We start from the raw sequence: 143,054 nt of genomic DNA on the forward strand, positions 1-143,054 counted from the left end.
AGGTTGAGTTGAAAAATTCTGCAGAAAAACAATCTGCACGAGCTTCGATTGATCAAGTCTAATTTTCGATCAATCAAGCCAGACAGATTTACACAATAAATCTTGCAGAACACTCGATTCCAACTTTAAAACTTAAACATACATTGAGCAAAACTAAAACAAGACTAAACGTTTTGATCATGGTTTGCTAATATTACAAACTGAAGTTCTAATACATTTAAACCTAAAGTCTTAGAATCCAACAATAAGCATTAACAGCTAACATTAATCAAGCTTGGAATCTAAACCTCTAATGCAAAAGTGGGATACCTTCTCATTTCGCAAGGTTGTTTATTTTGCCCTGCCAAAGGGTAAGGAGGCAAATTTTTCCAAGGCTTTAAGACTTGGAAAAATTTATGCTCAAGAACACATAAACCAATTAGTTTGAGTCATGACTAAAAATAGTTGATGGTGTCCAATACCCTACATCAGTGTCTATCATAGGTAAAATGTTTACTCTTGAATTTAAATATGAGAAATGTTAACGAATTTTCTAAAGACATTGATTTAAAATATATTTTTAGAAACTTTTTACTGGAAAAGAAAAAAAAAACAAATAATTTAGTTTTTTATATTTTCCATAAAAGTTATATCAAAATTTTCTCAAAATAATTTATTAACAATGGCCTTAAGAATACCAGTTAAGATGACCTTTTAAATATTTTCAATGGTGTCGTTTCCTTTTCTTTTGTTGAAGTATCATTGATTGTGTTAAACTTCCACAGTAAGGAGCTAATAAGTCTCTTCCTTTTTTAAAGAAACAAAAAAGTTTTTTTTTTTTTAAAGAGAAAATCAATAAAATATTTCCAAATTCCAAGGATATTACTCTTGACTTGACCCTTGGTTATTAAAAGCTCATTTGATAGAGGAATTTAAATAACGTTGTTTGTAGTTTTTTAAAATACGTGTAAATAAAAAAGTATGTGAAAATATGTATAAGATTGTTTAAAAACTGAAAATGTGTGTTAGACCCAATCTACCAAGCAGCCCCTAAATTACTAGATTTCAAGTTTTCCTGTTCTGGAATTCATTGGAATTTTTATTACAAAGCTGAACCAATGCCGTAGTCTGGAATTGTTTTTGGCTAATTGTCACTCTTAATAGTCTAAACCGTTCGTAGAGATGAAACTTGAAAGCTAGTCCTTGGATAGTATTAGTAAAAATTACAAGTTACAACTGAAGTGCAGTTTACTTTCATAAGGCTTTGTTCTGCACAGCAGCAACCTGAGCCAGGTTTATCAGAATATGGTGTTCTGGTAGAAGATATTAAATGGGCAGCTTCACATTCTAGGAATGTTATTTTCAATCTGATAATCGATGCTTGTAATCATGCTACTCTTGTGTTAGCTAAAGAAATTCTCAAGTGAGAGTCATCAGGGATTTGGGTTGAGGAATTATAATCAAGTAGGGTATCATGAATATACGAAAGTTGCACAATATACAAGTCCTCTTTTGGCCGAAGTATGGAAAACTTTGAGTTACGTTTGACATCAGTCAAAATGAGTCCAACAATGTCTGATTCACTCGAATTATGTTTCACTTGAAAGACCACACAATGAGCTTTGATCTGAGGGGGCATGATTATGAAAACTCTGAGACATGATTCCAAACCAAGAAAATGAGAAAATTTTGAAGTACATTTGCATTAAAATGTTCTTAAACCCGTGACTTGTCGGAATCCTAGAACACTGGGTGCCAAAAAAAAAAAAGCATAAACAAAAAATTGGTACCATAAATCTTCGAACAACATCTCATTTGCATAAATCTGAGACCGATGAGTCTAAAATTACAATGTTGTAGTCTTATTACCGAAAAAGAAATGTATTGTTTTTTGCTATATAAATCATAGCTTAGTAACTGAGAAGATTTAACATTTCTTCAAAATGGCCACATTGCCTCATGAGACCTACAAAATTATACGAATTGAGGAATTACGATAGAGATAACAGGATCCAATACAAAAAGATAATAAGCACCATGATATTTGGGCCATTGTTGGGGTTTGTACGGTTCCACAGTCCTTGAATTGCTTTGAGGATCTTGAAGGTTGTTTTGAACTTTTTAACTTGTCAATTAAGCTATAATACTCTTGCCTCTTGGTATATTTGTAACCACATCATTTTATAAATTTTTTGCAGTAAAATTAATAATAACTTTTTGGCATTTTCCACGATATTTTGGTGATATGAAAGTCTGGATTTAGCAATGATTGCTGCATCTGCAAATACTTTCCATGACAACATTCAGAGTTCGAATCCTTCCGTACTATTGTAATTATCAAATTATCAACAACATTCAAGAGGCCATATTTATATTGAAAAAGTTTAATAGAATTGCAAAGGTGCAATAATGTGCACTAAACATGCGTCACAGCGACCATAATCACAAGTCACATGGCATGAATTTTCAGATCGGATAGCTGCTAGTGACTGTTTTATCGAGAAGGTAGAGATGTTTTCTTTTATATTGGATAACTTGTAACATCAAAGGCTTGTAGCTTACTAAATCACCAAGTAATGGAGGCAGAGAATTCATTCACTCCTTTTATTTATGTGCTACATATCTCAAGTTCGACTACCCGGAGGCATTTTGGGTAGATGGACACTAGGATTTGGTTCTGCCAGAGGTACCGGGACTCTACTTTTGTTCCCCTCTGAAAATTTAAAACAATAATAACGCAAATATTAAGACTCCTTTAAAATTATGACATACTAGAAATCCTATCAATTTTGGATTCAGATCCTCTAGAGTTCCTAGGGTACTCTACCAAGTAGAGTTCATTAAATCCTAACCACTCTTTAATGATTTAATGGTCTAGATTTTGCCATGTCAGCATTTCATTAACAATCATCTTAATTGTTTTGTTTACAACATTATTTTATTATTTTAAGAATATTATTAATGAAATGCTGACATGGCAAAATCTAAACCATTAAATCATTAAAGAGTGGTTAGGATTTAATGAACTCTACTTGGTAGAGTACCTAAGAACTCTAGAGGATCTGAATCCATCAATTTTACCATACAAAGCTTACAAATTAAAATGTCAACAATTACAAAGAAAAAAAGTGCTCAAGTTCCGATACCTAGAGTTGATGACTTTTTGGTTTGCTTATTACCATAACCTACTCCAAAATTGATCCCTGGTGTTTGTGCTGTTGGAGGCGCCATGACACCTTTCGGCTCTAAAAGAACAAGACAATAATGTCGCAAAATTAAAACATTTTCAAATTACAACCTTTAAATGAAAAGGCTTACAGACTTTTTTTTTTTTTAAAGCAAATAAGCTTAACTTATTTCATTGTCTTTTTCACTCGATTCATCTTAATCAAATGAGAATAATACAAAGAGGCCATCGTTTTGGTACATGAACGCATCTCTAGGGCATGGAATTATATATAGGCTATATAAGTATATAGTCCAAAGATCACTTAGTAAAAAAAAAAAAAAAAAAAGGAATTTGCCTCCTACTTTCTTATCTCATCGAAAGTTACTTTTATTTTGTCCAGTCAATTTAAGACTTGTTTATAACATTTCTAAATTACATTTTTTTTACATTATAATATAAAAATATTGCAAAATTGATGTAGCTTTTTGATTTGTCTATAGCATTACTCAAAACTTTATGCTTATAAACACAAACTAATTAGCTTGAGTCATGATTAAAAATAGATATGGATGTCCAATCCTCTGCAAGTCTGCATCACAATCTATCACGGGTAAACTTTTTACTATTGAATCAAACCATTTTCAATGGCAACCTTTTCTTTTTCTGGAATGTCATTGATTGCACTGAACTTCTACCGAAATGTACAACCAAATCTTCTGCCATAAAGAAGCAAAAGATTTTTTTTTTTTTATAGGAATCCAACAAAGTATATCCAAATTCCAACAATATTGTTCTTGACCTAACTTGGTTATTTAATTACTAGACATCACGCTCTCCTTGTCCTGGAATTCCCTTGGAATTTGATTACTAAAGATCCGTTTGAGTACCGCTTATTTTATTAAAAACTGATAATACTAGTAAAATAATTTTTAAATGTGTGAATAATTCCGTAGACAACCCATTTTTAATGAAAGTTTTGGTGAAAAAAGAGGTTTGTAAGGTCCGTGAACAGTACACAAGGCCCACTGAAAGTGCTGAAACGTGTTTCTCAAAAAAAAAAAAAAACGCAGACATAGGATAGTGCTTTTCAGCACTATCCAAATGCATACGAAGCTTTTATGCCATAATCCAAAATTGCATCCAGCTAATTGTCACTCTCAAGTCTCAATAGGGCTACTAGGCTTTCATTTTTTGCTTATTTGATGTCTTTCTTGCTCAAACAATCTTTTTAAAAAATAAAATCTAATTAGCCAAAATCAAGGACTAAAACATAGCACTATTCTTTAGTGATGTATCTCAAAAGGATAACTTCAAAACCTAAAAGGATTTTAAAAAATTGCTTAAGAGGCTGTAGAGACTGCAGGTCTTAGAGAAAGGGGCACAACTTGATGTACATCCAACAAGAGGTTGGTCAACAATGGATTTAGGAAATATACAGTGTTGGGAATACAACAGCAAATATACAAACTATATATCAAGAGTTCCTTTTCGCAGTAACAAACTTCACCGGCCAGGATTAAAGAGGTAGTTGCAAAATGCATAGCTCTCATCAGCTTGAATGTCATATACCCATATGAACAACTATAAGAAAGATCGACAATTAGAATAGTATTTTAAAGAGTTAATATTAAACATCTAATATTAGTCAAGCTTAGAATCTAAACCTCTAATGCAAAAGTGGGATACCTTATCTTTTGACAAGGTTCTTTTAAGTGGGATACCTTTTCCTTTATAGTTTAAGGGGGTAGTCTTTATTTCCTTCTTACTTATTTTTTTATGGCAGTATAAAAACAGGTGAGACATCCACAAGGCAAGCATTATAAGCACTACCAGCAACATGATTGAATCTTTTTCTCATTCTTCTACTTTTTTTGAGATAAGTAAAAGTAAATATACTCCACTAACTTAAAAAACACAACATCTTTGAATTTTATATATTCAAATTATAATTTATAAATTATAAGAATATGAGGAATGGTTGGATCTTAAATATTATAATTACTTCAAAATCTCCAGAGAGTTCATGAATTGAATGGTTAGGAAGTGGGAACAATGTATAACTCTGCCACGGCTGATTTCTACAGTGTTATCAACTAACCTCATTGACATGGTGACTTGACTCACATGGTATATGAATACTTAATTTGAGAAAATATTTAACCAGAGACTTCAGGTTGAATTTTCATAAACTAAATACTTCTAGGAGATAGCTGCTAGAAAAATACTGGAGTAAACAAAAATAAACGCATGATAAGCCAATGACCTTTGGGTCTAAGGGCACTTCCAACCCATAAAAATAGGATGTTGAATTAGGCTATGGATTCAAATCCTATGGAATGCACGAGCTATCAGGGAATAAATAATAACAAGCAATAATAATATTTTTCTAAAAAAAAAAGGGAGAAAAAAAAAACTTACTAGAATTAAATGCTAAGACAACAGCAATCACTTTCTCTATTTAGCTGCAACTGTCCTTTGAACAGTAGAAACACCGTCCACAAATTTTGTTCGGAAAAGAACATTAGCATTATTGAATATGCCTTCTTTCAATGAGACCACAATAAACTGCAGAAGCAAAAAACAAAAGAGAAGAAGATTACTCAAACCAGGCTAAAGGTAACAGAAAGCTGATTTCACCTAACAAGTTCCATTATCAAATTTGATGCATTTGACACCTCATTCTTCAGCATATGTTTCCTCAAAGATATTTAAGCATTAATGCATTTCTATTTGGTGAAAAGAATGTTCTCATTTTTTCTGTAAGAGTAGGATGCAACACATGACATGACATGGCAGTTGCCATGTTAATGTCTGCATAGAACTTGTAAAGAAGACTTGTAAACTAGCATCCCCCACCCCCCTGCTAGGGATGCTTTACTATATTGTTTAGTACCATTGAATCAAGAATTCAATAGTTTTGTCAAGCAAAATTTTCGGAAATTATTGTTATTATAATTTGCATATGACATACAAATGGAATGCATTTTGCATATTCTAGCTCAATGTGCCTTGTATCATATGATGTAATTAAAATTTAAATCAAAGTTTCATAATACTACATTTATCCTTCATTAACATACAATTAAAATGTAATTCATACTACATTTATCCTTCACTTCACTTGTATCACATATATTATATCATGTTTTGCAGAAGCATACATAGCAAAAAGTCTTACTTTCAAGATCTTTTTTTTTTGTAAGTTACACATGAGAGGAAGGAGTAGTTGTTGAGCTATAGCTCATTGGTTTTTTAAAGATCTTAAAAGCATTGTGATTCCTTTTATCTGCTTTCTTAAGTCAAGCATTTATACTGTGAAAATTGAGTAAATATTGATCCAAGCAAGAATATTGACCATCTTTTAAGATAGAATTGGGAAGTGTCCAAGCAGTATACATGCATTTAAAAAAAGTATACACACTATATGAAGCTATGGTAACTCACCTCTAAATTACCAACAGCCAAGTAAAAAACATATATATGGGGCCAAAAAGTGTTGAACAACAGTGCTCAAGAGGGCCAAAAAGAATATATGTTTCACTGTGTTTCAAAACTTCTGCTTTAAACAGATTAAAAATAAAGCACTAAGCTTTACACATTTGATATGATTTATATTATATAACTTGTATGCTTTATATTTTACGAAGATGAAGTGGAAGAGAAGAAAACAAAACACAAAACATCACATACACCACAAACAAGTCATCAAACCTGAGAGTGTGGAAAGTGAGTTTTTGTCATTCTCCCTATGTTCTGCGTGTGGCTTAGATCAAGAGCTGCATCAACCTGCATAACACCTTAAGAATCAAATCGTTTGTAGATCTGAGAACTACTTTTTATACAAGAAAGCTCAGTATGGAAGGTCTCATGTGTATGTATGGGTACAAGATAATGAAAAGCCATAGCTATTAATTTGCAAATCACACAGATTTTTTTTTTCCGTAAGTTGGATTAAAGATTAGTTAAGTTGAAAGAATTATGATAGAGGTGTCCCAATTGACTAATCCAATAGTAGTAGGATTATTGAGGATATATCAAATGATTTGGAAGAATTAAGTACCTCATCCAATATGGAAAGCGGAGCTGGTTTAAAGAGTAGCAGTGCCTAGATTAGAGAAAGTGCAAGCGGAGATCGTTGGCCTCCACTGAGTTCTGACAGGGATTGTTTCCAAACAGATCCAAATGCAACACGAACCTCAAGACCATCAAGGAAGCTGCATCCTTCAGGAGGTTCTAGCTTTGCCATTTTTCCAGACAATAGGGTAGAAAAGATGGATCCAAAGTCACTGAAGAAAATGGACAAATTTCTGAGAGTAAGTCTGATCAAAGCTTTGAGAAATAACAACCAGATGAAACATCAAAATACATGGAGGAGATAGATTACTAGTTCCAATCTCCACTTCAACTTAGAAAGCAGATCTCAAATAAAACACAACTTACCTGTTAACTTTTACCCAAGTAACTTTTAGTGTTTCCTTCTTCTTCTCATCTAGCTCTTCAATGACCTTCTTGATTTTGGACTTGTCATTCTAGGAAAAACAAACCTATAGTAAGTGAAGAGAAATCAAAGTATAACTTCAGACAGATCAGGGGTACAAACCTCAATGATGTTTTTCTTGGACATCAAGTCATTGTACTCATCTTCTGCTTTCTCAAAAATTGCCATAACTTTCTTGTTCACCCTTTTCTCAAGGCTTCATAGATGAAACAAAAACAAATATTTGATCACCACTTTGTGTGATGAAAGTCAATAAATTATTGGGGAAAAACTACTAATAGAAGAACATAAAAATAACCAAAAAGATAATAATAATCAATTGAAAAACAATGAATTTTCTAAGTCACACACCCAGATTGTTCCACCTGCAGTCTCTCAAGTTCTTCCCTTGCCTTAAGAGGATCACGAGATGCGAAATCATAATCAGTCCCACTTCTTCCAAATAGCTGTTTCTCAGGTGCAATCCAAGCATGCTTCTCAATAAGCTTGTCTACCTTTGTAGAGCAATATTTCTGTTCCATCTCCATTCGTTTGACCTAAGTCAGAAAACCAAAAGCCAATTGATTCAGTATATCAAGTTATAGGTGAATTCTGCGCAGATATAAAAGCAAATTACCTCATTTTCCATCTTCTTCCTCTCAAGATTAGTCTCACTAAGTTTATGTTGAAGTTTCTGCTGGTCTTTAAGTATACAACTAATTTGGGAATCACATTCCTTCATCTTCTGTCGAATCAAATTGAGTTTGGCTTGAGCGTGATCATGATTATTCCTAGTGGCAGCAACCTGCAACAAAGAAGCATGGGATGGTAATTTCAACACCACATAATTTGTCAAAGTATTTGTGTTTACCTTGGCTTTATGTTCCTCTAATTCAGCAGTGAGACTGTCAATTTGTGTTCTCAAAGAAACTAGTTGAGCCTCCGAGGAGGCACGTTCCTGTACAACAGCTTCCATTTCCATAACAAGTCTCTCCTTTTCATTTTCATGCCCCTACTAGCCAACAAAAACATGTGACAAGAAGTTAAAGAGCAAGAACCAAGCACTTATTAGATACCTGAAGCAAAGGGCATTAACACTTAGTAAATGACAATATTATTTAGCTATCCAAAGATTTATGAAATAACTGTGAGGCCAAGACCTCTACATGTATGGCAGCATCACCAGATATTCTGTGTTTTGACTAACATCTGACTTCCCCATCCTTAATGACATTTCTTCTAATAATAACATAATGATTATTGACTAAATAACCTATAACAATTTTTATTTAATTAAGTAAATGGCAGAAACCTTAAGGAGTGTTATAGGTACCTCCTTGAGGTTTTTACATGCCCACTGGGTTCTTCTGTTTTTGGAGGGGGAAGAGTGGGACAAAAGAAAATTTCATTGCAATAGAACTTGAACTAGCCAATGCAAAACAATATTTGACCATCACAATCAGTAAGAGTAGATTGTGAAAAGTAATTATACTTCGACAGTAGCACATTGGAAAACAGTAGGATGATGAAGATAGAAGGCAGGCATACCTAAAGATCATACGCAACATTATAAGAAAATTCAGCAACGTACCTTGACAGCTTTTGAAGATGACTGCATTGGAGCTTTTACTGCCTTAATCTTTTTCTCCAAATCCTTGAGCCTGCCCTCCCGATTATCACCATGTTCTTTGATTGATTTCTCAAGTAATGAAACTGTATTTACACAGTTTTCATATACAAGTTGCTTTTCCTTACCCGCAGATTTTGCTTCTTCAAGCTCCAGCTCGATTTTCTTCACTAATTCACCAAGCTAGATTGCGCCCAAAAACAAATATCAAAACAAAATATTATTCATAGGTATATAGACCACATCTGAGAGACGGAAATAAGCAGAACCTTATGATGCTCATTTTGCTCAGCCCTGCCCTGAAATAATGGAAGGTCATATGATTTAAGCTCCAACTGTGTTTTAAGGTCAGTGAACTTTTTCTGAAGAGGCATGAGCAGTACAATCTGCAATGTGAGGACAAGAAGCCGGCAACAACAAAGAACTTCAAAATTTGCATACAGCTATAAGCCTTCAAAAGATAAACATGCACTTCAAGAGTCCATGTGTAAGAAATGAAAACAATGATAATAATAGCTACGCAACCACAACAGGTTCAATACACCAAAAAATAAAATGACTGATCAAAGATAATAGAGGACTAGAGGTAACAAGATACAAAAACATGAATATAGCTTATAAAGTATCAGTTCAACCTAATTATATAAAATCCTTGTACTCTTCAAAATAAAAATAACATAAAATAAGAATACATGTTGCAATGAAGAAACAAAATTTTGCACTGAGAAATAATATGGTTTGCTAAATCTATTAACTGCAACAGTATAACAAAATGATTTGAACCCGTCAAGGTGCAGCCTAGTGGTTGGAGGCTTGGGACAAGCTGGAGACCCAAACCTCCTGGATTCGATCCCCACTAGGAGTTTCCCCAAATTACCTGATCCACGGTACTAGTGAGTGGGGTCGTGTATCCATAGTTTACAGTTTACTCCCCAGGGGAAGTCCAAAGGGCCCTTCCTTGGTGAGGTTCCACACCATCCAAAACAAAAAAAACAAAAACAAATTTAACACACTAAAGGCATAAGGGGATGATCAAAAGGAAACGGTTGTAGGCAGCAGTGTTGTTAAAAGCGTGCTTAAGCGCAAAGCGCACACCCCTTGGGGCTTTTTTCCTCTAAAGCAAGGTGCCCACACTTTTTTGAGCTTTTTGTAAGTTTTAAAAATATATATATCCTTAATTGATTTTTAGCCATTACATCTAAATATGTTTGATATAAGCCATTGATTTAATATATAAATGAATTAGATGAATTTGCTGAAAATAGCAATGAATGGTTGACTGGAAGAAATATATAGATGAATTAGTGTGGTGTGCTATTATACACCTAATAGATGATAGCAATAAATGGTTGACTAGAAGAGTAGAAGAAGATGAACTAGATGAATTTGCTAAACATAATCTTGTGTTTGATGATGATATTTTCACATGGGGTAGTGTTACTAGAGCTTCTAGAGTTGAAGAAGAAAGATTGAACTTGAGATCAAGAATGGGGCCACTAGGGCAAGCAACAAGTTCAAGTTCTAGTTGACAACATGCTCATCATGATGGAGATGAAGATGATGAGGGCTACAAATCTTGTGATGACAATGATGATGGTCCCTTGCTTAATGAGGATGATGATTACGTAGATTAGGATTGCATTGCATATTTGCATTGATTTTGTTAGGCGAAGATAACATCACTTAACATTAATCTAGTACTTTTTAGCCTTTGCCTTTATGGTTCTAAACTTCTATTTTGATTCAACCATGTTTTGTAATCATGGCCATCAAATATCATGGTTATATATATTTTGTAAAGCACAAGAGAATTATATCAATATTATATAAATTATACAAAATGTTTTATTGTAATTTATATAATTAATTGGTTACTTGATTGTTGTATTGATCATTAATAATTTTTTTAGCTTTATTAAATTAAAATAAAATAAAAAAGTGCGCTTCACATCGATCAAGCGCGTGCTTGCGCTTTGCGCCTAGGCTCTAGGAGGCCTTTGCACATAAGTGTGCTCAGTGCTTTTAACAATACTGGTACGCAGTGAGATTACCATGCCTTTCACAAGATTTGGCTCCAAATGAGACTATGACAACTAAGAATTTATGTCTTCAACCCCAACAAATTGTTGGATTGACACAAGTGTTGCACTCCAACACTAAAAAGCGAACTGTGAAGATAGGCATATATTTTTCATTGTGCATTCCAATAAAAAATGCACAATGCCGGGCACACAATGCTATTGTTGGATTGACACAAGTGTTGCACTCCAACACTAAAAAGCGAACTGTGAAGATAGGCATATATTTTTCATTGTGCATTCCAATAAAAAAATGCACAATGCCGGGCACACAATGCTTCCAAATCCAGACACCAAGCACAAATAAAGTATGTGTTCATAGATGTATCACATTAAAAAACATTTCTACCATTATCTTTATTATTAGCCATTGTGTTTATCTTTACGAATGTAGTTGACAATACAGCAAAGAAACTAAAAACTTCAGAGCAGATTCAGCACCAAGGGCTTTTTTTTTTCTTTTTTTGTCTCGCTAAACTTCTTTGCATGCTAACAAGGATTATTTTGACAAGTGACTGGTAGAGAAATTTTCTAATGAAAATGTTTACTGCAAACTGTTTTCAACTCTACTTAGAACAAGCAAAATGCATTTGTCATGGATAAACATATCAAACATCAAGGATATGAATGCACTCATAGGGCCCACATAATTATAAGTCTTTAATCATGTCAAAAAGAACTTGGAGAACTCGGATTCCTCCAATTAACTATCAATGCAAAGACCGAAATGTAACATGCATCGTTAAAAGTGTATGTATAAAGAAATTTCCCTGATAATCACAAGAAACTTTAATTCTGGCAAAGACAATAGGCTGTTCAAGGTCTACCTTTGCTTCAATTTCAGACAACATTTTCTGATGTGTATGAAGTTTTGATTCAGCCTCTGCCAAATGATGAAGTTGCCTTAACAAATCACCACCACCCCTAAAGCAACAAATGGTTATTTTATAAGGTCATCTAGAACATCTATAAAGAAGAAGACACAAATACTTGAAAGCATATTCTAACAAGCATAAAATAACAATACCTTTGAGTTCGTAGGCAAAGCACACAAACCATGCAATAGAACAATATTGGTTCTATATAATTAGTCAGGAAACCTATGAATCTTATTAGAGAGAGAATGTTTGCAATAAATTTAAGAATGCCTGAGACAACTATCAACTAGAGCACAAGTAAAAATAGTGACTTACTTGCGGCTTCCACCGGTCAAAAGACCAGTTGGCTGAAATATATCCCCTTCAAGAGTGACACTTCGGGTGCAAATTTCCCTATTAAAGCAACCTATGAAACATTAGACAAAGTGCAAGTCAAATTGGGCAAAGCCATAAGAAAATGCAATGTGCAACTAATGATTGAGAAATCTCGATTTTAAAAATAAATAAATAAATGAAAAGGCATCATCGGAAAAGCATGTCCAACAGACCTGGATACAAAACCTATAAGTACCAAGAACAATAACATTAAAGTGACAATGATTAGAAGGGGAAACATCAGATAATTTGGCATTTCAGACACTTTAGGTCACGACACTTGTGTCCAACTGTGTTTAAGATTGATTTGGAAACAAAAAAAAAGAGTTTATTAAAATTGTATAACAATGTGAAAGTCAAGCCTTTTTGTCAAGACTACTAGAACACCAAATAAAAGATGTGAACATGCCATCACCAAAGCAAGGACAACCACCATGAGTTGAATCAAGCTCTTGAATTGATGCCCTAGATGAAAAAAGAGCCAAAAAGGGGCGTACTTTCTTTGCAGCATCAACGGTCTTGCAAACAAAGGTTGAACCAAATACATATTCCATAGCAGTCTGCAATTTACAGTACACAAACTTTTAGAATTTGATAAAATGTATATTCAACTCATCCATGAAAGGATAAAGAAAAGGTACAGAAGTTGATCACAAGTCTATGCATCTGCTGTTTGTAACTAGCAAACAACCAAAATGAAAAATACATGCAACAAACTTCAGCACCCAAATTTGTTTAGGTGCAGAAAAATGCATCACAAACCTTACCACTAATTACTTGAATGTTTAACAATAATTCCACAGAAAAATGCATCAACAATTCAAAATAAGCAGCTCGCAGTTTTGAGGCTTAAAACATCAAATCAAATGGGCCCATTGGAAACACACCTTCAACTCCTCCTCATAACCAACCAAGGAAAGAGCCAGTTCTGCATTATCATTGCCTACCTAAAATTGAAAGAATAGTATTATTCCCAGAACAATTTATCTGACAAAGATGTTAGACTGTGGGGAAAAATTAATGCAGTGACTAACCAATCTAACAGCAGAATGTTGAACCCTTGGGGGAACAAGGTGGGATTGTATTTTGTTCAAAGGTATAATTGTCACTCTTCTTCGAAGATCACCATTCTGAAGCAGTTGTTTCCCAGTATTTTCTGTGTCTACAACAACATTAAACAACTTTCCACCAGCAGTAACCTGAAAGTTCACTAAATTTGTAAGAGTCAACTTACCAGATTTCAGATATGAAACGAACAATGATGTATCATGCATTCTAACCTCTAAGGCAGTCATCTTGGAGCTATCCCTTACTTTGATAAGCTTTGCCACCACACCTTTTACCTTTGACCTATCAAAATTCCTCATAGGGTCACGGTATGTGAACTCAACATTTGCTAATTGTGCTGACAGATTACGTATTTCATCCTTCAACTTCTGCACCAGCTCCAACTCAAATGCACGATCCTGAAGAAATATTTTAATTTACAGAATTATTGACTAAACTGAGATTTATATACTATATAAGTGGTGGATATAACCATAGCAACCTTTTGTAATGCCTCCATCTGTCCCTCTTTATATGGAAGAGACCCTAATGCCTTCTTAACATTTTCAACATCACTTGTTCTAGCCTTAACTTCTTCACGTTTTGACATTAACTGACGTCTTTTCATAAGCCCCTCAATATACAATTACCATTTTAAACAAACAACTCCGCTTGCAAAACAGTTAGCAATTTAGCACTGAAACCCACAAACATTTACATCTTGCACTGTACTGTGTGTGTGTGTGTCAAAGGCGGGAAAATTTAACGTTGATTCATTTTTTGGGCCAAGACGGGGTGTACCCAACTGTGTTGGGTTGGGCTTTTTACTGACTAGTTTGGGCTGAATTCTAATTTCAAAGTAATGCTAATACAAAATTAAGTTTCGCACGTTTTTTTTTACTACAGTTTTTTTTTTTTTTTTTTTTTTTGAGAAACAAAGGTAGGGGTTGTGTGAGGAAATTTTTTACTACAATTAAGTTGATATGTTTTTATTGTTTCATCCACCGTTAAACACTTGTCACTTCAATCATTGTAAAATATTGTTTGAAAATTATTATGACTAAGAAGTTATATAATATATTGATTCTAATTCCTTGCCAACTTTGAATCCAAAAAATAAATAAAATAAAATTATATGTATGTATGATACAAATATCATGTTATTCTAGTTTTAGTTTTAATATTTTCAATCAATGGAAAAAAAAATGCTGATTCAATTTCAGAGTAAGTTTCAATTTTGGACTGGGTTGAGGCAAGTTTCTAGTAGGCTTGGGCTTTGTCCAATAGCAAATAGGCACTCTCTCACACTCTCTCTTCTAGATATAAATTCATGATTCATAAAAATTCTCAGATTTTTCTGCTAAATGATTCATAAAAATTTTCACATTTTTACTTAGCTAAAGAGTGATGTTTTTCTTTTATTCTCATTTTTTTTCTCAGAAGATAACCAACAATCTTTATAGCTAGCTTAGTGGTATTAATCAATTTCCCTCACTTCCCAAACCACCGATTATTCTAGTAAGTAAAATAATTCATGTTTTCATTTTAAAGTAAGCACTCAAATAGAGTCTAATTCAATTGCATGAATATGATGTGTTGGATGAACACTTTGTTGATTTAATGATATGGTTGAAGTTTAGTTGTACAAAGAGATGGAGAAATTTTAAGTCTGCTTTGACACTTACCAGAAAAAGTTTCTATACCTTTAGAAATTGCATTCCAGTCAAACTCTGCAAAACTCCAATTCACAATGAATTTATTTAAAAGCTCATCAACATGTGATGCATAGAAGGAAAATTAACAATTCATTCTCACATGATGCATTTTCTGCGTTCAATATATGTGTCACATATTTTTATTGGTTTTACATACATGCATTACAAAGAATAGATGCACACATAGGGCAATAGTCGAAGAGACACTAAGATGATTTTCAGTTACTAGCGGCCTGCATCTCCGGCTGCCTACACACACTACTCATGGTTGGGCAAGATTGAGGATTGGTACTTAAACATGAAAGTGATAAGTTCTGCATTAGAGCTAATTCATCAGCAATCTTTTGACTTGTGGGAGATGAGAGACGATCATCTAAAACATCTTTGAGGGGGATACTTGTACCAGTTGATGAATGTAGATTAGTAATGAGTTCACCTGGATGCTTTTCATAAGAACTTCCAAGCACCAAAACACCAAAGCTATAAACGTCACATTTTTCAGTCACTGCCATTGTGTAAGTAAACTTTGCAACAAAAATCAAACAAGGTGTACAACAAATGGGAGTTGAAGAAAAAAATAAATGAATGAATATATAGGTAAATGGTAGTTTTATATCTGATAAAAGTTTGATGCACCCCACATAAAATTAGCCAAAAAAAACACCAATAGATGTGACTTTAATCTCTTCATTAATATATAACAAGCAATAAAATGCACGTATATAGTAATCAGAATGGACATAATTTAAAGTTCAAAAATAAGCATGTTCAATTCAGCAAAAAAACCATTAGAGAGAAGCCGTAAAGCTTACCTAGAGCAAGATAGCCATAAGTGCCTGCAATTGTTGTCCAACTAGACGAATCAAGCTTCAAGATCTTTGCAATGCCAAAATCAGAGACATAGGCTTCAAGATCTGAGCTCAACTGAATATTCTTGCTTGAAATGTGTCAAGATGAATTATAGATGGAACACAATCACAATGCATATAAGATAAAGTATACGCCACACCTTTAACTACTCGTGCCCTAGTTGCCTAGTTTAGCTCCTTTGCTCCTTCTTCGCTGCACAGCATATCAGCTAAGCTTCGTCTTTCCATGAACTCATAGACCAAAAATCAGTGCACTTCTTGGAAACAAAACCCAAATAGCTTCACAATGTTCGGATGTCTTATTTTTGTTAAAGTTGCTGCCTCATTGGTATAACTTTTTATATTTTCAGTCTCTGTGCCTTCAGCCATGGACCTCAGCTTCTTCATTGCAAACACTTGAGCTCCTGGGATTTCCACTTTATATACTTTTGTAGTTCCCCCCACCCCAATACAGTTTTTGTCATCAAAGTTTTCTGAGGCTTCCACGATGTCTTCAAGAATGGATTTTCACTCTTTGTTGTGCTTTCATCTTTCGGCATATTTCTTGAGTGTTTTTCTAGAAATAGAAAAATCCCAATAGACATAATTGAAAGTGACAATGCACCAACAATAGAAACAACAACAATGATTACAAGTTTGCTTTTCATATATCCCCCACCCTTCTTTTTAACTGAGGCATTGCATGGTCAAAAACCTTGGATTTCGCCACATAGATCTTTGTTGTTACTAAAATTTCCCTCCGTAGCTGATTGAAAGATTTTGCCCTCAGGGAGAGGACCTTCCAAATTGTTGTTTGACAGGTCGATGCTTATCAAGCTCACCATGCTACCTAGTGAAGTGGGGACTGAATCATTGAGATTATTATTGGAGAGGTTCAAGTATTCCAAATCTGAAAGGCTGCCAAGCTGGGGCGGTATTCCTCCCATCAGTGAATTAAAACTCAAATCAAGATCCTGCAAGGCTCGAAGATTACCAATTTGGTAGGGAATCGTCCCATTCAAGTAATTCTTGCTTAAAGATAAACTTTGCAACTTCCAACAGTCCCCTATTGGATCAGGAATCGGCCCACCAAGCATGTTTATGGAAAGTTCAAGAGACTCCAAATTGGAAAGTCCTCCAATTCCTGCCGGTACCTCACCAGAAAGCTTGTTGTCTTTCAAGATTAGCTTTGTTAATTTGGATAACTTTCCAATTACTGCTGGTATTTCACCAAACAAATGATTCGAAGAAAGGTCAAGGTATCCCATTTTATAGTCTGTACAAAACAAAAACAAAAAAAAAAAATATATATATATATATATATACAAAACAAAAACAAAAAGAATATATAATATATACAAAACAAAAAAGTATATACAAAACAAAAAATTATATACAATACAAAAACAAAAATCATGAGAGATTGACAATAAACTAAAAGTACCCCAAATATATAATATATACAAAATAAAAACAAAAAAAAACAAAAAAATTTTAACTTTTGAACTTTTGATTTTGTATTTAACCAAAATAAATTCATTTTAACGTGAAACGAAATGTACTAATACTAGGTTGGCCACTTCATATAATAATAAATTATTATAATATAAATATATATATATATGGGTGCGGTGCGATGCGGTGCAATTTTCTTATCATAAAACCGCACTTCACACCAGTACCCACAATGTAGTGTGGTGTGATTACTTCATTTTACGGGCGATTTTAGTTAGTTTGGTTGTAAACGTGCCGTTTGAGTGGTTTGGTGAACACCCCTACATACAAATGAAGTGCACTTGGCTTTCATTTTATGTTTATTCAAAATTATTAGGTTCAATTATGTTAAGTGTTGGCAAATTCAAAATCCTTTTTCAATTTAATTGAATTGTATTATTTTAACTAGTGTCTAAATGGTGGTCAAAGTTCTATAGTGAAGACTTTAGATGGAATGGGTTCTGGAGGTTTGTGTGTTGGCCGTGCCTACTTAGCTTTGTGAGTTGTTCTATTTCACCATGTTTAGATTTGGAAGTGTCTGTTTGTGTCAATTTTGCGCTTTGACATTTACTAGAGAAAGTTTCCTTGCCTTTAAAAATTGCATTCCAGTAAAACTCACGGGACTCCAATTCACAATGAATTTATTAAAAAGGTCCTCAACATTTTATGCACTAAAGGAAAATTAACAAATAACAATACATTCTCGCATGACACATTGTGTCTGCATCACATATTTTTATTGGTTCTATGTACTATACATACATGTATATATACCAAAGAAGACATGCACAAACGCCATGCACAAATAAGGCAATGGTGGAGAGGACTAAGATGATTTTTAGCTAGTAGCAACCTGCAACCTGCATCTCCAGCTGCCTACACACGCTACGCATGGTTGGGCGAGATTGAGGATTAGCCTGTAAACATAAAAGTGCTAAATTTTGCATAAGAGCTAATTCATCGGCAATTTTTAGACTTCTAGGAGGTGAGAGACGATCATCTAACACATCTTTGAGGGGGGTGCTTGTACTGGTTGAGGAATTTAGATTAGTAATGAGTTCGCCTGGATGTTTTCCCATTAGAACTTCAAGTACCAAAACACCAAAACTATAAACATCACATTTTTCAGTCACTACCATTGTGTAAGCTAGCTCTGCAAAAAATCAAATGTGGTGTAAAAAAATGGAGATTGTAGTTCTCCGAAATTATAAATTTAGCTCTTGGTAAATAAATGAATCTATAGCTAAATGGTTGTTTAATACCTATTAAAAATATGAGGCATCCCTTGTTTATAATTTGCCCCAAAAAAGCGCCATAAATGAGGATGTAACTTTAATCACTCCACAAAGAGCAATGAAGGTCACATGCTCCTTATTACACAATCATAATATACACACTACCACATGACTGAAAATTGTGTTTTTAAAACATGATTTCATATCTTTAAAAGTTGTGTATTGATTTCAAATTTATAGGGAACTAGCCGTAGAGCCACACAATGCGTGGGAATATAAATACTATTTAATGAGGTGTAATATTTAAAAAGAAACCATTACTTCAAGTATTGTCTATTAAAAAATTAATAAAGATTTCTACAAGTATTTTTTTTTTATCTTTTTATCTCTACAAATATATCATTTTTTTTTTAATGTTTGATTAATATTTTAAGGTGAACCATATTCTTCTAACTTCTATTGTAGTGTTTCAGATTTGCTTAATATATAACTAAACTTTATAAGTTTTAAATTTATTATTCAAATTTCGCATCTCTTAAGGAATAAGGAAATTATCATGATAATTAAAACTCAATACAAAATTACAATGTTATCTTAACCAAAATTAAAATGAAACTAAAGGAATAAATAATAGGCTTTATAATAATTTATTACTCAAACAATTGGTATGCATATTCAAATTCATGTTTCCAAGAAAACTAAGTATTAACCCAAACTAAAATTCAACCAAAGCTATAAAAGAGAAAAAGAAGACTTTCTGATAGGATATTAAAAAAAAAAAAAATATATATATATATATATATATATATAAACACAATACCAAAACACATATTAAAAAAAACCATCAACCTTAATTAGAATTATAAGAAAGAATAAAAATTCACTGAGAGAGAGAGAGAGAGAGAGAGTACTCACAATTTTGTGTGGAAAAAATATGGATTAAATGGGAAAACGATATCAAATTTATACAAAATAAAATGGGTAGAAAAATAGTCAAAATATAAAAAAGAAGAAAAAAGAAAAGGGAAATATTGGAAGAAGTGTAACAGTAGCTGTGTGAACTAATAGGGAGAAAAAGAGTTTTTTTTTTTTTTTTGAAAATAGGGGGTAGAAAACTTTAAATAGAGAAAAGAAAATATAAAAAATAAATGAATGACGTATGTGGCTACTGATGTGGCTTAACAGGAGCGTAACAACAATAAATGCTAGTAATAATTAGTCGCGGATCATTTTTTAAAGTGGTACTATTTTTTAATTTGAACTAATTTAATGAAAAGTAATGCACTTCATAATCATATTTATCACAAGATAATTTTTTATTATTGTAAAATTGTTTTATTTAAAATTTGAAACCTTAATTCTACCATAGTCGATTGCCTAATTTTTACATCTCTAAGTCAATTAAACACGTTTTCCATGATACATGTAAACCTTCTTTTCCATAAGGGTTGAAATAATGTGGGTAATATTTTTTTCTATGGAAGTTAAAAAAAAAATTAAAATTCACCTTGTCTTGATGTTTTCTAAAAATTAAATTTGGAGATTCTCTGTCAATAATTGTGAAAATTCCAAGCAATAATTCAGAAGGTAATTCATGTTACATGTTCATGCTTTGATGGTGTAATTATATGATTGATTTGGGTTGTAATTTATAAGTTGAATATGATGCTGTATATTCAAAAAGGCCTAACTTTGTAGATTAGGATATTGAATATAGTGTTGTGTGTGATTTATAGAGTAGTGACAGTTATAGTAATTAAAAATTGATTTTTCATTGTTTTTTAAGTTAATAAAAACTTTACATATATTTTTTTTTCAAAAAAACCTTTATATATTTTTTTAACGTGAATCTTTATATATACCTTAATAAGTAAACTCTGTACATTTTATTTTCTTGAATGCATAAAAAAAGACATTTATTCCATAATAATAGTGGCTAATTAGTTTTTTCATGATCTCATTTATAATGCTTCTTACTATTATTATTATATTTTACTAGCTAGTGATTTTCATAATAGAGGCATTAAATGAGTAAAATTCTTAGAACCTTTCATTAGATTTTAAAAGTCGTGGTGTGTGAAGAATATAAGCATTTAAGGATTGTTTTATATTTTATTATTTATAAATAATGTTAAATGAAATGTCAAAAAAAAATGATTTTGAAAATATCTTTATTTCTTATATATTTCTATTATTACTGAAGAACGTCTTCCTTTTAGTTTTGATAATAAATATGATTTTCTAGATTAGATTTTGATTAGTTTCAAGTTTAAATTTTGTATGATTGTAATTAATTGTTGATTATATGATTTAATTACGTGAACTTAACGATTTATTTATTTGCATTGTAAAGTTTTTAATAACATTTGTAAGTTCATCTTTAAGTAACTTTTTACTCCTTTTGCCATCAGCCTCTTTGTTTTCTAATTAACGGTTACTAATGAATTTATTTAATTGATGTTTGATTTCTTTTGCTAATCTCTTTCTCTCACTCTTCCTTAACATCATATTGTTTTTCAAATTTGATGATAATTCTAAGGTACTAAATATACATATTGTAACATTTATTTTTATTTTTATTTTATTCATTTTGCTGCCATGAAGTTAGTATATCCATAACTATTAGTTTATTTTATGATATGTTTGGTTTGATGTTATTATTATTATTATTATTATTATTATTATAACTTTAGTGTTTTCTAAAATATCATGTGTTTTGTATTCTCTTTTTCTATTGATGCACTGTAACGTTTTATGGGAATACTTTATAAGAAAATTTTTTATTCTATTTTTTTTAATTGAGTGTTTCTAAATAAATATTTGTTTTTTATTTCATTTTTCCATTGATGCATTGTAACATTTCATGGGAAGACTTCATAAGAACAATTTTTATTTATTGAATTTTAAAAATATATTATATGTTTAATTTAACAAAAATGAGACAATATATAAATAATTATGATATGGAGGATGTTGCTAAATTTAAATGTTGAATAAAATAAGATGAGAAGAAAAATAGTAAAAATGAAATGTATAGCAATAAACACCATATTATTTTAGTTATGCTATGTAATAAAATAATATTATTATTTTATATACTATCTTTATAATGCAATAATATAACATTTAAAAACCAATAAGAATAAATAATAAATAAAAAAACACATAAAACACAAAACTAAATCGTATCAAGCTGGATTACCAGTCAATTCCAATTTTAGCAAACTGACTGACTTCTAGTAGTCTAAAACTGATTTATGCAATGCATTTGGTGGAGCTTTCAATATTGCATCAGTATGTTTTGATGGTCAACCTGTTACACTAAAATAAAAAATATATATACCAAAAAACTGAAGAAAATGTATGTATATATATATATATATATAGAGAGAGAGAGAGAGAGAGAGAGAGAGAGGCTTTTGTGTGTGGAAAAATACAAATTATGCATGGAATAAGAGAGGGAATGACAATTTCATAGTATGAGGATAAGAATAAGAAGAGTAAAAATTAAAGGAAGATAAAAAGATAGAATAATAGTAATATTAAGAGTAGTGGGGATATAAAAAGTTAAAATGGAATGAGAAATGTTGAAGAAAGTTAAGGTATAGAGTAGTGGGGATATGAAAAGTTAAAATGGAATGAGAAAGGTTGAAGAAAATTAAGGTAGATAGTAGTTAGGATATGAAAAGTTAAAATGAAATTGAAATTTTAATAATAAATAAGAATAGTTAATAATAAGATAAATTAAATATGATATTTTGATTGTAATATAATAGAGTTTTTAATTACTTTAAATGTTAAAAAATTGGAAAAAAAATTAATAATGATATGGCTGCTGACATGACTTAACGTGAGTGTAGCAACATTAAATGTTACACTCCAACTTTTAGTAATATACAGATATAGATATATAGATGTGCAATGAGATTTTTTGCTCCATAAATATATTACAAACAATAAGATGCACGTATATAAACCAGAATGGACATAAATTAAATTTCTAAAATAAGCATGTCCAGTTTAAGCAAAAGACCCATCAAGAATAAGCTTTGAAGCCTACCTGGGGCAAGATAACCGTAAGTGCCTGCAATTGTTGTCCAATTATATGAATCAGGCTTCAAGAACCTTGCAGTCCCAAAATCCGAGACATAGGCTTCAAGGTCTGAGCTCAACAAAATATTCTTGCTCGAGATGTCACGATGAATTATAGGTGGAACACAATCATGATGCATATAAGATAAAGCATAGGCTACACTTTTAACTACTCGTATCCTAGTTGGCCAGTCTAGCTCCATTGCTCCTTCGCTGCACAGCCTATCTGCTAAACTTCCTCCTTCCATGAACTCATAGACCAAAAATGAGTGCACTTCTTGGAAACAAAACCCCAAAAGCTTCACAATGTTCCGATGTCTTATTTGTATTAAAGCTGCCACCTCACTGGTAAAACTTTTTATAATTTCACTCTCTGTGCATTCGGCCATGGACCTCAGCTTCTTCACTGCAAACACTTGAGCGCCCGGGATCTCCACTTTATAAACTTTTGCAGTTCCCCCCACCCCAATACAGTACTTGTCATCAAAGCTTTCTGAAGCTTCTACAATGTCTTCATACATGATCTTCCCATCAAAGTACCATATCGAGAATGGATTTTTTCTGTTTGACGTGCTTTCATCTTTCACCATATTTCTGGAGTGCTTCTTTCCGAGAAATAAAAAAATCCCGACAGACGTAATTGAGAGTGACAATGCACCAACAAAAGAAGCAACAAAGATTATTACAAGTTTACTTTTTGTATTTCCGCCACCCTTCTTTATAACTAAGGCATAGCAAGGTCGCAAACCTTGAATTTCGCCACATAGATCTTTGTTGTTACTGAAAGCCTCTGGCTCAGCTGACCGAAATATTTTGCCATCAGGAAGAGGACCCTCCAAATTGTTGTTTGACAAGTTGATGCTTATCAAGCTCACCATGCTACCCAGTGAAGTGGGGACTGAACCATTGAGGTTATTGTTGGAGAGGTTCAAGTATTCCAAATCTGAAAGGCTGCCAAGCTGGGGTGGTATTCCTCCCATCAGTGAATTGAAACTCAAATCGAGATCTTGTAAGGCTTGAAGATTACCAATTTGGTAGGGAATTATCCCATTCAAGTAATTTTTGCTTAAAGATAAGCTTTGTAGCTTCCAACAGTCCCCTATTTGATTAGGAATTGGTCCACCAAGCATGTTTATGGAAAGGTCAAGAGAATCCAAATTGGACAATCCTCCAATTCCTACGGGTACCTCACCAGAAAGCTTGTTGTCTTTCAAGATTAGCTTTAATAATTTGGATAACTTTCCAATTTCTGCTGGTATTTCACCAGAAAATTGATTGGAAGAAAGGTCAAGGTATCCCATTTTTCTCAATTGAACAATCTCTTTGGGGATTTTACCACTTATCCTATTCCCAGCAAGTTTCAGCGCTGTCAAGTTTTGGCATTCTCCCCAATTTGGTGAGAGTTTACCTCGCAAACTGTTGTAACTCAAATCAATATAAGTGAGATTTGGGTACACTCCAAAATCCTGGTCTATATATCCTGTTAGTTGGTTATGTTCAAGCCGAACCCTATACAAGGTTCGGCAATTTTTAAGACTAACTAGGATAGGACCAGTGAAAAAGTTAAACGCTGCAGTAAAGTTGACAAGCTTTCCTCCTTGACACACTTGTTGGGGTAACTGGCCAGTGAAGTTGTTAAAGGCTAGTTGTAGAGTAACTAACGAAGATAGATTTCCTATTTCATCCGGTACAGAACCTGATAACCGGTTAAACAACAGGAACAAACGTGTTAGTTTTAATTTCCCTAAGCTAACAGGAATTTGTCCTGAAAGCTCATTTTGGCTGAGGCCAAGTGTGGTTAAGTGACTCAAATTACCTATGGATGGAGGGATTGGACCACAAAAGTAATTCCCACCAAGGGCCAGTAGAACCGGGTATTTCAAATTTCCTATTTCTTCAGGAATTCTGCCACCAAGCTTGTTAATGTGGAGGATAAAATATTTGAGACTAATGAGTCCGGTTTTAGACTTACCAGTTACATCAGGGAACAGACGGCTCTCTAGTTTTCCTGTTATATTGTTATGGGAAAAATCAAGCAGATAAACCTGAGTGAGATTAGCAAGAGAAAGAGGTAATGAGCCGTTGAGGGAATTTGTGGAAAGGTCAAGATATTGGAGTTTGGAAAGTGTGCCAATGTTTGTTGGTATGGTGCCTGTGAGTTTGTTCACACAGAGATCAAGGTGAAGAAGGTTTGGAAAGGAAGAAAAATCTAAGTTTGGGAGGTTACCTCTCAGTCCTGCGTATGCAAGGTTTATTTCAGTTATGCTTCCTTCATCGTTGCATACTATTCCACGCCATTTGCATGGACTTGAAGCAGAGGAATTGATGTGTACTACCCATGACTTCAAAATTTGTTGGTCTGGGAGGCTTTTTTTCCATTTGAGTAGAGCCTCAGCTTCTGTCTTTGATCTTGTATTGGCCTTGCAGGAGGATAGCAAGACAAAGAGTGCAAGTAAAACATGTAATGATAGCTTTCCTTGGCAAGCCATTTGCTCAGACCTGTTTTTCTGCTGTTTCGATTGCTAAGGATATAGGCTGGTTTCCTTCCTTCAAATCAACTTCAATTAAATAACGCTACTCACTGTCACATTCTCATGCACATGGATCACGTAAGTATTTCCTAGCTGACCCTTAACTTTCTTATGCAGTTCCAATACTAAGTGATTTCTTGACATTTGACTTAACAATAAGATTAGTGAATCAAAAGAATTTATAAGTTTTTCATTATCGTTGAAATGATATATTGTGATTGATATATAATAAAAGTATTGTTAGTGGTGGGAACAAGTAAAAGTGAAGTTGCACAAATCACAACTTACTACATTGTAAGAGTTAGAACCTTTTATAAATAAATGAATAAACAAATAAATAAATATATATATAGACACTATTATTAAGGTTTTGATAGATATAGTTCAAGTGATCTTTCCACATGGAAAAATGAGAAGACTAAGAATATGATATTTTCCCTAATAAAAGACCATATTTTTACTCAGAAACAGTTTGCCTTTCATACTAAAAATCCTATCAATTTTACCATTAAAAACTTACAAATTAATATGTCAACAATTACAAAGAAAAAAAAAGGTGCTCAAGTTCCAATAGCTAGAGTCGATGACTTTTTGGATTGCTTATTACCATAACCTACTCCAAAATGGGTCCAGGGATCTGGTGTTCTTGGAGGCACCATGACACCTTTTGGCTCAAAAAGAAAAAGACAATAATGTCACAAAATTAAAACATTTTCAAATTACCACCTTTAAATGAAAAGATAATAGACTTTTTTTTTTTAAGAATAAAAATGCTGACATATTAATATGTCATTTAACAATAATCTCTCTCTAAACGACTTCGACACACTTATGAGTGGGTTTGTTGGATGCAGGTTTTTATCGTGGGTTGGTGTTGATTAGGGTTTTTGGATAATTTTTTGGATTGCCAACCACTCATTCTAGCTCAACTGTAACGAAATTTATTATGAATGTTCTTGATTAACTTCAATGACCAATTTGTTCTTTGTTTGGACATGAACCACATGCAATGACTGTTTTTTTATTTTTGTTGTATATTTAAAAGTTAACATACTAGTTTATTAAAAAAATTTGTAGTATCTCTAACACCACTTCCTTAAAATGTAAAGAAGTATATGAAAGGATCTTTAAAAAAATTATATAAAAGATACATTAACTATTAAAATATATCGAGGAATAAAATATGGTAATCGCTTTTGATAAGAGTACGAAAATTCAAAGTTGTTTTATTTTTTTAACCCTGTGTTATGAGAGAGAGATTGTGTGTGTTTCCCTCTAACCCACCAAAAAGTAGCTTTAAAGCAAATAAGCTTAACTTATTTCATTTTCTTTTTCACTCGATTCACCTTAATTAATCAAATGAGAAAAATATAATGAAGCAAACTGAAAATAAAAACCATGAATAAAAGCAGAGTTACTTGAATTGCCAAGCTCGGAAGTCTCAAGTACTTTCCTGGATGCCCCGCTTCTGAGACCAACAGAAACATCAAAATGAAGAGAAATCCCCAAGTGATGAACTTCTTAGAGACCATCGTTTTGGTACATGGACGCATCTCTAGGGCATGGTATTATATACAGGCTATATAAGTATATAGTCCAAAGATCACTTGCCTTTCTACTAGTATTAAAAATAATAAAATAAAATAAAGGAATTTGCCTCCTACTTTCTTACTTATCTTATCCCAAAGTTACTTTTATTTTGTAAGACTTGGAAAAATAATGCTAAGTGCACAACAAAAAGTCACAACAATTTCATAACATTCCTAAATTAGTATGTCAATTCATACCAGGGTGGTCGATACCGTACCGGTACCGGCCGTACCGGCCGGTACGTACCGTACCGGTCAGTGCACCGGTACCGGTACACTTCTATTTTGTACCGGAAAAAATACCGGCCGTACCGGTCGCGTACCGGCCATACCGGCCAATTTCGGCCAATACCGGCCGATACCGGGCGTACCGGCCGGTATAGAAAAAAATCTTTTTTTTTTTTTTTTAGTTTTGTAATTTTTGAATTTTTTTAAGGACATAATAATAACTTATTTACACTAACTTATTAGTATTATTTGTTTTCTTAATATACAATGAACAACTAAGTTTTCTATTTTTTATATTGTGTTTTTTTTTCCTTTTAATTGATACTAAAGTTTAAAACTATGAATAATTTATTCTGAATTGAGGTAATATTTTATGATAAACTTTTATATTTACTATAATATAAGTGAAATATTATATGCTTATAACCATAGTTCTAGAGATTTTAGTTTGTGTATATAATATATACATATATATATATATATGTATATATAAAATAGCGGTAAACCCGAAACGGTACACCGGTATTGACCGGTATCCGAAATATATCGTACCGGTGGCCAAACCGGTACAGCCTCCGGTACGGTATTGACTTCCTTGATTCATACATGGACCCATCACAATCTCCAATTTACATTTTTTGACATGCTAATCTAAAAATATTATGAAATTGTCGTGGCTTTTTGACTTGTCTATAGCATTATTACTCAAAACTTTATGCTCAAAATCACAAACCAATTAGCTTGAGTCATCTTTCTCAACAACCAAAAAAAAATAAAAAATAAAAATAGCTTGAGTCATGATTAAAAATAGATATGGATGTCCAATCCTCTGCATCAGTATCTATCACGGGTAAACATTTTACTGCTGAATCAAACCATTTTCAATGGCATCATTTCCTTTTCTTTTTTTCTGGAATGTCGTTGATTGCACTGAACTTCCACCGAAATGTACTACCAAATCTTCTTCCATAAAGAAGCAAAAGATTTTTTTTGTTTTTTTTTAAAGGAATCCAACAAAGTATATCCAAATTCCAGCAATATTGTTCTTGACCTAACTTGGTTATTTAATTACTAGATATCATGTTTTCCTGTTCTGGACTCTTTGGAATTCGATTACTAAGCTCCAATGCTGTAGTCCGGAATTGCGTCAGGCTAATTGTCACTCTCAATCGGGCTACTAGGCTTTCATTTTCTGCGTATTCGATGTCATTCTTGCTCAACCAATCTTTTTAAAAACTAAAATCTAATTAGCCAAAGTCAAGGACTTATACAGCCAAAAAACAATATTCCCTGCTTTTTTTGGTAACAAGTACAACAACATAGCACTATTCTTTAGTGATGTTTCTCAAAATGACAACTTCAAAACCTAAAAGGATTTTTAAAAAATTGCTCAGAGGCTTTAGAGACTGCAGGTCTTTGAGAAAGAGGTACAACTTGATGTACATCCAACAAGAGGCTGGTCAACAATGGACTCAGGAAATATACAGTGTTGGGAATACTACAGCAAATATACAAACTATATATCAAGAGTTCCTTTTCGCAGTAACAAACTTCACCGGCCTGGATTAAAGAGGTAGCTGCGAAATGCAAAGCTCTCATCAGCTTGAATGTCATATAGCCATATAAAAAACTACAAGAAAGATTGAACATTAGAATAGTATCTTAAAGACTAAGCATTAACAGCTAATATTAGTCAAGCTTGGAATCTAAACCTCTAATGCAAAAGTGGGTTACCTTCTCGTTTCACAAGGTTGTTTATTTTGCCCCGCCAGAGGGGAAGGAGGCAATTTTTTCAAAGGCTTTAAGACTTGGAAAAATTTATGCTCAAGAACACATAAACCAATTAGTTTAAGTCATGACTAAAAATAGTTGATGGTGTCCAATCCCTTGCATCAGTGTCTGTCACAGGTAAAATGTTTACTCTTGAATTTAAATATGAGAAATGTTAACGAATTTCTTAAAAACATTGATTTAAAATATATTTTAGAAACTTTTTACTGAAAAAGAAAAAAACAAATAATTTAGTTTTTTATTTTTTCTATAAAAGTTGTATCAAAATTTTCTCAAAATAATTTATTAATGAAAGCTTGGATTTGTGTGAAAACACAAGAGCTTGTTTAAACCCCAATTTTAAAATTACAGCTAGATTTCATTTACTCTAACTTATCTAAGTGCGGAACAAGAGTAAATGTAGCGCAATAAACTGAAAACTACTCTAGTGCAAAAACATGAACAACAAACAATAAAAGTAAAGCATAAGAGTAAGAGAAAAGAGATTCAAACACAAGATAACACCAATACGTGTTATTAAAGAAGAAACTGAAGAATTCGGCAAAAAACCTCTCTGCGACCCTCTAAGTCAAAATCAATCCACTACAGAATAAAGCTGGAATACACGAATAACAAAAGACCCTCCAAGCCTAATCTACCCAATGTACTTGAGCCCTCCAAGCTCCTGCTACCAATGGACTTCTCGAAGTCACGTCTTCTCTAACTTTTCGGATCCCGCAATACGCCTGATTGCATCCGCCAAGCCTCACCGACTTCTTTTGACAAAACTCCAAAACTTCCCAAGCTCCAAAACACTCTCTACACTCTAAATAGGTATGGGTTGTATTTAGGTACAAATCTCCTCTCAATAGTATGATAATGGGAGAGGGAATGAGAAGAGACTAGAATGATTTCTCAATAAGGATAAGTAGCTCTCTCTCTAAAAGATGGGTGTGTTGTGTTGTAGAAAACCTATCTAGAGTTTTTCTCTCTTAATAGTCTCTCATACTTTTATAGGTAATAAGGGTATATATAGTATGGGTGAAGGGTAAGAAAGTCACTCTTAAAATCCTCCAAACAGAACGTTTTGTGAGTATTTCACGAGAAGGCCTTACTCGCAAGACACTCACAAAATCGACAGCTTGGTATGACTCTTCAGCTTCCAGCATGTGCTTCTCAAGTGGCTCTTTCACGGGTAGGCTTCCTACAAGACATTCACGAAATCCACTTGTTCATCCAATACATGCTCAATTCTTCACCAACTTAATACTAAACCCAACACAATAAAATCCCACAAAATACAAGAAACAAAATAATGCAAATATAACACTTTTTGTCATGAAATAAAGTCAACATAAAATATAATTGTAAATCACAACTTTATAATATGCTCATTTAGCTATTTCGTGACAAAACACCTTATAACAGACTCTAGACTTAAATGTGAGTTGGGAAATAATGGTAAAACTCATTCACACCTAAATCTAAAACTTGTGATGAACTTGGAACAAAATACTTGTAACCTGAAACACTTGCACAAAACACATTAGACCCTTAAGGTAAATCAAGTGATAAAATAACAAGTATAATGTAACAAGTAAAAAGCGATCAAGTAAACCTGTTGTGAAACATATGAGCAACTTGATCAAACACAAAACAATCATATAAAAATGACTACAATGATCATATAACAAAGTAAATAATCATCTGAACATGCAACCAATAAAACACAATAACATAAGGATGAATGCATGTCCAACACATAAACACGATGCAATGAAAGCAACAAAGTATAGATACTAAACATAACTCAAAGCACCATAAAACAACGAGAAAACAAGCATAAGGTAAAATAAGACAAAACAAGGTTTTCTCATAAAAGATGTCTTCTCCCCCTTAATATATGCATTTCCCCTATGGCTTTCTCCCCTTACAAATGTGCACGAGGTATAATTTCTCCCCCTAAGAATGTGCACATGAGTCGTATAGAAAAATGACAATACACTCTAGTATACTCTCTCCTTTTTTGTCACGAATGGACAAATTGATCAAGAGGAAAGAGGGAACGAAAAGAAGATAAGAACAACGGTAAAAGATAATGCATGAGGGGTGCAAGATAAATGAGAAAATAAAGCTCAAACAAAATGTTAGGACATATGCGAATCATGTTAGGAACATATGTCATTTAGAATTGACTAATCCTTTAACAAAACGCACTTTACTTGTAATTTGGTAGATCTAAGATGTGTTTAATACTTCAAGGAACAAGAGTTCAAGTTCAAGTGTTAAAGCCATGCAAATCTGTCCAGAAATCGAATGAAGAAGTGCTGGATTTTAAATCTCAACAGCTAGCTCAACAGATAGCATCTATCGAGATTTAAAAGGAATCTTCAGCCCGATGCTCAACAGCTGCTCAATAGATAACCTATCTATCGAGATTTATGAAAATCAATTTTTCAGATCTGATTTCACACATATCCGTGTATGCATGTTTAGGCTTTCTTAAACATATATAAGGATTATTTTAAAGGCAGTCATAGCATATACAAGTCAGTGCAACTTGATGCAAAGGTTTTTCACAAGTATATTGTGACCGAAGACAATTTATCCTAGTTCATTTTTCTCTTGAAGAAGCTGTTGCGTTTGTACGCCGTAGGGTTTTGTAACCCAAGAGCTTCGGGATCTTCATCATGTTGTTGAACTGAAGAACTTTGCAGCCAATATCCTTCTCAAGTTGGTGGTTAGTCACGTACTTGGATCTGTGCATCAATTGGTTAGTCACGTACTAGGAACCGTGCATTGAAAAAGAGAGATTGTCACTACAGAACAAGTACAATTGTATATTGGGGTAAGAGTTCAATTGTAGGTTGGTATATGGTACCGGGATTCTTTTACTTGTAATCGCTTGTTGTAATAATAGTGGAATCTCAAGAGTGGTGACTTTAAATTCACCCAGTGGAGTTTTTGCCTTGGAGGTTTTCCCCATTCATAAACAAATCAGTGTTAACTTTATTTTCCACTACATATTAACTTAGCTGGTGATTTGTTTATGCTACCATGCATATTGCATATTAATTGAATTAATTAATTAACTTGGCTAATTAATTAGTTAATTTATCACAAGGGGTCATTACATTCTTGGCCTATCACGAAAGACAAAAACATCTAAAAAATGCTACAAAAGATAAAGTAAACATGACATACTAAGGATGATGAAACAAAATATAGACCAAGGCATGACATAGACATAAGAACATGTTATATGTGCTAAAAGGTCTAAAAAGACTTAACTAACATGAGTGAATGCAAAACATGTCAAGTGTTAGAATGTATACATCAAATGTGCATCAAATGTGCATCTAGTATGCATGTGAGATGCATGACCAATGCATGAGCAAGCACTTACGGGGCAAAGTATGTAAAACATGCAATCAATGATCAATACATGATAAACATGCATAATCATGGTAATCCTCAAAAATTGGTACTCATTGGAATCCGAAACAAAGAGAAAATGTCATTTAGGTATTTTATCAAACACTTAGAATGCACACACTACACATGTGTTAAACAATGCATGAACATATGAAAATCTTGCCTAAATACATGTTATTTTTGCCACAAGGAGCTAACATCCAAAGCAAATCATTATTTAAAACAAAACCCAATCAAAAAGATTGACAAAAATTAAGTTTTTCAACCCCTATTTGAGAAATTTCCAACTATGAACATAAAACCCTCCAAAAACATAATCTAAGGATCAAAATCAATTAAAAGAGTTAAAGATTACCTTAGAGATGTTAATAGAATGAAAAACAGTTGAATTTAGTTGGGTTTTGATGTAGAAACATAAAAATAGGGGTTTGGGAGAAGATGGAAGGAGTTTAAAACAAATGTCCCACGAAATGCCCTCTAAAAAGCTGATCTAGAATTTTCGCGGGAAGCTGGAAATTTTCACAGGTAACTCTCCGGTAAGCCCTTCTGGCGAAACACTCGCAAACCTCTCTGTCCAAAGTTGAAAAACTTGAGAATTAGACCATTTAAACTTGCGATTGAGCTTACTCATGAAATAAGTCACGAAAACACCCAGAAAACATGTCTTTCATACAAAATCAACTTGAAAAACATTTTTTTTTTTAAATTAGTGATACAAATCACTTCCAAAAGCAAATAAAAATTACAAAAATCTTTTTGATTTGATCCACATATGGTTAAGCACATACACATCACATTTGAACATGTACAATCACACAAATAGAATAAGCATTTATTGAACATTAGACTAGTGTGTTGTGTGTGTGGATCAAATATAAACTAGTCTATAGTCTAGTATGAAACTTCAATGATCAATTCAATCAAGTCATACACGACTAGTACGAAATCAAGTGGCCTATCTCATTCATAGAAATGAACATATATGACCCCTCACTAATGTGATTATACTTGATTGAAAGTTTTTCATTTGGCTTCCATTTTTCATACTTTTTGATTAAAAACAACTCAAATTTTTGAGAAGTAATGCCATAAACATTTTGAAAGAACTTTGACAATTGAGCCTTTGGCTTTAGCACCATACATTTTAATACAAATCGTTTTCCCTTTTTTCTAGTCAAATACTAGTTTGTGCAATGGCTTTTTTAGCTCAATGTCTCTTTTCAAAATAGACATTTGCAAAGCTCTTGAAAAAGGAAAAAAATGTGTAAGGAGATATATAGGCAGAAGTCTACTCATGTATCAAGATCAAGCAAAACTATTGACCAATCATTCATAACAAACTTGAAAATCTATTTATAACAATCAAAACATAGATTTCTAGATTCGCTCACACTTAGAAAATGTGCATACATAACAAGCTAAGCTCATAAATGTACTACGCCATTAGTACGGAGGTACTAAGCCATTAGTACGGAGGAACTAAGCCAAACTCACATGTGATATACACAACACACGCGATCAAACTTTTTTGAATTTTTCACTTTTTATGTGTTTTTGGATTTTTACACACACAAAAACATAAGCATAAAAGTAAGGTCAAATGCAAAAAACTACAAAAATAATGCATATAAAGAGATGCATGATACACAAATGCATGACAATTAAGCATCTAATGCGCAAAGGGTCCTACAAAGATTGAAAGAATTAGATCAAGGACCAAAAGAGTATAAGCTCAACCATAAGAACTCTTCCTCATCCAAACAGAACGATTGTTTGGAATGAGTGTCCATGAGAAGTGAAACAAGGGTGGGAAGAATGAGAACCGGAGATGTACATAGACAAGAAGGTAAAAGCATTAACCACATATTTCAACAACTTACCAATTTCAATCAAATCCGGTCTAGCTTGCAAATCACAACTTCCAAGAAGCTCAAGTTTCTCTTTTCTTTTGATTCTTTGAAAAGCTTGAAACTTAGAGTAATAAGGTCTAAGATGACCAAAGACACCATAATGGTAACAAATAATAGGTTTAGATCCACTAGGCTTTTTAGGGAGGAATCTAGCTACATGGTTTTGTTCTCTCTTCAACATGGAACATTGAGGTCTTATGTGACCGATCACACCACAATGATGACAAGTGGGAACAAACTTAGATCCATTCAAATCCCTAGGATGAGACCTAAACGAAGATTTAGGCTTAAGAGCCTTTCTCTCCACTTTTTGGTTTCTTTTGTGTGGAAGAATGTACATCGATTTGTCTTTAGAAGTATAACTCACAATAGGCACAAAATCGGATAACAAAACATGATTACAACAACAATTTTCTTCCTTTTTAGCAATAGGTTTAGCAATCAAACACTTGGCATGCATCTTAAAAGATTTATTTTCACATTTAAGACCATCAACTAGTTTGTTAGACAAAACAAGTTTAGCATCCAAGTCCATATTCAAACATTCAAACTCCTTTAGTTTTTCAAGAGAATTTTCAGCAAATTTTTTATACTTTTCAACCAATTTATTGGATTCATTTAGCTTAGCAATCAAATTATCCTTTTCACAAATGAACTTGCTAAAATTCTCATGAAACTTCTTAACATTTTTCTTGAAGAGTTTGACATTTGGAATATTAACAACACCCATAGATTCATGTAACATGTCATCATATTTATAAGGATTAACACTCATAGAGGCATTTTCACAAACACATGACATGTTACACTCAACAACATCCAAATCATTCATAGAAGCATACAAACCACTATCCCTAGCAAAAGCACACAAGGGGTGAAGGATCACACTTAGGTAGTGAAACCAAAATAAGTGTACCCACTCTAATACCAATTGAAAGTTCGGATTTGTGTGAAAACACAAGAGCATTTTTAGACCTCAATTTTAAAATTATGACTAGTTACTCTAACTTATTTAAGTGTGGAACACGAGTAAATGTAGCGCAATAAACCGAAAACTACTCTAGTGCATAAACATGAACAACAAACAATGAAAGTAAAGCACAAGAGTAAGGGAAGAGAGATGCAAACATAAGATAATACCAAAACGTGTTATCGAAGAGGAAATCGAAGAATTCGGCAAAAAATCTCTCATCGACCCTCCAAGTCGAAATCAATCCACTAGAGAATAAAGTAGGAGTACATGAATAACAAAATACTTTCCAAGCCTAGTCTACCCAATGTACTTGAACTCTCCAAGTTCCTGCTACCAACAGACTTCTCGGAGTCATGTCTTCTCTAACTTTTTGGATCTCACAATACACCCGATGGCATCTGCCAAGCCTCATCGGCTTCTTTTGACAAATCCCCAAAACTTCCCAAGCTCCAAAATACTCTCTACACTCTGAATAGATGTGGGTTATGTTTGGATACAAATCTCCTCTCAACGGTATGATAATGGGAGAGGGAAGGAAAAAAGGCAAGAATGATTTTTCACTAAGGTTGAGTAGCTCTCTCTATAAAAGATGGGTGTATTGTGTTGTAGAAAACCTATCTAGGTTTTTCTTTCTGAATGGTCTCTCATACTTTTGTGGGTAATGAGGGTATATATAGTATGGGTGAAGGGTAAAAAAATCACTCTTAAAATCCTCCAGGTAGAACGTTTCGCGAGTATTTCAAGAGAAGGCCTTACCCACGAGACCCTCACGAAATCGATAGCTTGGCATAGCTCTTCAGCTTCCAACATATGCTTCTCACATAGTTCTCTCACGAAATCCACTTGTTCATCCAATACATACTCGATTCTTCACCAACTTAATACTAAACCCAACACAATAAAATCCTACAAAATACAAGGAACAATATAATACAAATACAACACTTTTTGTTATGGAATAAAGCCAACATAAAGCATGGTTATAAATCACAACTTTAAAATTAACAATGGCCCTAAGAATACCAATTAAGATGACCTTTTAAATATTTTCAATGGTGTCGTTTCCTTTTCTTTTGCTGGAGTATTATTCATTGTGTTAAACTTCCACCGTAAGGAACTAATAAGTCTCTTCCTCCACAAAGAACCGAAAAGGTTTTTTTTTTTTTCTTTAAAGAGAAAATCAATAAAATATTTCCAAATTTCAATGATATTTCTCTTGACTTGACCCTTGGTTATTAAATTACTAGATTTCAAGTTTTCTTGTTCTGGAATTCATTGGAATTTCGATTATAAAGCTGAAACATGCCGTAGTTTGGAATTGTATTTGGCTAATTGTCACTCTTAATGGTCTAAACCGTTCGTAGAGATGAAACTTGAAAGCTAGTCCTTGGATAGTATTAGTAAAAATTACAAGTTACAACTGAAGTGCAGTTAACTTTCATAAGGCTTTGTTCTGCACAGCAGCAACCTGAGCCAAGTTTATCAGAATATGGTGTTCTGGTAGAAGATATTAAATGGGCAGCTTCACATTCTAGGAATGTTATTTTCAATCTAATAATCTATGCTTGTAATTATGCTACTCTTGTGTTAGCTGAAGAAATTCTCAAGTGAGAGTCTTCAGGGATTTGGGTTGAGGAATTTGAATCAAGTAGGGTATCGTGAATATACGAAAGTTACACAATATACAAGTCCTCTTTTGGTCGAAGAATGGAAAACTTTGAGTCACGTTTGACATCAGTCAAAATGTGTCCAACAATGTCTGATTCACTCGAATTATGTTTCATTTGAAAGACCACACAATGAGCTTCGATCTGAGGGGGCATGATTATGAAAACTCTGAGACATGATCCCAACCCAAGAAAATGAGAAAATTTTGAAGCACATTTGCATTAAAATGTTCTTAAACCCGTGACTTGTCGGAATCCTAGAACACTGGGTGCCAAAAAAAAAAAGCATAAACAAAAAATTGGTACCATAAATCTTCGAACGACATCTCATTTGCATAAATCTGAGACCGATGAGTCTAAAATTACAATGTTGTAGTCTTATTACCAAAAAAGAAAAGTATTGTTTTTTGCTATATATCTTAACTAAGTAACTGAGAAGATTTAACTTAGTACTGTTTTTTGCTATATAAGTTTTTTGAAAGCTTTCCAACGACATCTAAAAAATGAGGATGCAACTAGAAAGAAAATTGGCCCCTCTCTAACTAAATAACTGAGAAGAGTTTGAAGAAGGGAACCAAACCAACCTGATATCTTGAACTCTGTAAAAATATAAGGCACACGTACATATCATATTAGAAGCACACTAATTTTATTGTGGAGCCTTTTAATTATTTGCTCTTAGTGAGAATGAGAATCACCGCAATAGATTGTACTAGTTAAAAAATGGCCAACTAGACCACAATCAAAGGCATAATTAAATCAAATTTCTTCAAAATGGCCACATTGCCTCATGAGACCTACAAAATTATACGAATTGAGGAATTACGGTAGAGATAACAGGATCCAATACAAAAAGATAATAAGCATCATGATACTTGGGCCATTGTTGGGGTTTGTACGGTTTCAGGGTTCTTGATTGCTTTGAGGATCTTGATCGTTTTTTTTTACTTTTTATTCGATTTTAGAAGTTTACACATGATTTCAAAAGTTTTTAATAAGGAGAAGTCAATTAAACTATAATACTCTTGGTATATTTGTAACCACATCATTTTATAAATTTTTTGCAGTAAAATTGATAATAACTTTTGGCATTTTCCACGATATTTTGGTGATATGGAAGTCCGGGTTTAGCGATGATAGCTGAATCTGCAAACATTTTCCATGATGACATTCAGAGTTCAAATCCTTCCGCACAATTGTAACTATCAAATTATCAACAACAAAATTCGAGAGGCCATATTTATATTGAAAAAGTTTAATAGAATTCCAAAGGTACAATAATGTGCACTAAACGTGCGTCACAGCGACCATAATCACAAGTCACATGGCATGAATTTTCAGATTGGATAGCTGCTAGTGACTGTTTTATCGAGAAGGTAGAGACGCTTTCTTTTATATTGGATAACTTGTAATATCAAAGATTTGTAGCTTATTAAATCACCAAGTAATGGAGGCAGAATTCATTCACTCCTTTTATTTATGTGCTACATATCTCAACTTAAGTTCGACTAACCGGAGGCTTTTTGGGTATATGGGCACCAGGATTTGGTCCTGCCGGAGGTACCGGGCCTCTACCTTTGTTCCCCTCTGAAAATTTAAAACAATAATACCGCAAAAATTAAGACTCTTTTAAAATTGTGACATATTAGAAATCCTATCAGTTTTACCATAAAAAGCTTACAAATTAATATGTCAATAATAAATAATAATTATAAAAAAAAAAAAAAAAAGTGCTTGTGTTCCAATACCTAGAGTTGATGACTCTCTGGGTTGCTTATTACCATAACCTACCCCATAAATGATCGCGGCTGTTGGTGCTGATGGATGCACCGGAAATTTCAGCCCTAAAAGAACAAGACAATAATATTGCAAAAATAAAAATTTCAAATTACAACCTTTAAATGAAAAGGCTTACAGACTTCTTCTTTTTTTTTTTTAAAGAATAAAAAAGCTTACATTCTGATATGTCAATTTAACAATAATCTCTCTCAAAACTACATCGACACACTTATTAGTGGGTTTGTTGGATGTAGGTATATTTTTGAAGTTTTTATCATGGTTGGTGTTGATTTGGGTTGTTGGATAATTTGTTGGATTGCTTACCACTCATTCTAGCTCACTGCAATGAAATCTGTTATGAATGTCCTTGATTAATTTCAAATTGTTCTTTGTTTAAACATGAACCACATGCAATGACTTTTTTTTTTTTTGTATATTTAAAAGTTAACATACTAGTTTATTAAGAAATTCGTAGTATCTCTAACGTCACTGTCTTTCAATGTAAAGAAGTATATGAAAGGTGCTTTAAAAAAATTATATAAAAGTTACATTCAATATTAAAAATATATCCAAGCAGAAAATATAGTAATCGCTTTTGATAAGAGTATGAAATATCATTGACTTGTGATCATATTTCTATTGAAATTTTCAAAGTCGTTTTATTTTTTTAACCCAGTGTTATGAGAGAGTGTGTGTTTCCACAATTCCACTCTTAACCCACCAAAAATAGCTTTAAAGCAAATATGCTAAAATTATTTCTTTTTCTTTTTCACTCGATTCATCTTAATCAAATGAGAATAATACAAAGAAGCAAACTGAAAATAAAAACCAAGAATAAGAACAGAGTTACTTGAATTGCCAAGCTCGGAAGTCACAAGTACTTTCCTGGATGCCGCTTCTGAGGCCAACAGAAACATCAAAACGAAGAGAAGCCCCCAAGTGATGAACTTCTTAGAGGCCATCGTTTTGGTATATGAACGCATCTCTATTCTCTAGGGCATGGTATTATATATAGGCTATATAAGTATATAGTCTAAAGATCACTTAGTAAAATAAATAAGTTTTTTTTAAAAAAAAAAGGAATTTGCCTCCTACTTTCTTATCTCATCGAAAGTTACTTTTATTTTCAATGGCATCATTTCCTTTTCTTTTTCTGGAATGTCATCGATTGCACTGACCTCCACCGAAATGTACAACCAAATCTTCTGCCATAAAGAAGCAAAAGATTTTTTTTTTTTTTTTTGTAAAGGAATCCAACGAAGTATATACAAATTTTAACAATATTGTTCTTGACCTAACTCGGTTATTTGATTACTAGACATCACGTTTTCCTGTTCTGGAATTCCTTTGGAATTCGATTACTAAGCTCCAATGCCGTAATCCAAAATTGCGTCTGGCTAATTGTCACTCAAGTCTCAATAGGGCTACTAGGCTTTCATTTTCTGCTTATTCGATGTCTTTCTTGCTCAACCAATCTTTTTAAAAAAAAAAATCTAATTAGCCAAAATCAAGGACTACAACATAGCACTATTCTTTAGTGATGTATCTCAAAAGGACAACTTCAAAACCTGAAAGGATTTTAAAAAATTGCTTAATAGGCTTTAGAGACTGCAGGTCTTAGAGAAAGAGGCACAACATGATGTACATCCAACAAGAGGTTGGTCAACATTGGATTCAGGAAATATACAGTGTTGGGAATACAACAGCAAATATACAAATTATATATCAAGAGTTCCATTTCGCAGTAACAAACTTTACCGGCCTGGATTAAAGAGGTAGCTGCAAAATGCATAGCTCTCATCAGCTTGAATGTCATATAGCCATACGAACAACTATAAGAAAGATTGACAATTAGAATAGTATTTTAAAGAGTTAATATTAAACATCTAATATTAGTCAAGATTGGAATCTAAACCTCTAATGCAAAAGTAAGATACCTTATCTTTTGACAAGGGTGTTTTAAGTGGGATACCTTATCTTTTGACAAGGCTGTTTTAAGTGGGATACCTTTTCCTTTATAGTTTAAGTGGGTAGTCTTTATTTATTTCTTTCTTTCTTTTTAAAAAAGTATAAAAACAGGTGAGACATCCACAAGGCAAGCATTATAAGCACTACCAGCAACATGATTGAATCTTTTTCTCATTCTTCTACTTTTTTTGAGATAAGTAAAAGTAATTTTACTCCACTGACTTAAAAAACACATCTTTGAATTTTACATATTCAAACTATAATTTATAAATTATAAGAATATGAGGTATGGCTGGATCTTAAATATTAGAATTACTTCAAAATCTCCAGAGAGATCATGAATTGAATGGTTAGGAAGTAGGAACAATGTATAACTCTGCCATCGGCTGATTTCTTCAGTGTTATTAACTAACCCCATTGACATGGTTACATGACTCACATGGTATATGAATACTTAATTTGGGAAAATATTTAACCAGAGACTTCAGGTCGAATTTTCATAAACTAAATACTTCTAGGAGATAGCTGCTAGAAAAATACTGAAGAGTAAACAAAAATAAAAGCATGATAAGCCAATGACCTTTGGGTCTAAGGACACTTCCAACCTATAAAAATAGGGTGTTGAATAAGGTTATGGATTCAAATCCTATGGAATGCATGAGCTATCAGGGAAAAAATAATAACCAATAATAATATTTTTCTCCAAAAAAAGGGAGAAAAAGAAAAAACTTACTAGAATTAAATGCTAAGACAACAGCAATCACTTTCTCTATTTAGCTGCAACTGTCCTTTGAACAGTAGAAACACCGTCCACAAATTTTGTTCGGAAAAGAACATTAGCATTATTGAACATGCCTTCTTTCAATGAGACCACAATAAACTGCAGAAGCAAAAAACAAAAGAGAAGAAGATTACTCAAACCAGGCTAAAGGTAACAGAAAGCTGATTTTATCTAACAAGTTTTATTATCAAATTTAATGTATTTGACACCTCATTCTTCAGCATATGTTTCCTCAAAGATATTTAAGCATTAATGCATTGCTATTTGATGAAAAGAATCTTCTCATTTTTTCAGTAAGAGTAGGATGCAACACATGACATGACATGGCAGTTGCCATGTTAATGTACGCATAGAACTTGTAAAGAAGACTTGTAAACTAGCATCCCCCACCCCCTGCTAGGGATGCTTTACTATATTGTTTAGTACCATTGAATCAAGAATTCAATAGTTTTTTCAAGCAAAATTTTCAGAAGAAAAATTTTCAGAAATTATTGTTATTAAAATTTGCATATGACTTACAAATGGAATGCATTTTGCATATTCTAGCCCAATGTGCCTTGTATCATATAATGTAATTAAAATTTAAATCAAAGTTTCATAATACTACATTTATCCTTCATTATAATACAATTAAAATGCAATTCATACTACATTTATCCTTCATTTCACTCGTATCACATATACCATATCATGTTTTGCAGAAGCATACATAGCAAAATGTTTTACTTTCAAGATCGTCTACTTCTTTTTTGTAAGTTACACATAAGAGGAAGGAGTGGTAGTTGAGCTATAGCTCATTGGTTTTTTTAAGATCTTAAAAACATTGTGATTCCTTTTTTCTGCTTTCTTGAGTCAAGCATTTATACTATGAAAATTGAGTAAATATTGATCCAAGCAAGAATATTGACCATCTTTTAAGATAGAATTGGCAAGTGTCCAAGCAGAATACATGCATTTAAAAAAAGTATACACACTATATGAAGTTATGGCAACTCACCTCTAAATTACCAACAGCCAAGTAAACAACATATATATGGGACCAAAAAGTGTTGAACAACAGTGTTCAAGAGGGCCAAAAAGAATATATGTTTCACTGTGTTTCAAAACTTCTGCTTTAAACAGATTAAAAATAAAACACTAAGCTTTATAAATTTGATATGCTTTATATTATATTACTTTTATGCTTTATATTTTACAAAGATGAAGTGGAAGAGAAGAAAAAAAAACATAAAACATCCCATGCACCACAAACAAGTCATCAAACCTGGGAGTGTGGAAAGTGAGTTTTTATCATTCTCCCTATGTTCTGCGTGTGGCTTAGATCAAGAGCTGCATCAACCTGTATAACAACTTAAGAATCAAATTGTTTGTAGATCCGAGAACTACTTTTTATACAAGAAAACTAAGTATGGAAGGTCTCATGTGTATGTATGGGTACAAGATAATGAAAAGCCATAGCTATTAATTTGCAAATCACACAGATTTTTTTTTTCTGTAAGTTGGATTAAAGATTAGTTAAGTTGAAAGAATTATGATAGAGGTGTCCCAATTGACTAATCCAATAGTAGTAGGATTATCAAGGGTATATCAAATCATTTGGAAGAATTAAGTACCTCATCCAATATGTAAAGCGGAGCTGGTTTAAAGAGTAGCAGTGCCAAGATTAGAGAAAGAGCAAGTAGAGATCGTTGGCCTCCACTGAGTTCTGACAGGGATTGTTTCCAAACAGATCCAAATGCAACACGAACCTCAAGACCATCAAGGAAGCTGCATCCTTCAGGAGGTTCTAGCTTTGCCATGGTTCCAGGCAATAGGGTAGAAAATATGGATCCAAAGTCACTGAAGAAAATGGACAAATTTCTGAAAGTAAGTCTGATCAAAGCTTTGAGAAATAACAACCAGATGAAACATCAAAATACATGGAGGAGATAGATTACTAGTTCCAATCTCCACTACAACTTAAAAAATAGATCTCAAATAAAACACAACTTACCTGTTAACTTTTACCCAAGTAACTTTTAGTGTTTCCTTCTTCTTCTCATCTAGCTCTTCAATGACCTTCTTGATTTTGGACTTGTCGTTCTAGGAATAACAAACCTATATTAAGTGAAGAGAAATCAAAGTATAACTTCAGACAGATCAGGGGTACAAACCTCAATGATGTTTTTCTTGGACATCAAGTCATTGTACTCATCTTCTGCTTTCTCAAACATTGCCATAACTTTCTTGTTCACCCTTTTCTCAAGGCTTCATAGATGAAACAAGAACAAATATATGATCGCCACTTTGTGTGATGAAAGTCAATAAATTATTGGGGAAAAACTACTAATAGAAGAACATAAAAATAACCAAGAAGATAATAATAATCAATTAAAAAAGCAATGAATTTTCTAAGTCACACACACCCAGATTGTTCCACCTGCAGTCTCTCAAGTTCTTCCCTTGCCTTAATAGGATCACGAGATGTGAAATCATAATCAGTCCCACTTCTTCCAAATAGCTGTTTCTCAGGTGCAATCCAAGCATGCTTCTCAATAAGTTTGTCTACCTTTGTAGAGCAATCTTTCTGTTCCATCTCCATTCGTTTGACCTAATTCAGAAAACCAAAAGCCGATTGATTCAGTATATCAAGTTATAGGGGCATACTGTGCAGATAAAAAAGCAAATTACCTCATTTTCCATCTTCTTCCTCTCAAGATTAGTCTCACTAAGTTTATGTTGAAGTTTCTGCTGGTCTTTAAGTATACAACTAATTTGGGAATCACATTCCTTCATTTTCTGTCGAATCAAATTGAGTTTGGATTGAGCTTGATCATGATTATTCCTAGTGGCAGCAACCTGCAACAAAGAAGCATGAGACGGTAATTTCAACACCACATAATTTGTCAAAGTATCTGTGTTTACCTTGGCTTTATGTTCCTCTAATTCAGCAGTGAGACTGTCAATTTGTGTTCTCAAAGAAACTAGTTGAGCCTCCAAGGAGGCACGTTCCTGTACAACAGCTTCCATTTCCATAACAAGTCTCTCCTTTTCATTTTCATGCCCCTACTAGCCAACAAAAACATGTGACAAGAAGTTAAAGAGCAAGAACCAAGCACTTATTAGACACCTGAAGCAAATGGCATTAACACTTAGTAAATGACAATACTATTTAGCTACCCAAAGATTTATGAAATAACCATGAGGCCAAGACGTCTACATGTATGTCAGCATCACCAAATATTCTATGTTTTGACTATCATCTGACTTCCCCATCCTTAATGACATTTCTTCTAATAATAACATAATGATTATTGACTAAATAACCTATAACAATTTTTAGTTAATGAAGTAAATGGAAGATAATTTATAAGTTCCATGACGATATGTGACTTGTGAAATTACTCTTATCGGTAGAAACCTCAAGGAGTGTTATAGGTACCTCCTTGAGGTTTTTACGGGTCCGTTTGGATAAAATTTATTGCTGAAAACTGAAAATACTGTAGCAAAATAATTTTTAAATGTGTGAATAGTACTACGGGACCCATTTTTAATAAAAAAAATTGCTGAAAAAGTGTGTGAACATTGCACGCACTGCACATTTTGTCACCGCAGGAAAAAAAAAAAAAAAAAAAGGGAGAAAACGCAAAAGCAAAACGCAGCAATTATAATTTGTATCCAAACGGATACTACGTGCCCACTGGGTTCTTTTGTTTCTGGAGGAGGAAGAGTGGGACAAAAGAAAATTTCATTGCAATAGAACTTGAACTAGCCAATGCAAAACAATATTTGACCATCACAATCAGTAAGAGTAGGTTGTGAAAAGTAATTATACTTCGACTGTCACACATTGGAAAATAGTAGGATGATGAAGATAGAAGGCAGGCATACCTAAAGATCATACGCAATATTATAAGAAAACTCAGCAACGTACCTTGACAGCTTTTGAAGATGACTGCATTTGAGCTTTTACTGCCTTAATCTTTTTCTCCAAATCCTTGAGCCTGCCCTCCCGATTATCACCATGTTCCTTGATAGATTTCTCAAGCAATGAAACTGTATTTACACAGTTTTCATATACAAGTTGCTTTTCCTTAGCCGCAGATTTTGCTTCTTCAAGCTCCAGCTCGATTTTCTTCACTAATTCACCAAGCTAGATTGCGCCCAAAAACAAATATCAAACCAAAATATTATTCATAAGTATATAGGCCACATATGAGAGACAGAAATAAGCAGAACCTTATGATGCTCATTTTGCTCAGCCCTGCCCTGAAATAATGAAAGGTCATATGATTTAAGCTCCAACTGTGTTTTAAGGTCGGTGAACTTTTTCTGAAGAGGCATGAGTTGTGCAATCTGCAATGTGAGGACAAGAAGCCGGAAACAAACAAAGAACTTCAAAATTTGCATACAGCTATAAGCCTTCAAAAGATAAACATGCACTTCAAGAGTCCATGTGTAGGAAATGAAAACAATAATAGTAATAGCTACGAAACCACAACAGGTTCAATACACCAAAAAATAAAATGACTGATCAAAGATAATAGAGGACTAGAGGTAACAAGATACAAAAACATGAATATAGCTTATAAAGTATCAATTCAACCTAATTATATAAAATCCATGTACTCTTCAAAATAAAAATAACACAAGTACATGTTGCAATGAAAAAAGTAAATTTTGCATTGAGAAATAATATGGTTCGCTAAATCTATTAACTGCAACAGTATAACAAAGTGATTTGAACCCATCAGGGTGCAGCCTAGTGGTTGGAGGCTTGGGACAAGCTGGAGACCCAAACCTCCTGGATTCAATCCCCACTAGGAGTTTCCCTAAATTACCTTATCCACGGTACTAGTGGGTGGGGTCATGTATCCATAGTTTACAGTTTACTCCCCAAGGGTGGGTCCAAAGGGCCCTTCCTTGGTGAGGTTCCACACCATCCAAAAAAAAAAAAAAAACAAATTGAACACACTAAAGGCATAAGGGGATGATCAAAAGGAAATGGTTGTAGGCAGTGAGATTGCCATGCCTTTCATGAGATGTGGCTCTACATGAGACTATGACAACTAAGAATTTACGTGTTCAACCCCAATGAATTGTTGGATTGACATAAGTGTTGCACTCCAACACTAAAAAGCGTACTGTGAAGATAGGCATATATTTTGCATTCTGCATCCCAATAAAAAATGCACAATGCTGGGCACACAATGCTTCCAAATCCAGACACCAAGCACAAATAAAGCATGGGTTCATAAATGTATCACATTAAAAAACATTTCTACCGTCATCTTTATTATTAGCCATTGTGTTTATCTTTATGAATGTAGGTGACAATACAGCAAAGACACTAATAACTTCAGAGCAGGTTCAGCACCAAGGGCTTTTTTTTTTTTTGTCTAGCTAAACTTCTTTTTTATGCTAACAAGGATTATTTTGACAAGTGACAGGTGGAGCAATTCTCTAATGAAAATGTTTACTGCAAACTGTTTGATTGCAAACTATTTCCAACTCTACTTAGAACAAGCAAAATGCATTTGTCATGGATAAACATATCAAACATCAAGGATATGAATGCACTCATATGGCCCACATAATTATAAGTCTTTAATCATGTTAAAAAGAACTTGGAGAACTTGGATTCCTCCAATTAACTATTAATGCAAAGACCGAAATGTAACACACATCGTTAAAAGTGTACGCATAAAGAAATTTCCCTGATAATCACAAGTAACTTTTATTCTGGCAAAGACGATAGGCTGTTACCTTTGCTTCAATTTCAGACAACATTTTCTGATGTGTATAAAGTTTTGATTCAGCCTCTGCCAAATGATGCAGTTGCCTTAACAAATCACCACCACCCCTAAAGCAACAAATGGTTATTTTAAAAGGTCATCTAGAACATCTATAAAGAAGAAGACACAAATACTTAAAAGCATATTCTAACAAGCATAAAATAACAATAGCTTTGAGTTCGTAGGCAAAGCAAACAAACCATGCAAAAGAACAATATTGGTTCTATATAATTAGTCAGGAAACCTATGAATCTTATTAGAGAGAAAATGTTTGCAATACATTTAAGCATGCCTGAGACAACTATCAACTAGAGCACAAGTAAAAATAGTGACTTACTTGCGGCTTCCACCAGTCAAAAGACCACTTGGCTGAAATATATCCCCTTCAAGAGTGACACTTCGGGTGCGAATTTCCCTATTAAAAGCAACCTATGAAACAATCAACAAAGTGCAAGTCAAATTTGGCAAAGCCATAAGAAAATGCAATGTGCAACTAATGATTGAGAAATCTCAATTTTAAAAATAAATAAATAAATGAAAAGGCATCATCGGAAAAGCATGTCCAACAGAGCTAGATACCAATGTTATAATGATTACCTCATTTACACTTCTCAAAAAGTACCAAGAACAATAACATAAAAAGTGACAAAAATTAGAAGGGGAAACATCAGATAATTTGGCATTTCAGACACTTTAGGTCACAACACTTGTGTCCAACCATGTTTAAGATTGATTTATAAACAAATAAAAGAATTTCTTAAAATTGTATAACAATGTGAAAGTCAAGCATTTTTGTCAAGACTACTAGAACACCAAATAAAAGATGTGAACATGCCATCACCAAAGCAAGGACAACCACCATGAGTTGAATCAAGCTCTTGAATTGATGCCCTAGATGAAAAAAGAGCCAAAAAGGAGCGTACCTCCTTTGCAGCATCAACGGTCTTGCAAACAAAGGTTGAACCAAATACATATTCCATAGCAGTCTGCAATTTACAGTACCCAAACTTTTAGAATTTGATGAAATGTATATTCAACTCATCCATGAAAGGATAAAGAAAAGGTACAGAAGTTGATCACAAGTCTATGCATCTGCTGTTTGTAACTAGCAAACAACCAAAATGAAAAATACATGCAACAAACTTCAGCACCCAAATTTGTTTAGGTGCAGAAAAATGCATCACAAACCTTACCACTAATTACTTGAATGTTTAACAATAATTCCACAGAAAAATGCATCAACAATTCAAAATAAGCAGCTCGCAGTTTTGAGGCTTAAAACATCAAATCAAATGGGCACATTGGAAACACACCTTCAACTCCTCCTCATAGCCAACCAAGGAAAGAGCCAGTTCTGCATTATCATTGCCTACCTAAAATTGAAAGAATAGTATTATTCCCACAACAATTTATCTGACAAAGATGTTAGACTGTGGAGAAAAATTAATGCAGTGACTAACCAATCTAACAGCAGTATGTTGAACCCTTGGGGGAACAAGGTGGGATTGTATTTTGTTCAAAGGTATAATTGTCACTCTTCTTCGAAGATCACCATTCTGAAGCAATTGTTTCCCAGTATTTTCTGTGTCTACAACAACATTAAACAACTTTCCACCAGCAGTAACCTGAAAGTTCACTAAATTTGTAAGAGTCGACTTACCAAATTCCAGATATGAAACGAACAATGATGTATCATGCATTCTAACCTCTAAGGCAGTCATCGTGGAGCTATCCCTTACTTTGATAAGCTTTGCCACCACACCTTTTACCTTTGACCTATCAAAATTCCTCATAGGGTCACGGTATGTGAACTCAACATTTGCTAATTGTGCTGATAGATTACGTATTTCATCCTTCAACTTCTGCACCAGCTCCAACTCAGATGCACGATCCTGAAGAAATATTTTAATTTACAGAATTATTGACTAAATTGAGGTTTATATACTATATAAGTGGTGGATATAACCATAGCAACCTTTTGTAATGCCTCCATCTGTCCCTCTTTATATGGAAGAGACTCTAATGCCTTCTTAACATTTTCAACATCACTTGTTCTAGCCTTAAGCTCTTTCTCCACAGAAACAGCTTCTTCACGTTTTGACATTAACTGACGTCTTTTCTCTTTCAGCTCCTTCTCACAGTGGCTTATTTTTGTTTTCAACTGTTTCAATTCTGTTTCAGCACTTCCAACAGCTACCTTGGCATCACCTAGTTGATCTTCAAGGCATTTCTCCTCATTTCCACTGCTCTTGCCAGCTAATACACCCTAACCATAGTTTTACATAATCAAATTCAAAAATGCAATCTGATTTCCAATCAACTGAAAGCAGTACCAATGTCAATGGAATAGCACACACAATGTAAGCATAAATACCTGGTAATCATTTTCATACTCCTCCAAACTCTTAGTAAGTTCCTCAAATCTCTTTTTCAGATCAGCTGCCCCTTCTTCAGCCTTTTTAACAGCAGAGGCCTTCTCTTCCACAGAATGCTTCAAATCTTCAATATTATTAACAATCTGGAGACATCAAAACATAAAATCTAATTACAATATTCACAAAATTGGCAAGGAATAAGGGAATGGGAGGAGATACGATGGAACAGAAAGAGCAGAGAATGTGAACCCTTTATTTTTTTACAAATACACAAAGCTTGAAAATACAAAAGAATAAAGTGAGTTTGAGAAGTGAAACTCAGTTACCTTTTCAGCATTTTCTTTTTCACTTTTGAGAGTGTCTTCTTTATTGTTCAGTGCAGACACTTCCCTCACAAGATCTTGAGAAATAGCATCTACTTTCTCCGACAAAGATTTAACCTCCCCACCCATACTTGCTTCCTTTTCAGCAGTCAATTTTGATACTTCAGTCTCCATCTCCTGTATTTCTGCCCTCATAATTCCCATATTGTCATCAGTCTCGGCAATCCTGGCCTTTACCTGTTCCACCCCACATACTGCATTATCTTTAATCCTCTCTGCTTGAACAAATTCGTAAGCAATGCAAAACCTTTTAAGTCTATCCAACTCAGCATTGCCATTCGCCCATTGCATATACTGCGTCCGTTCTTTCCTCAACTTCTCCAAAGCAGGCAGTATTTCCTGGTCAAGAAGCTTGTTGATCTCATCAACCTTACTCTGCTTCTTCTCGAGTGTTTTCAATGCAGACTCTTTCTTTGTCTCATACATTCTTGTCCCAGCAGCCTCTTCAAGCATGGACAGGATCTCGGGGGGTTTCATATTTAAAACCTTGGTAATACGCCCTTGCATTATAAGAAAATGTGGATTGTTAACATTAAGCTGCACCGAATGGAAAAGATTCTGAACCTGACTAGGCTGGGCAAGTTTTCCATTGATCAAATATTTGTTCCTTCCACCAACCACAATCTGCAGGATATAACAATATATGCTCAAAAAATATAATAAAATATATATCTTATTAAAAATATTAAAAAAAAGATTCACCATTAACTTATGATATACTCAGATGGTGTGTAAAGTAGGACATTAAACAAAAGAACTAATTTTTCATTGGTAACTTTGTAAGCACAGAATGATATACCATTCATTGACTTCATTTTAGAAAAAGTTACATTAATTACACACTAAAATCCAATAGCACATCACAATTGTACTTAGCTTATTAAAATGGATCCATCACCAAATTCGCCAAAACAGCACTATAAAAAGGCCATTTCCCAACATTGCCCTCACCTAAGCATGATCCTCAAAGGGGCAATTTGAATATGGCACCAACCTCAAGCAGTATTGCACAAACTGACAGCTGTTTCTTTTTCTGTTTTCCATGACCTTACCCTCCACCCATACTTGTGCAAGAAGGAAGTGCCATTAGAAGCAGAGCTCAAGTAACCACTCTTAAAGAACCAAACACGCTCACTAGCACTTGATGGCCCAAAGCTCATACATTTGCACTAGAAATCCTATTCATAAGCCCCACTAAATACAATTACCATTTTAAACAAATAACTCCACTTGCAAAACAGTTAGCAATTTAGCACTGAAACCCACGAACATTTACATCTTGCACTTTTGATCCTAATCCATATTATCCACAACTACACTTATGAAATGCTATTATCCAAACAAAAAAAAACCCACAAGCTTAAAATCCAAATTTACACCATCATTATTACACTACAATTAAGCTCTCGTGATAACTGACAAATTTTCAACTTTATTAATCCAAAATTTAATAAATCACCTAAAACATAATAATCCATATAATTACCCAAAATTTAACATAATTAGTCACAAACTAACTGCAAAATAGCCTATGATGCACGGAGACGGAGACGGACACGGATACGGTGATACGGCAATTTTTGAAAAACAAAGACACGACACGGCATGGACACGGCAATTAAATAATTAATTAAATTTTATATTTAGGCATATTTTTAAATATTTTTAAACATAAAATACGTTTATATCTAGAATTTAAATTATGTTCGAACTACAAATAAGTAAATTAACACCCAAAGTAGTACAATAATACACATAAAATGTTTAGAGTACAAACTAAAAGTTTAAATAAGCTACATTCAATATCAAACAAAAAACATAAAAGGAAATAAGCATGACACACAAAAACAAAATTCACAAAAACAAGCTTTAGTAAAATCACCTACAATATTTAACTTTAATAAATAAATAAAACTATAACAGGACACACAAAAACAAAAATCACTAAATTCATAATAAACATTATAATTTAGAAGGCAAGGTTGAGTAAAGAAAAAAAAAAATATATATATATATATATATACACACACACAGCAACGTATAACACAGTGAGTGGGATTTAAATAAAAAATAAAAAAAAGCTTTGGCTGTTATAAATATAACACGCCACAGTACACCAAACCAAAGGTCCTAAGCAGACAGCAGATAAAAGAAAGAAAAAAAAAATCGCGAAACAGAAAGAGAGAAGAGAAGAAGCTCGGACCTGTCCACGCCGAGACAGAGAGAGATCAGAAGGAACAGAGGGACAGAGGGAGCTCACCGACTTTCCTATTTTCACTTCTCACTTATGGGCTGTGTCGGTTTTTGTTTTGTTTTTGTTCCACTGCTGGCGTGTCCTCCGCGTTGGCGCCGCGTCGGTGCCGTGTCAAAAAAAAAAAAGACACCGCTTGGACACCGGTGTCCAGCGAGTCTTACCGGCACCGTGTCCGACACGTGTCAGACACCGGTACGTTGGCAAAAATGCCGTGTCAGTGCAACCTAGAAAATAGCAAACGAAACCTGTCGAGTTTTTTTATTATAATTCACTTAAAGTGGTTATTTGTACATTTTCTTTTACGAGACCCACTCAATTCTTCCTTAACGAGTACAATCAAACACGGGTTATAACATATTCCAAAGTTAAATAATTAAATTCATCATTTCTTAACAACTTAAGCTATCGCCAATAATTTATCAACCATATTAATCAAAAACATAATTTCCACACATTATTCTAAAAATAAATCACCTAAAACATAATAATTGAAAAATAATTACAAAGTAATTACGAAATAGGAAACCGAACCTGTCGAGTAACAGTGATTTCGCGGTGGTCCTCGTACCCGAGCGGGCTCCGAGTCCGGTCAGAGTTATTGAAGACGATGGACACAGTGGCCTTAGTAATTCCAGCTTGGCCTTGCTTGTACACGAGCTCCTGAAGATTCGAAGCCCTAACCTGCTGCAAATTCGTGATCCCGAGCACGAAGCAAATCGAGTCGAGGATGTTGGACTTGCCGGACCCGTTGAGACCCGTAATGGCGTTGAAGAACGGGTCGAACCCTGGGACCACGGTTCTCGTCGCGTAGGATTTGAACCCTTCCAAGCATATCTCCTTGATGTGCATTGTCTCACCAAAAAAACCCTAGAGAGTGAATGGGAAGGGAATTTTAGGGTTTTGGAGATCAAAATTCGAAACCCTAGAAGTGGATTTGGTTTTTTTTTTTTTTTTTTTGTGTTTGGGGGAAGTGAAGTGAGAGAGAGGGGTTTGAATTTTGAAAGTGAAAAATGTTTGGATCTATGAGCTGTGTACTGTGTGTGTGAAAGGCGGGAAAATGCTTTTCGTTTCGGTTCTCTGAAAAAATTTAACGTTGATTCATTTTTGGGCCAAGACAGGGGTGTACCCAACTGTGTTGGGTTGGGCTTTTTATGGACCATTTTGGGCTGAATTCTAATTTCAAAGTAATACTAATACATTAATTTTCACAACTTTTTTTTTACTACAATTTTTTTTTTTTTAAGAAACAAAAGTAATGCTTGTGTGAGGGTTTTTTTTTTTTTTTTTACTACAACTGAGTTGATATGTTTTTATTGGTTTATCCACCATTAAATACTTGTCACATCAATCATTGTAAAATATTGCGTGAAAATTATTATGACTAAGAAGTTATATAATATATTGATTCTAACTCTTTGTTTGTTTTGCTAGAAAACTTTCTGTAAAGATAGTTTTTCACATTTTTCAGTGTTTAGTAGCACAAAAAAAAACTGGTCAACAGAAAACTATCTTTAGTCAATGAAAAATCCTAATAAAAATAAAGCTTGTTTTTTATAGATTGTTTTTCAAAAAAAAAAATTGGAAAACAATCTCTCTCTCACAGTACACTCTCTCACCCTTTTTCTCTTCCATTTTCTTTTTCTTTCCTCATACCCTCACTGTCACTAACTCTGGTCTCTCCTCTTCCATAGATCTCTCTCCCTCACTCTCTCACCATATTTCTCTTCCCCTTTATAACGCAGTTCTCTGAGTAGATTTATTTCCCTCTTGCTCAATAATTATTCATTCATCTCTACCAACTTGCAAAAGATAACATATTTGCAGCAATAATTATTTCATTCCTCTCTACCAAAATCCCAATTCTTTACTTTGAATTTCAAACTTGATTTTTTTTTTCTCTAAGAAATTTTTGGTTTGATGAATTCCATGTAGAAGTTTTTTTTGCACATAAAAATGCTAAAAAAATAAAAATATAAAAAATAAAAAAGAAGAATGAATGAATGAATGAAGTGAAAGACAAAAATTTTAAACACAGTACCTATATGGCTCTAAATTGCTTTTACATAGGATAATCTTTTTCGTTGATAGATACATTATGCAGATACTATGTAGTAATGATATATTATGTAGATAAATTATATGAATACATAATTTTGAATAATATTAAAGACTTGTGGTTGATCATAGTAGACAATTAGTGTACTAGCAAAAAGAGTAGACAATTAAAAATTATTGTAATTTATACTTATTAAAAATGTATTCCCCTGTTAATTTTATGTATATAGACAAATAGTTTATATATATATATATATATATGTATGTATGTATGTATGTATGTATGTATGTATGTGTGTGTGTAGACGTTTCCGTCGATATATATGAGCAAAATGAGTGGTAAAGATCATGAAAATTTGACAACTAATTTTGATTGTATCTATTGTCAAAATTTTAGTATGAAAACCAAATTCATTATTGGTTTTTTATTATTATTTATACTAATTACATTAGTTGATTTACATAATACACATGTTTTAAATTACACAAGAAATGTAAAAAATAAAAATAAAGATTTGCATACCAAATACTAGAAAACATTCTCAAACTCATTTTCAAGGTCATTACCAAGTACTGGAAAATGATATAGTTTTCTAGAAAATGCTCTTTGAAAAATGAACCATTTTCCAAAAAACGTTGATACTGAAACAAACAGAGCATAATTCCTTGCCAACTCTAAACCAAAAAAATAAATAAAATAAAATTATATGTATGTATGGTGCAATATCATGTTATTCTAGTTTTAGTTTTGATATTTTCAATCAATGAAATCAATTCAAAAGAAATGTTGATTTAATTTCAGAGTTAGTTTCAATTTTGGGCTGGGTTGAGGCCAGTTTCTAGTAGGCTTGGGCTTTGTCCTATAGCAGATAGGCACTCTTTCACACTCTCTCTTCTAGATATAGATTTATGATTCATAAACATTCTCTGTTTTTTCTACTGAATGATTCACAAACATTCTCACATTTTTACTTAAGCTAAAGAGCAATGTTTTCTTTTGTTCTCATTTTTTTCTCAGAAGATAACCAACAATCTTTTTTTTTTTCTTTTGAAAAGGATAACCAACAGTCTTTATAGCTAGCTTAGTGGTATTGCTCAATTTCCCTCATTTCCCAAAACACCAATTATTTTGGTAAGTAAAATAATTTATGTTTTTCATTTTAAAGTAAGCACTCAAATAGAGTCTAATTCAGTTGCATGAATATGGTGTGTTGGATGAACACTTTGTTGATTTAAGGATATGGTTAAAGTTGGTTAAAGTTTAGCTGTACAGAGAGAGAGAAATTTTAAGTTTGCTTTGATACTTATCGGAGAAAGTTTTTGTACCTTTAGAAATTGCATTCCAGTCAAACTCTGCCAGACTCCAATTCACATTGAATTTATTCAAAAGATCCTCAACATGTGATGCATAGAAGGAAAATTAACAATTCATTCTCACATGATGCATTGTCTGCGTTCATTATATGCGTCACATATTTTTATTGGTTTTACACGCATAACAAATAATAAATGCCCACATAGGGCAATAGTCAAGAGAGACTAAGATGATTTTTAGTCATTAGCAGCCTGTATCTCCAGCTGCCTACACACATTACGCATGGTTGGGCGAGATTGAGGATTGGTACTTAAACATGAAAGTGATAAGTTCTGCATTAGAGCTAATTCATCAGCAATCTTTTGACTTGTGGGAGGTGAGAGACGATCATCTAACACATCTTTAAGGGAGATGCTTGTACCAGTTGAGGAATGTATATTGGTTATGAGTTCGCCTGGGTGTTTTCCCATAAGAACTTCAAGCACCAAAACACCAAAACTATAAACGTCGCATTTTTCAGTTACTGCCATTGTGTAAGTAAACTCTGCAAAAAATCAAACGCGGTGTACAACAAATGGAAGTTGTAGAAAAAAAATAGATGAATGAATATATATATATATATATATATATATATATATATATATATATATATATATATATATATATATATAAAGCTAAGTGGCTGTTTGATATCTGATAAAAGTTTGATGCACCCCCACTTAAAATTAGCCAAAAAAAAAGCCACCAATAAGATGTGAATTTAATCACTTCATTAATATATAACAAGAAAGAAAATGCACGTGTATAGCAATCAGAATGGACATAAATCAAAGTCTTAAAAAGAGCACGTTCGATTCAAGCAAAAAAACCATTAGAGAGAAGCTGTAAAGCTTACCTGGGGCGAGATAGCCGTAAGTGCCTGCAATTGTTGTCCAATTAGACGAATCAGGCTTCAAGAACTTTGCAATGCCAAAATCAGAGACATAGGCTTCAAGGTCTGAGCTCAATAAAATATTCTTGCTTGAGACGTCACGATGAATTATTGGTGGAACACAATCATGATGCATATAAAATAAAGCATAGGCAACACCTTTAACTACTCCTACCCTAGTTGCCCAGTCTAGCTCCTTTGCTCCTTCTTCGCTGCACAACATATCAACTAAGCTTCCTCTTTCCATGAACTCATAGACCAAAAATGAGTGCACTTCTTGGAAACAAAACCCCAAAAGCTTCACAATGTTTCGGTGTCTTATTTTTGTTAAAGCAGCTACCTCATTAGTAAAACTTTTTATATTTTCAGTCTCTGTGCCTTCGGCCATGGACCTCAGCTTCTTCACAGCAAACACTTGAGTGCCTGGGATTTCCACTTTATATACTTTTGCAGTTCTCCCCACCCCAATACAGTACTTGTCATCAAAGTTTTCTGAAGCTTCCACGATGTCTTCAAACATGGTCTTCCCATCAAAGTACCATGTCAAGAATGGATTTTCACTCTTCGATGTGCTTTCATCTTTCAGCATATTTCTTGAGAGCTTCTTTTCTAGAAATAAAAAAATCCCAATAGACATAATTGAAAGTGACAATGCACCAACAAAGGAAGCAACAATGATTATTGCAAGTTTGCTTTTCATATTTCCGCCACTCTTCTTTTTAACTGAGGCATTGCATGGTCGCAAACCTTGGATTTGGCCACATAAATCTTTGTTGTTACTGAAAGCCTCTAGCGTGGCAGACCAAAAGATTTTGCCCTCAGGAAGAGGACCCTCCAAATTGTTGTTTGACAGGTTGATGCTTATCAAGCTCACCATGCTGCCTAGTGAAGTGGGGACTGAATCATTGAGCTTATTGTTGGATAGGTTCAAGTATTCCACATCTGAAAGGCTGCCAAGCCAAGTTGGTATCCCTCCCATCAGTGAATTGAAACTCAAATCGAGATCCTGTAAGGCTCGAAGATTAGCAATTTGGTAGGGAATCGTCCCATTTAAGTAATTCTTGCTCAAAGATAAACTTTGCAGCTTCCAACAGTCCCCTATTTGATCCGGAATCGGACCACCAAGCATGTTTATGGAAAGGTCAAGAGACTCCAAATTGGACAGTCCTCCAATTCCTGCAGGGACCTCACCAGAAAGCTTGTTGTCTTTCAAGATTAGCTTTAATAATTTGGATAACTTTCCAATTTCTGCTGGTATGTCACCAGACAATTGATTGGAAGAAAGGTCAAGGTATCCCATTTTGCTCAATTGAACAATCTCTTTGGGGATTTTACCATTTATCATATTCCCAGCAAGTTTCAGTGCTGTCAAGTTTAGGCAATCTCCCCAGTTTAGTGAGAGTTTACCTCGCAACCTGTTGTAACTCAAATCAATGTAAGTGAGTTCTGGGTACACTCCAAAATCATGGTCTATATATCCTGTTAGTAGGTTATGTTCAAGCCGAACCCTATACAAGGTTCTGCAGTTTTTGAGACTAACTGGGATAGGACCAGTGAAATTGTTAAAGGCTGCACTAAAGTTGGCAAGCTTTCCACCTTGACACACTTGTGGGGGTAACTGGCCAGTGAAGTTGTTAAAAGCCAGTTGTAGATTAACTAACGAAGAAAGGTTTCCTATTTCTTCTGGTACAGAACCAGATAACTGGTTACTCGACAGGAACAACTCTGTTAGTTTTAAATTCCCAAAACTAACGGGGATTTGTCCTGAAAGTTCATTTAGGTTAAGGACAAGTGTGGTTAAGTGACTCAAATTACCTATGGATGGAGGGATTGGACCACAAAAGTAATTCCTATCAAGGGCAAGTTGAACCAGGTATTTCAAATTTCCTATTTCTTCAGGAATTCTACCACCAAGCTTAGTATCTTGTAGGACAAAAGTTTTGAGACTAAGGAGGCCTGTTTTGGACAGACTGGATCCATCAGGGAATAAACGCCGGTCTAGTTCTCCTGTTATATTGTTTCGGGAAACATAAAGCTCATAAACCTGAGTGAGATTAGCAAGAGAGAGAGGTAATGAGCCATTGAGGGAATTTTTGGAAAGATCAAGAAACTGGAGTTTGGAAAGTGTGCCAATGTTTGTTGGTATGGTGCCTGTGAGTTTGTTCACACTGAGATCAAGGTGAAGAAGGTTTGGAAAGGAAGAGAAATCTAAGTTTTGGAGGTTACCTCTCAGTCCTGCGTATGCAAGGTTTATTTCAGTTATGCTTCCTTCATTGTTGCATGTTATTCCACGCCATTTGCATGGACTTGAAGCAGAGGAATTGGTGTGCGCTACCCATGACTTCAGAATTGGTTGGTCCGGGAGGCTTTCTTTCCATTTGAGTAGAGCCTCAATTTCTGTCTTTGATATTGGATTAGCCTTGCAGGAGGAAAGCAAAACAAACCAGCATGCAACTAAGAGTACAAGTGAAACATGTTTTGACTGTTTTCCTTGGCAAGCCATCAGGAATCCTTCTTTCTATCGTTTTGGTAGGGAATGTGGTAAAAATACCATTTTTAGTGCGATTAATCTACAGTCTTATCATATCTACATACAAAAAAATCAGTTTTTTTTTTAATTAATAATTTTTGGCTCCGCTGGAGGGGTTAGGGTGAATATTTTCAAGTCTTCGGAAAGAAAATTTTGGTCCTTGCTCAAGAACACATGAAAATCAATGAGCTTTAAGTCATCATTAAAAAAAGTAAAGGTTGTCCAATCCTCTTCATTTCTATCTGTCACTGGTAATCATTTTACTGCTGAATTTAACTATTTTCAATGGTATCAATTCTTTTGCTGGAATTTCAAAATTGATTGCGTTGAACGTCCACAGGTAATAATAAGTCTTCCTCAACTAAGAGACAAAAGGGATTTTTCTATTGGATATCAACAAAAATTTCCAAATTCCAAAGATATTGTTCTTGACCTAACTTGGTTATTTAATTACTATATATAATCAGGTTTTCCTACTCTGAATACCTTTGGAATTTGGATTGCAATGCCAATGCAGAACTAATACTGCAGTCCAAAATTGTGTTTGGCCAATTATCACTCTCAATAGTCCTTGGATAGTATTAGTATACCGTATACGTTCAAATGAAGTGCACTTGGATGAATGAATTAATATATAGCCATATGATTGTTTAGTATAGAATAAAAAAATTATAGAGATAATTTTTTTATCTCTATGATTTAAATTTTAGCTAATTTTGCAATAAATTTTTTTTTCTTACAAAAATAATTACAATATGCAGCTAATTTTGCAACTCAAATCATTCTCCCCTAATGGATGTAAACTAATGTAAAAAGATATTTTCGCTAATAAAAGACTATTTTTTTAAAAAAACTCAGAAACAGTTTGCCTTTCATTTTCTTAAATTAATCAAAGTCTTCTCTTTGCGTGCGTGTGAAAGAAAGAGGGGGGGGGGGGGGGGGTAGGTTTTTAAGTCCTCGGTGAAGAACCAATTAGCTTAAGTCATAATTAAAAATAGTTAAAGAGGTCCAATCCTCTTCTGTAAACTGTTAGGTAAACTTTTTGCTTGACTATTTGCAATGGAGTCATTTCCTTCTTGAACTTTCGTCGCAAGGTAATTCTAAGTCTTCCTCCACAAAGAAACAAAAGGTTTTTTTTCTTTTCTTATAGTAAACCAATGTAGTATTTCCAAATTCCAACAATATTGCTCTTGAAGACTTGAACTATCTTGGTTAATTTATTACTGTTACCTTTTCTTCTTCTAGATTCCTTTATTTATTTATACTCACCCGAAATGGACCGAATTGAACATGGACTGAAATGGACCAAACTAGAGCTTTGTATCTTCAAGATCAAAATTTTTGAGACTAAGGAGACCTGTTTTGGACAGACTGGTTCCATAGGGGAATAATTTATAAACGCCAGTCTAGTTCTCCTATAATATTGTTTAGGGAAACATCAAGCTCATAAACCTGAGTGAGACTTGCAAGAGAAAGAGGTAATGAGCCACTGAGGGAATTTCTGGAAAGGTCAAGATTTTGGAGTTTGGATAGTGTACCAATGTTTGTTGGTATGGTACCTGTGAGGTTTTTCACTTGGAGATCAAGGCGAAGAAGGTTTGGAAAGGAAGAGAAATCCAGGTTTTGGAGGTTATCTCTCAGTCCTGCGTATGCAAAGGTTTATTTCAGTAATTCTTCCTTCACTGTTGCATGCTATTCCACGCCATTTGCATGGACTTGAAACAGAGGAATTGGTGTGTGCTACCAATGACTTCAGAATTGGTTGGTCTGGAAGGCTTTCTTTGCATTTGAGTGGAGCCTCAATTTCTGTCTTTGATATTGGATTAGCCGTGCAGGAGGAGAGCAAAACAAACCAGCATGCAACTAAGAGTGCAAGTGAAACATGGTGGTCAAAGTTCTACATCGAAGTGCACTTGGTTTGGGTGCTTGGTTGTTGTTTGGGAATTTGGGTTGGTGGATTTGGGTGACCTGAGTTTGCCCCTGGGGGTTTGGATGGAATGGGTTCTGGAGGTTTGTGTGTTGGCCGTGCCTGCTTAGCTTTGTGTGTTCTGTTCCACCATGTGTAGATTTGGAAAGTGTTATGGGTCAATTTTGCGCTTTGACATTTACTTAGAAAATTGCCGTGCCTTTAGAAATTGCAATCCACCACTGCCCACCGTTGATATAATGATCACTTCATAAGTACATAGTTCTTGTAGATAGGGGATAAAGACCGAGGTTCAAATCTCTAGAAATAAGTTTCATTCACATATGCACTTAAACTAAGTTAGAATAGAATTTCTATTTTATATAAAAAAAAAAAAATGCATTCTAGTCAAACTCCACGAAACTCCAATTCACAATGAATTTATTGAAAAGGTCCAGTCAACATTTTATGCACTAAAGGAAAATTAACAAGTAACAGTACATTCTCACATGACATATTATGTCTGCATCACATATTTTTATTTGTTCCATGTACATACATGCACAAAGGCCATGCACAAGTAAGGCAATGGTCGAGAGAGATTAAGATGATTTTTAGCTAGTAGCAGCCTACATCTCCAGCTGCCTACACACGCTATGCATGGTTGGGCGAGATTGAGGATTGGCACATAAACATAAAAGTGCTAAGTTTTGCATAAGAGTTAATTCATTGGCAATCTTTAGACTTCTAGGAGGTGAGAGACGATCATCTAACACATCTTTGAGGGGGGCACTTGTACTAGTTGAGTAATTTAGATTAGCAATGAGTTCGCCTGGATGATTTCCCATAAGAACTTCAAGTACCAAAACACCAAAGCTATAAACGTCACATTTTTCAGTCACTACCATTGTGTAGGCAAGTTCTGCAAAAAATCAAATGTGGTTTACAACAAACGGAAATTGTAGTTCCTAGTAATATTAAATTTAGTTAAGTAAAAAAAAAAAAAAAAGATGAATGAATTAGCCATATGATGGCTTAGTATAGAATTTAAAAAAAATTGGGACATTCCCCACTTAAAATTAGTCCCAAAAAAGTGGCTTTAATCATTTCATTCATATGTGTGTATGCGCGCGTGCGCGCGGGGGGGGGGGGGTGTGTGTGGAGCTATATGCTTGAGTGGGGACCATACCCCCTCCCCTCAAAAATTTTAAAAACATTTTTATACTATATATAAATATTTAACATTTTATAATTAGCCTATAAAAAAGAACTTGGCCCTCCTAAATATTTGAGTCCAATAATGCTCTATAAAAAATTGTTCATTTGGTCTAGTTGTTATAGAGAACTAGTAAGTTACCTGTACGATGTACGAATCATGTTGTAATATTTTATGTAAGATGATTTTAGAGAATGTTGTATATGTATTACAACATAATTGTTATAGAACTTTGTTAGTAATGAGTTCATCATAAAAAACAAGAATTATAAATTGCCCACATATATCCACTATAATTATTCAATTGAAGTAATAAGAAATATAAATAGAAAACAACAACTTTTGAGAAATATTATAGAATAAAAGCTGATATAGAATGAGTCTTTCTCTTTCTCCTTAATTCTAAAACAAATTCACATCCCAAACACACACAATCAATCACATCATTTGCAAAACCTACAAATCTACAACGATCAACCTTAACATCAAAGTCGTAATTGCCGTTGTCACTCAATATAATATGCAAACCGAAGGGCTATTTGTGTGTGTGTGTATATATATATATATGGGTAGAAGTGCAAGAGGTGAAAATGGTGAATTAAAATGCAAAGATTTTTGTGTGTATGTGTGAGGGATGAAAAGTCTTGAAACATTGAACCAAGGTACAAAGAATATTTATTTTTAATTAGAAAAATCTTGAAACATTGAATAAAATAAAACAAAAGGTCAATATTTAATTTATTCTTATCTCTGATGTGTCACTTAAGAATATTTTAATTCTCTTTGCAAAGACTGTGGCACCTGGCAGAATATAATTCTTGAGAACATATATATTGATGTTTTTTCTTCTCACATTCATTTTATTATAAATTGTGTTTTGTGTCTATTAAAATTTTGGATCATTCATTTTTTTGAATTTTTCATTAGTTCAATTGAATATTTTTTACTCACTTTGGTAGACAATTTGATAACTTACTATAGGGGGCTCGAGCCTAGGTAATCAGTACTAGCCCACTTAACTTAGGCCCAAGATCGGCCTGAGTAGCCAACGCTAGCTCAGAAGATTGAGTTGGGCCCAAAACCTATAGGAATAGGCCCAGTCCAACAATAAGTATGTTAGGACCTAGAGAGTATCGTTCAAGGAATACAACAGTGTTCGAGCTGAGGTAGGCCCACTATTGACTGATAAGACAGTGGGAGATCCACAAGGAAATGGTTAAATTTAGGTCGGTTCTCGAGTATTGTTAATGCCTTTGGGGAGTTCACTGCCGAACGCCATTTTACATTTGGAGCATGTTTCAAGAGAATCTTCAGAAGACGTGATTGTTTCTAGGGATTTTGAGTAAAAGTGGGATTGCATGGGAACTAGTGAAAAAGTAATGATTTAAACCCCACTAAGGAGAGACTTTATAAGGGGAGTGAGGGCAGACAGATAAGGGGTTGGAAAATCTTGGGAAAGAAGAGAGAGAAAACTAAGGGAGTGAAAGGGGGAAGGTTGAGAGACAGGAAGAAGAGAAATTAGAGGGACAGAGGGACAGAGGGAGCTCACCGACTTTCCTATTTTCACTTCTCACTTATGGGCTGTGTGGGTTTTTGTTTTGTTTTTTTTCCACTGCTGGCGTGTCCTCCGCGTTGGCGCCGCGTCGGTGCCGTGTCAAAAAAAAAAAAAGACACTGCTTGGACACCGGTGTCCAGCAAGTCTTACCGGCACCGTGTCCGACACGTGTTGGACACCGGTACGTTGGCAAAAATGCCGTGTCAGTGCAACCTAGAAAATAGCAAACGAAACCTGTCGAGTTTTTTTTATTATAATTCACTTAAAGTGGTTATTTGTACATTTTCTTTTACGAGACCCACTCAATTCTTCCTTAACAATTACAATCAAACACGGGTCATAACATATTCCAATATTAAATAATTAAATTCATCATTTCCTAACGACTTAAGTTATTACCGATAATTTATCAACTATATTAATCAAAAACATAATTTCCACACATTATTCTAAAAATAAATCACCTAAAACATAATAATTGAAATATAATTACAAAGTAATTACGAAATAGGAAACCGAACCTGTCGAGTAACAGTGATTTCGCGGTGGTCCTCGTACCCGAGCGGGCTCCGAGTCCGGTCAGAGTTATTGAAGACGATGGACACAGTGGCCTTAGTAATTCCAGCTTGGCCTTGCTTGTACACGAGCTCCTGAAGATTCGAAGCCCTAACCTGCTGCAAATTCGTGATCCCGAGCACGAAGCGAATCGAGTCGAGGATGTTGGACTTGCCGGACCCGTTGAGACCCGTAATCGCGTTGAAGAACGGGTCGAACCCTGGGACCACGGTTCTCGTCGCGTAGGATTTGAACCCTTCCAAGCATATCTCCTTGATGTGCATTGTCTCAACAAAAAAAACCCTAGAGAGTGAATGGGAAGGGAATTTTAGGGTTTTGGAGATCGAAGTTCGAAACCCTAGAAGTGGATTTGGTTTTTTTTTTGTGTTTTGGGGAAGTGAGGTGAGAAAGAGGGGTTTGAATTTTGAAAGCGAAAAATGTTTGGATCTATGAGCTTTGTGTACTGTGTGTGTGTGTCAAAGGCGGGAAAATGCTTTTCGCTTCGGCTCTCTGAAAAAATTTAACGTCGATTCATATTTGGGCCAAGACGGGGTACCAAACTGTGTTGGGTTGGGCTTTTTATGGACCATTTTGGGCTGAATTCTAATTTCAAAGTAATACTAATACATTAATTTTCACAACTTTTTTTTTACTACAATTTTTTTTTTTAGAAACAAAAGTAGTGCTTGTGTGAGGGATTTTTTTTTTATACTACAATTGAGTTGATATGTTTTTATTGGTTTATCCACCATTAAACACTTGTCGCTTCAATTATTGTAAAATATTTTGTGAAAATTATTATGACTTAGAAGTTATATAATATATTGATTCTAATTCCTTGCCAACTCTGAACTGAAAGAATACATAAAATTAAATTATATATATGTATGATGCAATATCATGTTATTCTAGTTTTAGTTTTAATATTTTCAATCAATGAAATCAATTAAAAAAATGTTGATTCAATTTCAGAGTTGGTTTCAAATTTGGGCTAGGTTGAGGCTAGTTTCTAGTAGGCTGGGCTTTTTGTCTAATAGCAGATAGACACTTTTTCACACTGTCTTCTAGATATAGATTCATGGTTCATAAACATTCTCTGTTTTTTCTGCTGAATGATTCATAAACATTCTCACATTTTTACTTAGCTAAAGAGCGATGTTTTCTTTTGTTCTCATTTTTTTCTCACAAGATAACCAACAATCTTTATAGCTATCTTAGTGGTATTGCTCAATTTCCCTCATTTGCCAAACCACTGATTATTTTGAAAAGTAAAATAATTTATGTTTTCATTTTAAAGTAAGCACTCAAATAGAGTCTAATTCAGTTGCCTGAATATGATGTGTTGGATGAACACTTTGTTGATTTAATGATATGGTTAAAGTTGGTTAAAGTTTATTTGTACAAAGAGAAAGAGAAATTCTAAGTTTGCTTTGACACTTATCGGAGAAAGTTTCTGTACCTTTAGAAATTGCATTACAGTCATACTCTAGAGGACTACAATTCACAATGAATTTATTCAAAAAATCCTCAACATGTGATGCATAGAAGGAAAATTAACAATTCATTCTCACATGATGCATTGTCTGTGTTCATTATATGCATCACATATATTTATTGGTTTTACATACGCGCATAACAAAGAATACATGCACACATAGGGCCATAATTGAGAGAGACCAAGATGATTTTTAGTTATTAGCAACCTGTATCTCCAGCTGCCTACACACATTACGCATAGTTGGGCGGGATTGAGGATTGGTACATAAACATGAAAGTGATAAGTTTTGCATTAGAGCTAATTCATCAGCAATCTTTCGATTTTTGGGAGGTGGGAGACGATCATCTAACACATCTTTGAGGGGGACACTTGTACCAGTTGAGGAATGTAGATTAGTTATGAGTTCGCCTGGATGCTTTCCCATAAGAACTTCAAGCACCAAAACACCAAAGCTATAAACGTCACATTTTTCAGTCACTGCCATTGTGTAAGTAAGCTCTGCAAAAAATCAAACATGGTGTACAACAAATGGAAGATGTAGAGAAAATAGATGAATGAATATATAGCTAAATGGTTTTTAATATCTAATTAAAGTTTGATGCAGCCCCACTTAAATTTAGCCAAAAAAAGCCACCAATAAGTTTTGACTTAATCATTTCATTGAAATATAACAAACAATAAAATGCTCATATAGCAATCAGAATGGGCATAAATTAAAGTTCCTAAAATAAGCATGTTCAATTCAAGCGAAAAAACCATTGGAAAGAAGCTGTAAAGCTTACCTGGGGCGAGATAGCCGTAAGTGCCTGCAATTGTTGTCCAATTAGACGAATCAGGCTTCAAGAACTTTGCAATGCCAAAATCCGAGATACATGCTTCAAGGTCTGAGCTCAACAAAATATTCTTGCTCGAGATGTCACGATGAATTATAGGAGGAACACAAGCATGATGCATATAAAATAAAGCGTAGGCCACACCTTTAACTACTTCTACCCTAGTTGCCCAGTCTAGCTCCTTTGCTCCTTCTTCGCTGCACAGCATATCAGCTAAGCTTCCTCTTTCCATAAACTCATAGACCAAAAATGAGTGCACTTCTTGGAAACAAAACCCCAAAAGCTTCACAATGTTTCGATGTCTTATTTTTGTTAAAGCAGCTACCTCATTGGTAAAACATTTTATATTTGCAGTCTCTGTGCCTTCAGCCATAGACCTCAGCTTCTTCACTGCAAACACTTGAGCGCCTGGGATTTCCACTTTAAATACTTTTGCAGTTCCCCCCACCCCAATACAATACTTATCATCAAAGTTTTCTGAAGCTTCCACGATGTCTTCAAACATGGTCTTCCCATCAAAGTACCATATCAAGAATGGATTTTCAGTCTTTGATGTGCCTTCATCTTTTAGCATATTTCTTGAGAGCTTCTTTTCTAGAAATAGAAAAATCCCAATAGACATAATTGAAAGTGACAATGCACCAACAAAAGAAGCAACAATGATTATTACAAGTTTGCCTTTCATATTTCCGCCACCCTTCCTTTTAACTGAGGCATTGCATGGTCGCAAACCTTGGATTTCGCCACATAGATCTTTGTTGTTACTGAAAGCCTCCAACGTAGCTGACCAAAAGATTTTGCCCTCAGGAAGAGGACCCTCCAAATTGTTGCTTGATAGGTTGATGCTTATCAAGCTCACCATGCTGCCTAGTGAACCGGGGATTGAATCATTGAGATTATTGTTGGAGAGGTTCAAGTATTCCAAATCTGAAAGGCTGCCAAGCCAGGGTGGTATCCCACCCATCAGTGAATTGAAACTCAAATCGAGATCCTGTAAGGCTCGAAGATTACCAATTTGGTAGGGAATCGTCCCATTCAAGTAATTCTTGCTCAAAGATAAACTTTGCAGCTTCCAACAGTCCCCTATTTGATCTGGAATCGGCCCACCAAGCATGTTTATGGAAAGGTCAAGAGACTCCAAATTGGATAGTCCTCCAATTCCTACGGGTACCTCGCCAGAAAACTTGTTGTCTTTCAAGATTAGCTTTGATAATTTGGATAACTTTCCAATTTCTGCCGGTATGTCACCGGACAATTGATTGGAAGAAAGGTCAAGGTATCCCATTTTGCTCAATTGAACAATCTCTTTGGGAATTTTACCGCTTATCACATTCCCAGCAAGTTTCAACGCTGTCAAGTTTTTGCATTCTCCCCAGTTTGGTGAGAGTTTACCTCGCAACCTGTTGTAACTCAAATCAATATAAGTGAGATTTGGGTACACTCCAAAATCCTGGTCTATATATCCTGTCAGTAGGTTATGTTCAAGCCGAACCCTGTACAAAGTTCGGCAGTTTTTAAGACTAACTGGGATAGGACCAGTGAAATTGTTAAAGGCTGCACTAAAGTTGACAAGCTTTCCACCTTGACACACTTGTTGGGGTAACTGGCCACTGAAGTTGTTAAAAGCCAGTTGTAGATTATCTAACGAAGAAAGGTTTCCTATTTCTTCTGGTACAGAACCAGATAACCGGTTAATCAACAGGGACAAACGTGTTAGTTTTAAAGTCCCAATACTAACGGGGATTTTTCCTGAAAGCTCATTTAGGCCAAGGGAAAGTGTGGTTAAGTCACTTAAATTACCTATAGATGGAGGGATTGGACCACAAAAGTAATTCCCATCAAGGAACAGTTTAACCAGGTATTTCAAATTTCCTATTTCTTCAGGAATTCTACCACCAAGCTTAGTAAATTGGAGGCCAAAAATTTTAAGACTAAGGAAGCCTGTTTTGGACGGACTGGTTCCATCAGGGAATAAACGCCGGTCTAGTTCTCCTGTTATATTGTTTTGGGAAACATCAAGGTGATAAACCTTAGTGAGATTAGCAAGAGAAAGAGGTAATGAGCCATTGAGGGAATTTGTGGAAAGGTCAAGATATTGGAGTTTGGAAAGTGTGCCAATGTTTGTTGGTATGGGGCCTTCCAGTTTGTTCACTGTGAGATCAAGGCGAAGAAGGTTTGGAAAGGAAGAAAAATCTAAGTTTTCGAGAGTACCTCTCAATCCCGTGTATGAAAGGTTTATTGCAGTTACGCTTCCTTCATTGTTGCATGCTATTCCGCGCCATTTGCATGGACTTGAAGCAGAGGAATTGGTGTGTGCTACCCATGACTTCAGAATTGGTTGGTCTGGGAGGCTTTCTTTCCATTTGAGTAGAGCCTTAATTTCTGTCTTTGAAATTGGATTAGCCTTGCAGGAGGAAAGCAAAACAAACCAGCATGCAACTAAGAGTGCAAGTGAAACATGTTTTGACTGTTTTCCTTGGCTAGCCATCAGGAATCCTTCTTTCTATCGTTTTGGTAGGGGAATGTGGTAAAAATACCACTTTTAGTGCCATTAATAATTTTCAGTCTTATTATATCTACATATTAAAAAGTCAGTTTTTTTTTTTAATTAATAATTTTTGGCTCCGCCGGAGGGGGTAGGGTGAATATTTTCCAAGTCTTAAGAAAGAAAATTTTGGTCCTTGCTCTAGAATGCGTGAAAACCAATGAGCTTTAAGTCATCATTAAAAATAGTAAAGGATGTCCAATCCTCTTCATTTCTATCTGTCACCGGTAATCATTTTACTGCTGAATTTAACTATTTGCAATGGTATCAATTCTTTTGCTGGAATTTCAAAATTGATTTCGTTGAACGTACACTGTAAGGTACTAATAAGTCTTCCTCAACTAAGAAACAAAAGGGATTTTTCTATTGGATATCAACAAAAATTTCCAAATTCCAACGATATTGTCCTTGACCTGACTTGGTTATATAATAAATCAGTTTTTCCTATTCTGAATACCTTTGGAATTTGGATTGCAATGCCAATGCAGACCTAATACTGCAATCCAAAATTGTGTTTGGCCAATTGTCACTCTCAATAGTCCTTGGATAGTATTAGTATACGTTCAAATGAAGTGCACTTGGCTTTCATTTTCTATTTATTCAAAATTATTAGTGTCAATTACTCAATTATGTTAAGTATTGGCAAATTCAAAATCCTTTATCTTTATCTTTTTTAATTAAAAAAAAGAAAAAAAAAAGGATTATTGAGAGTGACATAAATCAAGTAAGTATTTCCTAGCTGACCCAAACTGTCTTCTGCAGTTTCAATACTAGGCGTTTGGTTCACCGTGATGTTACGTTACATCATAATATTACATTATTGTAATCTTAATACAAGAATACAATATTACATTGTTTAAGAATGTGATGAGATCAAGGTGATGTAATATATTTTGTAATTTTAGATTATAGTAATGTTAGAAAAAATAAAATAAACCAAAAACCTTAATATTACATCATCGTAATGTGCATCACATTAATAACACATCACAGTGAACCAAACGCTCCTAAGTGATTTCTCATCATTTCACTTAACAACAAGACTAGTTAATAAAAAAAATTTATTAGTATTTCATAATTGTTGAAACGATATGTTGTGATTAATATATAATAAAAGTAGTTAGGACGTGGTATGAACATGTGAATGTGAAGTTGCACAAATCACAACTTCCTACACGGTAAGAGTTAGAATCTTTTATATATATATATATATAAAAAGACACTATACTATTATTAGGGTTTTGATAGGTCTAGTTCAAGTGATCTTCCCACATGGAAAAATGAGAAGACTAAGAATATGGAATGAATTTCGTTTAAGACCAATTTGGCAGTTGATCTATTGCTAAAAGGTGTTTACAACTTTTTGGATTAAAAGATACCACATGTGATTTGAGGATTTGTTTATTGTGTTAATTTGAGAGGAGTAATGGATGTACTGGGGTTTTGGACTAGTGAAAGTGTCAAGTTTGTGAGTTGAGGTTTAAAGTTTATTTTGGGGTGTAATAAATTTGTGTTAGGCTATTTTTGTAAGAAGTTACGAGTATATCTATTAGATCTGGTTGAACGTGTTTATAATCCATTTTTTTATAGTGAATTTCTGACGTGATGACAATGCATCAAGTGAATGAAAATGTAGGTATAGTAGTGTTAATCATTCTAAATAAATAAATGGAACTTTTTTTAGATAGTTATAATATGTTGCTAACCCCACTGCTCGAACCATTTCTCCCCTAAACCTCTAAGCGCTTTATGGATGAGAAGATAACAAATAAAGTACAAGGCTCTTGGTAATAAATGGAACTTAAATGAAGGTTTTTTCTTTTCTTTTCTTTTCCAGTGACATTCGAATTGATGTGGATATTCTTTTGTGCTATGGCTAAAATATGCATGGGTCATCAATCTTTATGCGTGTTTTCATTTATGGTCTTCACACAATTTTTTGTTTCATTAGTACTTAATTATTTTTTTTTAATTTATTTTAAATGGAGAGGGATATTTGAACAATAAATATCTAGTTTAAAACATCAAGAAATGCTAAATGACCTAAAAGTCATTCGCGTTTCATTGTAGTCATTACTATTTTGAAGCGTATTTCATTGTTATCCTTGCCATCACCCTAAATAACAAAAATTGATGATATGACTTTGTTTTTTGAGAAGGTTTCAATGTATGACATCCGCTCCTGATGATAGCTCTTATCATCAGACCAAGACACCAATCAGTTTTTTGTGTAGGTGAGAATTGAACTCCAAATCACTTATTCAACTACCAGAGACTTTACCAGTTGAGCAACTGGAACCCACAAATTGATGATATGACTAAAACGATATTTACATGTCATTTAATTACAATTAAAAAATGGCAATAATACTCTCACACAGTCACCCTCGTTTTTTTTACACCCACTTCCCATGTTTTAAATGTTGACATTTCTGCCGTGTATGTAATAGGATATTTTTCCTAATAAAAGACCATTTAATAATAAATAAATAAAACTCATAAAGAGTTTGCCTTTCATTTTCTTAACTTATTCAAAGTCTTCTCTCTGTGTGCGTGTGAGGGGGGTTTCCAAGTCTTGGTGAAGAACGCATAAAAACCAATTAGCTTGAGTCATAATTAAAAATAGTTAAAGATGTCCTATCCTCTTCTATCTGTTACGTAAACCTTTTGCTTGACTATTTTCAATGGTGACATTTCCTTCTTCTTTTTCTTTTTTCCTGGAAATAATGGCATTGATTGCGTTGAACTTCCCTCGCATGGTGATAGTAAAGCCTTCTCCACAAAGAAACAACAGGGTTTTTCTTTTCTTATAGTAAATCAGCGTATTATTTCCAAATTCCAACAATATTGCTCATGAACTAACTTGGTTAATTTATTACTATCATCTTTTCCTGTTCTAGATTCCTTTATTTATTTTTAATTTAAACTCACGAAATGGACCAAATTGACCGAATGGACTGAAATGGACCAAATTAGACCGAATTGGATTGAATAGACCAAAGATAACCTAATTGAACCGAAGTGGGTGTTTATTATCTCTATCCCTTGAAGTTAATAAAAATGACATATGGTTATCTAGGTAGGAGCGGAATTAGACCCTTCAACCTAGCTTTGAATACTACATTAGCATATGAATATAAATATAGTGGTAGAATATGACTTTTTTTTTTCCAGGTGAGTATAAACTAAAAATAAATAAATGGTGTCTCTACTCAAGTTGTTTGTATTACATGTATTTTCTATTATAAATTACATTTAGGTTCAAGAATGTGTAAAGTCATAGTAGTAAAAAGTGATGATTCTATCATGATTGGTGAGTTACAATTGGTTTTGAGAATGTGTAGAGACATAATGCATAATTGCATATATATATATATATATATATATATATATATATATATATATATATCAAAAAAGATGAAAAGAAAATGATAATATGGCTGCTGATGTGACTCCACAGGAGTTTAGCAATAATAAATATTAAGTTTCAACTTTTAGATATTATATAAATTTCCTTGACTCAATATATATTATTTTTTTTATCTTGTGCATTTCTTAACTTGTGCTTTTTTGGATGCTGACTTTTTGCTGAATATTTATTGTCTATTTGCTAAAAGTCAGTTAAATTATAGTTGTACCTAGAAAAAAGCTACAAAAAAAAAAAAAACACTAAAAGAAAAAACCCAATGGCAAACAGACCATATTCTCGAGCAGCACTGCCTTGGCCTTTTAATTGAAAATTAACTCTTCAAAAACAAAATGGGGAATGATCTTTAAGATGTATCATGTTTGGATCAAAGATACTGCACTGACCATATTGATTAGACTGCCCAAGATGACACCACTTTTCTGGATTGGGTTGGACTTTCTGCTTTTTGTATTCGTTAACTTGATGTAGAATCTGAACTACTGCTAATCTTTTACTTAAAATGCTTTTATTCAATCTCTATAGCCTTTTCAACTGCTGTATCAAAATCTTGAAAAGTGCAGCTGTTGGAACAACCTTTCAAACCCACATTATATATTGAGAAAAACACTACAACATCCTTTAACAGTATGCAAATTGATTACATACAAATGCCTCATTAAATCACAAGCATCAAAAGAACCACTTTGGTCTCACTTCTTCTTCCTTATCTGTCAACTCCCGGTATTGGTACCATTCTGCTCCCACCTTGCCTACAGGTAGTGGAGGCCTAACAAAAACCTCAACCGGCTTGGGAACATGGACAGTTAAATGCAGTTCTCCAGCTTTGTCCTTCAAATTTAAATCTGAATCTGAATCAGATTGTCTAATTGATCTGCTCACCGGTTCAATAGAAATCCATCCTAGACCGGATACAGCCACATCACATGCAGGCCTGTCCAAGCCAAAAAAATAATAAGTTTATGTTTATTGACTGAGGAATCAGAAGAAAATATCAGCATTTGTGGCTAGTGTGAAAACAAAAAAGCTCATCAGGGAATATATATATATACATGTAAAAGCTTTTTAAGATAACAACCAGAACTAAATATAAATGCAAAGAAATGGCTCTAGCAACAATAATGCACAATGAAAATTCAACTACACCTTTTTACATCTTCATATGGTATACGCAACTGACGCTCAGTTTCCAATCCTCTCCAGTCATCTGCTCTTTGTTTTCCAGTTGGAGGCGTTAACAGAACCCCAATTTCTTTCTACAAAAAAAGGTAAAGGCCATTCTATTCATACTGAACAGAGATACGAGAAAAAACACATCCCACAAAGCACAAATAAGAAGAAAACCAATGAACATATAGGAAGGCGAGAGAAACAAAGAAAGAAAAAGAGATTTCTTCTCAATTTTAGAATCATGCTAGAAATACAGATTCACGAACTCCACTTCAGACGAGATATAAATTTATTGCTGGTGTATAAATCATGCATGACTGTTTAGGCTTCGATATGAGATTTGCTAATGCAGCTTTATTTTTAATGACCAAAAATGCTAGTAGAATCCATGTAACAAAGCAGTCAGCTGATACACACATCTGTTGCTTTGCTATAAGAGCGAGTGTTCAAAATTATTATGCAGCTGTTTACTTTTACCAACAATCAGAATTAGGAAATATTGGAAAACGTGACATGAAATATGCTATACATTTGATAAACAAACTACAATTTTTTACTCTCTTCTCCCCCCTCCCCTTAGGGCTAAAACTAACTTAAAAAAAATAAAACATTTTTTAGTGAGTCATTTTGCAAGAAAAAGAAAAAATTCAAAAAAGAAAGCAGACAATTCACAACTACAACATTGAAACTGTAAGTCTCTAACTAATTCCAGTGATCTGGCCAAACACAAGCACCAGCAAGTATTTGGTACTTTTTGTTTTGTTAGTTATGTGAAAACAAACAATTGAATGGCTGCCTTGAGTAGCCATTCCTTTACCTGCTTGGAGGAATTTCTAGAATTATGTACTCTTCGCTAGCATTACAGATTTCCTGGTACACAGCCTGTGTACAGGAGATTCTGTTTTTGCTCTTTTGATTCAATACAATTTCTTATTTTTTCCGATCAAAAAACAAACAATAAAACAATTGACACCCAGATTATTGATTCTAAAAAAACTTGGACCAGATGCAAGCCCAATAAAAACTAGCTTCTTCATTACCTGGTAAAATTCATCTGCTTCATCTGTGGGTACCATATGAATCTGCAAAGCCTTTGGCCCATAGAATGTCAAGCATGTTTCTGGGAGAACCTGAAAAAAAATAAATAAATAATAATTGAACCAGGAAAATTGTAGAACATCAAGTTTGACAATTTAAAATACATGAAAGTGCAAGCCAAACCTTCAAAATATCAATTCTCACAAGGCCTCCCCAAAATATTGAAAACCCATTTAAGTCATTGGATTGAACTTCGCTTGCGGTCCCATTATCAGAGGCTACCTTAGAATTCTGTCATAGTAGAACAAAAAACTAAATTAATGGGGGATAAATAATTGTGCAGTATTCAAGGAAATACAGAGAAAACATACAGGAAAAGAGTGACCCCTGAGCCGGCTTTGGGGAGCAAGGACAGGTAGATCTTCTGAATGAACCACTGCAGCTTGCCTATGGTGGAGATGTACTCCAGGCGTGTCATATAATTTCTGCACAAGCCAAAAAAAGACCATTCATGAGATATGAAATTTTAAAAAAATTCAATATTTTCACAGACTAGATTCTCTGTTAATACCAAAGAAATCAAAACTGCTTAGATAAGTAAACACAACCACGTATTGAATCACAATACAAATGCTAACAGCAGACAGATAGATATTTAATATATATGGCTTACCCCTCCTCCTAGGAAAGCATTAATTTGAATTGGACCTAAGGTGGTTCCAGGAACAGCAGATTGTATGGGTTTGTACTTCTGCGCTGCTGCAGCAACTGGATCCTTTTGTCCTATCATTTCTGAATCCGAATATAAAAGAGTTCAACAAAGAGGAAGAACTATTGTATTTAGAGAGTAAAAGCTTATCCCATAACGTTAGCCAAGAGAAGAATGCAAAAAGAAATGGTATTCCAAAATGATTACTTGTCACTACCTAGCCCATAACAAAACACGGAAATCAGGTGTGCATATATACAGTCCATCAGTGGAGTAGCTACCCTTTTTGTTAATAGGTAGAAGTGTGAAAATAACATTTTTTTTCAAGGGGTTGGCCTTGGTGCAATGGCAAGTTCCTTCCACCAAAAGCAACAAGTTGTACTTTTGAGTCCAAGAATCGATCTCTCCAGAAAAATTGGGGGTAAGGCTACCTACCTAGTAATGATATCTTTACTTATTTCTACCTGTTTGTTCTAATTTATCAGCTTTGCAACCACAAAATTCACACTTTTGCATTTACAAACCAACTTTATATATTACAATTCTCACTAGTTTCAGTAGCATTCCTTGACAAATCAGAACTCGGAAGAGTGACATAATTGGGTAAGTGCTATTAGTTAATGCTTCCAATTAAGAAACTTGAGTTGATTTGAATTCTTTATAAACCCATGATATATGATGTACCTTCGCCATAATTAATGACAATAAATAGAAAATTTTAATTCACGTACTGAGTAAAGCACTGATGAATGCAGATTTCCCAACATTAGCTGAGCCCTGTAGGAATGGTAAATAAACAACCATAAGCGCAAAATCACTGATGTCAACCAGTAAAATGTTAAATTTGATGAAATTGCAGAACTACTGACGAGAGCTCTTAAAAGCCTAAAAACTAAGGACCAACAAATAAAAAGGAAAAAGAAGATGCCACTAATTTTTGGCCCCCCAGTTAAAAAGTAAAAACCGAAGGTTGGGCTGGAAAAGTGTTACCTTTAACAATGCCACGAGATGTACAAATAAATGTTAGTTTATTAAGAAAAGATCCATAATATTTTTTCTTTTTAAATGCTGTAAATCTACATATCATGCCTGCCACTATTTCCAGGTATCAAATATAATTTTTTTTTATAAGTAAATTATTATTAAATTCAAGTATGGATATTTTTTAATTAGTATGTTACACATAAATTCAACAGGTTATAAAACCAAATCTAAACCCTCCACCCCATACTTATTGGGGAGGAGGTCCAGATTGATCTATGGTAAATCAATAGAAGAATATATAAAATTCATTTTTGATTAGCTGACTTGCTACTAGTTACTAGCTTCTCAGCCTCTCATTTTGTCCTAAATTTATAAATAATTCATAGAAAAATTAACGAACCTAACTTACAACCGAATCAATGGTGAAACAATGCTGAGATGAGATAAAAATTAGAAAGGCAATTTTCCATTTTCAAAAATATTCAGCCTTATGAGCAAAATTCAAACAAAAGGACCAATGTCCTGATAGTTCAGTAAGAACAGTCCACTTTTTGATCCTACTCTGTGCATCAATGGGGAGCTTCAAATTCGGAAACTTACTAACCAGAATGTAAACATCCCGCCCCTGCAACAAAAAATAAACTCAAGAAATTAATTTGAGAAAAACAAAAGGAATAAATAGATATCTAAAAATTGCTTCATGCAGCTGTTGAGTATAAGCCAAATCCAGTGTTCACAACACCATATTCATACTGATGAAAATGACATATTATATCATGAGCAAGGAATTAACTTCATAAAGACAACAAATGAGATATCAAAGCATGAACAACAGTAGGATGAAAGCCGTTGCTTCCACTACTGGTATGGTAAAATTTTAAAAAGGGTTTCTACAATAGTACAATTTATTATATGTATACAACATTGACTTCTGTGAGTCCGGTTCACTAAACTATAAGCCATACCCATAAGCCAAAGACCCCATGTTAAACTGTAAGCCATAGGTTTGAGTATTTCCTTGTGCTATCACTTGCTTAAATATTCTCCCACATATGGGGAGTATAAAGGGTATTTCACTGTGAAATTTGCAGCAGTTTGAACCTAAATAATGGCATTGCATAGTGTAGGTGAGAGGAGATTCAGGAAAGTCCATCCCCTCCATGTCTTTTCACTTTGACAATATGTGTAGAAAATTGATTTTCACTCACAGGAGGGAATTTTTTCTACCTCATCTTTTGAGCATTTCCTCCATCTTGTTACATAAAGACACAGATTCAATAGTCTGCATCCTCTAATTAAGGCACTAGATAAACCATACATCTGCAGACACATCTAAGTCAGATGCTCATACCCAAGTCCCAAAAAAAAAGAGCTTCCACCCATAATGGAGATCAATGTTACTGATTTGGACTTGGGAGATATTTCCTGAAAATTAGTCACATCTTTCATATTCACTAAAAATCCATGAATGAAGATCAGTATAACATTAATTTCCAGCGACAACCACTTTCTTTCATTCAGTTATATCGGTAGCTTTAGGAAGGGAGTTGATCGAGTGAAAAACCTTTTTTTCCTTTTGAATTTCTGATGCGACTCCCACTATTCCAACCAAAGACTTTGAACTTGTCAGATGAACACTTAGAACGCTGCAAAAATAAGCCAACTTATAAGTATGCAACTCCAAGCATGCTGCATATATTTTTGTGGTCATAAAAATAAATAAATAACTGTGCAAGAACCTTGAACTTTATTCAACCAGTCCTAATCCTAGCAGTGAGACTGGGCTACATGAATCTTTATAAGGACTTCCTGTGAACTTAACTACTGAAGTAACAATTTAGCATAAAGATGTAAAAATAAAAAGGGTTTCCAGAGAGAATCAATGTTGTTTGGGGGGTGGGGGGAAAAGAAAAGAAAATATAAGAGTCTAGACTTACTTAAGCTTCTTCTTTGTAGTGGCCTCTACTACCCAATCACCAACACAATTAAAATCAGTCCCTTTTGGTAGGAGATCAACCTATAAGTGAATATGATGATTGTTGTCTAAATCAGTATATAGTAAAAACCAGGCATCAATATGACAATATTCAATACCAATGTGCAGATTATTTACCTTTGTCACAACTAATATTATTGGATTCGCACCAGCCAGATCACGCACACGAGCCAAAAAGCTGCCATTGAAGTCAACAATATCAACCTAAAAGTGATTAACAAAAAGAATTAGAGAAATCTTTCTATTATATGCTTAACGAATTTATGTCATATGAGATCACCAAAACAAACTGTATATATAATCATTGCAGAAAATTGTGATCTATTGTTATTTGATGGTAGACAGTATTCACATCTTTGAGTCCTTTGTATTGTACAAGACAATCTTTCTGATAAATTTTCCTTTTTATGCATCAGCAAAATATGAAACTATGACCCCTTCCTACCCTGGCCCAACCACTTCATCACCTGAGCCAATGTCTCTAGACTATCTTTTTGTCAGAGGGTTACTCCCTATGACCAATTTATGATTTACTAGGATGTAAGATCTACTTATTATCTGAACTTAAAAATTTTACACTGCAAGTGAGACATGAAAGGTTTCTTTGTCATTCTCAGGTATTCATTGAACCACGTACAGTTTGGGAAACAGAAAATATTAGAAATATATTCACTTTTAGGAACAATATATCAGAAAGGCAAAAGAAAGAATAATTCTCATGGGCCACATACATGCTGTGATTCCTCAATTGCTAAAGGAGTGCCTAGGTAGTATTAAGCTTGACATTCACTAGCAAGTTAGCATTCTGTGTGCGCACCAAAGTTCATCTCAAAGTGATTGATTGAAGTTCTCAGGTGATGAGAACAATAGCTATTAACAAATATGGGAATGGAGCCTTCCAGTTACATGTGCCATCAACACATAGAACCCTCCCCACCCTAGCAGTTTGCAGTTTAATTGCAAAAATTCAAATTCTTCCACAGCTAAAGCAATACCAAAACAAGAGCACCGCTACATATATTAATCATATTCTAGGGGTTTCAAGATAATGCATTAACTTCATATAAAAAAGAAAGTCAGATAGCCTGCACTAACCAGTTTAACAATCAAGGCCTTCTCATAGCGTAAGTGAGACAGCTTCTCCCTAAGCTGCTCAGCTGTCACAAACTGCTTCCCACCAGAATAACCTCCATTTCCACCAACTGCAGTTATCATATGCCCATGAGACAATAACCGGCACCGCCCACATAGAATAGTTCTAAGCTGGTGGTGCTTCTTCTTCTGCACAATCATATACATTCTGTAAGAAATCTCTTATAACTCTCAACTCAAAATATTCAAATACCAATTAATGCAATTTGATAAAACTCAATTTACCAAAAATGAGGGGTGCAGAAATGCCCAGTAAACAAATCATTCTTTGAGACAGCAATTCATAATCAATCATCAAAGTTAATTTCTAGTCTTTCTTAAGCAAAAAGGAGCAAAATTTGAGCTTAACAATAACATCAACAAAAGGAAATTTTGCTTGAAAAATCAATGAAGGTGCTTATAATATTGCTTCAAGGTTCAAATTTGATATACCCCACCAAAGCAAAAGGCATTTAAAATTCAATTTGCAATTTTTTTTAATTTTTAAATTCGATAGTTACAATGGGGAGGGAGATTTGAACCTTTGATGTCTTGAAACACCAAGAGGTGCCAACAAGTTGAGCTCTTTGGCTAAATTAAATTTGCAAATTGCCCATTACCATATTATCCCAAAATCACTTACTTTTCATTCTCATTCAAGCTATTATATAAATATCCCCTCTTAAAAAGCAACACTTTCAAATAGCTAAATCAAAAGTACAATGCAAAAACAAATTCAGAAAAAACAATTCGGACCACATAACCCACTTACCGGGCAATTCATAAACTTTTGTTTGAAATCAATAAAAGGACTTATTACAATTCAACATTGTTTCAAACTTTGACATACCCACCACAGAAAAAGCTTTCAAATTCAATTTTTTTCAACTACCCATTACAGTATAATTACAAAAACACTTACTCAAGCTCTTAAAAAGCACTGACAAAAACAATTCATACCAATTCATAGGTCTCGATGTCCACGTAACCCGGAGCATCCGAATCCGAAGTATGCAACGGAGCCCCACACCCGTAACAAGTAGCCACCGCCATTGAAACCTTCAAGACCTTCTCTTTCTTCATCATCTTCTTCTTCTTCTTGGTCTCAGCTTTCTTTTCGGTCATGGCCTCAAGGGACAACTGGTGTTCAAGGAATTTCTGGCCTCGGGTCGGGGCGGCAGCCCCGGTTCCGTCGGGTCCGGATACGGACTCCGAGGAATGTGTCTCTGAGACTGAGGCTTTGCAGAGTACGAGAGTGGCTTTTGTGTAAATTTTGGGAAATTTGGGGGCAGAGATTTTGAGATGGTGAGGAAGAGAGAGTGGTGAGAGGGATGCCATGGATGATGACCGTTAATGGGGAGAGGTTTAACGGTTGGAAGGGTTTAAGGCTTTATAAGGCTTGTGGTGTTCGTTGTGCAAGATGATAGACACTTCAGTTCAAAGCGAGCCAGATAAAGTCATGAGTTTAGTGTGTACTAGATAAAATGAATGGTCTAATTATTGTTTTACATAAAGTTTTACAATATTGTACATACTTAAGCTAAAACATAATTTCAGATTTTTACTTTTTTTTTTTTTTTTTTTTGACTCAGTGGATTGGTTGAGTTGTCAAGCACTCGGTCTCAAAATGACTATCTTAGGTTTAACTGGCAAATAAATTTGCCAGTTCAAATCCAATATATCAAATCTAACCTAATAATTTTACCCATGAATACCCAATTCTCTTACCGATTAGTTTAAATGCTAATTTTAATGAGTATAAATTGCTGCTGCATATGAGTATATGACATTATCTCAAAAATGATTCAAAAAGTAGACTTTTTTTTTTTTTGCCAGTCTCCTTTCAACCAGAGACTAATCACTGTTCGAGACGAAGGGAAAGGGAAAGTAGACTTAACCTATATACATAGGTGATGAAAAATCACCAGCAAAAAGTAAAGTGTACCAAATCCAAGACAAAAAGGAGTGGGCCAATCAGAATTAAATACGATTTCATAAGATAAAAGCTAAAACTAAGCCACAAACTGACAAAAGTAATAAGTAGATACAATTTGATAAGATAAAAGCAATAGTTTAAACAAGAATGAGAGAAAGAGCTGTTATGGAAGAGGATCATTGAGACCACGTATGAGAGCAATTGGGGGGAGCGGGGGACTGGTGTTCAAAATTTGTCTCCTACCCTCATGGTCTTTGCCTTTGGAAATCTATTAGACAGGAGTGGGAGACTTTTTTCGATTCACCATTTTGAAGTGGGTTACAGCTCTAAAGTAAAATTTTGGTATGACTTGTGGTGTGGGGATTCCCTTCTAAAGGAGGAGTTCCTAGATATATTTTTTATCAGTCATGATCAAGATTCTTCCATAGCAGGCTTATTGCAATTCAACAATGGGATGAAACATTGGGATCTTCATTTTTCCAGGTCGGTACAAGCCTGGGAGCTGGATTCCTTGGATAGGTTTATGGAATTAATTTACTCATCTTCTATGTCTGGAAAGGGGGATGACAAGATGGGTTGAAAGCTTGATAAGAGTAGGGGTTTTGAGGAAGGAGGATATTACTGGCTTTTATGTCCCTCTAATTTAGTTCTTTTCCCATGGAAAAATATTTGGAGAACTAAGATCCCTCCTAGGGGTGCCTTCTTCTCTTGGAGTGCAGCGTTGGGAAGGATATTGATGATATATATTTTACAGTGCTGGTTTTGTTAATTACTTTCCTCAAAAATTATAGTTTGTAAGTTTAGAAGTAATATTCCTTTCAAAATAATGAAGAGCAATTCCAAAAATTCCTATATTTTGTGTACCTTAATCTATTACAAAATCTTTATCTTTTATGGGCATCAATACGAGTTCAAAACTTGGTTTGTGAGATCGGTTGGTTGATCATGTTCTTTCTTTCTTTCTTTCCTTTTTTTCTTTCTTTTTTAATGGATCGGGTTTGGGTAATACCCATACCTAGCCCAAAATATTCAAGTATTTATCCAAACCCGACCAATTGTCTTTACCCATGAGATATGAATAAATATCCAAATGTTTCAGGTCGAGTCAAGTATTCACTACCTATTGGATTTAACTATCCCCATATATTACTAATTAAGAACAAAATCAAATATCAAAGGTCAAAATGAGGTTTTTGAAATATAATAGATTAATTTTATATTTTAAGGACCAAAAGTATATTTTAATTTCATCTAAAGTTACAAAAATTAGAAAACCAATTGAAGGCAACAAAAGTCATAAAACCAAGAATTTAAAAAAAAAAAAATGAAGGATTAGTTGTAGTTCAAAGAGTCAAATTGATTATTTCCATCAGTCATGAATGAATATGAATATGAAGTAACAAAATTGATCACCAATGCTATCGATAACTTGCTAATATCATATTCCTATAAGAATGAACATACTTTCTTTTTGGGACTATCTTATCCTTTTGGTATTCAATAGTTTCTGGTAGCTTATTTATTAAATGTGAGACAAAATGATAAAAGTTTGTCATAATTGATGGGACGTACACGAAGATACATGTTATAAAGCACACCAAAAAAAAAAAAAAGCAATATGAAAGATAGAGAGAATCTAGCTACGCAATATTCTTGACTTATTTGTGTTGCTCAAATTTATTCATAGAAGCATAAGATAAATAAGAAACACACACACACACACACACATATATATATATATATATATATATATATAACAATGCAACTATTGATAAGAAAAAGAATCATTTTCATTTTCATTTGAAAATGACAAATGATAAATTCTATGGTTCAAATTAAATATAATAAATATAGAGGTGTATCTCATGCCACATTATATAAACGAGGAAATTGAGAGAAATTTGTTACTCAAAAGGATTGGTGGCACATGGAACCGTTAAAATGTTGAATTCACGTGATTTGTGAAAGTATCAATACATATTGGTATATAATATCCATATAGCTTCTCAACACTATAGAACAAAAAAGAAAATGTAGAGGCTAATACAATTTTTTTTTTGAGAAACTAGAGGCTAATGCAATTAATTAAAGTCATTCAGCAATTCAGTTAATAAACATCTTAATCAAGTACAAATTAGCAGATAAAACAAACGAAAAGAAGCAAATGTATGAAGCATATAATTACACCCCAGTTCCCTCAGTGACGCCCCTAATAGAATCTGGAGCTTGAGCAGGGAACACCACATTGTCATAGAGAAGGCCTGCAACTGCTGCACCAATCAAGGGTCCAACCCAATAAACTGCTTGATTCTTGAAACTGCCACCAGTGACAGCAGAACCAAAGGCACAAGCTGGGTTCATTGATCCACCAGAGAAGGGTCCTGATGCTAACACATTAGCTCCTGCTATGAACCCAATTGCTATAGGTCCAATCACTCCCATTGTACCACGCCTGGTATCCCCAGCGGCATAAACAGTGTACACTAGACCAAATGTCATGATACCTTCCATGATAGATGCTCCAAACCCAGTCATTTCTTCTGCAATGATGTAGGGTTGAACATGCTGCAAAACTCAAATGATTAACAACATCGTTTCAAGTTTCAATCAGATCAACCCACTAAAAGAAAAACATTCGGACAAATTACACCAGTCTCCTTAAGGTTTCACGGAATGACACTCCTTTTGAGGCTTGTATAAATTACTAGGATATTTTTTTTCAATATAATATTTCTTTAGTAAAAGTCATACAATTAGAGGATATGAACTTATGGAAATGTCATTCTTGAAATATTTGGGGATGTCATATCATGAACTAAAGAAGTTTTGTTTGTTAAAATACCCAAATCATTTCAAGTCTCAAAAAACTGTACATGCATGTTTTGTTACTAAAAACACTCTTGTTGGAAGATTAGAATTCACAATGATTCCTACAATTAGAGGTAGAAAAATAGTCTAAAAGTGAAGTTATAGTGTTAAATAAAGAGAATGAAAACGTGAAAACATCCTTAAAAAACCAAACATGCACAAACCAGGTTAAGACACTTATATTAAATCACAAATAACACTAACAAAAGATATCACTAGCATGAATGTTTCTATTACCTGTCCAACAACAGCTCCCTTCAAGACAAGGCTAGCAAAAACAGCAGCCAGCAACTGAGAAACCCAGTAAAACAGAGCGGTTGGGACACTAATGTGGCCTCCAACAGCCATTCCAAACGTGACGGCCGGATTCACATGTCCACCTGAGATGTTCCAAGCAGAATAGACAGTAGCTGACAATGCAAGGGCATTGGCGATAGCGACCACCACCAGACTCGATGGGTCTGAGGCAACATTAGGATTCAATTTCCCTGCCACATTACAAAAATCAAACAAGGGGCACATGAATTTAAAAAGCAAATTCAGTCAAACAGCCATGTAAACATGTAATCCTTCATAGAAAAAAGCCTAATATTTCAAATTCCTCCTTTCAATTTCTGTAATTGTTGTCAACATTATATAGAATGAAAAATGGCCACTCATTCAAAATCATATGCACTCTTTTAGTAATGCAGGCACATTTATTTATTCTATAGTACACACTTCTAATAAGTATCATATCTACTTGACCTAAACCGTCATTATAAAATATATATATATATATATATGAAAAAGCCATATCTTCATATCTTCAAGAATTCTCCATATCTCCATATCTTCAAGAATTCTTCATATCTTCATATGAAAAATTGTAACATAGAATTCTCCATATCTTCAAGAATCAACATAACTTAAGTATGATGGCTTACACACTTACTACTCCATAAAGTCATTGACCAAAGTTCTAAGTAAATGACTCATATAACACAAAAGAAAGTGATTAATCACATGTGTTATTCAAGTACAAGAAAAGAGTAAGAATGAACTTTGAAACCCCATTTACGTAACACTAAATCTATACCATAAACACTATCAAAAAGTGTCAAGTTTTAAAGTACTCACTCGCTGACATGGAAGATCCCACAACTGCAAACACATAGAAGAATGTGGAGAGGAACTCAGCAAGATAAGACCGAAACGAATTGGCAGTGACAGATTGCTGAAAACGCTCTCTTAGCATAGTTGGGGCCATATTGTTAAGACGCATTGAACAAGAATGGGAAATTGATTTCAAGGGTGTGAGAGATTCTATGCGTAAATCAAAGAAAGTTTGTGACTTTTGTCACTGTGAGAGAGACTCGTTTTGATATCAAATGTTTCAGAGAGAATGGAACTTGTTGATATATATTGCACAGTTTTGAGACAGTTTTCAAATCACTCTCAAACATGCAACGTTTCAGGGAAAGTGAATTTTCAAGAATTAACCGCTAAGCCACGTGGCGGTGACTGGTTGGACCTTTTGAGTACGTGTGGTTTTTACAGTTGTTATCGTATGCTTTCGAATTGCAGAAATACCCCATTTCTAGTGTGGGCCTGAGCTTAACCTGACCCACAAACTTACACTAGTTATTGGGCTAGATTCAAAGTGGCCTAATAGATTGGGTTTGGTTCCAGTAAAATTGAAAGCCAAAGCCCATTACATTCCTAACTTCTATCTTCTACTAATGTCTAATAACCTTCTCATATTCGTTCTCTCCACTGGCCCATAGATTTGAGGCCTTGAAATCCTAGATGAATTTGGGTCAAATCCAAAGGTATCCAAACAGAGTATTTGAATTTTAACTCCCAAATCCAAAATCATATAACCCAAATTATGAAAATCTCAATTATAACTTTTTTTTAATGAAAAAAAAAATTCCAATTATAAGTTTATAACATGTAACGCATGCTTCTTGTGTTATATTGTAGAATTATGGACAATTCGTGAAGGGCATAATAACTTTTTAAATTTTTTTTAAGCGGGAGACGTAAGGTGAAATTCATAATCAGAAGGTCCAACCAGTAGCCACATGGTTCCTTGGTGGATAGCCCCCAAAATTTTTCATTTTTCCTCTAGAGTAGCTAAAAAAATGACATGGGCCCCTCCTAAAATAAATATCCAACCCCCCAAAATTATTCCCAAACTTCTTTAATTTCTTTTAGTCCAATCGACATCTTTCCAGCAAAAAAAATTCCAATAGACATCAATTATTGTACTCAATTAAAGCAAAAATTGGCCCAAAACTAAACTTCATACTACATTCCCAATATCAAGAAACCTAGGTTATTAATTTTTGTTTCTCCTCTAAAGCACTGCCAGCCCAACCAGCCCCAAATCCCAGATGAAACAAAACAAAACCTTCATCAGTCTCATCTCTCATGCCTCCTCTGCTCCTCACTGTCCGAAAAAAAAAAAAAAAAGATTGACCTTTTTTTCTTTTTTCTTTTTTTTTTTCCTTCTCACGTTGTGACGCTGCAGCCACCACTGGCCCATTGCCCAGCCTTCATTGCCTCTATCTTAAGCCCTCACCTCAAGGTATCTCATTCTCGTCTAAGTTCTCTTTCTCTTTTTCTCTAGAACTAAACTTAATACTGAATAGCTAAATAGGAATATGTGTAGGTGATATCCCTTTGCCAGCAATGTATGCGTATTTGACTTTGTCTTTTTGCGTTTATTGTTATTGTATTTCTTTATACTTAACCCACTGATTCTTGACTCTTTTTTGTGCTTTTTGTTTCTTTAAAAAGTGAAAAAATGTTGAGAAAATGAGATTTTAAAAAGATATACATAAAAATTAAAAGTTAAAAGCTAAAAGTTATATCTGAGCCTAAACAAACTCTTAATTAGTATATCGCTATTACAAATGAGCCCCTCCAAGAAATAATTCATGACTACACCCCTGTCCATAATAAGGGAGAAATGAGAGAAAATAAGGTGCATAACTTGGTTAGCAGATTTATCCTATAATATTACCAATTGAATCTATCCTAAGTTTTGAGTTTCTTAATTCTCAAATCTTCTTTTGTCCCTTTTTAGAAATAGAATAGTGTTCTGGTTCAGTGGTTTGAGTTGTAAAAGTCATATTTGGATCATCCTTACATGTTTGGAACTGAATTTTTTACATTTTTGGTTTGGGAAAAATAGAAACCAAAAAGAATCCTGTTTTGATTAATTTTGAACTGTTTGTCATTCACGCAAAACTAAAGGGTGGAATATTGCTTAGACAAATCAAAGTGAGCGGCATTTAAATATTTTATAACAAAAATACAAATGTCTAGAGTTTAGTTGAATTACAAAAGGCTAATATTAAAAAAAAAAAATTAACACAAGAAAAGTATAGTATGGGTAGTTGCTATTGACAACTCGAAGTATACAACAGTTGAAACTCAAGTGGTCATATGCTATATCCTCAAATTAAATAACTCGGAGTTGCTATGTCTATTTTCTTTTCATTTTTTAATTTAGTAAAAGATAGAAAGTTGCTATGTCTATATGAACAATTGACGCGTTGGTGTGTAAGCATGCAAAAACCGCAATTTCTTGCAGCCTATGTAAAATGTAAAATTCACGTTCTAAGTTTTTTCAGAATTCATTTCAGTTTTCTAACTTTGTTTTTGTTCATTTCAGTCCTCTAAGTTTCAAATTTTTTCAATTAAGAACTTTCCATAAATTTTTGTTAAAAATTTTTGAAAAAAGAATCTGGAAAACTTCTTCAATCATTAATTAATTTTTTTAATTTAAAAAACTTGAAGAAAAAATTAAAAGATTGGAAAATTAACTATAGCATATAACAAAATTTAATGAAAAAATCTTAATTGAATAAATTTGAAAGTTAAAATATTGAAATGAACAAAGGGAAAGTTAAAAAGACTGAATTAAATTTTGATAAAACATAAAAAGTGAGTTTTGCATTTTAGCATAAATATTTTATAACAAAAATACAAATGTTTAGAATTTAGTTGAATTACAAAAGGCTAACAATAATTTTTCTAACACGAGAAAAGTATATTTATGAAGTTGCTATTGGCAACTTGGAGTACATATACAACAATAGAAAACTCGAGTGGTCATATACTATATCCTCAAATTAAATAATTCGTAGTTGTGATTTATTTGGATACCGCTTATATTGTTAAAAACTAAAAACTTATTGGTAAAAAAATTATAGCAAAATATTATTCACACTATGCCGTGAGTTTGCATTTTTTTTAATTTGTTTACAACAATTCCATGGTTCTCACGCTTAAAACGCGTAAACAGTGCCTAACACTGCAAAATGCGTTACCCAAACGCATGCTTGCTATGTCTTTTTTTTTTTCTTAATTAGTAAAAGATAGAAATTTGCTATGTCTATATAACCGATTGACACGTTGGTGTAAGCATGCAAAAACCCCAATTTCTTGCAGCCTACGTAAAAATTAATCTCTCTCCTAATTCCTATACCGACTCAAAGTCGAAGTCCTAAACTCAGTAGGATTACAAACCGACTCTATTTTTTCTTCTAATATATAAACCCCAGTTCAGTCTAGTACACACCCATCACTAGCATTATTCAATTTAATTACTCTATTCCAAGATCCTATCTCTCTCGGTGTGTTTTGCATTCAACAATGGCGTTCTCTAGGGGTGACAAAGTGGAAGTTTGTAGCAAGCAAGAAGGCTTTGTGGGTTCCTACTATGCAGCAACAGTAATCAAGAATTATGGGAACAAATACGCAGTGCAGTACAAGAACTTGGTGGCTGAAGATGATCAATCTCGCCCACTCATTGAAACAGTCGGTGCAAACGAACTGAGGCCAAGGCCACCTAAAGTTTTGGCAACTGGGTTTCATGCACTTGATGTGGTGGATGCGTTTGATAACGATGGTTGGTGGGTGGGCAAGATTTCTGGGAGGAAAGGGTCCGATAGTTACTATGTTTTCTTTGATGCTTACGGGGTTGAGATTTCTTATCCAACCTCTTGTTTGAGGCCTCATCTTGAATGGGTCAATAGCAAGTGGGTTTCTTCAAAGTAAAGGGTGTAATGAAAAACATTGTTTTGGATCTCTGTAATTTGTTTTTCATTAGTAGTAGATTTTTTTTAATTTTCTGTGGAGTTTCTTTAGGTGAATGAAAGTATGTAACTGCTTGAGATAATCTTCCTATGTTTAAGTCTGGTCTCTTTTCAATCTTTCTTGATAAGTTGTAATTCTCTTGCTTTAATATCTATGGTTCTCTCTTTTTTTATTCGAGTTTTGCTTAATTCTTGTGCTCTTGAATAGTCTTTTATTTTATAAAATTTATGATATACTCTTGAATCGTCTTGATACACCGATAATCTGTAGAGTGACTTGCCAAAGATGAAATTAAAAGAATCAAGAAAAACTAAAGAGTGACTTGCCAAAGATGAAATTAAAAGAATCAAGAAAAACTAAAGAAATTTAGGAAACTTAGAATAGGCTTTGATCACAGATTCAGGAAACTTTTTTTAAATAATAATAATAATAATACTTTCTAGGAGAAGACCAAATAACTCAAAAATAATGAGATATCTTTGAGTTGGGTTAATAGGCTTATTAATAAGAAATTTGAATGTCATTATCGTTACACTTGTAATGTCCCCTAAACTCATGACTCTTTAAGGTCTTGAAGGATTATGCTTTTATTTTGTAATTATGGTCTAATGAAGCTTTGCCTTCGTTGGGATCATTTTCGTGCCTTGTCATGTGTAGTGTCTATACAAGCTTAACTCTTAAACTTGGGTTCAGGATGGAGAGCCAAGAATGTAATTAATATTAGGGTAAATTATAAAGTTAGTACCTACCTTTTATACCAAATGTTAATTTGGTCAGTAACTTTTCAATTGTGTTAATTTGATCTCTAACATTTTTAGTGTTGTGTTAATTTAATTTCTGCTGTTATCCTTTGAATGAAAAAAGCTAACGTGTCAAATGGAATTAAAAAACGAGAAATGATATGTCCACAACATTTTTACAACATTTTTACAACAAATCTTAAGTGGCAGGTTGTTACTGGTTGTTATTGTTGGGGCAAAAAAGTAATCTTAATGTTAAGTTTAAATTTGAACCAATAATAACTAACCACCTATGATTTGTTGTGAAAATGTTGTAAAAATGTTGTGGACGTAGTACATCTTTTAAAAAAAATCATTTTTAATGCCACGTCAACTACCAACCAGACAAATCAGATTTTTTTTTTTTAAAAAAAAACCAAAATTAAAAATCTGCACATAGATCTAATCTCTCTCTCTCTCTCTCTCTCTCTCTCTCAAAAGAAACAATCCCGTTTAAGAAAGCTGGTCTAGAAACCAGCTCAAAAAATTTGAGTTAGTCCAATAGGATCAAACCTACACTACCTAGTGCCACAAATCCTTTTGCAAACGAGTGATTTGCTACTACTCTTTTTTACCTTCCAGAATTTATAGAATCATCATGCAGAGTTGCCAACAAATTACCATCATTTCAAATTCAAACCAAACCTGAAAACCCGTAGAGTTTTACAGAATGGTGGACAACCTTTCTCAAATAAAAAGAAAAAGGAATCCATTTTCTATGAGCTGCCAACAGTGGTTTCACAAGATGCTTTGCATTTGTTTATAGCCCAAGCTTCTGAAGCAAGCCCAGGAGAAAATTAAACAAAGTGCTAACCAACACTTAACTTTTGAGAAATTTTTATAACAACAGATATGGAGATGATATTGATGAGAGAGAGAAACTTTTAGGGATTTTAGTTTTAGAACCATTCAGTGAGATGAATCCAATCTCACATGAGCATAGTTTAATTTGGTTTCTTTTTTTGTAAATTTGACATGAATGTATAGTTGGCAGCTAATGTGGCATGAAAAATAATTTTTTACAATTCCATTTGACACAGCAGCATTTTCCATCCAATGATAACTACATGGACTAATGCTATGTTTGGATGTTGGGAGAAGAAGGGGGGAGTAGAGTAGAGGAAGTGAGAATAATTAAATTACCTTGTTTGAATGTTTTTTAAGGAAGGGGAGGGATTTAGAGGGGTTTAAACTACTTATAACCCTTCATTTTTAATTCCCCAAATTAGAGAGATTTGGAGGGAGAGTGGAGCATAAAAATGCTTAACCAAATGAATTACCAAATCTGTCCTTACTATACTAACAAAATTACATATGAAAAAACTAATTATTCACTTCCCCTTACTTAATTTTAAAAATATCCAAACAAGGTGAAAAATAACCATTCCCTTCTACTCTCCTCTCTCTCAAAACTTCCAAACATAGAATAAATTGACACGACATTGAAAAAGTTAGGGACCAAATTGACACAATTAAAATGTTAGACACTAAATTGACAATTGATGTAAAGGGTAGGAACTAACTTTGTAATTTACCCATAATATTATAATGTAGTGATGAAAGTTAGTGACATGTCTTAAAAGTTGTACAAATAAAATGAACTCACTAACAAAGGGATAAAAAGGTTGATTATTAACTATGATTCACTTTAATAGGTCATAAATAGGGGGCATGTTTGGGGCAATGAGATGAGGGGGAGAAAAAAATCTTTGTACTTATAAAGTAATCATCTTATCAAGAGTGTACAGTGATATGAGGTCTTGTTTTGTTTTTCTAAAAAGATTAACACTTTTTTTTTATATAAGATGAAATTTCTACTCGAACCTAATTCTAAGTGTATATGTGTGTGAAACTTCCTCCTAGAGACTTGAACCCTGACCCTTACCCCTCACACCCCATAGTAGGAACAAACCCAAGTGAGGGCCTAAAGGGGCTCGGGCCCCCCATGGACCAAAAAAAAAAAAAATTAGCAGCTTAAATTTTTCCCAAAAAAAAAAAAAAGACTTGGGCCCCCTTAGTTTTTTACTCATGCCCCCTCCCAAAATTCATAAGTTCCAACTTCCAAGCCCAGCTAGCCTTAGCCCATGACCCATGTAAATCCACAAAATAAAAACAAAAAACAAAAAACAAAACTTAGCAGTAAACTCAGCTGAAGGAAAAAGAAAAAAAGAAAGGAAACAAAACAAAGAGATAGTGAGGTTGAGGTGAGACAGAGAGATAGAGAGGCCTAGACACCGACGCGATGGCGCAACACCATCATCAGCCATCACACCGGCACGACGCGACACGACGCAACGCGACGCTACGCGACTCGCGAGACTCTCGCCCAGTATCGCAGTACCCACCCACGCCAATGCCAGCGCGCCATCATCACGCCAGCCCTCAGCTGTCGTCGCCGCCAGTTACTTGAGGTTTGAGCCTTCACAAGTACTTAATCTATGATCCTTTCCTTCAAAAATCAAAACCTTATAAAATGTTTGTGAATCAACTGTTTTAACAATTTGTACTTGTGGAGTGTTTGTGTTTGTACTAATGATGAGTGAGAGTGATGAACTGATTACTGATGTTAGTGATTATGAATTGAATCTGTGCTGCGGCCTGTGGTTTTTTTTTTTTTTTTTGGCTTTGTGACTCTCTGTGACTCTGTGTTTGTAACTCTCTCTCTTGTATTATATAGATAAGAGAGATAGAGAGAGAGAGAATAGAGTTTGTAGAGAAGAGATTACTCGGATAAGGATTAGAGAATATTTGTTTGACTGTTTGCTTATGGCACAATTACCAGTCAACAAAGCACAAACTTTGTGCTTTGTTGACTGGTAGTTGGGCATAATAGGGACAAGTGACAGAAAAAAAGAAGAAAAAAAGAAGAAGAAGAAGTTAATCGTAGATGAGCATAATAGGACAAATGATTTTTCGATGGACTCTTTGATGTTAATATAGCTTTGACGTTTAGTTTGGATTCAATCGTAGATGATTTTGAAGATTTGAAAGAGTGTCGAGTTCCCTTTTCATAGGTGATTGTATTAAGAAACAATAGTGTTTTGTATCTTTTGTTTTTGTTGGTAGATAATTGTATTTTAATATATTAAGAAACATTAATTTTTGGGTATTTGTCTTGGTTGATAGTTTATTAATACTATATAGATGCATATTTGAAGAAAAAAAATTCGCTTATTTTCGGCCCTCCCTAGCTTGAAATCCTGAATCCGTTCCTGCCCTATATACACTTATATTTGTAAAGTGACTATCGTACCAAAAATATAAAAATATAAGTAGTAAAATATTAACCCCTCAAAATTTTTTTGTAGTAAAACTACTAAATTTGAGGTATTATGTCAATTGTCATCAATGACGTGATGGGCAAGCATTTATACTGGGTTGTTATTTTTTGCCAAAATTCATGGCCGTTTCAGCAGCTTTTGCTCGTTCTCAACGTGTGCTTGGTTTGCACGTTACCTGCGGGCTCAAGTGTCTTGGAAGCACTCCAAACCCATTTACAATTTTTTTTTTTTTTTATTCTAAGCCCAGAGACGTATGGAGGATATCTCTAGCTCTTTCACCCTTCAAACGGCTTGCGATGGCTTGCGATAGCAGCTTCAAGCACATGGACATAGAAAAAAATTAAGGATAATAGTCTTGGGTTCAGCTGTGCCAGTTGTTTGTAGTATTAGGCCACTTATTTTTGCTTGGGCCATTTGCATTACTATTAGGCTTATATTGACTTATTTGTTTATTTATTGAAATATAATTTTTGTTTTTTATGATTTTTTAATATATTAAATAAATTTTTTTAGTAAACAGTAATACTTATTAGAACATAAAAAAGTAATACTAGTATTTTAAATCAAATTTATAATATATTATTTAACTAGAGTACCACTACTAATATATTAAATAACTTAATATCATATGTTAACAATTACGATTAAAAATATATAATATATTAAAAATATTTCATTTTAAACACCTATACCTATAATTTAGGAATGTAATGAATCAAAACACGTGGTTTCAAAAGTAACAAATTAAACTTTAAATTTTAAAAAATAATAAATTAAATCAAGAAATTTCAAAAAATAGCAAATTTAAATATCGGTCCATTGTATAAACATTATATTTAAAATGAAACTTCCCCTTGAACCTGTTACTCTTGAAATATGTGATTTAATTTTTACACTCCTAAACTAATGGATTGATCACTAAAAAAGGTGTAGAGTCAAAACGGGATCCACTCTTAAGAAGTTCCTATATTTTTTTTGGTGAAATTTGAAAGCATTAATCATAAGATACAAAGTTACCTTATAATTTTTTTTTTATAATTATTTTAGAATTCTTTAACCTTTATCTTTTAGCTTGGAAACCTCTTTTAAGTTTTAAGTCTTTATATATATATAAAAGATAGAAATTTTACTTTAATCTAATCTAAGTGTATAGATATGTGAAGCTCTCTCCTAGAAACTTGAATCCCGACTCTTGCCCCCCACACCCCACAATCACTTATATTCGTGGAGTGACCATCACGTCAAGAGTACATGGTGGTTAAATTGTGAGTCTTAACCCAATTACATTAATAACAAAAAGATTATAGTTAAAATGGGAATCCACCCAAAACTATGAGAATTTTTTTTGCACTTTACACCAGCTCTAAGAGCAAACACATCAGTCTATGTAAAAATTTCCTCTATTTTACACAAAAAACTCCTTTTAAAATTTTACACATTCACTTTTACAAATTACCCACATCAGTTCATCTATTCTACACCCTCTATTAATTAAATAATAATTTTTTCACTTTTTTTATTAATTTCCTCAACTACCCTACCCGCGTCTTTATTTCATTTCTCCTTTTCTTCCGTTCTGATTAATTTCTCTCTCTCTCTCTCTCTCTCCTTCTCTTCATTTCTTCTCTTCATTTCTCACTCTCTCTACCCAGATCATCTCTCTCACTCTCTCTCTACCCAGATCAAAGCTCGATCGGAGCTCCGATCCAGCGGTCCGAGCGCGATCGGAGCTCCGATCCAGCGCTCGGAGCGCGATCGCGAGCTCCGATCCAGCGGTCCGAGCGCGATCGGAGCTCCGATCCAGCGGTCCGAGCGCGATCGCGAGCTCCGATCCAGCGGTCCGAGCGCGATCGCGAGCTCCGATCCAGCGCTCCGAGCGCGATCGCGAGCTCCGATCCAGCGCTCCGAGCGCGATCGCGAGCTCCGCTCCAGCGCTCCGAGCGCGATCCGTGCTCCGATCCAGCGCTCCGAGCGCGATCGCGAGCTCCGTCCGGCGCTCCGATCGCCGATCCGAGCTCCGATCCGGCGTCCGCGGCCTCCGATCCACGGCAAGACCCACGAGCTCCGAGGCCGGTGAAGCACCGATCTACAAGTCAAGCACCGATCTGTGGTTGTTTGTGTATGTCTGTGTTTTTTTTTTTTTTGAGCAAAGTATATCTCTGTATTCTGTGTTGAGAAAGTGATGGAGTCTGTTGAGAACGGATCAGAGAGAGAAAAAAAAGGAGCGAAGGGAAAATAATAAAATATTGTTTAGCCGAGCTACAGTAACCATGTATATTTACACGGTACTGTAGCTCGTGGATGAGTTTCCACATTTTTACCCAGTTTTAGATACACTGATGTAGCTCAAAATGTGTAAAATTGAAAAAATTTTGTATTATACATGATTTTAGATACACTGATGTGGATGCTCTAAGGTGTAGACTACTTAGAATCAAGCCACTGAAAATCTGTGTGATAGACCGTTCAGATCTCCCACAAAAAAAAGAAAAGAAAAGGTAATCTCTCTCTCTCTCTCTCTCTCTCTCTCTCTCTCTCTCTCTCTCTCTCTCTCTCTCTCTCTCTCTAAGTTTTCATTGTCGACCTTCATAATAACATAGGTTAACAATAAATAAATAAATAATCGAATTATACATTTAAAAAAGACCTATATATAGATCAATATTAACTTTTTTAAAATATTCCACCGAGTGGATGAATTCTTTTTAGAGAACAAAACTCATTCAGAGATCAAGAAGCATCAACAGAAAGAATTCTAATACTAAATCCTCAATGCTCATAGGTGATATAAAATAATTTTACTTGCTATAATTCATTCATAATTCAACTGTTCAACATATATATAATTAACTTCTATCATCTAAAAGAATTTCAATGCTTACATATAGTTACATTCACATCGATTCTTTTTTTTTTTTTTCCTGAATTTCACAGTTACTATTTTGCCCTATGACGCACTTAAAAAGTAAATAAATAAAGATAAAAAAAAATAAAACAATTTACACAGCTTTCTTGCTTTATCGTGAAGAAGAATACAACCACAACTTGAAAAGCTTCAAAAACTCGAAGCACTCTGTGAACGTGAACAAGCTCTTGCGTCTTTCACTAGGTTTCTTTTCCCTTCTCATGCCTTCTAAGTCTTCTCTGTACATATAATCTACATCATCCCCGGTGTCAATCATGTCATCTGACCCAAAAAGGCTATCCCCCATGATTTGATAATTCTTCTTAGAAGATATACATGGCTTTGTACTCGTACTATCAGCCTCACAAGCACTTTCTCCATATGAAACACCCGAATCCATGAATGAAACAAAACTCTCAGCTTTTGGTTTCCTTGCAAACTATGAAAGAGTTTTTTTTATTTTTTGGGTAGGGTTTTATACGAGCACGCATGTGCATGCCAAGGAAAACGGATAGAGGCTAATACTTATACTACTCGGATTTGAGTTATTGATTTTTAAGTTTAATTATATTTCAAGATAAAGCAAAAGGAAATAATACAGTTTTGGTTTGTAGACCAAGTAATTGGAATGAAAGATCGAGTCCTAACTTGTGCTAATACGCCATGTGTTGGGAGTGGTTCCTCTATTAGAGATCCTAGAGAAGTGATTGGAGTTGCTCTTCGATTATTTTTACAAATTACTATTGTGGTGAGTATATGGCTATTGATCAATAAAAAAGTGATATTAATTAATGGTGCATTCATATGAAAATCAGTAAGAATTTGTCACATGATAAAAATGTTATAAAATAATTTGTGTTTATTTGTAGAACATAAGAACCGGCTGAAACTGTGCAAGGCCCAATCCAAATAATCAACTGCTTATCTACAAAGATCGAGCTTTTGAGCCCAATATCATTTTCACTACATGGATTGAACCTTGTGCTCACAATTATTTTGGGCCTTATGAGTTATGACCCATGCTCTCCTCTGACAAAATTATCCGAGCTTTACAAAAAGACCCTTTACTCACACAAAAACAAAATAGATTACCGGAACCAAAAGCCCACAATGCCGGCTGATACCTTCTGTTTAGTAAACATTTGGATCAAGCATGGAGAGCACATATCTACCCATTCAAACCTAGCTAATTTCTCAAAGAACTCAACAACCATGCAAATCCAACTCTGGTAATAAGTCTTCAACTTCAATGCATGGATCAAATACATGTCTTTTATAGGGTAAAGTGGCATTTTTATTTTTAAGATAATTTTAATTTATGATATCTACTCCTAATAATAATTTTTTATTATTAGATCAAAAAATTTATTTGACGATATAAGATTCATAATAATAATTTTTTATTATCAGATCAAAAACTTTATTTGATAATATAAAAGTTTACCGGTTGAACTAATTGAAAGTCGTTACAGTAGCGTTTGTAGTTGGGAATGTGTCAATGTGTACAGTTGACTAATAAATTTAGTGATGGGCTTATTAAGGTGCCACATATGTGAACTTGGGAGAACAAAAAGAACCACGTGAACTCATGGCAGAGGCATATATATAAAGCAGTATTTTGATTAGATTAATTCCCCATCATCAGCCTTGCGATCAAAAAAAGAAAAACACTTTCCCATTATATATTCATTTAATGCCTTGAGCTTTGGGTTATCAATAACCTTACATCGTTTCCTTCTTTCGGCAATTTCCGAGGGGACACAAGTAAACTACCCCTAAAATATAGAAACTGCTACACATCATCATGCTTCCTAAGGTGTTACGTGCCTAATTTTTATTTAATTTTATTATTTAAGATTTTATTAAGAGTTGAGTTATTAGATAATGATAGGATAAATTGTTAGCTAAGTATTTAGATATCTTATCCACTTGTAGTATATAAAGATTAAGTTTCTTTTGAATTTAAATATTAACTTTATCTTTTAAAGCCATCTATTTATATGACTTGATATTGATTAATAAAAGGAAGGGAAAAATATTAGTATTAAGTGAATATTCAATTTGGAGGTATAGACTCTGTCAAAGTAGTCTATTTATCAATTAGGAGGTCTTGGTTCCCTCGAAGCAACTAACAAACTCAATTGGGTCAATTGAGTTTGTAACATAAGGCTTAAGTATCCTTCTTCTTTTCTTTTCTTTTTTGAAGGGCTAATTAAAAAAGGGGAGGTCCCTTTGTTTGAGCAACCAAGACAACAATTAGAACATACTAAAATTTAGTCAATTTTCATAAAAGATACACTATGCATCTATGCCATTACAAATACCAAAGATGACTTGAATTCCAAATTCTACTCTAACTCTCTAAAGGGACTTTAATGGGTTATTCTAAAGAACGAAAACAGACATTGTATCCAATTGTGCATGTAATAATTGTAATATGTCCATGCAAAGATTCAAGTATAGGCTAAATTAGCCACTTCAACAATGCATTATATTACTATTTATTAAGTTTCAGTAGCAAAGGAGGAGACTTGACTGGTCGGACCACAGTCTTGAAGAGAAGAAAGGAAAACTTGTCAATGGAGAAATATACAAATCCACCAGTAGAGTGAGTCACAAAAGATCCAAAACTCTTCCCAACAATGCAGTGCCATGCTGGACCATATATTGCATCAAATTCCTACAACAATATAAACAAATAAATAAAGTGAGACAATTAGGAGGCAACTCCGAGGAATTGTTAACTTTATGACCTGTATATATATTTTTTAAATGTGCTTTCCCTATAATTAGCGTTGAGTTTTGAACTTTTGGCTTTTCATATAACAGTTCAATTGGAAATTAATGAGGCCAGCTATTTATGTATCCATTTGTTTGTAATCCATATAGTCCATAGAGATGGTTAAATTTCTTGCCTTGTACTTAAAGTTAAATTTGTCCCTCCTCCTCAAACAAAAACATTAAAAAAAAAATCCCTACTTTCTTTTTGCAAGTTGAATACAAGGGGAGGGACCATTAATTGAACACCAGATCTCAAGAGTTAAAGACTTAAGATCACTACAAATTTGTCTCATTTTGATAATGCTCAATTTCAACCAGACCCAAATCAAATTGAGATTAACTAGGGTCATGAAAGTTGGGGTTTTGAGTGTGATAGAAATGGGATACAAATCCATATAAATTCAAAAAAAAATAACTAAATAATAAATTAATTTTTAAATTATACTCTTTAATTTTGACATGTTTCAATTTATTTAGTACTTTAAAGTTTTATATTGGTTTCTAACACACTTCTTTTGTTCAATCCATACCATTAAACCCACTAATACATTTGCTCAACAAAAAAAAATCCACTAATACAATGTCATTTTAGAAAATGAAAAACACTAGACTAAGAGATTAATTAAAGTTAAAGTCTTGAAACAAAAAAATAAAAATAAATGACCCGATTAAAACCCTACTATAATTAAATGTCCTTTAACTTTTGATCTGGGCTAATTAAACAAAACATCCCATAAAAAAATATATAAATTTTTTTTACCAAAACAGCTGCATACAAATTCAACAACTCAAAAAGAACCAAAAAGAAAAATTGAAAGCTAAAAACAAATATTACCATGTTTATTTAAGAACTTGATTCATAAAACCATGATTCAATATGATACTTTTGATTATTGAGTTCGGAAAATACCTTCTTGAGGCACATGGCTAGGTGAGTAGGACTGGGTTTCTTTGTGTTGGGACTTGAGTCAAGCAGTGATCTGGTGTGTCTGAAAGCAAGCTCTTGCATAGTAGGAGGCATGTCAGCCAATCTCAGCCTTACATTCAAATCGACGGCTACAGCTGCTAGAGCCAGCTTCACCTCACTAGGCCTAGATGGAGCTGATGATCTTGTTGGCTTTGGGTGCTGCAATGGTGGCAAAGCTAATGACTTGTGCCCAGTTGGTGGATGTGGGTATAGGCATAGCACTCCTTCTCTTTTGTTCTTTGCTGCCAGTGCCACTCTTCTTGTTGTTCTTGCTTTCTCTGCCTCTGAAGGCCTCTCCATGAGAGAGAGAGAGAGAGAGAGAGAGAGAGTATGAGAGTGGGTGGCAGAAATGTTTGAAAAGTTTGAACTTGAACTTTGACTGGATACCCCTGTCTATGTTTGTCTATACTTTGTTTTGAAACGTTGAAAGAGACATTAAATAAGAAAAATTATACAACCACAATGACACAATTAAACTTTCAACTATTCTTACAACTATTTATTAAATAATATGGTTGAGTGTGAGTAATGAAAAAAAAAATGTAATTAATGAGTTATTGTGAAAGTGAAAAACACTCAAAAATGATTTACTACATAATATAATTACGAAAATAGATATGAAATTTATTGTGTCCTAGAATAACTCTTATAATAATGTAGAAATTTCTTATTTATATATTTTTTTTTAAAAAATTTAGTTGATTTGGCAAGAGTAAAATGTTACCTAATAATTTTTCCATTTTTCTTTCTATTCTTCAAAATTATTAATATTTGATTCAGGGGCTAAGGGAGACTTGGACTAGGGGGGCTAACCCTCCTTATTTATTTATTTATTTATTTTAAACTTAATATATACATAGGCACTAATTTTAGCAATTTTGCTCTATAAAATCACACTTTGCCCCCCTTAACATTATCATTGATTCTTTTAAGAGTATTACTCTAGCCATAAACTTTTCTATAACATTTTTACAAATGGTTAAGATAGTAAAATTTTATTAGTTTGCATATGGACTCATTACTTACATCACATTTTTACTTACTAATAACTACTCACCACATTAATAATTTGTAAAAAAGTTTATAATTATAGCATTTTCCTCCTTTTAAATGTTAGATCTAAAATCTAAAGCAAAATAAACAAGGCCAAAAAAATTATTCAACAACAAAATTTACAAATAGTAAAGCTAAAAACAATTAAACTTAATCAACCAATTTTACTCAAAACAAACAACCTGACCCTTTAAAAAATTTTAAGCAAAATAATTTTGTCCATACTTGAATGCACACATAAAAAACACACACACAAAAAAAAAAGTTGTTAAGCAGCCAAGCCAGAAGCTAGAGCTGCCGCACGCAACCAACAGTAAAGCTATCTCCTAACTTCAAGTCCTAGCTTCGTCCCTGATTTGATTCACCCTTAATTCCTTTTTCTATACCAATAATAAATATTAATTATTATGAAAAATCTTGTATTTTTATTATACTTACTGTTTTGCAAAATAAGATAAAAGATGCGTGATTTAATTATTTATTCGATAATTTGTATTGGTAAATTATTACTTTAAAATATATTTTTCTTTCACTAATCATAAATATCAAAATTGTGATAAAAGTTATAACACAACCAATGTCCATAACTTTCTCAATGTCTTGCTGTGTCTTTTAACTCTTTTCCTGGCATTGCTCTTTTTTTCTTTTTTCTTTTTTTAACTTCTTATTATTACAGAATAGGGAGCAGTAATATAGCCGTATGGGTACTATAGACTGATTGATCTATCATTCGTAGGCCCCATTAGAAAGTAGCGTCAGCCGGCCCATTTCGATTTGGACATATATCTATAGTAAAAACAAACCTCACAGATTTTCTGCAAAAGGTGACTTTGAATAGGAAAAAGGACAAACACAAGGGAGGAAAGAATCTGCAAACTGATAGACCCAATACTCACATGGAAAATACCAAAGACTATAATGCAAAGGCAATACGGAATGCTTGGGAAAGCATCTAGTCTTCCACGAGTTCCCAAATTCTTGCAGTTAACTAAAAACAACATTGTTTAGAGACTTTAACAAGTAAATTACATAATCTATTTTATATTTATTGACATGACTAATGTGGTTAGAATAATATCATTTTTACTTTATCCACCACTAACATAACTTTCACTTTTATTAATGGTAATCTAATTTGTGTCCTAAACCTATTGAAATTGAAAATGGGATATAGGAGACAGATGTACCAACCTGATGTTTGGTAATTTTTTTTGTTTTAATAAAAACATAAAAAGAGGGGATCATTGGGTGTGATCAAACCAACTTCCTAGCTGATGAGGATTTGACATCCTTTAACTTCCTTAACTGCTGATTATCTGAGTTTAACATCTTTTAAGCTTCTGAAAATCATGACAAGGTTGTTTAAAGTAAGACTACAGGCCGGGGGGTTTACATCAATGAAGCAACTAAGAACAAGAACATGGTATATATTTCATCAAACCAAATGGTTCAAAAATCCTTTAATATCTGCATATGTGATCCACTCTTCCAAAAAAAATTAGAACCTTGCAAACAAAATGCCTGTTAAGATAGTACATATTTATTTACTCTGTATCAACACATGCATTTACTCGGTATAAACACACGTGGATCTATAAAGCCTGCATTTCCAAAGTGGTGTGCTCATTGTTTGCAGAGGACTGCGCAGAGTCATGATTATCATCATTAGGGTTCATCTCTTGAACAGGGGGAGGGTTGACAATGGTCATTGGCATGACAACATTATCTGAGAGGCGCCCCTTCATCTCCCTGTGCTCCTGACACAAGGCACACCAGTGCATGCAACAATGCACCAAGCATGGGTCACATGGCGAGTTCTGCATTCAGCAAGAGCATGAGTTAGCAAAATATAAGCCCCAAAATCATCTGCCACTCCTTCCTTTTCAAGATCAACAAATTCTAAGCCTCGAGACAACATGGCTATCAACAAAGCATGTTTAAAAGGTGCGGAGGCTCAAACTCAGCACCCAGATAAAAGGAGTGTTTACATGACTTGTTTTCCCTAATAATGCTTCATGCAGTAGGGGCAAGAAGCATTTCTTCTCTGGCGCTTTAAGTGCGCCTATTAAAAACACCAAGAAAAAGTTTAAGAAAATAAATGGATAGAAATGAAAAGTCACTAAAGCAGAATTTCTCACAGATGTCTCAAATATGGCACCTTTTTGTATCATCTAGTTATTAATAATAATAATAATAATAATAACAATAAAGTAAAAAACCACTCCCTTTTCAAATCCTTTATGCCCAGTCAAAATCTCTTGATGGTACTCAGTTGGCATTCTGTGCAACAATGATCCAAAAGTTCAGTTGATAGAACTTTTGAAGCCACGAACACCAGGACATAAAAGAAAAAAGTAATGAAAGAAAGGCTTTCATCTGACTTGACAGAGAAGAAAAGGTATCAGGCAGAGGAAAAGGATAATGTTGATGATGATGATAACAACGTGACAATATTTATCTCTCTCTCTCTCTTTTAGGGCAGAAACAATATAAGCCTTTAGAAGATTTTAGTATTACAATAATTTCCAGGAGATTGGCGTGTTGTCGCTATTGCTTCATGTCTAACACCTAAAGAAACCAACTCGGACAGAGATTTTTCAGGTTCATGCTAGATGAACAAAACTTTCATTGGAATTTCAAACAGAATGCATCACTATCTAAAAGGCACCATCTTCACTGCAATCCGAGTATCAATGCTGGCCTAGAACAACAGGATTCTCACCTTAAATTTCTTAGTCAAAAGATTATGCCTGGTTGAGAAATCAGATTTATAATTGTTATGCAAAGGTGCACGTCTGAGCCACAAGAGAACAGTCGTTTACTACAAAATTCTTTATGTCAGTGGGCAATGAGGTAGCCACAACTACACTAGCAATATTCATTCATGACAGCATCCTCCTTGAAAGATGGAAGCCAGCTAATAGCATGTATCAAAAGGGAAACTGATGCATGGGGGCATGATGTTTGAGCCTTTTAGGCAAGACATGCAATCTGCATTGTCTGACATAATAAATACAGGTTACCTAGTTGTGTACATAGAAACCTTAAAATTACCTTCAAATGATATTTCTTCTGTAAGGATTGCCGAGCAAGACCAGTGTATATACCACACATCCACCACGCAAATAATAGACCCTCACAAATGAGAAATGCAGTCCTTGGGTCAGTACCATGGAAGATTGCAGTTGCTGCTGCCAGAGCCATACCACCTTCAACACATACAGCATGACACATGCATGGCGTGGTCCAAGGGGTATCTTCTCTCAAGCTTTCCACATTTCGCCCAAACAAAACACATGGACAAAACAGACCTGTCCAGCCTGTAAAAGGTAGGAGACAAGGAATTCTTACAAAACTGAAACATGTATTAGTAAAAGATACTGCAGTAGAATGAAGTATTGGTACCAGACAAGCCCATTTCAAGGATATGATAAAAAAAAAATTAATAGAAGCTATTGGCAAAAATCTTTTTTCTTCAAGAAAAGCCAAAAATCAAGAAGATTACTGGAGCACAGAAACACTGCCTCAAGCAAACTAACTGACATCATAAGTCAAATGGTACTTTATTCACTATTGGAAAAACTAATGGTAAGGCCAGATGATATTAATAGAACTGGTCTGATAAGAAACTAAATAATTGCAAGAAATTGGCATTCACAAATGTTTTCATTTGTATCACATAAATTTAATAAAATCATGAAAAGGAGAACCTTTTTGAAAATAGGAAAATTTATCCATCAGAACTAGTCCAGACTCAAGAGTGACAAGCAAGAAACATTAAGGAACAAAACTGAGAATGGGTTATATATAAACTTACAACTATCCCTGTCTTCTGCACAGCCAAAAATCCCTGTTGTCCAAGGTTCATCTCCAGGTGGCTGAAAGCTTTCAGGTAGTGGCTGCCCACATTCATAGCACTTGCGAACAGCCAACTGCCCAATAATCAGAGGATTAGTAAATAGACAATACATATGTGTGTGTATCCATCCTCATGAAACATAAATGATGGAGGGCACAGAGAGTAAAAGTTTAATTCTCCTTAAGGAGTAATAACAAATGCTCATCTGACCTCACCAAGCAGGAAGATGGAACCAGTATAACATAGAGCACAGTCAAAGCTCAAGGATGTATGGTAAAAACCAATTTAGATTTGTCAGATCACATGGACCAACAACCAATCAAAGTTCAGGCCCAATTCAGCCCCTGGTCTTGCTAAAATTTACTTGTTTCAAACTGTTTGAACTGCCACTCAACTGGAAAACTTTTGTACTGTAGTGGTTAAGCATGAACTAGATAATTTCTTTGGTCAAGTAAAGTTGGAGAGAAAGTTTGGACCCTTTCCTTTGAATTCCCTTTTTTTTTTTCCTTTTTTTATAAGAACATCTGAAGTCAATAATTCATATGCAGACTATTAATCCATGCACTAGCTGGCATTAACAGTCTGTAGTTATCCAAGCCATATCACTGAATACTCAGCAAATTAACAATACATTCATGTACAACAGATTGTGTTCGAGTACATGTCCATAATCATATATTGATTTCCCCCTTCAAATTAGATATCTTCTTATTGGGATTGGGTTAGGAAAGAATAGGAAAGCGTTAGAAGGATGAAGTCTGTCATGAAGTGACATGTGAGCAGCATAGGTGCCAGGACTGACTCCAAAACTAAATGGAGTGTGAGCTGTGTACTTGTGTAAGGGGAAAGAAAAGGGAGTGTGAAAACAATACTTTATCATTTCCTCTTGAGCCCACCTACGAGTTTAGTCTCTTGTTCCCCTCACTTTATTTTCCGTTGTAAAAACAGAACTAAACACAGTGTTTAACAGGATTCCTCACGTTATACAATATCACAAGTCCAGGCTACACTTATTCATTTTAAAGGTAATTGTTAGATTACTAAGAATGCACAAAGGTTCTAGTATGATTTATGAAATCTATGTTGGATTACACCTTTACCAATTGGAGTTACTTCTTCTCTCGTAGTCGAAGTTAATACTCACTTTACAAATCCAACAGGACTGGAAAAGCATATAAAACCCTACAAGGATGAAGTCCAGTATGGAGTAGTGTGGGGGCTTTGGTGCCTCCTTAAAGGAGCCTCTACTGGATATAGGAATATCAACCAATCAACTACTCCTCCACAAATTTTTACCCCATCAACGAAAATTATCCCAATCTAAATCATAAAGCACCACCTGAAATGCTATAATTTAACCCAACTACTACCAAATACTCCAACCAAAAGGCAAATGCTATCAAGCAAAGTTCAAATCTTTCTCAAATCCTGGACACTAAAACAGTCAACACACATTAACAACAAATAGGTCCAATTCCAATTCCATAAATAACAAAAGGGTTTTACAGAATTCCCATAAAAACCACTAATTTCACAGAGAGAGAGTAGAGAACAAATACCTGAGGAACCTCTATAGGCTGATTAAGCTCTCCAGGCTTAATATCCTCCAAAGGCCCCTGATCCTTAGTCAGCTTCACATACCTTGACTGTGCTGTTCCTTCCGCCATCTGATAACCCCTATAGTTGTGCTTGTTTCCTGAGACTCTGCACCCAAAAATAAACAAAACCCAGAATTTTAAACCCTTTTAATTTGTCATTACTCAGAACCAAAATCCAAAGAGAAACACCCCCCACCTCCCCCAAAAAAAAAAAAAGATGATAACTTTAAAGTTTAAGGTATTTTCTTATCCTCATCTCTCACAAACACTAATGACTAACCTCAAGAGATCTGAATTCTTGTACCAACTTCGGGGATTTCAAGAAAGGTAAAAAGGAAGAAACAGATCTAAATTTGTGCGAGAGAGTTTCATACAGAGTCACAGTCAACTCGTGTATTGTGTTTGTGTTTTCTTAAACTTGGGATTGACTCTTTTAAGGTAAAATATTGAAATCCGTTAGCAATAAGCTACGAGTACTATGTATGTGGTTAAGGATTCGCTGTAAACAATGCCATTTGTGTTTGTTCCTCCCCGGTTACTTAGCTAATAAATGAGTTCCATGTCAACAATTTTGCCATCAGAGGTCCAATGAATCAGTTACATGTAGGACTGTATAATGTATGTAGCTGAATGTAATCTTGTTTTATCTGATGTATATTCATGTGAATCCTTTTTTTTTTTTTGGATTTTGTTTTCGGATATTTAGGGTGAAATATTTTTTTAATTATAAAAATGGAAAAAAAAAGACCATATAATTTTTTATATTTCTCAAGTTGTATCAATTTTTTTTTAATTATTATTTAACTAATGTCATAAAGGCACCCATTAACTAGATGTACATATATTTTTTATAAATTTATTTCGATGATTCTTAGTTAATAGGCGTGATTAGTAACGGAGAAAATTTTTTATAACTTATAATTGAATTCAACCATCAATGCATGATACCCAACCTCCATGTTACCCAAGCAAACCATCAATGCATGATTAAATTCAACCATAGGCATGGCTAAATTTAATTGAAGAATCTAAAGTGGAATATCTAGGCAAATATCAAAATTCAAAAGGCTTATAACTTAATTGACATCTTTTCATGCACAAAGTGCTCAAGAGTTTAAAGGGAAAATGATTCCAATTGGGAGATTAAAAAAAATTATAAAATTTAACTACAGAATTTTAAAACTACAACCTTACTAAATATTTTTTTATTGAAGGTGAATTTTGACAAATCCACCATTAGATTACATATTCTTCTGATATTCTTCATGCTTGCAAAATTTCTAAAAAATTAAAAATCAATAGTTATGTCATTAATAAATTGTTTAAATTACAAGTTTTTGTAATTTGAAGATATGCATAAAATATAAGCTAATAGATCATATAGTAAATAATATCCGATTAACACAGAATTTGACATGTGTATTAAGAGTATAAAAAACATGTAATTCAACAATTAGATTTTCAAAATATGTAGTAATATATATTTTATTGAGTAAGGTTGTAATTTAAGGCTATAGCCAATTTTGTGGCTAAACTTTATAATAATAAAAAAGTCTTAAAAAAGAAAAAGTAGATATACCTAAATTTTACTTATTTGGTAACATTATTTTATGTTCAATCTTGGGAGATTTTGTTGCTAGGTAAGCTTTCTATATTTGCCTATGAAAAAAAGGGTCATGTACTTACGAGTGCCAAGCAAGTGGTAGTGGTTCTTTTCTTTTCACCAAAGCCTTTAATGTTTTTTTTTTTTAAATTGAAAAGCCCTTAATGTTTTGAGGTATGCAAACCTTACTGTTAAATCTCCTACATTACTAATTGGGCTTGTGATTGTAACATGCCGAATGCCCCGATGTCCTTTTATCACTCCTCTTATTTGGGGAGTTTAGCTCTCTCACAAAATATGGACCCTATACTTGGTGGATTTACATGCTGTGAAAAACTCACAACATACAATGAAAAATTAAAGATACCTTTTTCCTTTTATGGAATAATATTTCTTACTTACTAAAAAATGTGATCTAAATATTAGGTTGAAATAAAAAACAATACGATTTGAATTGCCATTTCATATTACTATTACACACACACATATATTTTTAACCATTAGATCTTTTTGAAATCAATGATTTAAAAAAATGTGTAACTATTATGAAGTTACACTAGATGTAACTTGAACCTATCTCATATATATATTATTAAGTCCCTTACACAACCAAAAAAAAAAACCTTCGATAATTGAAATCCAATAATAATAATTTTCTAGTTTCCTCCTATGAAATCTCAAAAATATCATGGAATTCTTTTTTTTTTTTTTAAACTCACATCCTTACCATTAAAAAAGACACATGATTGACATTTTTTACTCAAAGAACTATATGCGGATTTTACCAAACCTTTAGGGAAAAAACTTTTTTTTTTTTTAATTTCCTATGGGGGCAAAGGGGTCAGGATATGTTCTAGGCCCGATTCGAGGGTGTTAACTTGTCCGAGGAAGGTTTAAGATTAGTAAAAACATTGTATTTAAAGGCCCATGAGCAATGATGGTTATAAGGAACTTCTAGGAGATTTGGTAGGATAAAGGAGGTGATCCACAAAGGATACAGAGAGGAGGAGTGAATGAGAAATTTCTTAGAAAAAGCTGCTACCACTACATTAAAGACTCTGCACCTACCTCTCTGGCCGCATTAATGGAAAAAAGAACTCTGAACAATGGTAATCAGTTTTACAGCTATCATTTGAAGACTTCAAGAGGGCGATAAATGAGACAAGTATCTGGGTTGGTGACTTGGTCAATACGTGGAAGATGGTGAAAAGAAGAAAGATGGTAAAAAAGGAAAAGAAAATCATTCAAGGGGGGGATGGAAGAAGGAAGAGAAAAACACTGTACACACTACCCTAAATTGTAATGAACACTGAAAAGTAATACAAATTGTTCTCGGCTCATATTCGAGGATACTTTTTGCTATGTAAACGTCTTGTTGCACATGAGCTGCAAACCTAGCCTATCATTCATGTTATCCAATATCCATAAAACTTAGGTTTCAAGCCCACTCTCTATAAATTTCATTGTTTTGGGCTTTTTGGGCCGGTTCCCTTCACACTGTTAGATCCAAGTGCAAATTGTGTCCTTACATTTCCTATATGCCTAAGACCATACATGCATACATATATGTTTATATATATATATATGTGTGTGTATTAACAATATTAAAAGATCATAGAAAATCACTGACCCTTAAAAGAAGCCTTAAATAAAACTCTATAAGATTTTAATTTTTTTTTTATTTTTTATAATTCAATAGTTGGATAAAGGGAAATCTGAACCTTGAACGTCTCTGTTAAAAAGTTCTTGATGTGTCAGTTAAGTTAGAAGACTTTTAACAAAACTTTATGAAATTACTTAAGAAACAAGTTAAATTTTAAAATTATTCTCAATGGTCCAACTAAAAGAAGTTGAAACTTTTTTTATAGAAGTATAATTATAACTAAAAAAAAAAAGGAGGATAGGGACCACAGTAACAGTTAAATCTAGAGAAGAAATTTTAATCTGCCAAACTAACTTATAAGTTAGTTGGGCCTAATATTATGTAATTGCAAACTCTAGATATACACATCTAATAAAACCAAAAATAAAAAATAAAAAATGAAGAAGATATAAATAAACTTATTAGTTGAGAATCGTTATCATATCAATAAAAATTAGCATTTACAATGAACCATAATTGAAAAGCTAGGCTTCATGTGTGATTGAGAAGCACCAATTTGTATTCCTAATTGAAAAGAACTGGGAGAAAATGAATATTTTATTTTTGGGTTGTTGTGGGGAAGGGGGGACAGAATTAATATTCTTTACTTCCAAACAAGTAACAACAAACCATTCTTAGTTTCCTACACAGAATATTTGAAAGATGGAATAGTTAGACTATGTCATATACACTGGTGCAACTTTTTTTTTTTCCACTTACAATAAGTAAAAAGAGGGGATTTCAGCCCGGTTCTCCTTCATAGGAAAACTGGCTATAATGCATTGAACTACAAGACTCTGTTGGTGCAATTGTTGTAGGCACTGATTTTGCCACATATATGTGCATGCACAATTATGCCTTAATCAGAAACAAATTAAAGGTACATATATAGCCCTCTTCAATATACAATTTTCTTCGAGTTATGAGGGCCAATTTCTGTACCATCCAGCCCATGCAGAGACCAATCCACTAATCCCAAGGCTAACAGCATGGTTGCAAAAAGGGTTGGGTTCAATATCTGCCACTCCTATAACCAAGTCAGCAACATTAGCTGCCACTGCCATCAGCCTCATCACCCTGTCAGCTTTAATCTTTCTTATATTCTCTTTAGCATCCTTTGATTCTTCTTTTGAAGTGACAAGCTTTTTCTCTGCCTCTAGTCCCTCTCTAATAATAATGAAATCAGATATAATAAAGAAAATATAGCCAAAAGACTCACCAAATGCTGATATGAAGCTCATCTTTCTTGCTAGCTTGGGGTCCAAAGTACCAATTCTTGATAACCATAGAAAGTGGTCAAAAAAGAAATAGATCATTTCACCTGCATTAGCAAGAACTGCTAGGAATTTGAAAGTAGGAGTTGAGCCAGGACTTCTTCTTAGAGCATTGAAGCCAGTAAGAAACCGGCCAGTCCTGAAGGCTTTTCGGCTAAGCCCTGAGGCAACCTCCCATTGCTTGATTCTATTAGCGATTTCCGGGTGTGTGGCTTCAGTTTGCCAATGAACAAGTTTGGAGACATATTGGAAGGTCTTGACAAGCTTGTCAATGCCATCTCTCTTTGCTAGGAAGATGACTAACTTGTCTACTGTGTCATTCTTCATGGTTGAAGTGAGTTAAGGATTAGGTTGTGTTTGATGAATGAGCCATTCTGTTTGCTCAAGAGGTTGGGTAGAAATTATTAACAAAATCAAAGGAGAGCCACAGAATTTGGTTTTTGGATAATACTTGTATGTTATGTTTGTGGTTGGTTGGACCTTGTTTTGCTCCTTATACAAGTTGTTTTTTTGTGCCACTAATTTTAATTTATATTTTAGGCTTTCTTTGTCTCTTGCTACAAGAAATCTTCACGGCCACCAGCTAATATGGCCTCTTTCATTTTGGGCATTTATCAAGAAGTGATTTTAGTCAAATTCATTTTTAAAATTCTAATTTTGAATATTTTATTAGGCTAAAATGCAAAACCGACCCGTTAGCTTTCTTCAGATTTCATTTCAGTTATCTAACTTTGTTTTCGTTCATTTCAGTCCTCTAAGTTTTAGATTTATTCAATTAAGACATTTCTGTTAATTTTTTGAAAAAAAAATCTTAAAAATATTTTTCAATCATTAATTGAATTTTTTTAATTTAGAAAATTTGAAGAAAAATTTATAAAATTGAAAAATTAACCACAACATATAACAAAAGTAGATGAAAAAGTCTTAATTGAATAAATTTAAAAGTTAGAGGACTGAAATGAACAAAAACAAAGTTAAAGGATTAAAATGAAATCTGAAGAAACTTAGAGGGTCAGCTTTGCATTTTACTCATTTTACCTATTTTATTAAAACACACACTTTTTAACTCACATTTGTTTTCCATAACGTTAGGCAATTTTAGCTTTTCAAACTTTTCTTTGATTAAATTTTTTCAAGGAAATTTTGTAGTTATCTTTGGACTAAGCCTTTAAATGAAACCCCACTCATTAAAATAGTAGTGTAAAACGAAAAGTAATTTATAATGTTACAATATACAATTTTGAAACACACATTTTTGCTCACTTGATCATTTTAATATATATTTTTAATTTAGTTTTAAGAATTTTGAATAACACTAAACTATATTAGTTTAAAAACTAATTACAACTTAAAATATTTTTGGATAAAGTAGGGTAATACCAAAAAAAAAAATCTAATTGAATTAAATATGTTATTTTCTACAAATTCTATAGTCGACTCTTTATTTGTTAATATTTCTGAAATAAACATGTGTAATATAAATACTTTTTTCAAAACATTTTCATGCATTACACGGATTATAAATGAAGGCATACATGTTTCTAATAATGACAAGTTTATCAAAGTGCAAATAAATATATGTTGATAAAAATAAAGGGTCATGCTAATGAATGCTCTTAGGGCATTGGTTAACAATCTATTTTAGGAAAGTTTTGACATCACTTTTATAGGAAATAAAAAAAGCTATCAAAACATTAATTGCTTTTCTTTCTTTCCCCATAAAAATTTTCTTTAAATAGATTATTAAACAATGCCCTAAGGGCATTCGTTAGTACTTCCCAAAAAATAAATTACTTTTTTCCCTCGGAAACATAATTGGTTTATTATTGTTAAGAGTATTAGGGGTCGTTTGGTAAAGTTGTTTTAATAATGTTGTTTGTATTTTTTAGAAATACGTGTGAGTGAAAAAGTGTGTGAAAATACGTGTAATGTTGTTTAAAAACTAACAAGTGTTGTTTAAACTACCCTACCAAACAGCCCCTTAACATCTGGTTATGCAAACTTTAACTAAAGTAATTGAGTTTTTTATTTTTTTCCTACTTGTACAAACTTTAACCAAAATTGAAAGTTGATAGCAATTATTTCCCCTATTTAAACTACCCAATTTTCAAATAAACCATATATCCTTTTTTTTAATTCTTTATACAGCTAATTAAAATATTCATAATAAATTTTTTTTAGAGAGAGAGAAAGAAATTTGAATTAAGAAAATAGAATAAAACTTTTATAAAATGCTACAATGCTCTTTGAACTAATTAAAACAGTTTTTGTTTCCCATTTCAAACTCAAACATAGATTTTTTTTTTTGGGATAGAGATTTTTACAGGAGAAGTACTACGTTCACAATATTTTTACAACAAATTATAGGTAGTTAGTTATTATTGCTTCAAATTTGAATTTAGCACTAAAATTACTTTTTTAACCTAATAATAACAACGTAACAATCTACCACTTAAGATTTGTTGTAAAAATATTATGTACATATTATTTCTTTTTTTTACAGCAGCTCTTAAAAACTTTACCAAACTACCCTATGCTTTTAGACTTTTAGTTGTTACTTGTTAGTTGTTACAACGAAAAAAGGGTTTGCCTTCTAATAACAATAATAATAAATCTCAAAGTAGGGGGACATGCTCTATAATGGGATTTGAAGCTGGCTCCAAGGACCAAGGTATCACTCAAACTTGGAGACACTGTGGCAGATAACAGGGTGAATTATATTTTTCATCCAAGATTTTTTTTTTAAATTCCCTCCATCTTTTTTTTTTGGGAGGGGGGGGGGGCACTAATGGATGTTGAGGCAATCCTATTTTTTAAGAATCAATTTTATGGGAATAAAAACTTAAAAGAACCAAAATCAAACCAACCCAACATTCATGGGACCAAAATCTAACAAACCCATAGTTAAGGGACCAAAATCTAATTGACCTCAATTTTGAGAGACCAAATATGAATTTCTAAAATTAGACGATCAAAATTGAATTTAACCCCAAATTTTAAGATCTAAGGCAAATATAATTTGCCTTGAATAAACGATCTCATAGGAAGTGTTCCACTAACAAGCCAAGAACTTTGTAAATCAACTGTCATAGTGTTTCCAATCTAAACGTCCAAGTAGGGTTATAAACAAGCCGAATTTTTTCAAGTGTTAAATGTTTAAGCTTTCGACAATAAAAGTAAATTGTTCAAACTTGGCTTGAACTCAAACCAAAACTACAAAAAAAGTTCAAGCTCAAGTTTGTCAAAAAGCTTAAGCTTGGTTTGATTCATTAGTTAAGCAGAGCTCGTGCTAAATATCAAACTCTAAAGCTAGCGATTCAACATAAGTACATTATCTAGCACGTATTAAGCATTTTATCATATTCATTTGATTTTGAAGAATGTTCTTAATTTCCAATTAATTAAAAGTTCAGTAAGATATATGAGTTTATTTTTCAAGCCTATATCAAGCTTATTAGCGAGCCTATATATGAATCTATGCTTAGCTTGTTCTTTATAAAACTCTATTGTTCACTAGCCCATTCATGAACAATTGTTGTTCTTAGACTCTTTATTAAAGAAGCTAAAATAAATGCTCAATTTTTAGCTTGTGTATAACTAGACATGAATAGGCTTTTATTGAGCTTGTCAAAAAGTTTGCCTTCTAAGGGTGTGGTGCATTGATAGGACTCCTAGACTAGGTCATACTTGCAGGTCCAGGAGTTGCTTGGTTTGAGTTATGCACTTTGCAAAAATGCTGTGCTACGACGTGGATATCCCCAACGCACCTAGAGGTGCCCCACGCCATGCGTTTGTGGTGGGCCTTTTTGAAATGTTGGGCTGGGCTGCCTCTTGTTGCACTAAGGCCCAAGTATTCTGGGTAGGAGAGTCAGGTCCGGTCCGGTCCAATCATAACTCACCTTGGTCCAGTTTGTGCACAAACTATGCCCCTTTCTATTTGGCAAAAACTTCGATCACATGTCCATGGCAGGCGTTGCCACTACAACAACGCTATGACAGGCATAATGTAATGATAAATAGTACAAGACATGCGTTTGCTGTTAGACAAGGCAAATAAAGAATCTCTAATTGAAATGGGGAATACAACAACAGGAAACTTGTCGCAAGAGGAATGGCAGAAATAAAGAGGGGAATAATAATGGTGATTAAATCAAAGGAAAAAAAAGATTAGTCTGCCATATTAAATCATGTTACGGGATTGAGACCAAGGAGGGAACCATCTCCTCAATGTGAACAACTTCTCAGGAAGATCTTGCTGTAGAAATTATTCACTTTGAGGGAACGGGCCTAAATAGTTTATGCCCAAGCAAATATTTTATCTTCAGCAGAGGGTAGGCTTTTTTCAGCTTTTAAAGGGAGAGAAGGCTAAAAGTTTATTGATGCATGACTGCCATTCTACAATCTCTCTTTCTCTTCCTAATCTTCTACTTCTTTCTCTCTGCTTTTTGCTACTTTTAATTCCTCCCCTTTCTTTTCTTTCTTTCTTAATGTTCACATGTGTAGTATGATGGTGGTTACTGTTGTCATTCTGATTACCCCTTCTGTACATGGCAAGAGCTCTATATATACTGCCTGCCGTGACTGGTTTTTTTACCATTTTAGCCTTTAACTACTTTTGTCTGGATTTAGGTGTCCTTCCCGACCATCCACTAGTCTATTAGCTATCTAGCCACCACCACTTACTTGTGCTGGTCGTGCCATTCCCCATTACCAGACAAAGAAGACTATCTTGTTTGCTTACTCATCGTGCATTCTAACTCTCCACGGTGTGGGTATTCTTTCTTGCTATCCTTCATGGCATGCACCTAGTGGTCCTAGCTCATTTTCCCTCTTTTGGGTGATATATCATCTCAGTAGGACATTTCTCCCAAAAGAGTTTGAGCAAGAACCCCATAATAGGTTTTCCCTTCTTCCCATCGCCAGACCATATCCTCTTTTACCTTTGACCCATGACCTACCACCCCTGTATTGGCTGGATACAGGTTGATAGTGCCTGGACCTTGCACGTGCTCCACTTCCGTGTGTGTCAAAAGCTTGTCTGTTGCCTATGTGTTTGCCGCGGTTTGGAGGTTTATCTGTGCATTCTGCTGCTCATCTTTGACCTTTTATGGCGTAAAATGTCTTCTAATTTTCCACTATTTATTAGTTTATTCCTTTCAAGGGCTGGGCCTTGCTCGATCATGGGTTTTCCTTTCTTGAGCCCATTCTTTATGCCTTCCGTAATCTCGTTGCCATTCTTGCCATGCCACTCTGGCCGTGGTGTTACTTGACCCATGCTCGCTGGGCCTCTGAGCCTTTTGCATGTTCTTCTCCCAATTAGTTTCAATGATCCCGTATGATTATTAGATTCATACTTATGCTACTTTGAGCTTCCTGTGCCCATTACATTACTTATGGGTTCCTTTGGCCCATTTCTTCCTTATTGGGCATCCTCGGCCCATTTTCCCTTTTTAGGCGTCCTTAGCCCATTTCCAATTCTAAATTCTCATGGGCTTTTACTCCTTTTGGGCTCCCTTAGCCCAATTACTATATTCTCAATCTTTGGAGTTTATGGGCTTTCCACAAACCCCTTACTTTCTTGTTTCATTACATTGGGCCTGCTGTGGCCCATTCTTATTTTTCTACATCACATAATTTTCATAGGTTTACTACTTCTTCCTTTGGGATCCCGTTGGCCCCTTTGCTTTTTCAAGGCCCATTCGTTTACTTTATGGGCCTAAAACCCATCATTCCTGCCATTCGGGCTTAATGAGTTTCTTTTCTCTCAATCCATTAACTTTCTTCTTGCCTATGAAATTGGGCTTCTTCCTGTTGCTGGGCTTTCCCAAAATGAGCATCAACAGCGTTCTATGGGTTCAAGCGGGCGGGGTCAATGTTCACATTCGTGAGACCCTTTTTTGTTCATAAAAAAGGTCAAAAAGCTTTAGCTCGGTTTGATTCATTAGTAAAGCCGAGCTCGTGCTCAATATCAAACTCTTGAGTTAGAGATTCAACACAAGTACACTATTCAACCTGTATCAAAACATATTATCAAGTTCATTTGATTTGGACAAATGGTCTTAGCTCTTAATTAATTAAAGACTTATAAATATATGAGTTTATTTTTCAAACCCATATCAAGTTTATTAACAAGCACATAAAAGAACTTAGGCTCAACTTGTTCTTTATAAAAATCTATTTTTCACAAGCCCATTCATCAACAATTGAGTTTCTTAGGCTCTTTATAAAAGAAGCTAAAATAAACGCACAATTTTCGGCTTGTTTACAACCAAACATTGATAAACTTTTTATTAAGTCCTCTATGAACAATTTAATTCATTTACAATCCAAATTCACCCCCCAACTATTAAAAAAAAAAAAAAAAGGTTCAAACCATCAAAAGTTATGAAAGAATAAAACATAAAAACAGCCTTGCTCCCACAAATAAAAAAAAAAAAAAATATAAACAACCTTGCCTAGTTGGATTGGAACTTTCTTGCAAAAGTGTGTGAAAATTGAAAATTCTTAACCTTCTCTTAAAGCCAAAAACCACAAATCATTCACACTTCACCGTTCACACACAGCTCACTTTTCTTTTGTCCCTCAAATACTACTACTCTCCCTCTCTCTCTCTCACACACAAACACCAAACCTAACAAACCAACCCCCAAAACCTAAACATCACAAAATCCCCAATATCTCAAGAAAACCCTAAATTGCAATTCACATCAAAATCTCTCACTTTAGATATCTCTCTTAGCCATGGACGCTCAACGAGCTCTGCTAGACGAGCTTATGGGCGCAGGTACTCTTCCCATTAAACCCTAATTTCCACTTCCATCCCCCCAAAATTTTCAAGTAATTATTCCAATTTAGGGTTTCTAATGCTTAGTCTAATCGATTCTGATTCAAATTTGGTGAAATTTTTTATTTTGTTTTTAGCTCGGAATTTGACGGAGGAAGAGAGAAAAGGGTACAAGGAAATTACTTGGGACGATAAGGAGGTTTGTGCTTTCTATATGGTTCGGTTTTGTCCGCATGATCTCTTCGTCAATACGAGGAGCGATCTGGGTGAGCTGAAATTTATCATTTTTATTAGTTTTGAGGTTCTGTTTGGTTGCTGAGAAAACATAGGAAAAGAAAAGAAGAGAAAAAAAAGATTAAATTTATAGTCTATCAGACATATTAAGGTAGTTAAGTTAAATCAGTTTTGATTGCTTTTATTGCTAATTAGTTAAAACTTAAAATTAACATGAAGTGTAACTAGAATCTTTTGGGGAAAAATATATATCAATATAATTTCATAAGTTACAAATTGAACATTGAAGTTTAAGACTGTTACAAATTAAACTTGATGGTTTCGCTTGTTCCAAAATCGAACAATGAACTTTAAAAATCATGTTATTTTAAAGCAAACCCTGTGCTTTTCAAGTTCGACTAGTGGTTTAAATTGATACAATCTTAAAAGTCTATGTTTTGATTTGAAAAAGAGATATAGAATTTATTTTGTAGGACCTTTAAACCTCAGGGTCTAATTTGAAACTTTTGAAAGTGTATGGTATTAGTGTCTATGCTGTTTTGGTCAATGTGTTTTGATTGGCTGAGTTGTATAAAGGTTTTCGATTACTTAGCTACCAGATCTAGGTAAAAAATTTTAGACAAAATTTTGATTATTTTCTTTTACTTAAAGTTATCAGCAACCAAATGGAGCATTTGTTTTGATGTTTGGTGAGTGTGAGGTTTGACTAATCATTGTTTTTTGTTCTCTTGGATCAGGACCATGCCCTAGAATACATGATCAGAAGTTGAAAGAAAGGTGATTGATTTGGATGAATAGTTGTGCAATTGTTTTATGAATATATTTTTTTTTATGTGTTGTATTTCTCTAGGATTCTTACTGGGTTTATGTTGTATGGGTTTGCAACTCATGCAATAGGAAAGCACTATGCTTGTATGATTGTCAGTTGTATTCTCTTTAATTTGTGAAACATTTGGTTATATATTGTAACAATGAGCTTCCTAAGCTCTTAAAGTTATAATCTTGGTCAGAATGATCGGTTTCTGTGAAAAGAATGTTCTTGATATTGTATTTATATGATTAAGTTTGCTGCTTCTTATGTGTACTGTAGGATGGAACATAGATATGCCTAACTTGGTATCCTAAGCTGTTGCTGGTTTTTCCTTTTTGAGGTAACCGATCTTAGCATTATGATCAGATCAGTGCACAAAGAGGAGAATAACTTATTCTTCTAAATCAATGAGTTAATTTAATGGGTTTTTTACTTGGATTATGTTGTAAATCTTTTTGTTGGGAGTTTCCGTGATGCATGAGGCATCTTGGAAGTTGAGTGCAGAGCCTTTTGTCTAAGTGTGGACTTATACACTAAACACAAATATTTGACTGCTTTTCATTCATAAGGTTTGTGAATAGCAGATGCCAATGTCCTCTAGCTTAATTGGTACCTCTTCCCCTTGCAAGTGCTAGGTGGATGGTGAAGTCGTAGGTTCAAGACTCATTGGGTGCATGTATAACTTACCAATTAAAAAAAATGGTTTGTGAGTGGCATATATATTGTGATTTTAATTTGGCTTGTGAATAGCAAATGTGTTTTTTTATAATAAAAAAGATGGCTTGGAGAGATAATATTGTTATATCTAAATGGTGACAATTTAGCTTAAATTAGTTGGTGGCATGTTATGTCCTAGTGCCAAGTTCCTCTTGTGTGAGTGCTCCTCCTCCTCCTCCTCCTATACTTCAGCACTTTATAAACTTATCTTCTCAACCTTGTCCTAACTGTGTATAATGTATATGTGTATGACAATAGTTGATGCATTGATGTCCTTAGACTTTTTATATAAATTGGGATAGAAAGGGTGATTCTGCCATTATTATTACTTTTGCATAACATATTGATATTGCCTTGTTGTTAAATATAATTTCCTTTTTTGTGTGAAATTTGGACTTGATAATTGGTATATAAAATTTCATAATCATTGCTTTTTCTTATTGGTTTTGCCAAAGTAACATAATTGTTCTATATACTCATGAATACAAATGTATGCCAAGGCGTGTTCATTTTAGAATAAAATATTCTCCAGGGAAAATGTTATCTGCATTTTCTGGTGATTGGTGTGATTGAAAATTTTAGTCAATGGAAAATTACACCAGATTGGCAGAAAATGTTTGATGCTTTAATATTAGCAAAATGGATATTTTGCATTGTCATAGTGATGCTACTTATCTTTATAGCATGAACTGATAGTGTATCCTAATGTTTGCTGTAAATTACCATAAAAGCACTGAAAGTTGCAGTTCTGGGAACTGATAGTGTTACTACTCTCCAACTTATCAAAAAAAAAAAAAAAAAAAACTACTACCCTAGTTATTTAGCCAAAATTTGTTTTGTAAGAAAGCCCCTTGTTAGTAATACATGACAATTTGTACTTTCATTCGTGTTTAGTTTCTTTTCTTTGTTGCCTTTTAGCACACTGCCTGTGTGCCCCTGTTTTATTTGATTTTTCGTTAATATTGAATGAAGCGTACTACTTATCAAAATACATGACCAGCTTCTATAAAGAAACGTGTTAAGGTGTTTTTACATATTAACTCCTCAAGATCCACCTAAATTTCTCGTTCATGAAGAAAATTTATCTTTTATTTTTATTTTTTAATGTATACTATCAAAATTAAGGTTTATAGAATTGATTCTGATTAGCATTGTGAGATGAGGTTTGTTTTAATATCTCATGTCATATTACAGCCTTGTACTTACAGTTCTGAGTGACAATATGTAGTAGAATGGAGGTTGGGGTGAAAATATCCAGGAGTTGCATATGCATATTTCTTATGGGTTTTAGGGGTTATGCAAGGGGTTTTATTAAATATGCAATTAGCTTGGTGTCTCAATTCCTTGGTCTATGTGCTGTTCTTCATCCATCAATTTGGTGTCTTGCATGTCTGTTAGCATTTAGAAAACTCAAGACTTTTCGGTGCAGCAGGTGTTGGTAGTCTTTACCATATACATTTGTGTAAATTTCACAGTGATGTTTAATGTCTGGTTAATGCCCACCTTACATATTATAATTGTTTTTATAGGAGAATTTGATGGGTATTTGGGCATTGTTTCTAGCTCACAACTTGCATCAGATTTTTTCCTCCCCTTGTGCTAATATGATAGTTCGTTATATTATTTTTTTCTTGGATTTTAATGGTTGAATTCTATTTTGTTGGCTTTAGTTTTGAGCAGTCTCCAAGACATGACAAGTACGTGCCAAGATTTGAAGCTGAGCTTTCTCAGTTTTGTGAAAAATTGGTGGGTTACAAATTTACTTCACCACCCCCCCAATCCTCCAATATTTCCAGTTGTCTATGTATTTCTTAATCATGTTGCGTGTTCTGTAGCAGGTGACGGACTTGGATAGAAGAGTTAGGCGTGGGCGAGAGCGCCTTGCTCAGGAGGTGGAACCCACTCCACCACCTCCACTATCAGCCGAAAAATCTGAACAGTTATCTGTAGTGGAAGAAAAAATAAAGAATCTGCTGGAACAAGTGGAGACCCTTGGTGAAGCTGGGAAGGTGGATGAAGCTGAAGCACTCATGAGAAAGGTTCTGTTAGTAATGCCCTAAGTGTTTTTGTTGTGCGTTGAAGCCACAACTAATAATCTCTTGATTGAATTACGAGTATTGACCAAACAAATAAAGGGGGAGAGAGGGGGGAGGGGGAGTGAACTTCCCATGCGAATTTCAAGCTGTATCACATTGAGGTTTCTAGTTATTAATGTCAAACGTTTTGGTTATCTTTCTTTTAGGTGGAGTTGCTTAATGTTGAGAAGACAGCCTTGACTCAACAACCCCAGACTGATAAAGTGTTAATGCTAGCACAGGAGAAAAAGATGGCTCTGTGTGAGATATGCGGTTCTTTTCTTGTAGCAAATGATGCTGCTGAGAGGACCCAGTCTCATGTCACAGGGAAGCAGCACATTGGTTATGGCATGGTCCGGGATTTCATAGCACAGTACAAGGTGAGTCTCCCTTCAGAAACAAGTTTAAGGATGAAATATATTTATTCTTTTTTTGGTCAATAAAGAACGTGGATTATCATGATGCAGGAAGCTAGAGAGAAGGCTAGGGAAGAGGAAAGATTAGCCAAGGAGAAAGAAGCAGAAGAACGGAAGAAGCAAAGAGAGAAGGAATCTGAAAGGAGGAGGAGAAGTGATTCTGGTGACAGGGACAGGGACAGGGACAGGTATCATGATCGTGATAGAGACAGAGAGAGGGATAGACACCGAGAACGTGATAGGTCTAGAGACTGGAATGCTCGAGGTAGTCGGGATGGAGGGAGAGGAGTGGATTGGAGGTTGAGGAACGGAAGAGAAGGTGGCAGGGATAGGTACCGTGATCGAAGCAGGTCACGCTCCCCTATTAGACATGGTCACTGAAGGGCACCTAGAAGTCCAGTTCGCCCATATTAGTGGATTGTTTCGATAGATGTCTGAACATGTGTTTGAGGTAGATTTTTATCCTGGAAACTTTTATGAACATGTGTTTGGAGTCCTGAGTTATTTTTTCATCATGGGTGAAACTTTTTTTTCCTATCTCACAGCTTTGTTGAGACTATACCATCTCCCTTTCATCAATATTATTAATGGAGAAAAGGGTTGAGGTAGGTACAACTTCATTGTTGTAACTCTTTTAAATCTAATTTAGGCTTTGGTGGAATTCTTTTTTATGCATCGTCTCTGAAACATTGTTTTCAGAGCCTCTTATCTTTTGGGAGTCATATCGGGCTATTTAATTTGTTCAGAGTATTTTTAATGGTCAGACACAAAGTTATATGCATGATTGACATTGCTGCTCAGAGAGATGATGCGGTTTTTTCTCATTTTTGAGGTAACAATTAGACCTTATTTCTATCAACACAACCTCATGGATTGATATTTCCTTCTCAGATTCTCTTCCCCCTTATTTTATGGTTCTTAGGTTGAGTTAAACCGGTTTGTTTGCAAATTCTGCTTATATTACCATATGTTTGACCTCAAAGTACTCTATCAGTTTGGAAAATATTGGATGACTTAATCATGCCTTTAAGGCAACACTTATGGGCCATCCAGATATGGCTTCATACAATCCTATGCAGCGTTTCATCCTTTCTACAATGATCTTTAAGGTAGGAAGACTCAGTCTATTCTCCCATCCGTCCCCTGCCCTCGCTATAGTTTTTGATTCAAATGATAACAAGGTGCATCCAGTATGCCGTGAATGGGCAATTATTAAGGTGCTATAGAAATAAGAGGGACAGCAATCACTGTATTTTATTCTTATGTGAAATTTGTTACTTGTTTTACAGAGTTGAGGTTAGTTTTGGAGTTATCAGGATCAGACAGGTATAGGTAATTTACTTTGTGTTTGCAGAGTGATTCTTTATCCGAAATGTTGTTGCCACATTCATGAAAATCTACTTCAGTGGGCTGGGATGCGAGACCTTTTTGCAAACATTAAACTTGCCTGTTTGTAGGTGCCTGGAGGTAACCAAAAATTATAATGTGCAGAATAGTTTGTTTCCATTTAGTTTGCAGGAAAAAGGAGGTAATCTGGTGATCCTTGATGGTCAGATTGCTGCTAGTAAGTAAATATCTTGTGCTAAGGAATGATTTGCACAGGGAAAACTCCAAAATGTCTCAAGCAACTTTATAAGTAAATATCTTAAGCAACTTTAGAAGTAGTTGCTGCTTGTGATTATATTCTAAGATATGGGAAATGAGAAACCAAATGTAATTACATTTATTCAACAAAAAAAAGAAAAGGAAAGGAGTAATTACATTTGGATTGGAAGGTCACATGAGTATTCTTGTCTGCATGAAATATTATTTCGTTGGCTATGAACAATGTAAATCGTTAGATTAACATATGTAGAATTGAAGTAGTTTAGGATCAAAGGATATTTCATACTACAACATTGCCATACCTGAGGATAGCCCGGCATATTATTATGTCTACTTTTTTAGTTAAAATATAATTTTAAAATTTTTTTTTTTGGTATTAGAATAAAACGAGATTCCATAGTCTCAAATCTCAATTGTTAAATTTCAATCCTTCTGTGCCCCATTTCAATAATGATGTGTGTTAAAAAGAGCTCTTTTTGGGATGATATATGAATAGTTTTCATTTTTGGGCGTGTGGTTTAAAAGAATCTGAACCTTCATGGCTCCTTACTCGACCAAAACACAACATATTCATATCCTCTTTCAGTTAAAATATCCCTTAAAGCAGCTAAGATCCAAACTTTAGAAGCTTTCCGTGAGAACTTTTTCCATTTGTGGTCACCAGTTTCATGATGAGATGTATGGCTCGGGTAAAAAATGAGGTTGTCCCATTAATAACGTACCAAGTCCATCAACTGTAATTGAAGGCGAGAAAATACATCGATTATATTGAGCTGTGAAGGCTTATATTGATAATGTCAAGATTAAGTAGTGTCCAGTCCAATCTCTCGGATAATGAGATTGAGTTCCGGTGATGGTTAACTTGTGAGTTGTGAGGGAATGCTTGAGTTGGAGCTTGCTGAAACTTCCAACGACTTGCATAATTTTTCAACTAAACGAATTCCAACAAAAACCTATTTTATTTGTTGACATGTAGTTCGATTAATAAACTACTCGCATTTGATGTATTTATTCTGAAATAACCTTGTAGCTCAATTAATGCTTTTCTTAGTTTTAATGGAGATGTCCAGGCTCTAGGATTACTATTATTATTTTTTTATAATTCTTTTTTTTAGAGAGATTATTTTTATAATTCAATGGTTACAAAAATAGGGTTTTGGAGATCACCATCTTTTTACTATAAACAAATTAGGATCCGGATTCTCTCCATTTTATTGAGATTCATGGAGAAGGATCCTTCTTCGATTACGTAGAAAACCATTTTGAGTGGCACAAGTGTTGTGTCCTCACAAAAACCAATTGGACTGAAGAAAATAGGTCGGTAGCCCAATCCAGTCATCCACCCTTGGAAACCATTATAATTAAACACCAAGGTAGTTGAGTAGTTGCCTCACCCTTAAAGCTTCTTACTGAAGAGGAAAAGGAAGTAAGAAAAGTCATAGAACAAAACAACTACACCAACCAACGTTTAGAGGTTATAGGACTAGTCACATTGGTATTAGAACATTATTCACTATCGCCACAAGAAGACAAAACCAGTAAACAGTATCTCTGCTGACACAAGAAGACAAAACTAATAAACAGTATCCTAATAAAGCAGATTTGTTTTATGCTCCAACAATAAAAGCAGATTTACTTTCGATGCATTTCACTCTAGTAAAAACAATTTACTCCTGAAATTTGCAGGATCTTCAAAGGATTCAATACTTCCCTAGTTTCTATAAATTAGAAGCCCAATCCCATTCTGAAGGCATTTGGTTTTTCTTTTACAGTTTTATCATTAATCTTCCAGAGTTCTAAACAAGAGAATCTTCTAGGTTTTAGAAACTCTACAGAGTCTTTTTTGTAAATAGTTTAAATATGTGTTCAAGCTTCCATTGATTTGTATTCATGGTTTTAGTCAGCCAATAGTAAACTAGTTGTAAGTATTATGCTCAATATTATAAAGCTTTTCATTTAGTATATTACTCCCCTTTTTAGTATATTATTTTTATTATAAAGCTTTTCATTTAGTATATTATTCCCCCTTTCTAGCATATTATTTTAGCTTTACATTCAGTATACTCCCCCTTGTTTTCATTACCACTTTTATCATTTTGTTCTAGAGTTCTAAACAGGAGAACCTTCTACGTTTTAGAAACTCTACCAGTCTTATTGTAAACAGTTTAGTGAAAAGTTTGGTGCTTCTTATAACCACACAACAGAGTTATCAACTTAAAGAGCTTGCTTCATGCATTATTGTTTTATCATATTTTGAGTGCTTGTATGAAAATATATATGATCATTCTTATTAGAGAATGAAGAGGACAATAAATTTATTTATAAAGGAATTTCTGCCATGGTATGTTGAATAATTTATACATTTCAATGAGCTTCACATGTCAATAGAAAAAAAGTTTTCATGTGCTCAGGTGAATCATTAAAAGTTTAAAAGAACCATAGTTATAGTAATTTCTATCTAACTTAGGAATTAGTCTCCAATTCAAATTATATCATATCAAAACACTAAAATTATGTAATTTACTCAAAAAATAAAATACTAATATCAACTAATGGAAAAAAAAAAGGATATAAAGAAAGATAATACCACAAATCATTAAATTAAAAAAAATTAAAAATAATAATATTATGTTTTTCCATCTATGTTTTTGATAAATAAGTACTCTCAGACCAGACTTGTATTTAATCCAATCTTAAGTAAGTGCACCGAAATGGAACAAATGAGTTGAATTGGACCGAAATGACTGAAATGGATCAAAGAGGACTGGACGGACTGAATTGAACTAAAATGGACAAAATCTACCAAATTGGACCAAAACGGACCGAAGGGTACCTAAATGAACCAAATTGGACCGAAGTGTACTGAATTGGACCGAAACTAACCAAATCAATATATATATAAAAGTAGAGACCTCATGCGGGAGTGCATGAGGTTCTGCCAAGTGGCGCTCTACTTTTACATTTAGCATTTTCATTACCTCTTTCATTAATTTTTTTTACTGTCATCTAAAAGTTCACATTAACTTATTTTACTATTATCTCATTAATATCTTATTAATTGCCTAAGCTTACACCACACACTATTTTAGCATACCCACTATTTTAGTATTTAAAAAAGAAAAAAAGAAAAAGTAAGGACTAATAGTAATAAGGTTCTACCAAGTGGCGCATTCTATGCAAAGAAAATTAAAATATTCTCGAGATAAAAATAAATTAATTATTGACTTTTTGGTTCAATGTTTTAAGACTTTTCTAATTAAAAAATAAATATTATTTGTATCATTTGGTTCAATGTTTCAAGACTTTTTATCCCTCACACATACACACAAACTTCTTTGCATTTTAATTCACAATTTTCACCTCTTGCACTTCTACCCCTTTATATATACCTAGCCATAACCCTTTAAGCCATCTCATGTCGAATATACACAGACAAAAAACGATGCCATTTACCTTTAATCTTTCGATGGCACCTACCTAGCTCTAACATTGTTGTTTCATTTATTCATAATCCGTATGAGTTGCCTACAACCAAGGAAAGGGGGGCTTTCATTTTATATTGGGTGACAACATACGGCAATTACTATTTTGATGTTAAGGTTGGACGTTGTGAATTTGTGGTTTTTGTAAATGATGTAATTGACCGTGAGTGTTTAGTATGTGTATTTGTTTTTAGATTTAAGAAAAAGAGAAAGACACATTCTATATCAACTTTTATTCTATAATATTCCTCCAAAATTTTATTTATTTCTCATCATTGCAATTGACTATTTATAATGGATATGTGTAAAATTTACAACGGTTATTTTATTTTATTTTTAATAATAAACTCATTACAAATAAAGTTCTATAATAATTATGTTATAGTATTTATACAACATTCTCCAAAACCATTTTATATAAAATATTACAACATTATCCGTGCATCGCACGGGTAACTTACTAGTTGATCTAATTGCAAATCATTGGCCACATCACCATTTTTTATTGATTTATTCTTCTAATTTTTTTGATATATTAAATATATTAACTGATTGATGTTACACATTCATTTTGGACACTTTATTTTCCCTACTAATAGTTTGGACAGTTAAAATATTTATTATTATCAAAAAATTAGAAGAACAAATAAAAAAGAAAAGAAAAAGTGATGTAACCAATGATGTGGCTCTATTGGAGTGTGGCAACATTAAATATATCAACTGATTGACTATACAAATTCATCTTGAACAATTTTGTTCCCTAATAATATCTTGGACGGTTTAATATATTTAATATTATAAAAAATTTAGAGGAACAAATCAATATAAAAAAATGGCAATATTGCCGATAATGTGGCTTAACAAGAGCATGGTAATATTAAATGCTATGCTTTGATTTTTAGATATTATTCAGATGAAGAGTGTCTAGCTGATAGCTTCGATTGGTTTAATGTGAATCCTGCCAACAAGTTAAAGGTAATTCTTTTCACTTGGGAAACCTAACCAAAGTCTCCATCTTGATTTTCAAATCACATTTACTATTTCTCCCCACTTTCGAATTTAAAATTTAAATAAGAGCTATCCTCAAGTTTGAAAGAAATTTTGTAACTCAACAATATTTAGTTTTTCATTTCTTTTATACCAAGAAGATTGTCAATCACAAATCACAAGTACTCCAATAAAAGTATATGATTATGATGCAACGTGAAAATCACTTAATATATATATTTTTATAGGTAACGAAAAAATATTAAGAAAAAAAGCCAACCCGAGTACATTGGGGATGTACTATGGGGGCAAAAATTAAGAACCAAAATTACAATGATCAGGTAAAACAAGACGGGAAAAACAAGAAAAAAAGCAACAGAACCAGACTCCACACTCCACACTCCAAATTTACTGTACAACATAGCTCAAAATTTTCAAAACTTTTTGACTAGGCAATATACATGTGCTTGCTGAGGGCGAAAAAATCTGTATACATCAAAATATCATGTAATACCTTTTGTCTATGGCTTTACTTTCAAATGCAATAAACAACAAAGGCCAAAATAACAGCAGTCCAACCTGAATATATGATAAAAGGGGTGTGTACTCTATTTCAACATTAAAAATTTTTCCCAATGGGTAAACTTCACTAATCTAAATTTACACGCCGCATCTTACATACAAGGTTTGCTGTTGGAAGATCAAGCTGGTTTCCTGAATCTGATGTCAGAAGATCTTTCAGCTGATCTCTTGGGGTAGAAAGGCAAGTGTGGAATGTGGAAAGAACTGGAGGGATTGGCATTGATAGAGCGGAAAGCACATTACTAAGATATTCAATGTCAACTGATAGCTGTTGTGCTCCACGATCTGATATGTGCTGAATCCCACGCAACTGTTCCATGTAAAGTGCAGTTGCGCCCTCTGCAACCTATGATAGAGAATAATCAACATCCATCGGAAATTTGGTCACTCTAGTTCATTTACAAACATAATATGAAGGATTTTTATACTGAGAATAGCATAATTATCAGAATAAAAATTGAAGAAAGTTAATTGTATTTAAGCTTCAACAAAACCAGTTGGTTTTCAAATACCATATCCAGGCATCATATTTATAGCAGCACAAACCACCTTGGCCAAAATTATCTTATCTTACAAGAAAAAATTCAAAGAATTAAGGGGCCAGTTAGGAAGTTCCTGAAGAGGACAAGGCCGGGTCCCAAGCCTATCCAAGTGAAAACAAGCAACTGATTTTCCGGGAGAATCTAACTATACCGTGCTATTTTTGTTTAGTATATACATACATACATATATATATATATATAGAGGGAATTCTAAGCCAATAAGACTATCTTCAGTGCCAAGGCTTCACAAATGGCACCTATACTCTATATAAACGTATATAGGTTGGGACCAATTTGATACAGCATCATCCTCATTATTAACAAGCTAGAAATAAAAAATAATACTAAATGAGAAAAACACACATGGTCAACTGGTCAAAAACTTTTGGCACCTCGACTAAAAATTTTCCCCTTACCTTGAACATCCATTCAGTAGCAAAGAACTGTGCCTCGTCATTATTGGCATCGTTGTTGGAGATGCCTTCAGCAAGAGGCTCCAACTGCTGCGGTAAGGTTAGTAGATATTCACCAACATTGGTCACATAGGACTGGGGGTATGCACTGAAGGTTGGAAGATGGAAAGCAGTTTGTTCCTCAACTGATGACCAGACTGGCAAACGAGAAACATCACTGAGGCGTTGCCGTACTTTAGATATGAGGACATCATATACAAGTTCATTCACTGTGTCAGCAAATGCTGTGACTCTCTGAGATGCAACTGGAAGTGCATGGAATCGGGGATCTTTAGACTGTATCATAACATAAGATTGTTAATTTGTTATAACTATAAGAAGAAAAATGCGAAAATCCCCCCCCCCCCCCCCTCACCCCCCCAAAAAAAGAGAGCAAGATGAGACTGCTCATACCTGATTTAAGAGATTAAAGAGTTTCCTAGCCTTCTCGGGAACATCAACAAGCCGCACAGCTGCCACATCCAAGGCAGCCCTTCCACCCAAATGTTGTTCCCCAGTTCCATCATCACTTACATGTGACTGGTTTTGGTCCAGACTCGAACCAAATACTGAAAGAGACAAACTTGTGCTCAACCTAGCAAGGGTAGCTCTCAAGGAAGCTTCAAAGACAGAAGATCTGCTTGTTAAACAATCTGAAACTGTGAGGATCTGTAAAGCCCCTTGGACAATGGACCACTCCTCCTCATTGGAGATCAAGTCAACTTTGCGTGTACTTTGAGTTCCATCCTTTTTGTCCAAAATCTCCTTCTTTGAACTGACACCATCACCACCATGATCCACTCCACATACAACTCTTAACGATTTGAGTGTTTCTTGCAGGGTAGAAATGTACTGTAGCATTATGTCGTCAAGTGCAAGTATTAGCTCATCAGCTTCAGAACCACCAGTAAAACTGATACACCTCTCAACAGCTGCCTCAAGAAGTACAATAACTTGGGGAATAGATTCCTCCATTCTGCGAACTGTCTCACTGAGTTCAATTCCCTGGGCTCCCACACCACGAGTAACTGCTCCCCTCAGATCCACCCCAGCGATCTCAGACGAGAGGATAGCACGCTCCATCTGCCCATACCTAGGACACATTTCATTGTAATTAACTAATGGAAAACACTGGAATACATTCTCCAATCAGTTATAAAAAAAGAAAATCAAAAGCAGATCAGTGATGAATTGACAGCATAACTTTATGTTGCTCCAAAGCCAATGTTCTAAACTCAAACCATCATATAGAAAATACATTGTAAATATCAGCAAAACAGCAGTGTTCTTCCAAACTAGTATCTCTTTAAACATGACAGTGTGAAGCCTTCCATAGTACATATCATTGTCCAAGAGACTTTGGGAAGATGCAAAACATTCACAGTGAAAAAGTTTTTGGTAGTTCAATTTATATGTGACAACAATTCAAATTCTTAAGTCATTGTCCATGTGCTTTTGACATATTCATAATGATTTCTGGAATCACAATTCTTTTGGTTTCCCATTTGTATCTAAAGTTGAAACTATAATGTCAACCTAAGCATACTTCCGTGTCTAAGCATAAGAAAACTCCAATTGAAAACCCAAGTGGAACAAAAACTTTTACATATTTAGGCCAACAACAAGAAAAGGCCTTTGTAACACGCTTCACTACATTCAGTAAGAAGTTGAAACAACACTTTTCGTTTGGTTTATAATTTCACCTCTGTTTGTATGATTCATAGGGAGAATACACAGCCTTCATGGTATCCATTAGAATTCGGAGATCAGATTCTGAAAACAAGTGCTGAATATTCCTTGCAAATATCCCCGTCATATTGTGTAATTCAATAAGAGCCTCTAGATGCTTAGTCTGAATCTTAATACCCTTAGGCATATCTCCAGATAGAATATCCAAAATACCTGAAGTTATAAAAAGGAATGTTAGGATAAGACATTAAAGAACTGATCCCAAAGTAAAAAGATAAGAGAAAGAACTCATTCTATTTATACAACAAATCTGACCACAACTTGGAACCAAACCTAAAATCTCAAGCCACTATACATTCAAAAATTGACTAGGCAATAATAATAAACAAATAAAGATTTTTTTTATTTTTATTTTTATTTTTTTAAAAGAAAAAGGAATTGCAAGTCATATATGGGATTGACAAATCCACCAAGCACAAGATTGATCATGCCAGTCAATCATGGTATGATCATCAGTTCTAGAAACACAAATTCAGGTTAACCAGCCATATGAAAAAGATGTAACAGCTTCAAGGAATGTTAACCCCATCATACTCACAGAACAAGGGCATGAATAAATGGACCAATTGATTATCCCAGCTCAAAAGGCAGGGGAGAAAAGCTATTGCTGTTGACAGATGGACCAGTTACCAGAAGAAAAAAGAAAGGAATTCTTTGCTGCACTAAGTATAATCATAGTGGATTGTCACCTTACTTTGAGAGCAAATCAACAAGAAATGCCAGATGGATAAAATAGGCTGCATCTTATGGAATCCAACTTCTTTCTTAGGTTCAGCATACAAATTCAGACTGTGTGATCAAAAGAACTTGTATCCAACTTCGACATTAAAATTTGAAAAGTTTTCCAAAACTTAAACATAATCAAAACTGAACCTCTAGTATGCTGTGTTTGTTTGTCAAGAAAAACATGCAGGGAAATACTTCTTAGGAAAACCAGAAAATGGAAAGAGACTTACTCTTTTTTCCAACAGTTTGTTTTGCAATAATATTTTGTAGGAAGTGGTCTCATGTCTTTCCCATCAGACATAAATAATCTCGTTTAAAATTTCAGGAGTAGGATTTGTGGGAAATTATTTCCTCCAGGAAAACAGTTGATGGTGGGACCCAACTATTTCTTGACAATCAAATGCAGGAAAACAGTATTCTTTTCTTTTCCTCAGCAATCAAGTAAAATTTGATTCTCCCTAAGTAACCATCTCAAAGTATCATGGGATAGAGATGTGTAATCATGGAGGGATAATGAATGAGAAAATAACCTTTCATAATTCTCCGACCAAAAAATAAACTCTTTTATTTAGTTTGCATTTATTTTGTTATTCTGGCATAATTAGTGATCAGGAATTAAAAGTAAACTAACTTGGTTTAGTCATTGCTTAGTTTATAGCCTGTCAGCAATTCTTAGCAGCCTAATATTTTTACATACAAAAAGGGGAATTCAAAACCAGAGTTAATGCTGATTTTAACATGCCACACCAGTTAAGAGGCAGAACACTCTATCACCATCAGATAATGTAGAACATTTAATACCAAAAGAATAATTGTCATTTTCACAATGAACTCTGAAAGATATAAAATGCAACCTTTAGCTAATGCTTTTGTTTCAGGAACAACAGTGCCAGTTGCAAGGTTGATACGAGAAACAAAACTTGATCCCACGGCTCCCATCGTCTCAATTAATAGTTTTGGGACCAGATTTTTATAATCATCGGGAAAAGCAACCATACACCTGCAGACAACAGTTTAGATTAAATGGTCAAATTCCACAATTGGAAGATAACAGGTATGTTTACATGCAAAATATTTTACATTTGAAAATATTTTACTTCAAAACAAGCGGAGTGTTATAATCAAGTAATGCATTCTGAAAATGCAATGTTAAAATTAAGCATGTAACAAAAAAATGTATGGGGAACATGAACTAATCTGCATAAGACATCCATAATACTCAAAACATGAGATGCATATCATAGAAATTAATCAAAGGTAAATTTCACTTCATCAACCAGGGAAAAGAAATCAATTTATCTTGATAAATCTATATATCTCAGAAAATCAATCAATATATAGTTCAGAAAATTCTGATAACTGGGGGGAAAAAGGCAATGATATGTTCTCACAGGTAAGGTAAGTATGAAATAATGCAATGCACTGACCACTTATTTACTCACTACAGGTTCCCCTTTTTTGGCAGAATTAGGTAAGAAAATTTTGTTTGCCATTACTTGTTTAGAAAAACTTATTTTCTTCAAGAATATAGGACAATGTGTAAGTTAAAAAACCAACAAATACCCTTTGAAATATATATTTTTTTAAACAAAGGTGAAATAATCTCCTCTACCAGTGAACAATAGAAGATTAGAAGTTCAAACTACCACTAAATAGGACTATGGTGAACTTTCTCACATAAGAACACACTTTCTATTAAAATTGTGAAAAGAATCAGATACTCTCATAATGACATATTGAGAAGAAATCTAAGAGAGTACAAGGTGCCACATTATTTAAGATTGAGCCCACAAAATAAGGAATGATAACTAACTTTAAATGACCTGACACCATGTACACCTTTAGATTTAAAAACTAAAACATGATCATGAGATAGACCATTTTCATTTAAAAGAAAAATGGATACAATCCTTTTCCTCACAAAAATAACTAGCTTCAGCTGTTAATCGCAACCAATTTTATGTGATGTTATCATGAAATTTATAAAGAAATAATCAGTCTAGTTCTATACTTTTGAACAAACAACTCTTCACAAAATGTGACTAAATATTTAGGCTTCTAAAGAAGAATGAACTGTACCACTTCCATTCTTGCTCAAGATAAAGTAGCAGCTCATCATAGAAATTTGGCAACCAACTGGAGAAAGAAATTGAAGGTGAACTTGATTGAAACTCGTTACTACTTGATAGCCTTTCCACTTCATTCCTCTCGCTAGAAAGCTTACTAATTCGCTGTCTTGAGTCAAAATCTTCCCAGAGCTGCTTTATGGACTTTAAGTGAACTTTTGAATAATGTAGCTCTAAAGACTTGAATCTTCCAATTCGAATGAGGATTCCACGCAAATCTTGAGCAACATCAACCTGCATAATAATAATAAGTGGAAACACAAAATAATCTATCATGTGTAAGACAAGGAGTTGAGAAACAGATAGCTACAAATGACAAGACAGGGTTCTGCAGGAAGATCTTACCTTGCGGTTGGATATGGCATCTGTTAGACGAGGCTGTACCATTGAATCTAATCTATCCTCTAAGACCTCAAGTTGCTTCCTAACATTAGCAAATTCAGCGACCTAAAATGAAGGGTATGAAGGAGAAAAAGTCAAATGGTGAAACTTCATGAATATCAAACCCACTACTTGATGTAACACTAAGAAAAAAATGTTACCTCCCCAACAGCAGACAAGCAATGCCTCATATTAGCCAAAGTTTCTGCAGCCCGAGGAAGATCACCACTGGCAAAAACATCTTCCACAGTAGAACTTAGTTGAGTTAACCCAGCAGCATCCTGTTCTTACATGCAAATAAGTATACCTAATTAAACAAACAATCTTCATTTGCTACATTTTATCAACTCCTATGACTAACACATACAAGAAACCAGGATTATTCTACCTGCAAAGTCTCATACGCGGCTTCCATTCTCTGTTTGACGGTATCAACTTTAGCAAGGGCAGCTATAGATTCTGCTGAGCTTCCCTCCGCCTGAAGATGACAACAAAATGGTTGTGAGTGAGAGAGAGAGAGAGAGAGAGCAGCTTGCCATGTAATATCCATCTAAATTTGGATAAATTTGATACCTTGCTGGCAGATGCTATCCACCAGAAAAGATCAGTAGCACAATGTAAATAAATGTAGAAAAAAATTACAAAAACAAAGTTAAACCAAAATAAATATATTATATAAGAGAAAGTCACTGTTAAGCGCATGCTACTCAAAGCCAGGCAAAGAACCCAATAACTTGATGATGATATTATTCACAATCTCCTCTTAAGAATTTAGAGATTCTGCATGCTGTCATATGCCCTTCTCATGATATTGCCATGTTGAAGAACTCAATTAATGTTTTTTGGTATGTCCAGAAATGAAATGCCAAGATGGCATCAATTTCAAAAAGATCTAGAAATGAGATATTTCAATTTCAAATTTCTAATCCCATGTTCCTTTTCCTTGAGTTTTCCTATAATTAGAAGGTCACCTAAACCGAGCCCCAATTCTAATACCCTCACCATACATAGCACATGCATATTCTCAACTCCCAAATAATAAAAACCCCAGTGCCTCAATGCCTCCCTTTTGGTCACATTTCCTCATCGGTCAAACTAAACTAACAGCATTCTCACACAAATCTATAACACCCACCTTTAGATTTGTTAAGGAGAAATGAGATCAAATGGTTGTATAGGCAAAATTTAGCAAAAAAGTTCACACTCTCCCCAACAAAAAGCACATACTTGCAAGTGGCATAATTCAAAGAGCAATGATACACTCATCTACCGAAGCTCTAATCTCCTTAAATTTGCCACATTTCCCCAATAACCAAACAATACCCCAAAAAACATAAACAAGAAATTCTAATTGGCATAATCCAGTGACCAATTATACACTCTCATCCACCGAACATTGCAAATCTGATAATGCAAACTCTAGTCTCCGCATATTTGACACATTTCCTCAGTGACTAAACATTACCACCACAATAATATTTTAAAAAGTCGTCGTAATTGGCACAATTCAGTGAGCAATTATACACTCTCATCCATCAACAGCGCAGATCTAATAATGCAAAACTCTAATCTCATTAAATTTGCCACATTTCTCAGTAACCAAACAATACCGCAACGAAATATACAATTTTTCTTTAAAAAAAATTGTAATTGGCACAAACTGAACAATGATACAGTCTGATCCACCAAGCAACATAAATCTAACAATGCATTCTCTAATTCTCCTTAGATTTGGCACATTTTCTCAGTATCCAAACAATAACGCAACAAAAATCAAACAATTACGATTGGCACAACAAAATCCAGTGAACAATGAATACAATAGTCACGCAAATCTCACAATGCAAAACTCTCTCTAACTTGTTCATTCGAATATATATAACAAACAAAAGTCAAGAAATGCACCTTCTTGAGCTTCTGGAGGATTCCGGCGGCGACGGAGCGGAGCGAAGAGGCGTCGTCGCGCAATCGGACGACGTCGCGGTTGGCACGCGGAACGCGGAGGAGAGCGGAGGAGCTCTGCTCCTCGAGAGAGGCGGCGATCTCCTCCGAGACCATCTGGAGCTTCATCTCCAGATCGACCAGGTGGTTGTCGAGCGAGTCCTGCGGGTGGCGACTCTGAGTCGCCGAGTTTATCCATTTCTTCGCGTCGAAGCTCTCGCTGGAGAATGGACCTAGATCTAGCATTGTTGTTGGAGACTGAGTTGGATGGGATTGGAGTGGATTGGATCGGACGAGTGAGTTGAAGGACTTCTCACTCGGTTTTTTTCAGTTGGGAAATTGGGAATGAAGTGAGAGAGATGAGATGACGGTTGGGCTAACGGTGTTCAGATATGCAATATTTTCAAGATTTGCGGGGTGTGGACTGTTGGAGTGATATTTACATATTACTGTATATATTAGTTACTCTCACTTTATTACAGTATTTTAGTGCTCATTTTGGCAAGAAGTTTAATAAGAGGAAGAAACCCAACAATACGGGAAGAAAAAAAGTTAGTAAATTGGGAATAAAACTCATTAAGTCTAAATGACAGGAATAATGAATTATAGGTTTGGAAAATAGAGAATGAGCCTCAAAAAAGCAAGTGGGCCTAAGGGAGCTTAAAGAGAGAAGTAATAAACTCGAGGGCACTATGAGAAATGAAAAGTAAGCAATAATGGGGTAAAGAGGCCTGAAGTAATGAATTAAGTAAATAAGGGGTTGATGGCAAGCCCATAAACCCTAAAGGAAAATGATATGGACATTTGGGCTGAGGAAGCCCAAAAGACTTAGTAAAGGCCAATGAGAGTGAAGAATTGGAATAGGCCGAGGATGCCCAAGAGAAGGAAATGGGCCGAGGATGCCCAAATGGATGAAATGGGCCAAGGAAGCTTGGAGCCAACGGAATGGGTAAAAAAAGCCCAAACTAGTATGAATGCTAGTCCAATGATAACACTGGGCCACTGGAATTAAGCAAAGGAAAAGTGTACAGTAAACCCAAAGGAAAGCTTGGCAAGTACGGGTTGTACAATAGCACAACAGGAATGGCAAGATGGCATGACAGAAGTGCTAGCAGACCATGGAAGGAACAAAGAACGGGTTTAAAAGAAGGAAAGCCCACAATCAAGTAAGGCCTAGTCTAGGAAGGAAACAAGTTATTAAGAACAAAGGCTTAGAAATCCTATCACGCCACAAGAAGCCAAGAATGAGCAGGAGAATACACAGACGAGGCTTCAGGTTATGGCAAACGCATGAGCAGCAAACAAACTATGAACACACATGGAAGTGAAGCACGCACAAGGCCTAGATACCACCAACTTGTACCCAACCAATACAAGAGTGGTGGGCCATGAGTTAGAGGTTAGAGATGGTATGATCTGGCGGTGGGGAGAAGGGGGAAGCTTGTTCTGGGGTTCCCGCTTAAACTCTTTTGGGAGAAATGTGCTGTTGGTATGATATACTATCCAAAAAAGGGAAAAATGATTTGAAATCACTAGGTGCATGACATAGGGTTAGTAAGAGAGAATGCCTACCCTTATCTGGATGGGAATGCCACGGTAAACAAGTAAACAAAATATGGCTTTTTGTCTAGTAATGAGATGTGGCATGGCCAGTACAGGTAAATGGTGGTGGTTGGGCAGCTGACAAACCAAAAGGTGGTCTGAAAGGACACCCATACCCAGACAAAAGTGGTTAAGGGGTGAAATGATAAAAATCTAGCCACGGCAGGCAATATAAAAGAAACCTTTGCCGAGCACAGTAAAAACAACACAAGATAGAACACAATAACAGAATAGAGGCAACGCACAACACAACACATCACAAAAAAAACACGGAACAAGAGATATAGAGCAGAAAATTTAGAGAAGAAGAAGGAAAAACAGAAAGAGTAAGCAAGAGTGAGACAACAAACATACACTAATAGACTAATCCCTTCTCTCCCTCTAAAAGCCTGCCCTCTACTAAGGATTAAGGATTTCTGGAACATAAGCTATTCAAGCCCGTTCTATCAAAGTGGGTAATTTCCGTGGCAGGACTTTCCTATGAGGTTACCCACATTGAGGAAACGGTTTCCTCTTTGGTCTTAACTCCGTAAGGCAATCAAGCATGGCAGACTAACCGTTTCTTCTTTGTTTTCTTACTGTTTGAATATTGTTGTTATTTCATCTACGCTATTGACATTTTGTTGTGTCTCTATTGTCATATTACTCTTTTCTTTATTCTGGTTGGAAATTCTTTGTTTATCTTGGCTAACGGTATGCACATTTCTTTTATTGTTGCTATATTATACTTGTTTGCCATAACTTTCTTGTAACAGTTTCATTTGCCATGGGCATGTGACCGAGGTACTAACAAAGGGGCTCTAGTTTGCGCACAAGCCGAATTGAGGTGAGTTGCAATCAGACTGGTCCTAACTCTCTTAACCAGAGCCTTTGGGCCATAGTGTGGCAGGAGAAAGCTCAACCCACAATCTCAAAATGGCCCACCACACAGTATTATTTTTAAAATTATTTTTTATTTTTAAAATTTTTATTTTAATCCATGTATAATTGTATATTTCTCATAACACTAAAGGACTAATTTATAAATTCTGTTAGATTTAACTTAAAACAGACTAATTTATAAATTCCGTTAGATTTAACTCAAAATAGATGACAAAAAGTTAAGTATTATTATTACTTTTATACTTTTGGAGGTTAATTGTGAATTTTGATATATATATATATATATATATATATATAATGGATAAAATGTCTTCTACCTTTCTATCAAAAAAAGAAAAAGAAAAAGTAAAATAGGATATAGTTTTATAGTGAAAAAGTGAAATTTTCCAATATATATATATGTGTCATTTTTGAGAGAATTAAGTTATAAGTGTTCCTTTAACAATCATTAATTGGACCCTAATTTTTGTAATTGATTATAGGAAAGTGACACTTTCTATGATTTCATACAAATGGTTTATTGGATTTTTTAAAATACAACTTATTAATTTTATAGGTAAAAGGTAAAAGAATTTAAAAAAATTTAGTATACACATAAAACAATTTATTAAAATTAACCTGTCTAATCTGCTTAATTTACCGAGTCAAAACTATTCAAATTTTCAACTAACCTGTCATTTTTGAAAAGTTAGGCATAGCTTTGTTGAAATTTCTTCAACCTGTTAATGGTGATTTGGTTGAAAATTCTCTACAAGTGTTGCACATGATTTTGAAACCCGGACTGTTTAATGAACCGTAAAAGGGAGAGGTTCGAGGTTTTTAAGGTTGGACCATGGTCAAATCGAGGTCGAACTGTGATGACGTCATAATTAATTTAATAATTATCTAAATTATAAATAAATATATTAAATTAATAAAGCTAGCAAAATTGACTAATATAATTGAAGTAAAGTTGAATATCTTTGAAGGAATTTAATTATAATTTTTTTAATATTCTTGTAAGAGATGAATAATTTAATTAAGTAGAATAGAATTGTGTTAAGTTGTTTTTATAAAAAAAAAATTGTGTTAAGTTTACTTCAAGTATTTTTTTTGTTATTATTGAGCATTAGCTTGCAAGCTTAGCTAAGTGGTTAGGCTCTAGCTTCAACTTTGACAGTGCCTAGGTTCTAAGCATGCGTATGAGCACGTGCTTAGAGACTCTTTTATTTATTTTTTGGGTAAAAGTTAATAATTTGTATTATGTATTTATTATAATTAGAAATATATATTTTTTATTTTTCAAACAAATAAAAAGGATAAATTTTAGAGATAAGTAGTAATTGTAATTTCTTTTTTGAATATGAAGGGAAAAAATACTAAATTTTAGGAGTCCTCTTTTTGAATTCAAAATGAAATTTGTTATTTAATATTTATGACTTTGTTTCTAAATGAAGTTACCCTTCATTAATAAGAGTATTTTTGAACCACATAAAAATTCAATTGCAAAATGGGAGTCCTTTTATATATAGTACAGAAGTATAGATATTTCAAGAAAAACAAAGCAATTTGGCAACCTTAGGCAATTTGGCTGATGCTTTGAAGAATGATGTTGTTACAACTTTCGACGATTTACCTGATGATTTGAAGATTGAAATTCTCAGCAGCTTACCCGCAAGGGTTCTTAGCACATTTACGCGTGTTTCTAAATCATGGCAGCGTTTGATCATCGATTTCTGCTATCCCAACATGGCGGCAAAGCTTACTTATTCTGGACTAGTTTCATAGTTTGGTGAATGTGTTTTCTTTGAGGATTCTCTTATCAAAGAGAAGTTTGATGCTTGGTGCGGAAATCTCATGATGTCTAACCTTTTGATGCGAGAGTTGTTTGATATTTACAAAGGTTTGGTTTACCTTCCAATACAAGAGTTGCTTGATATTTGCAATGGTTTGGTTCTATTTTCGATAAAAAATACTAAAGGGCCGAATATATCTCAACCAACTTCAATCTTATGTCATTATGTTGTACTTAACCCTTTAACCAAACAATTTCATATTATGGCTAAGCCTAATAATCCAAAAACAAGAGACAACTTTTATGCAGTATTGGCTTATGACCCTTCTAAATCATCTCACTATAAAATTGTTCATTTTCAAGGTTTTAATGTGCTCGATATTTTTAATTCAAAGAGTAGAGATTGGATTAGTTTGACATATCAGCTCGAAGATCATGTTGTTAAGGCTTACTGGGAAAAACAAACGGTTTAGTTTGAGGGAGCCTTATATAGATTATCTAGCTCAGGCCATTTGATTAGGTTTTTGGTTGATCAAGAAAGTTTTCAAGTTCAAGCAATTGAGCTCCCTAAATTTGTTACACCCAAAGAAAACATAAATAGACTAGATAAAAGACAGTTTTATGTGGGGAAAGAGTATTCTATCTTGAAGAACCATTTATTTCACTTGGATGTGTAGGAGTAAGTAAGGGTCAAATTCATTTTACTCATTCTGATGAATCAAAATTTTGTATTTGGCTGCTTCAATGTCATTGTAGAGGGATTAACAATAACTATGAATGGATGCTGAAGAACACAATCTGCTTCAAATGAACCCTTCAAAATATTGTCAACTAGTGGCTTTTCATCCATATGATGATACTAGTTTTCTTAGTAAGCGCAATACTGAATTGATTGTCAAGTACCATTTTGGGGACACACAAGTCAACGAATCGAGATTCTCTAAAACTAGTGTACCCAGTACATCTAGGTTTGTCTTTCCATTTCTGCATGCGATGTGAAGTTCCTTTCGTTTGAATGGATGTTGAATAAGGCACCACAGGTATCCCATCCCATTTTCATAATATTTTATTTTCATCTACTCTATGTTTGATTGTCTTTTTTAAGTTGATGATTGACTTTAACATATATTTCTAATTTGCATTTTCAATATATATATACTTGTGAAATCTATTGCTAGCTAATGCTAATTAACTAACCAATTTTCAGAACTTGACTGAACAAATTTAGGGCTTATTTGAAATCCGCTTATTTTGTTGAAGTTGAAAACTTTTTGTTGAAAGTATTATAAATAAAGGTAAAATTTAACTGAAATAGTACAGTGAGATCTATGAATAGTACCAAAAAGTACAGTGAGACCTATGAATAGTAGTAAAAATAAGTTGAATAGTAAAATAATTAGTTTGAAGGCTTTGGAGTTTCGTCACTAAATTATGCCAAACAAATGTTGACCAATGAAAAATTATGCCACTTCTTGTTGAATTTTTTTAAACTCAACAAATTATATTTTTAATCTTTCAAAGGCCAAATTCCTATTGGTGACTCTACATGTCGTTTTTGTTTTAGTAAATACTTATCTTATGGTATAATAGTCAAGAATTATAATCATATTTACAATTTTACAATCAACTAATATTTTTATTTTGAATAGGTTTAAATCAGGAAATCCTTCATCCAAATACCTTTTTTTTCCCTCTTCTATTAGTACTTAGTTTTGGTTTCAGTT

At 34.0% G+C, this 143,054-nt stretch overlaps 14 protein-coding genes and 2 pseudogenes across 18 annotated transcripts; 2 read left to right on the forward strand and 14 right to left on the reverse strand.

Moving 5' to 3' along the window:
- Positions 1 to 5,562: 5,562 nt before the first annotated feature.
- LOC142620053 (structural maintenance of chromosomes protein 2-1-like) lies at positions 5,563 to 14,258 on the reverse strand (annotated as a pseudogene).
- A 1,305-nt stretch (positions 14,259 to 15,563) lies between these two features.
- On the reverse strand, positions 15,564 to 17,461 carry LOC142619287 (MDIS1-interacting receptor like kinase 2-like; annotated as a pseudogene).
- A 1,068-nt stretch (positions 17,462 to 18,529) lies between these two features.
- LOC142620054 (uncharacterized) lies at positions 18,530 to 25,503 on the reverse strand. Its single transcript, XM_075793492.1, has 2 exons — positions 22,983 to 25,503; positions 18,530 to 18,840 (listed from the first exon to the last, which is right to left on the reverse strand). Exons 1-2 carry the CDS (start codon positions 25,501 to 25,503, stop codon positions 18,530 to 18,532), a joined length of 2,832 nt encoding a protein of 943 aa, XP_075649607.1.
- A 12,853-nt stretch (positions 25,504 to 38,356) lies between these two features.
- LOC142619390 (uncharacterized) lies at positions 38,357 to 39,903 on the reverse strand. Its single transcript, XM_075792482.1, has 3 exons — positions 39,747 to 39,903; positions 38,866 to 38,961; positions 38,357 to 38,704 (listed from the first exon to the last, which is right to left on the reverse strand). The coding sequence occupies exons 1-3, from the start codon at positions 39,877 to 39,879 to the stop codon at positions 38,616 to 38,618; spliced, it is 318 nt and encodes a 105-aa protein (XP_075648597.1). The 5' UTR covers positions 39,880 to 39,903; the 3' UTR covers positions 38,357 to 38,615.
- A 557-nt stretch (positions 39,904 to 40,460) lies between these two features.
- Positions 40,461 to 53,399, reverse strand: LOC142619389 (structural maintenance of chromosomes protein 2-1-like). Of its 2 annotated transcripts, none has more exons than XM_075792481.1 (21): positions 52,963 to 53,399; positions 50,121 to 50,801; positions 49,794 to 49,937; positions 49,395 to 49,685; positions 49,126 to 49,311; positions 48,880 to 49,044; positions 48,733 to 48,792; positions 48,343 to 48,405; positions 47,757 to 47,848; positions 47,391 to 47,487; positions 45,864 to 45,980; positions 45,559 to 45,777; positions 44,550 to 44,690; positions 44,316 to 44,483; positions 44,051 to 44,235; positions 43,799 to 43,892; positions 43,639 to 43,727; positions 43,259 to 43,484; positions 42,910 to 42,984; positions 41,598 to 41,744; positions 40,461 to 40,675 (listed from the first exon to the last, which is right to left on the reverse strand). In XM_075792481.1, exons 1-20 carry the CDS (start codon positions 53,278 to 53,280, stop codon positions 41,634 to 41,636), a joined length of 3,522 nt encoding a protein of 1,173 aa, XP_075648596.1. In that variant the 5' UTR covers positions 53,281 to 53,399; the 3' UTR covers positions 40,461 to 40,675; positions 41,598 to 41,633. The 2 variants fall into 2 exon arrangements, with proteins under 2 accessions (XP_075648596.1, XP_075648595.1); XM_075792480.1 differs by having other exon boundaries at positions 40,461 to 40,728.
- Positions 53,400 to 55,904: 2,505 nt separating this feature from the next.
- Positions 55,905 to 59,235, reverse strand: LOC142621379 (uncharacterized). Its single transcript, XM_075794695.1, has 2 exons — positions 56,697 to 59,235; positions 55,905 to 56,345 (listed from the first exon to the last, which is right to left on the reverse strand). Exons 1-2 carry the CDS (start codon positions 59,233 to 59,235, stop codon positions 56,038 to 56,040), a joined length of 2,847 nt encoding a protein of 948 aa, XP_075650810.1. The 3' UTR covers positions 55,905 to 56,037.
- A 5,204-nt stretch (positions 59,236 to 64,439) lies between these two features.
- LOC142620055 (structural maintenance of chromosomes protein 2-2-like) lies at positions 64,440 to 64,778 on the reverse strand. The gene has a single exon (XM_075793493.1). The coding sequence runs from the start codon at positions 64,776 to 64,778 to the stop codon at positions 64,440 to 64,442; it is 339 nt and encodes a 112-aa protein (XP_075649608.1).
- A 1,404-nt stretch (positions 64,779 to 66,182) lies between these two features.
- Positions 66,183 to 69,313, reverse strand: LOC142619246 (uncharacterized). The gene is made up of 2 exons (XM_075792307.1): positions 66,775 to 69,313; positions 66,183 to 66,490 (listed from the first exon to the last, which is right to left on the reverse strand). Exons 1-2 carry the CDS (start codon positions 69,311 to 69,313, stop codon positions 66,183 to 66,185), a joined length of 2,847 nt encoding a protein of 948 aa, XP_075648422.1.
- A 4,050-nt stretch (positions 69,314 to 73,363) lies between these two features.
- On the reverse strand, positions 73,364 to 81,289 carry LOC142618629 (NO-associated protein 1, chloroplastic/mitochondrial). The gene is made up of 13 exons (XM_075791576.1): positions 80,786 to 81,289; positions 79,790 to 79,975; positions 78,812 to 78,898; positions 78,636 to 78,715; positions 78,263 to 78,344; positions 77,303 to 77,323; positions 76,446 to 76,491; positions 75,679 to 75,797; positions 75,377 to 75,490; positions 75,189 to 75,296; positions 75,008 to 75,097; positions 73,944 to 74,053; positions 73,364 to 73,731 (listed from the first exon to the last, which is right to left on the reverse strand). The coding sequence occupies exons 1-13, from the start codon at positions 81,161 to 81,163 to the stop codon at positions 73,470 to 73,472; spliced, it is 1,683 nt and encodes a 560-aa protein (XP_075647691.1). The 5' UTR covers positions 81,164 to 81,289; the 3' UTR covers positions 73,364 to 73,469.
- A 2,400-nt stretch (positions 81,290 to 83,689) lies between these two features.
- LOC142621313 (putative aquaporin TIP5-1) lies at positions 83,690 to 85,958 on the reverse strand. The gene is made up of 3 exons (XM_075794631.1): positions 85,749 to 85,958; positions 84,867 to 85,117; positions 83,690 to 84,326 (listed from the first exon to the last, which is right to left on the reverse strand). The coding sequence occupies exons 1-3, from the start codon at positions 85,891 to 85,893 to the stop codon at positions 83,943 to 83,945; spliced, it is 780 nt and encodes a 259-aa protein (XP_075650746.1). The 5' UTR covers positions 85,894 to 85,958; the 3' UTR covers positions 83,690 to 83,942.
- Positions 85,959 to 89,276: 3,318 nt separating this feature from the next.
- On the forward strand, positions 89,277 to 89,681 carry LOC142620057 (protein AGENET DOMAIN (AGD)-CONTAINING P1-like). Its single transcript, XM_075793494.1, has one exon. It carries the CDS (start codon positions 89,277 to 89,279, stop codon positions 89,679 to 89,681), a length of 405 nt encoding a protein of 134 aa, XP_075649609.1.
- A 9,268-nt stretch (positions 89,682 to 98,949) lies between these two features.
- Positions 98,950 to 100,840, reverse strand: LOC142619031 (uncharacterized). The gene is made up of 2 exons (XM_075792103.1): positions 100,377 to 100,840; positions 98,950 to 99,365 (listed from the first exon to the last, which is right to left on the reverse strand). The coding sequence occupies exons 1-2, from the start codon at positions 100,731 to 100,733 to the stop codon at positions 99,183 to 99,185; spliced, it is 540 nt and encodes a 179-aa protein (XP_075648218.1). The 5' UTR covers positions 100,734 to 100,840; the 3' UTR covers positions 98,950 to 99,182.
- Positions 100,841 to 102,893: 2,053 nt separating this feature from the next.
- LOC142619949 (cell number regulator 6) lies at positions 102,894 to 107,493 on the reverse strand. The gene is made up of 5 exons (XM_075793347.1): positions 107,224 to 107,493; positions 106,905 to 107,049; positions 105,304 to 105,418; positions 104,541 to 104,806; positions 102,894 to 103,303 (listed from the first exon to the last, which is right to left on the reverse strand). Exons 2-5 carry the CDS (start codon positions 107,010 to 107,012, stop codon positions 103,079 to 103,081), a joined length of 714 nt encoding a protein of 237 aa, XP_075649462.1. The 5' UTR covers positions 107,013 to 107,049; positions 107,224 to 107,493; the 3' UTR covers positions 102,894 to 103,078.
- Positions 107,494 to 110,843: 3,350 nt separating this feature from the next.
- LOC142621040 (peroxisomal membrane protein 11-4) lies at positions 110,844 to 111,928 on the reverse strand. The gene has a single exon (XM_075794359.1). It carries the CDS (start codon positions 111,787 to 111,789, stop codon positions 111,109 to 111,111), a length of 681 nt encoding a protein of 226 aa, XP_075650474.1. The 5' UTR covers positions 111,790 to 111,928; the 3' UTR covers positions 110,844 to 111,108.
- A 6,071-nt stretch (positions 111,929 to 117,999) lies between these two features.
- LOC142619364 (uncharacterized) lies at positions 118,000 to 124,294 on the forward strand. Of its 4 annotated transcripts, none has more exons than XR_012841484.1 (9): positions 118,008 to 118,246; positions 118,384 to 118,512; positions 119,218 to 119,257; positions 121,679 to 121,754; positions 121,844 to 122,047; positions 122,251 to 122,463; positions 122,551 to 122,950; positions 123,045 to 123,104; positions 123,199 to 124,294. XR_012841484.1 is itself a non-coding variant. In XM_075792449.1 (7 exons), exons 1-7 carry the CDS (start codon positions 118,204 to 118,206, stop codon positions 122,878 to 122,880), a joined length of 1,032 nt encoding a protein of 343 aa, XP_075648564.1. In that variant the 5' UTR covers positions 118,000 to 118,203; the 3' UTR covers positions 122,881 to 123,168. The 4 variants fall into 4 exon arrangements, 2 of the variants coding, with proteins under 2 accessions (XP_075648564.1, XP_075648563.1); XR_012841485.1 differs by having other exon boundaries at positions 123,246 to 124,294; XM_075792449.1 differs by lacking the exon at positions 123,199 to 124,294 and having other exon boundaries at positions 118,000 to 118,246; positions 121,847 to 122,047; positions 122,551 to 123,168.
- A 4,675-nt stretch (positions 124,295 to 128,969) lies between these two features.
- On the reverse strand, positions 128,970 to 137,476 carry LOC142620993 (conserved oligomeric Golgi complex subunit 7). The gene is made up of 10 exons (XM_075794310.1): positions 137,037 to 137,476; positions 135,520 to 135,609; positions 135,293 to 135,412; positions 135,096 to 135,197; positions 134,704 to 134,984; positions 133,479 to 133,624; positions 131,853 to 132,051; positions 130,564 to 131,242; positions 130,114 to 130,446; positions 128,970 to 129,501 (listed from the first exon to the last, which is right to left on the reverse strand). Exons 1-10 carry the CDS (start codon positions 137,316 to 137,318, stop codon positions 129,223 to 129,225), a joined length of 2,511 nt encoding a protein of 836 aa, XP_075650425.1. The 5' UTR covers positions 137,319 to 137,476; the 3' UTR covers positions 128,970 to 129,222.
- Between the last annotated feature and the right edge of the window lie 5,578 nt (positions 137,477 to 143,054).

Source organism: Castanea sativa, chromosome 12 (genome assembly GCF_040712315.1).
Source record: "Castanea sativa cultivar Marrone di Chiusa Pesio chromosome 12, ASM4071231v1".
Classification (NCBI taxonomy): domain Eukaryota; kingdom Viridiplantae; phylum Streptophyta; class Magnoliopsida; order Fagales; family Fagaceae; genus Castanea; species Castanea sativa.

Coding starts and splice junctions, on each gene's coding strand:
- LOC142619364 (XM_075792448.1), top strand. CDS start 118,204: ATGGACGCTCAACGAGCTCTGCTAGACGAGCTTATGGGCGCAG. Junction 119,258..121,678: donor GATCAGAAGTTGAAAGAAAG/GTGATTGATTTG, acceptor TGTTGGCTTTAG/TTTTGAGCAGTCTCCAAGAC. Junction 122,464..122,550: donor ATTTCATAGCACAGTACAAG/GTGAGTCTCCCT, acceptor ATCATGATGCAG/GAAGCTAGAGAGAAGGCTAG.
- LOC142621040 (XM_075794359.1), bottom strand. CDS start 111,789: ATGAAGAATGACACAGTAGACAAGTTAGTCATCTTCCTAGCAAAGAGA.
- LOC142618629 (XM_075791576.1), bottom strand. CDS start 81,163: ATGGCATCCCTCTCACCACTCTCTCTTCCTCACCATCTCAAAATCTCT. Junction 78,899..79,789: donor AGGCCTTGATTGTTAAACTG/GTTAGTGCAGGC, acceptor AATCACTTTTAG/GTTGATATTGTTGACTTCAA. Junction 75,297..75,376: donor TCAGGGGTCACTCTTTTCCT/GTATGTTTTCTC, acceptor CTACTATGACAG/AATTCTAAGGTAGCCTCTGA.
- LOC142620055 (XM_075793493.1), bottom strand. CDS start 64,778: ATGCACATCAAGGAGATATGCTTGGAAGGGTTCAAATCCTACGCGACG.
- LOC142620057 (XM_075793494.1), top strand. CDS start 89,277: ATGGCGTTCTCTAGGGGTGACAAAGTGGAAGTTTGTAGCAAGCAAGAA.
- LOC142620054 (XM_075793492.1), bottom strand. CDS start 25,503: ATGGCTTGCCAAGGAAAGCTATCATTACATGTTTTACTTGCACTCTTT. Junction 18,841..22,982: donor TTACGGTTATCTTGCCCCAG/GTAGGCTTCAAA, acceptor GATTTTTTGCAG/AGCTAGCTTACACAATGGTA.
- LOC142620993 (XM_075794310.1), bottom strand. CDS start 137,318: ATGCTAGATCTAGGTCCATTCTCCAGCGAGAGCTTCGACGCGAAGAAA. Junction 135,413..135,519: donor CCGCGTATGAGACTTTGCAG/GTAGAATAATCC, acceptor ATGTAAGAACAG/GATGCTGCTGGGTTAACTCA. Junction 129,502..130,113: donor CTACTGAATGGATGTTCAAG/GTAAGGGGAAAA, acceptor TCTCTATCATAG/GTTGCAGAGGGCGCAACTGC.
- LOC142619949 (XM_075793347.1), bottom strand. CDS start 107,012: ATGGCGGAAGGAACAGCACAGTCAAGGTATGTGAAGCTGACTAAGGAT. Junction 104,807..105,303: donor TGCAGAAGACAGGGATAGTT/GTAAGTTTATAT, acceptor TACCTTTTACAG/GCTGGACAGGTCTGTTTTGT. Junction 103,304..104,540: donor AGAAGAAATATCATTTGAAG/GTAATTTTAAGG, acceptor TGCTGAATGCAG/AACTCGCCATGTGACCCATG.
- LOC142619031 (XM_075792103.1), bottom strand. CDS start 100,733: ATGGAGAGGCCTTCAGAGGCAGAGAAAGCAAGAACAACAAGAAGAGTG. Junction 99,366..100,376: donor TAGCCATGTGCCTCAAGAAG/GTATTTTCCGAA, acceptor ATATTGTTGTAG/GAATTTGATGCAATATATGG.
- LOC142621379 (XM_075794695.1), bottom strand. CDS start 59,235: ATGGCTTGCCAAGGAAAACAGTCAAAACATGTTTCACTTGTACTCTTA. Junction 56,346..56,696: donor TTACGGCTATCTCGCCCCAG/GTAAGCTTTACA, acceptor GATTTTTTGCAG/AGTTTACTTACACAATGGCA.
- LOC142619389 (XM_075792481.1), bottom strand. CDS start 53,280: ATGCACATCAAGGAGATATGCTTGGAAGGGTTCAAATCCTACGCGACG. Junction 49,938..50,120: donor AAAAAGAAAATGCTGAAAAG/GTAACTGAGTTT, acceptor TGATGTCTCCAG/ATTGTTAATAATATTGAAGA. Junction 44,691..45,558: donor CATCTTCAAAAGCTGTCAAG/GTACGTTGCTGA, acceptor GTTGGCTAGTAG/GGGCATGAAAATGAAAAGGA.
- LOC142619246 (XM_075792307.1), bottom strand. CDS start 69,313: ATGGCTAGCCAAGGAAAACAGTCAAAACATGTTTCACTTGCACTCTTA. Junction 66,491..66,774: donor TTACGGCTATCTCGCCCCAG/GTAAGCTTTACA, acceptor GATTTTTTGCAG/AGCTTACTTACACAATGGCA.
- LOC142619390 (XM_075792482.1), bottom strand. CDS start 39,879: ATGCGTTCATATACCAAAACGATGGCCTCTAAGAAGTTCATCACTTGG. Junction 38,962..39,746: donor TTCCGAGCTTGGCAATTCAA/GTAACTCTGTTC, acceptor TTGTTCTTTTAG/GGCTGAAATTTCCGGTGCAT. Junction 38,705..38,865: donor CAGAGAGTCATCAACTCTAG/GTATTGGAACAC, acceptor TTAAATTTTCAG/AGGGGAACAAAGGTAGAGGC.
- LOC142621313 (XM_075794631.1), bottom strand. CDS start 85,893: ATGCGTCTTAACAATATGGCCCCAACTATGCTAAGAGAGCGTTTTCAG. Junction 85,118..85,748: donor GGGATCTTCCATGTCAGCGA/GTGAGTACTTTA, acceptor GTAATGTGGCAG/GGAAATTGAATCCTAATGTT. Junction 84,327..84,866: donor AGGGAGCTGTTGTTGGACAG/GTAATAGAAACA, acceptor TGAGTTTTGCAG/CATGTTCAACCCTACATCAT.